The sequence below is a fragment of the Lagopus muta genome, chromosome 19, assembly GCF_023343835.1.
Source record: "Lagopus muta isolate bLagMut1 chromosome 19, bLagMut1 primary, whole genome shotgun sequence".
Lineage (NCBI taxonomy): Eukaryota > Metazoa > Chordata > Aves > Galliformes > Phasianidae > Lagopus > Lagopus muta.
The window spans coordinates 4,035,215-4,179,393 of NC_064451.1; the positions used below are offsets into that span (position 1 = coordinate 4,035,215).

At 44.7% G+C, this 144,179-nt stretch overlaps 1 protein-coding gene and 1 long non-coding RNA gene across 3 annotated transcripts; one reads left to right on the forward strand and one right to left on the reverse strand.

The window, feature by feature from the left end:
- Positions 1-16,891: 16,891 nt before the first annotated feature.
- On the forward strand, positions 16,892-34,075 carry LOC125702476 (uncharacterized). 2 transcript variants are annotated; one of them, XR_007380619.1, is made up of 8 exons: positions 16,892-19,225; positions 20,666-20,847; positions 21,377-21,454; positions 22,302-22,688; positions 23,303-23,410; positions 23,505-23,625; positions 23,737-23,885; positions 33,964-34,075. It is a non-coding gene; the product is annotated as an uncharacterized LOC125702476 (long non-coding RNA). The 2 variants fall into 2 exon arrangements; XR_007380618.1 differs by lacking the exon at positions 33,964-34,075 and having other exon boundaries at positions 23,737-24,892.
- Positions 32,632-113,085, reverse strand: BRINP1 (BMP/retinoic acid inducible neural specific 1). The gene is made up of 8 exons (XM_048965798.1): positions 112,663-113,085; positions 86,524-86,791; positions 56,865-57,055; positions 51,836-52,005; positions 50,545-50,650; positions 44,509-44,745; positions 39,707-39,929; positions 32,632-35,146 (listed from the first exon to the last, which is right to left on the reverse strand). The coding sequence occupies exons 2-8, from the start codon at positions 86,739-86,741 to the stop codon at positions 34,006-34,008; spliced, it is 2,286 nt and encodes a 761-aa protein (XP_048821755.1). The 5' UTR covers positions 86,742-86,791; positions 112,663-113,085; the 3' UTR covers positions 32,632-34,005.
- Positions 113,086-144,179: the final 31,094 nt, after the last annotated feature.

Here is a 144,179-nt window from a genome sequence, read left to right on the forward strand (position 1 = left end):
TGAGCAAGGTCAATAGAAACACCCTTCTGTTTAGCATCTTGTTGCACACAGGGGTTTAAAGATCCACTGGAAATAAGAATGGAAAGAAATCTGTATAGGTGGATTTTTAAGCTCTCAGAGTCTGCTGTCACTTGGGCTGCTGAGGTGTTGTTCCAGATCTGCTGCAGATCCACAGCCATTCCCACCCCCCTGATGAAAAAAATGGTGTTGATGGAAATGAGGGAGGAAGGAATAGAATCTATATTTTTATTTATCTGCATGAATTGATAATTATAGATATCCATAGCTAGCTGCCTACCCACCTATCAGTGTGCTTTGCTGTCTTCCCAGGGACTGCTGCCCTTACAGCCATTGGGTGAGTGCCAGTTGTGCCCTGACCTTGGCTGAGTTTTTCTTGCATTTCTCCTGCAAGTGAGTTTTTATAGCTTCCATCTCCTCTAATCTCATGCTTCAGGAGCTGAGCACTGGAAGAAAGCTTGTGTGATGGAAGAAACTCCCTTCTGTGTGTGCTAGGACTGCAGAACACAGCTTGGATGATGCTCAGGAGAGCAGAGCTGGTCACCCAGGGGATGCTTTAGTGAGCTCCAGAGGGAAAAGCCAGTGTGATGGTGCATGTAATGTCAGCACAGCAGTGGGCCCTGAGGCAGAAGTGTCTATGCTGGTATTTCTGTGGTGTATAGACAAGTCTGAGATTGAATGGCTGAAAGGGGAAAGCTATGGTTAGGGGTGTGGGCTAAAAGTGAGGGTGAGATGTCAATGGAGTCCAAGAGTTGGACTCACTGATATTTATGGGTCCCTTCCAACTTGAGTTATTCTATGATTCTGTGATAATGGAGAAAAAACTGTTGCAATGAAGAAAAGAGTGTCAGGGGATTAAATGAGCAATTGGAGCTTCTGAGGGGCATGGAAGTAAAGGCAAAAGTGCCAATTTTGATTGACAAAATGGACAGGTAGGGAATATCTGGGGACTGAGAGGAGTGGCACTGAGGATTGCAAAGTAAGGAATGCTGCACAGAGAGGCTGAAGAGAGGCAGCAGCATCAGCCTGAGCTGAAGGTGGGTGTAGGAGCAGAGCACTGGGATGTGGAATTGATTCATAGAGGAGGAGAGGCTGGGAGAGGTGGACAACCAGAGGCAAACACTGGCAAGGAGAATTCCCATGTGGAGGAGCAGCACCATGGGCACTGACTTGGTGATCTCTTCCTTTGAGCTTTTCAGTTTGCTCTGATTTTACCTCCATCTATTCCTTCCTCATCTACATTTCCGCGTCTCTTAAGAATGACTCATTATAAAGAACAAAACAAAACAAAACAAAAGCAACAGATGCCTATTTCTGATCTGAAATGAACGTGCAAGCTGGATTTTCTGTTTGGGCTGGAAAATGCCTTTCTGAGCTCAGATGGCATGTAATTTGTTTATTCTTTCTCAGGACTCTTGCTTGTTTCTCTCTCCTCCTGTTTTTCATGATTGCTCCTAAGTGGAAGGCAAAGCCAATAATGACCAGGTTGGAGATGAACTTTCAAACCCACAACATTGGAGCAGGTTCAGAAGGAAACAAATGGAGGCAGCTCAGGTATAATTTAGGAAATGGCTGGAGACAGATGGGCGTTTGGAGCTGAAACAAGAATAGGAGAATCACAAACTTTGGGGTAGCAGGAGGTTGCAAAGAAGCTGGCTGTGCTGTCTGGGTGCCTTCAGCAGCCCAGTTGGGATCTGGAGCACAGGTGGAACCCCTCCTGCTGCTCCCAGAGACATGACCTCAGCACTGTGGTGGCAGGAGGTGGCAATTAGTGGTGACAGCTTGATGAGCAGACCTCTGTGCCATGGTGATGAGGCTTAGCTCCTGAACAGCTCCAAATGAGCCTTTTAGAGACTATTAAACCAGCTGTGCAGTGTTTACTGTTTTACAGGACCAGGAATGGCAAGGTCTGTGCCAGTTTTCAGTGCGAGGATGCGCATGTGGGCATGTATGTGTGTGTGCCAGGACTGGAAGAACTGCATGAACTCAAGCATTAGGATATTAAATGGAGATTGCTAAGGAGCTGAGAGGGCAGTGGAGGGCTGGGGCTGTCTTCTAACATCTGTCACACCACTGGAGGTGCTCAGCTTGTTTCATCTCAGGGCAATTCAGAAGAAAGGCAAGCATACATACCGTTACAATTTCCAGATGGATGCTGAAGAACATAGACAATAAATAAGGTGCTGGTGACTTCTATCCCCTTGTATATACATATGTAGTGATTTGAGCCTGCCCTCATGTCCAGTGCTTTCACTCACATTGGAGAACTTACCTGATGAAGTATAGCTAAAGGACATCGACCTTCAACACTAAAGCAGATCACTCAGAGATGGAAAATAAAAATATCTTATTTCACCTGGATAAATTTTACTCAAGAAAGAATATATCTGGAGAAATCAAAGGCATGGCATCAGTGTTTGACTCCTGGGGGCACTTCACCAGCCTGTAGTCTCTGCTATCCCATCCATCTATCTGCACCCCGGGGTGAGTTTGGGGAGCCACCCATCACTCAGCCAAGCTAAGCAAATCCAGACTGTCCCTGCTGGAAAAGGCTCATTCCTCTGTCTTGTCCTTGCCTCGCCTCTCCTGCCTCCTGGCACCAATATCTGCAGAGCAGCCAGGCCTCCGGCATCTCTTTCTTTTCGGGTTTGCACAGCCTTTTCCCTGGAATCCAGGGGACTTGTTTGTATTAACGTAATTGGCAAACACTTTGTTCAAATATTAGCAGTGGCAGCAAAACCACTGTGTGGGAGTAGTCAGGGGAAAGTGGTCCCTTCCCTCACAACAGTTAAAACTCGATGCTGCTGCCAGGCCCGCTGGGTGCTGAACATGGTCCAGAAAAGCCGTCTAGCTCTGGAGCTGGCTGAGCCACTCCAATCTTAGGCATTATTAATTTGACTGGGGATGAAATGACACAGAAAGCCACTTGAAGCATAGGGGGGTTCTGTAGGGCTGGAGGAAGGTTTGGTTCGGCAGCTTCAAAACCACAGGAAAATGTCCTGTCGGCTTTGCCACTCTGCTGTTGTTCTGAAAGATAGGAAGAAGGAGGTTTTCCACATGCTTCTTGAACAAGACTTCATGGGAAATGTTTGTAAGGGCGAAATTCCACAACACCTCTGAAATCAATGACATTTTGTCCAGGTACAAAGTGGATCAGTATTTTTATAATGATGACCTTCGCTGATATACTCTTTGTCTTAAAACAAAAAAAAGGAAAGAAAATTGATCATAAAGCTGAGTTTACGCTTAAACTTATGGAGACATGAATAATTCAGTTCCTATATGACAATAAAAAGGATGGGAGGAAGGTCTTTTAAACTCTTTATTGATGAATTTAATGTAGTGGGACAATACTGAATCGCTGACGTGATGGAGGGGCTGGGGCTGCCAGCTCTGATTCGGGCCTGGCCTATGGCTGACAGAAGTGAGAATTTCAGTCATTAAATATTCATTCCCCTGCTGAGACTGAGGAAAAGTGCCAATAGGATCGTGGAGATCTCCAACTTATTCTCATGGTGTAAAATAGAGTGCCCAGGAGGATGCTGAGGAGAGCATCTGCGATACAAAGGATTAATAGGATGGAACTTGCATATCATTGCTCCCTATTCAAAATCCCGTGAATCCTTCACCCTCCTATCCAGTGTTATCAGCTTTGTTTGGTTTTTCAGGTAAATCTTCATTTCTTGGAAACATGAACTAACGGAGAGTCACATTTTTGTGTAAGAAAACATGCCGTGTTTTCCTTCTGCAGATGCAGCTGGAAAAAAAATAATACCTCAGCATAGCCTGAAGATGTAAAAGAGAGAAGACACATAAACAAGAATTCAAAATGTATTTATAAAAACCTCATGCATTTTTTCAGCTACTCTCACGCTGTTTGAACACGTAAAGCTGGGCACACTCAGGCTGCAGTCTGTATTTCCTACGATAGCTCTGCTGGAGCTGAGACGAGCTACATCAGCACACAATTTGGCCCATAATTTTCCCTCAAGATCGGCAATTTAAAAAATAATCTCTGAAGGCAATGGGTGTTTGAGCATCGTTAGCTCAGCTCACACTGCTGCTCTCCTGTGGTGCTCCATCCTGACCCAGGGCATGTGCTGCTTGCAGCCCTGACAGTATCACGGCCTGGAGCTGGGGGCCCCACTGGAGCACTCCGACTGTGTTTCCACTCAGCCCTGTCCTCTCCTCTTCCCAAATTGCCACGAAGCATAAAAACCATTTGATGTTAATTCTATTTCAACAGACGCCTCATCCTCCCTTCTGCTGGAGGGAAACTGAGGCACAGAAGGGAAATGTCTTTTGGCAAATGCACGGTAGTGGAAATGCTAACTCAGTGACTTAGCATGATTGAGCACCTGGTGGGAAGGCAGGGCCAGCCCAGGGGAGCTCAGGTGTATGCAATGCACCTGAGTGACTGGAAGGGCTGGAGCCAGGATCCACCCCTTCCCAGAGCACATTTAAGGGTTGGCAGTGGAGGTGAAGGCATTTTGCTGAAGGTACCTGTGTACCTGAGGTTTTTTGAAGGTGAATGGTTTCTTTTCTTTGTTTTTGCACCCACAACTGTTGTGTTTGAACAAATCCTTGTGTACTGGGGCCTTGCTGCTTTGCCGTTGTTGCTGTGCTTTCCATTTTCTTACAGAAAGTAAAAAGGGATGTCCAATAGCACTAGAGGTTTGAATCTTGAATGGTATATTGTAGTCAAGTAATTTTTTCCTTAACACCAATGTTGTGCTTCCACCAAAAGTCTGTCCTTAAGTGAGAAGAGAGCAAACTCTCAGTTTTCTCAGGAAGCTGATTCTTTTTAAGTAGAAGAACCCTGGAGCTTTTGGCATATTACTGCAAACGTTTTAAAACTGCTGATATTAATGGGGAGCTATGAGAAAACAAAAATCGTTAAAGGAAGCTTTTCTCTTTTAACATGCATAAACTCAGAGATTGATGTACTGGTATTTCTTCTATGGCACCATTTTGTTAATGAAATATTTGTTTGTTTACCTTTGCATATACCCAAGGACAGCTTCACAGCAGGGTTTCTGTTATTCCCCAGCAAGCAGAAAGTTTGTAGTTTTAGGGAAGTGCTTCTATTTAACATTTATAGCAGAATACAGATGTGATTCATAGGCAGAATTTTGCTCCAATATGATATTTCAATGTATCAATAGGATTGATAGGATAGAAAGTTAAATATAAACTCAATTTTGTTGCAAAGTAGTTGAAGGATAGTGTGAAAATGCTAGAAATTTTAAGTTAAAATCCTCCGGATATGTCAATTTGTTTCAAGATAATGCTATTTTGGGACATTACTCTCTCCCATGGGCTTCAGAGTCTTGTTCAAAAGAAAATTTGAAGTAATTTCTGCCACATTGATATTTTACAGCTGATTTTTTTTTTTTTTTTTTTTTTTTTTTTTTTTTTTTTTTTTGTAGAAAACAAATATTTCCTTGTGAATGCTTTGATGATAAATTTCTAACCATCTCCCACAGTTCAACGAGTTGGATGTAATTCCTTGAATGGGCAAAGTTCTGTGGAAAGCCATGTCCCCATTGACACTTGGGAGGGCTTCTGAAGAGCAGTGGATTAACTTTCCTGAATGGAAATTAATTAGCCAGCCAAATTTGGCACCCATCACAGCCACATCTGTCTTGTCTGAATGGCACAGAGGTGTCAGTCTGTCTTACTGCTGGGTGCACAGCCAAGGAGGCAAAGCTAGGGAGAGGCATTTGGCAGCCCTTACCATGGCTTGGTGGTTGCCACCAGCCCTTGTAATCCCATCTTTGCCCAAGGGCAATCTGTTCTCATTTTCTAATGCTTTTTTTTAAATGATTGGTACTTCCTTGCTTGTGTCCATATGTTGCATATGGTATCTGCAGTTCCCACAGGTGGCTGATAGTGGTATAAGTCTCACTTGGGCTGTTCCCCCCTTGTGTTCTGGCTGATTAAGTAGTTAGTAGAGGTAGTAGCAACTCTTGTAGGTGGTATCCTGAAGGGGTGCAGGGAGGTGGGAGGTGAGGAGCATCAGTTCCTGCCGTGTTTGGTCCATTCGGCCTGAAAATGGCATTGGCCTTCCCTTCCCCATCCTCAGACAACTAGTGAGAGCAGTGACACACATCACCAGCAGCTTGCCACTTACCTCTCGGTCTGTAAATACTGATCTGCTTGGGACAAACATAGGAACAGGAGATCTTCAGATGCAGCTGCAGAGATTGGACTGTTAGAGATGTTTCCAACAAATTCCTCTTATTATCCCTACAACCTCTCTTCTTTGCTTCCAGCCAACCGTGAAATAGCTGATTCAGCCACAAGGAACTGAACACATCTTACTTCCTCTTCTTTTTTTCCTTCCTGTAGTTGTATTTCATATGGAGTTTTGATGAGCTTTAGGTATATCTGTGCATTTATGATCCAAAGGTTATAAAGAACAATGGGATACCAATGGTACTACCAATAGGATAACACGTGGTGAGAAGGTATGAAGGAGAAAAGGAAGCAAGAGATAAAGAAAAGGGAATAATAAGAAAAGAAGGATGGAACTGAAAGGGAAATTAAAGGAAGGAAACGTAAAATCAAAAGGAAAGGAAAAGATCAAAGGAAAAAGGGCAGACGGAAGAGAGAAAAAAGAGAAGATGAATGGGCGGGATGGAGGAAGGCAAAAGAAGGGAAAAGCTGAGTAAGGAATGATGAAAGAACTCTAGTGATGGGTTTTGCAGGTGCATCTCAGCAGGTTGCCTCTGATCGGCTCTCTCAGGGACACAGCATGTTACCTGGACTAATTTATAAAGGAAATGAAAAGGAAATGGACTTGTTATAATGAACGCCATTAATTCACCTCTTCAGACTTCACTGTTTGAACAGAGAGTATCAAACTACTCAATTGTCATTTGTCTATTCCATGCTTCACTGTTGCCTGTTGGAAGTGACTGGTGAGCACATACGCCCCCGAATGGCTGCACAGCCACTAATTAGCATATATATTGTTTGTCCTGGTACAAATTTATAGCAAACAGCAATATTTTACACTCCAGTAAAGTTAATAAATGAGGCTTTAGGCTATAAAAATTTCATGTTCTTTTGTGCAAAGGTCAATTATAAATAGTTAAGCACATATTCATCCAAAACTCTGGGCTCCAGCACAGGAAGAATAAAATATATATTGGTCAATCCATGTGCCAGCTGGATCAATGCCTCTTGCGTAGCTGCTGAGACACCTCTCTCCAAATGGCCATTCAGCTGTAGAATGCTTTTGGCCATGAGATGAAGGAGGTCCTGCTGTAGCTTAGAGAAGGAAGCTGCTCTGCAGTGCTGGAGGTGTGCTAGGATCACACCGAGCCAGGCTAGGGGAGAATTTAGTGATCAAAGTTATCTTCTGTGAGAAGAAGTTCTGGTGTTAGGAAGTCAGATGCTTACACTTAGCAGCGCCTCTGATGATACAAAAAAACAGGATGAAGCTCAAACTAAGGGATGCAAAAGCCCATCAGACAGAAGGAAACCTGGGTTTAAAATTCTTTTATTTGCATTATGGAAACACAGAGCCACATTGAGCTCAACCTTATAAATATTCAGAAGAGAAGTGGCCTGTATCTTAAAGGGCATCATCTGCATATGAGTGATGAAAAGAGAGGTTCTGTGGTTATGTGAGTTGTTCCTAATATTATTCCTTTATATTACAGTTTCAACATTAAGACTGCATATGTGAACATAGATTAAGACAGACGTGCCTCCTCAGGACTGAGAACTTCTAAGGCAAGGAATCAGTGATGTGTGGATATGTCTTATTCCATTACAGGTGGAGAGGAAACACATGGCCATTTCCTGCAACAGTCTTCTTGAGCTTGGAGGTATTAAATCACAAATTTTCTTGAGGGATCATGCCAAAACTGGTCTGTGACAGTGTGACAAGGAAATTCAATCAGAGGACACTTGAGATTAGAAAAAAGTGAGGGTAGAATGCAAGAGTTTGGCTGCTGGAGAGAGACATTGAAAAGCAGCATCTGAAGACTTGACACTGCGGGAGGTTAGGAATGAAGAGGGCTGTAGCCCAGATCACAGAGGAAGCAGTGTTAAACAAACTGTCATCTAGCATTTGTCATCAGTGTTAACCTGGTAACCAGGCAACTGAGAGAGATGTAAGAAGCTCACTGCATCATCCAGAGTGAAGGGATGCATTTGGAGGGGATGAGAGAGCTTAAGAGCTCTGTGATTCATGGGATCAGCAACTCATCACCAGGGCTTGTTGGACTGGCAACTCAGGACACACACACACAGAGACTTCATAGGATATGAATGGTGAAGTAGGAAAAGATGGAAATGAAGAGGAGAAGTCAGCACAAATGGGAGCAGTAACAAAGATCTGAAACTTCAATTATTGCTATAACTCTCTCTGAGCAACTCCTGCAGTTGTACCAAATGCAGTATTCGCTTTGGTTTAATGCCTTCCCCTCAAGGGCTGTGCATCCCATGTATTTCCATGAAGATTTATTTTCATCTACAGGGCATGTTCCTGCCAAGATATCACTCCTCCTCCACCCAGAGACCACATCAGGCACCATCAGCTTCAATGGGGGAAGGAGAGCCACAGGACAGCAGTGAACTTCCAAACAGGGGCAGCTGGGGATGGAGGAATAAAGCTGCTGAGGACAGTTGACAGCAAGGGGCTTGCTTGTTTCTATAAAGAGGGCACCTCCTGGTTGAACTGGTTTCTTACAAGGAATGGTTTGAAAGCCTTGTACAAGAAAGGTGAAGTTTGCCAGGGAACAGAAAACCATGTAGAAGAGAGATGAAATCAGGAATACTTGATATGTGGAGAGACATAAAGGGGGAGATGCACACACCCTGTGAATTCATTCCCCTGCATTTTTTCTGGTAAATATTATGGGAGCTCTGCTGCAGCAGGCAATCCAGTGGAGAGTGGTAACAAGATTGGAAAGGTAAAGCAGCCACTCAAGGTCAGCAGAAGCCTTTGACTGCCAGCACCAGGATGGCTCAGCAAAGGTCACCACAAATGGACAGAGATGTCTTTTTTGCAAAAGGCTGTTTAGCATGTGAAACAGGTGGGCCTGAGTCGTCAGGAGAGATCCAAGGATGCACCTGGCACCCAGTGAGACAAGGGATGCTGATGTCTGCATTTGGTCAGAAGGAGACAAAGCTCAGCAAAGACAGTGCAGCTGTGACTGTCCTGTTGGCTTTGCTTCGTTTACAGCGCCTGTTCATTACACCAGGTTTGCTTTGGGAACAGCCCTGCTTCTGTCCTGCTTCTGCATATGCTGGTTTGGCTGTGTTTTCCTCCAGACCTCAGTCCCAGGATTGAGAGGAACCTATTAACTGACTTCTTGCCTCAGAGGGGACCTAAGTCAGGTCCTAGGAGCTGGTTGCTGGTCCTGATCTTTCCACTGTTTTCATCTTCATGTATCCAGTGGCCAGTTCTCATTCTCCTTGTTGTGTAACACCTCTACTTTAAATCGAGCTGTGAAGCAACTTCATTTTGTCTCAATTCATACAGAAAAAGAGGAAAAAGTCATTTCAGATATAGCTGCTAGAAACCTACATCCTCCATACTGCATATAGTTCAGGATTTGCCTTTCAAAGGTTTGGAATTACTAGTGCCAGAGGGAAAACAATTCAGAAGTTTAAGACACAGACCTTTGGTTACTCCCTCTAACTCAAGAGAGGTTCTATTTGTTAGACAGCAGTGTGCTAGTTACAGGCTCACTCCGAAAATGTCTACACAGCTGTTTTCAGACTCCTGGGATTTTAAAACATTTAAATAAAGTTTGCTGAAGGCTTTGAGTACAGCCTGGATTTTGCTGTATGAGAGCAAATGCTGCATTTCCCCACCTGAGAACAGAATGCAGTCTGGAGGTGCTGTGCTTGAGCAAAACTGGCAAACACTGTAACAGTACATCTTCACCTGGAAGTTAGCAGAAGTCCTGTCAGCCTGCAATCCAAGCAAAATGAGTGGAAATCTGATTGAAGAAACCCAGGGTAAATGGGTGTGGTTACATCTTGTTCTGGATGAGGGTGAACACTGATGGAGAAAAAAACCACAGGAGCATCCTTTAGTGAGACAAAGCCACGTGAGTGGTTTCTGATGTTAAACGATGTGTCTTTAGACATGCTGCTGGTGCTGGGGATGAAACCCCTCTCCTGCTCGCAATGCTGAGCACTAGGTACAGAGGGGCAGCAAGCCTGGCACCCTGCCCCTATGCCCCCACCAGTTCATACCCAGCTCTGCTGCTGCCTTTCCCCCTTAGAATTGGGACTGTAGGCTCACAGAGGGCCTGGAAGGAGCCTGAGGTGTAAGAGAGGGATGTCCTGTGGCCCGCAACAACTCCCATAGCTCTGACATGATGTCTGACCAGTTGGTAGGTGCAGGTTGGCTGTCCACTCTCTCACCTGGCTATATTAATCCCTCAGGAGTTCAAAATCTCATATAGATTCACAAATTTGGAAGCTCGGTCTGGTCTCATCAAAGCTTTCAATGTTATTATCTCTGCTACTCAGAGGCAGATTCCAAACACCCTTAGGAATTCACCTTTAATAAACAGTGGTGGGGTGAGGGGGTGGGGAGCCCCTGTTATTATGTTTTCCCCTTGTTCCGTGCAGCTCTCATTTAAATACCAGAACCATAGGGGGCTGCTGGTGGTGATGGGGATCTTACTACAGTTCATTTCTCCTCCAAATTAAAATCAGCGCATTGAGCTCACCTTGCTGCGCTCACTTAAGTCCTTTTGCTGGAGCAGAGGATGGGCAGAGGTCTTCAGCAGTGACAAATATGGGAGGTGGGCACTGGAGGCTCACTGCTTGAGGAGATGAAGGATGAAATGTGCTAGTCGTAAGGCAGCTGGCAATAGGTACAGCCAACACAGCTCAGATGGAACACTGGTCAAACCCCTTCTGTAGTGGCAGCAGGCTGATGCAAGCTGGGTGTGCTCCTCTGCTGGGCTCCTACCATACTGTATGAGCAGCAGCAATGGTGTCCAAGTGTCTGCCCAGCCACATGGATGACAGCAGCAGCTGAAGGCAGTTTGCTTGTTGCAGCAGGATCCGGCCTCTCCAGGCAATGAGAAGAGATCGTGGGAGGAAGCCAGGCAGCAAAGCCCTGATCTGAGTCATCTGAGTGACTTGCAAAATTCATTTGACTAAGATTTGACTAAGCAGCTGAAGGGGCTTGGATGGCTGTTTTGTGGCTATGGTTTCTTTCTTTCTTTTTTTTCTTCTCTTTTTTCTTTCCCTCCCAGCTCTGTAATGAACATTCGCCATGTTTCACTAGCCCAGCCTTTCAAACTGCACGTGCACCAACGCACACACACACAGATTGATGTTTTCCCCATCTTCACCCTTTCTCCTTCCACTCTCAATACATGAGTGCATTTATCTTGCCTGTGTCCTTGAGCACACTAATGATCTGTGCTTATTCCCAAGTTCTTGTCACTGGCAGTGGCTGAGGAGCACAGCCCCAGTCTCTTCAGTGGAACAAGTCAGTACTGGGGCTCTTTGCTTCTGTTCAGAAATCTGAATTACAGATGCTTCCCTTTGAAATCTCCTTTCACCTGTGAGTAGAGCCATGGGCTCCAGGGTTTGTTTTATATTTTACTATCTTATTCACATCCTATCTTTTTTGTCTTCAAAAGGTGCTTCTCACAATGCAGGGGGAGGATCTGTATCTTAGTGTAAGATGGAAGAAAGTGAATGTGGAACAATAGTTGACAAAATAAGCCTATAAGGGAAAATCTTCCTGCAGTTCTGTGTTTTATTGCAAGTTATTATGTACACCCCCTGCTCTGACATTATTTTATAATCTGATACACTGCCACTCAGTAGAAAACTGATGGACACCTCAGGGAGGTTCTCCACAAGGTCTAAGCAGTTGGTGACCCTGATGACTTGTATAGCTGCCCTTGTCCCCTGCCTGTATCTATACACTGCAGCACCTATTTACTTGGCCATGAGCAGGAGATCCCAGCTGAGAGGGAATTCAAGTGTGCGAAGCTATTTCTTGTCATCTCTACACAACCTCTTACATCAATTTAATTTCATGTTTTTATTGATCCATTTCGCGCTTCTGAAGTCAATTTTCAAAGCCAGTTAGGGGCAGGTGTGCTTCTGTGTTTTTGCTAAATGTCCATGCCCCATGGTGCTCCCAGAGAACACAACTGAGCAGCATCATCTTAGGTGCAGGGCTTCAGCTTCCAGCATCAGCTGCTGCACATCTCATCCCCAGAACCAAGAGAGGCAGGGAGGAACAGGAAGGACTGGGACAGATCCAAGATAAAGGAAGAAAATAAGAGAATAGCAAGAAAATGTGATCTGTCTTGATGAATCAGGATGAAAGAAAAAAAAAGTAAGGTTGAAGAACAGGAGAGTAAGGATGGAGATAACATAAAGAGGGAGTGATGGAGATGGAAGTGCAAACATTTGTGGAAAGAAGAGAGAGCTGAGAAGAGAGCTGAAAACCACCTGAAGCATGGCAAACAGCAAATCCTTCCTGCTTTGCTTGGAATTGCTGGCTCCCCCTACCTCCTCCAAGCTCCCTGCTATCAGAATCCTCCTTGGATTTCCAGTTTAACTCCTCCAGGGAGTATGTGCCTGGATGGCAGGACCATAAGCTTGCTAAATGAAACTCTTAATCACTGTCATTTTAGTCCGAAGAAAAAAGCAGGCAAAACAGTGGTATGCTTTTTGCAGACAAATGGAAGTCCAGAAGTGAACTCTTCCTTCATCTGATCACATCCCTCCTGAGAAATCTTGCTTGTCGAGATGTTAAGACTTTTTCATATTCAGCAAAGTGAAAATATTAGGAAAATGTTAGTCAAAAATATTTTAGTCTGTACGCAGAGTGAAAAATACTGGACGTTCCAGGATTTGAAACCTCCTTGGCTAAAAATGTGACCTGTGGTATGCCCAAAATGACCCATGCCCAGGACACAGCTTGACAGGCAGAGCTGTCACCCAGTGTCAATAAGGACTAGGACAAAGAAGGCTTCTGCCTGTCACCAGAGCTGGGTGTAGGTTAAGACCAGACTCCAGTTTCCATTTCAGTACTGATGCAGCCACACTCACGCTGGCATCAGTCAAGTGCCCCTATTTATGGTCATCCAATTTACACGGTCAAAATAATGTTTGATGTATAAAGAAAATTGTGTGTCATCAGCAGACCTCACCCAATGTGAAGTATCATAGTTAGATGAACTTTAATGGTTATCACCTGATTTATTCTGCATGTGATAATGCCATAACACACTCAGGGTCCAGAGGGCAGAAGTAACCCATCTTGCTGCTCACTGTGAAGTTCTCAGCATTTAATGATCTTCAAGCTTGGCCCAGTGATCCTATGCTCTCCCAAGTGAACTATCTGCAGTTTTATTGTTATTCATCTGAGGTTTTGGACACACCATTTATAAAGATGTTTTCTTCTTGCTGCTAATTGTCCTGGGGTATTGCACTATGCAGAAAAAAAACCTTTCCTGGGAGATAATGATCTTTGAAGAAACATCCAAAGTGAAATGGCGGAAAGCTCAGCAGCCACAGTGACGTTACTGGCATGCCGTGCCTAAAGAGAAGGTGAAAGAAAGCTGATGCCCACCTTTCATCCATGCAGGGGGCCTCCAAAGGTTTTCCCAGATTTGTGAAATAGAAGAAATGCAAAGAAGTGCCTTCATCCTGTGCTTCCCCCCCAAGCTGGTTTAAAATTGTGCATTCAGAAAGCAAGCTGAAATGTGTTCTGTTTAATAAATTCTCTTTGAAAGCTGGAAAGAGTTTGCAGCCAGCAGAGGAGGGAAGCTCCAGAACAGCCTTCCAGCAGGAGGAGTGGGTGGCAAGCAGCAGCCTGACTGGTTTTATGATGAAGCTAGATCAGTTTATGAGTGGGATTGTGTGGTGCCATTGCCTGAGATAGCAAGGGACTGGATGTAACGACCAAAATCTCTTCCCGTCATGTGTTCTTCAACTGCAGTGAAGTCACAGAATGGAATAGGCATAGTTCCTATTTTTCTATTTAAGATACTTCAGCTCACATCAGCTGAGAATCTGCCTGAAGCCGGGGCCAGCAACCTTTAATCCTTGCAATGTGTGATAGCCCTGCCCACACCTGGCTCCCTGGTAATACCAATGATGTCTTTATTCTGCAATGCCTTTTTCTATCGCAGAGATGTTAGCAACGGCCCATGTGGTGGTCACGTCCAAATATCTATTTTTCCCTTTGTCTGGGCAATAAAAGATGCCTTGAAAGAGCAAGGATGGTGGTGAGAGTGTCAGGTGGGGTCATGAGGCACAGGCTTTCCACAAAAGGGAGTCGAATAACAATGAGCAAATACCTCAAAATGCTTTCCAAAAATAACAGCCTAATTAATACAGCTGTTGTTTGCTCTGCTTTTGCACCTCCTTTTCCCACGCTCGGGAATGACTGCTGGGGAATACGACAGGGAACTCAACTTTGTTTCTAAGCTTCAGCCCTAACAACTGGCTTTGATAGGGAAATGTGTATGAGATCAGGGGGGTGGACACACGGCATGTGAACTCTGGGCTGTGTCAGAACCACTGCAACATGAGCACGGGATACAGAGTACTGACAATGCACTGCCTATTATGTATACATATCTGACAGAGGGACAGTGTGCCCCCAGTCAAAGTGCTAGATGGGCTGCAAACAGAACAGAAAAGACAACCTGCAGAAGCTTACAATTCAAGTAAGTTAAGACACAGAAAAATAATTCTAGGGGAAAAAGAAAAAAAAAAATTGGCAAATAAATCCAAAGGATTAATGATCTCAGTTGTAGGAGGATAATTCACAGAAAGGCAAAATGAGTCTAATAAATTAGAAAGAAGCAAAATTAGCCTAATAAACCTTTGGCTAGAAGTTAATCACTGCATTGCACAGGTACAATGTAACTTCCCTCTGGGTGATCCTGAGCATGGAGAGCGGCTCAGTGTGAGTGCACACGTGCAGACGTGTCAGAGTTGGGGGGAAAGTGGGAATTAAGGGTCTGTTTCACTCCTTCACTTTTGCAACCCATTGCTCATCAGCTAACAGATGTCTCACTGTGTGCCCAGCCCATTCCTGCTAGAAGACAGATATTGGGTTTGTACATCTCGCTATCAAGCCTGGTATGATTTCTGGCTTAGCAGGGCTTATGTCTCAGTTTCTGTGGTCAGACAAAGTGGCATTTGTTCTGCTGCTGTTCCTCTAGAGGTCTTTGGAGATCCCCTGTGCATGCACTGCTGGTGTACATGGGCAGTGCTGGACCCAACCCTATGCACCTGAGGATATCAGAAGTAGGATCTCATTTATATCACCCCATAAATTAGATCTGTCCAAGCTGAACAGAAAAGCGAGCCCAGGTGCACATTTTATAGCTCAATTGTTGTGATGCGCAGCAGCTCAAGGGTACAAAAGGTCATGGTTTCTCTTATTGCTGTACATCCCTAAGGAGCACCTTTACGTCTGACATGGGAATGGCACCAAAGTGTCCCTCCATCTGTCCCTGTGAAGGTACAGGTTAGGGTAGGGAACAAGCAGGTCAGCAACAGGGCTCTGCAGCAGCAAAGCAGAGCACTGGAGAAGGGAATGATGTCCCCAGAAGGCATTCTGCTCTTGCCAGCACTCATGGTAGCATGTTGTCTGTGCATCCCTGCTGCACAGAGGGAAGACTTGAAGCGCTGTCTAAACCTCCTCTTTTCCTAAACCTCAGCAGCTGCCCAAGGACACGAGTTCACTTAATTGCTGTATCAGTACATTCAGAGATACTCGCTATCTCACTATCAGCCCTAGTGAAACATGTATTATCCATTTGTCCTTGAGAGCAGCCATCCTCTTGCAAAGTGATTAAAGTAGTCTCGTGCTGGATGAACCATGCACTTTTTTTCTTCTCCGAAAGATATCATCCTCCTCCACCTTCATCCCAGTCACGACAGAGCTTCCTCTTTGCAGTTTGTTGTGTTTGCACTCGCTTGTTTTCCTTCAGACAGTCTTTGAGACGTCGCATCCAGTGACCTCTGGCAAAGGAGTGGGAACAGCACACACTTTTATCCTGGCACTGGGGAGCAGCAGTGACAGATTGGTTAACTATTCTGCCTGTTACCAGGGGCTGAGAGTAGGGACAAGAGGTTTTATTACCCCAAAGTTACTTATGCATCTGAAAAGCGCTTTGTAATCTCTTCTCTCTGGTGTTATTTAAAATATATATTTGGGTTTATTACTGTCTAGAAATGCAGAAAGTTTTGCCCAAATGGATGGAATGTTCTGGTGGGAAATAAACTTGCTATCATGACATGCTGGGATTTATATATTTTTTTAACAGCTAAATATACATGTTCCGTTGTGTATGGCTGTACTCAGCTATGCCAGAAACGGGAACAGCAGACACATGCACAACCACACTTCCCAGCACGAAAATATCGAGCCATCCACCAGTGAAAAGAGATTGGGAGGTGTGGTGTTCACAGCCACCAGCACTTCTCACAGCCTTTGGGAGCGTTTTGGAAAGAAAGTACTTTATCCACTTGGATAAAGTCTTGGAGTGCCAAGACTGGAGTCTTGCAAGAGTGGAAGTAGCCCAGTAGGTGGAGGACTCTGGGTGATACTGGAAAGCACAAAGAGCAAATAGTGACAACTTTGGCTTCTGGACTGATTGTTTTGTTAACACCCCTCCTGTCCCACCACGGCACATCCACTTTTGTGGGGATGCCTGGCAGAATGGCATAGGAACAACACCAGGAGTGTTTAATGTGCGCAGAACCCAACACTGACTTCCTTTGCAAAGCCTTTGAGGTCTCCTGAGGAAAAGTACTCTTAGCAGCCAGGTGTTGCTTCCCACTGATTGAAAAAATCTAAGGAATAGTTATAACACTTGAGGATTTTTCTGTAAGTCTGCATAACTATTCCTAAAGGAACACCTTTATACTCAACCATCCATCTTCCATTCTCACTGTGCTAGCTGCTGTTGTTGTGAGGACGATCCATGCACAATTATGTCCCTCTTAGTTTGGTGCACTGTCAGACAATGTTTTCCCTGTTTCCATGTTGCTGCCACATCTCGACCTCAAAGAAGCAATCTCAGTGTGTCCTCTTCATAAAACTACAGTTGTGTTCCCTCCTCTGCTTTCTTTTATTTTTTTTTATGGCTGATGTTATCTTCTATTATTTTAATTACATGCTTTAAGGATGCCTGCTGCACAGATCATTGATGGAGTTTGATGTTTGTTAATATCACGTTGCGTTATGGAAATCTGGTACATTAAGACCTTGGTGTCTTTCCAAATTATTCTGAAGATATAAAAAACTTAATAAGCAACCCACTTTAACTAATGCAGACTAATAGGTTGAGAAGAGAGGAGGTGAGCCTGAGAGCTTGATTGTTTGTGGGACTGTAAGTAAAATGATTCAAAGAGCCCTTGATTGAAATTTGTTCTTTAAGGTCACAATTTGGCATCAGAATTAGAGGTAGGACTGGTGGGGATAGTAGAAACCAGTTTGTGGTCAAATCAAGTCAACCTTCGTGCTTGCATTTAATTTTTCCCCAACCAGCAATTTGTCATTAAAAGCCAACACTTAGCTAAATCAGGTGCAGATGGTTGTTTTTATCAAATGAATGATGTTTTATCACTTTAAAAGCTTTTGTTTTTAGTCAAGTGAAGGAAGTGGGCAGCACTCCCTTGTTTTTGAAAGAAGAAGAGCATATGCTTTTTAATTTGAAATGTAGCACTAATAGCATTATCCACAGGGGATAGGCTGTGCTATTGTGGGTTGTGGATAATGCATTTATGCTCAAATATCCTTTATTCCCTTCTGAGTGAAAGAATTTAACAGCATATTGTATTACCGTGCCATAGAGAGTATAGTTTACTCTTAGAATGAATTTTTTGACAGTCTCAACTCTGTTTTTGTTTCTGTTTTGTTAATTATGAGGGAATTTCTTGATGAATTTGCAATGTTCTTTTAACACCGTGCAGAAAAATGCCTTCAACCTACCATGAACGATGAAAAAATACTGTAGAGGGGAGATCTGGAGATAATGCAGTCAAGAGCCAGAGACAGTTTCAAAAATAGCTTTTCTGACACATCCCTTTTTTGCATTTCTCGGTCTCTGCTCTCTTCTCAACACAAGTTGGTGCTCATGCTCACAATGGTGCCAAGCTGAGGATGCTGCGAAACACAGAGAAGAAAGCTTGAGATGAGGAAACTCGGTCCATTAGTGACTTTCTGTAGCAAACTCATTTTCCCCGGGGCTGTAAGACAAATGGTTTAATAACCCAGAATGCTGTGCTCTTTGCTTCTGCAAAGTCGTCTCTCTGCATTCAGCTATATACCCACAGGTATCTCCAACAACCTTCTGGGAAAATGCTGAACAAACGGAGATCGCGACTTGGAAGCCCGGGGCTGGCCTTGCATTGTTTGCTTTTTATTGTAAGGCTTATCTCACTGTGTCATATGGCTAAAAACTGGAGCCTTGCCTTCAAGATAGCAATGGGAAGGCAAGAAAGCTTGTGAGCATTTGTCTTCAGGTCAGTTTTATAAATGAATATACTGATGCAGACCTCAACAGAATGCAAGGGAGAAACTCTGAGCATGAAAAAGCAAGTACAAGTCCTGACTTCTTTTCTGTCACGTGGCTTTCTGGAAATGGAAAATGTGAACACTGCTCTCACGCGCTGTCATCAGAGAATTGGCTGTGCTCCAGGAATATTGTCAAGTGCTGAACTGGTGCTTCCACGCTGACACAGCAGGGATGGGCACAGCCAGCCCAGCTGCAGGCACATCTGGGAAATGCTGCTGAGTGCTGTTCTCAGTTCCCATCTGCTCACAAGATCTTGGGATGTAGTGTCAGAGACACCAAGCCAAACTTGCTGGAGATGCTGGAATAGAGTTAGCTTACTCAGGATGGAAAGAAGGCATCACTGCCCATGTGCATGGTGTCCAGGTGGAACGGTGGAGGAGGGAATGGGTTTTTGAAGACACTCTTGGCTCTGAGGGCTCTGAGGGCTCTATGCCCTACAGCACTGTAACAGAAATGCTAGGTCAGAGCCTGAAGCAGTGACTGAGCACCTGGTGGGAAGGCAGGGCCAACCAGGGGAGCTCAGCTGCATGCAGTGCACCTGAGTGACTGGAGGGGCTGGAGCCAGGATCCATCCCTTCCCAGACCTCATTTAAGGGTTGGCAGTGGAGGCAAGATTTTCTTGCTGGAGATCCTTGCCTACCTGTGGCCTTCCAAAGGTAAGAAATTTTCTTCCTTTGTTTTTGTGTCCATGGCTGCTGTGTTTGCACTTGTTCTCATTTGCTACAGCCTAGGAGTTTGCCACCCTGCTCTTATTGCTGTACTTTCCATTATGTTATAACATTACAAGCAGGAAACAGAAAGTAGGGCTGCTGTCTCTTAGGAGAGTTCAGCTGAAATGAAGCCTGAATGTGGGCTGACCTGCTGCTGGGTAGCAAGACTTTCACCTGCCTCAAGCATCCTACAAATGGAACAACAGTGGTGTGGTATCCATCCTAGTGCTGTTCTAGAAAGCATGCTAATATCTGTGTCTTCTTCAGGAAAGATTACTTGTACCTAGTTTTAGCCATTTAAAAGTTGAGGTGTTTAAGCTGGTGAGCCAGGTTTCATCTACAGGCTGTGGAGAGAAAGGGTGAGTCACCTCTACCAATGTGTCTAAAGTGGGTGGCATGATTCATCCTTCGAAAGCAACAGCCTCTCTTTCTATGGCTTAAATGAGTAGCTTCAGCTAAAAACCTAACTTTCTGGCAGAAAAAAAAAAACAGTTTCACTATTACCCAAATTTGCCCTGAGCACTTTCAAAACTCAGAGCTACATATGTAAGAAAGTTTACCTCTTGGCCCTTTCAAAGGACTGTTTTGTTCTTCCTCCTGGGATCGGCAGATCTTTGTCCTTCAAAATGGTGCTGAGATGGTTTTCTCAAGTTTCATAGAGTCAGAGAAACTAAAGCCTATTGGGAGGATAAGTAGAAGTCACTTAGCCCATCCCCAAACCCCAGGCAGAAAGCTGCAGCTAAGTTGTGTTATCCTTAGTGCTTCGTCCTTTCAACAATATCTTCCAGAAGTCAGTGAGAAAATTCCAGTTGTCTTCAATGGGCTTTCATCCGAGCCTGCAGAGAGAGCAATAGAGAAAATTCAGTTGCAGAGACAAATCAACAGAGGGGAAAGGTAATAGCACAAGAGAACTAAGGGATGTAAACATGAGAGGGGGAGAGGGAAACCAGGAGAGCTGCTTTAAAGGCCTAGCAATGGAGGAACACAGAGGCAAGGCTCACTGGAGAGGAGATGTGGGCAGGGCGAGAGGGACAAGCTTGTACCCTTGAAAGAAGCCTCTCTCCAGTGCTGCAGTGTCACATCCATTTGAAAATGCCTAACTGCTCTTCAGTTTAATCATAGCTGCACTTTTGGGTATAAGATGAATAATTAAGCCTGGGAGTAGAATACAGCAAGTGTTAATAGAGCTAAAGGTACTGCAAAGCCCTTATAAAAAGCTGTGCTTGCAGTGCCGAGTGGCTGCTGTTCTCTGCGTCCCCAATCACAAAGTGAGGAGCATGAAAGTACTAAATTAAATGAAGTGCATCTGTATCTATTCTGCTTGATGTTTTTCCCTTCTGTGTTTTGTACTATTGCATGCTAAATAATACCCTGTCTCCCACACAGGTTGAATGGTCTAATTCTACATCTTCCTCCCAAATCAAACAAGGTCAGACAACCTGCACATTGTAGAATTATAGATTTGGAAGGGACTTTTAAAGGCTGTCTTGTCCAACTCATGCAGTGAGCAGGGACACCCAGAGCTCCACCAGGCTGTCCAGAGCTGGATCCTTCATGCCTGCCCACAGGTACATTCTCTTACATTTTCATTTTAGACATTAACTTACATATGAGGGCTTAAAGAGATAAATGAGTATGAAGTGGTGGTGCTAGGGACTCATTTTTTTCAGTGCCTTCAAGGTTGCTTCTATTGCTGTCCCAGTTCAATCCATAAGCGGTGGTAATTAAGCAGTGTCTGAAAAGACACTGCCCCAGCTACGTTGGCAGCACCTGGCTCTTGCAGAGGACAATGTGCAAGGAACTGGGTTCACTCCTGTGAGGAGGGATGAGATGGAGTTCCATGTTAAATAGCAAACACAAAGATCCTCTCGTAGGTCCTCGTTTTCCATATGCACCCAGTTAAACTAATGTGTACTAATCAAATTAGGATGGGAAGGAAGAGAAGTGGTTATTTTTAAGTACTTGAGAGATGCTTGGGAATGGGAGGTCACTCAGGTGAAGAGGGAGGTCAATAAATAGAAAGAAGGAAATTATTTTTACCCATAGCAGATAAGGTATTTTTAGAGCAATCACCTGAAAGATCCCTGAACTACGCAGAATGATGAGCACTGCTCACACAGCAGCAGTAATGGGAGCTACAACTGGCACGGATCCATGGTCCCCAGCTTATTTCAAGTGAGATTTCAGTGTAATGATATTTTTTTTTTCCCTTTTCGCCCCCCTCCTGTGCTTTCTGCCATCGCTGGGGTTACCTCAATGATCTGACTCTCATATGGGCATTTGTGGAATTTTTCCATTCTTGCTATGTGGATATTTCCTCTCTTCTTTGGCCTGTGTTTCATCCATTTATCTTGACTGCTCTGCTCTCACTTGTGTGAAATGGAAGAGACAAAAAGCTGAACCTCCACAGGCAGGTGGAAAAAGGGCTCCTTCCTGCAGGACTTGTGTGTGTTGGTGGTGGGAGGGTGAGACACCACTGGGTTTTATTTTCACTTTTGGCCTTTTTGCACACTACCCCACGTGGTTTCACCAATTTTCAACATCACACTTTGTCAGCAAGAAGACAGGACCAGCGCCTTCATTTCTTGTAGTCAAATTTAGGGGAAGGCAAATGTCTTTAGATGAGGATAAACTTAGAACTTGCCTCCCACAAACATTCCTCAGGGATGTCATAGACAGGACCACGGGATGCACCAGCTTGAGTATGCAAAGAACAATATTTGATCTCCAGCCTTCTTAGAAGGGGCCAAATCCTCCAAGTGAGGAAGGTGTCTCAGTGTATCCCTCAACCTGAATTGGTATTTTTTTCCTCCCAGACGCCGGGCTTTTGAGTAATTCAGTACATTGATGTATTTCTGCTGTTTGGGGGAAGCTTGAGAGGCATTTTCCTATCTTGCATTATCTGCAACCTTGAGCTGGATGTCTTGCTGCATCCTCCCTGGCCACTCCATTGAAGACGGTGCTGCTTTGCCTTTGTGGTTTTCCCAAGTGAGGGCAGTGAAAGGGCACTTTTTCTTTCAAGGATCAGAGCAAAACACGGAAGATGCCAAATGATAAATATTTGACTTTCGAAGATGAAAAAAGGAAGAGCAGCATCAAGGAATCAATCTCTTGGGATGTCCTGTGGTCTGAATGTACATTTTGTATCGCTGAGATAGGAGCTGGGGATGTGGAGTGTAAAAATGTGAGTTTTACAAGGAAAAAGAATCATCCAGGAGACCTCTGGGAAATCACAGGATGTGTGTACACCTTATGGTTTGTATAAAATTAAATGTTTTTTTCCTCTCAGAGATATTGATCCTTGTTCTTTTATTATCATGATTATGTTTTTTTTTTTCCACTTGCTTCGTTTTCCATATCCCTGTCTTTCAGATCCCTTGTTTGAGTTGGTCCTATTTATCTGAACCAGGTTGGTAATCCTCATTTCTTTTCTCTTTTGCTCTCAATAATTATAGGTCTCCTAGGAAAGCTGGCCTTCAGTAGAAATTTTGTTGAGGTTTTGAAAGATTTTATTAGAAAAGATTTGGATCCTGCACAATTATCAGTTCTGAAAGGTGCTTTGCCCACCTCCTCCAGTGGAAGTGCTATTGATCATCTCACAAAAGGATGGCATGCACTTACAGAGAGAAAAGTTGAGGTCTGGTTGTCTTTTCAACATCAATGATAAAATTGCATCTAATGTTCACCTCATTCACCTTAGCTCCACTGGTCTGCACTAATTAAGGTGGAGCAAGCCGTGCCAGTTAATAAAGAACACTGTAATTCAGCTTGTGCTAGTCCATGATTGCAACAAGAGGAAAAACCCAATAAATGATTGCAAAGATGGGCTTTGATTAATAGAGATAGCTGGGGCTTTTGTTCCCTGATTGTATGGCATAGACTGCAAAACCCTGCCACTATCAATGGCTTAGATGTAACACTCGAAATATCGTCTCTCCCTTTAAAGCTGGGCTCTATCTTGTAAAATCCCGCTGTAAAATATTGCAGACGATTGTCATAATTCTTTTTTTTTTCTTCCAAAAGCACTGTTCTGCTTGGCCAGATGAGCTGCTGTTCTGCTCCAAGGCCTTGCACCCAGGGAGGTCGCATCCCATGAGAGAGATGACTTTTTGGAGCATCACCTCATTTCCTGTAAGCTAAACACCAGAGGAGTTTACAGAATATTTTGCTCATAGGTCTATTGTAGATGTCCATAGGTGTATTAACTTTGGTTCCTTCTATCCAGGATAGCTCTTAATCACTATCAGAACAGACTTTACATACATCACAACCACAAACCGTGCTACATGTTCCCATCTCCTCTGTGCTGTGCCACTATGGACCACAATCCTGGGAAATCATAGGAAGTATGTACACCTTATGGTTTGTATAAAACTAAACAATTTTTTTTCTCTTGCATACATTGATCCTTGATCTTTCACTTTTTTTTTTTGTTTGTTTGCTATCTCTGACACCAGGTGCTGTGTGATGCCTTCAGCCTCAGCTATGAGGAATGTGATGCACACCAGTGCTGGCAGACCGGCTGGAAGACTGAGGTGTGGGACAAACACTTGGTGCAAACCCATGAGCTTCACACAGACCAGCCTGATCTGAACCAGCATGTGTGGTGAGACACTGGAACAGGTTGCCCTGTGAGGTTGTGGATGCTCCCTACCTGGGAGCACTCAGGGCTAGGCTGGATGGGGCTGTGAGCAACCTGGTCTATGAAAGGTGTCCCTGCCTATAACAGGGGGATTGGAACTAGATGAGCGTAAATGTCCCTTCCAACCCGAACCATTCTATGATTATAGCTGTGTAGACAGGAGACAGAGCAATCATGGATCAATCCTTCCTCCCAGCAGCTCCCATGCTCTCTCAGGAGCACTAAGAGTGGTCTGCGTGTACTCAGCAAGGCCAACTTTTCACACCCCATTAGCCCAGATGTGATGAACCTCACTTTCCACAGCCAATTCTGCTGATGGAGCTGACCAAGATTTTTTTATTCCCAGCTGAACAGTCTTCTCTCAAAGAAAAGCAAATTCAGCAAAATATATTTTTTGTTGACATTTTTTTTTACGGGAAATTATTGAAACACTTCCATTTTAGCATTTGGCCAATTCTGTCTCATCTGGCATGAAGTAATCAAAATCCAGCAGAGAAGCCCTCACTGGAATTACCTCTTTCAATCATTTAATGCAGTTCCCCTTCAAGAAGGCTGTCCTGAGATTCCCAAGCTGAAATAGAATGGGATGGGATGTTGCCTCTTGCCCTACACTTTGACAGTGCTTTTCATTTAGCTTCGGGGCTTTCCTCCACAGCACACAAATATTGCTCCAGAAAGCTGCATTTCTAAGGAGGAAGGTTGTCTTGTACCAACTGAATCATAGACAGGATGGTTTGACTCAAGGCATGTAGGAATTAACAGTTGCCACAGCAGAGCTCCTCATGCAGCCAAGGCAATGCAGAGAGGAGTTGACGAAGGGAGACCTGTCTGGTTTTATAGTGACAGATTTCTTTGCATAATGCATTTTGGGTGAAGTTTCAGGTTTATTTTGTACTTATCTGATGTCAGAAGAGTACATATTAAGTCTTCAAGGAAAAAAAAAAAAAGGTTTTCTTGTAATCAGCTTATTGCAGCCTTCCATGTATAATAACACAGTTATATGGCAGTAAACCTGGAATCCTACTGGAGTTTGTTGTAAAGTGACAGATTCAGGTCAAAGCTGTTAATGAGCAGCCAGGCTGATGTGTTATGCATAATGAAGAAGAAAATGACATTATTGTTTTACAGGTGAGCTCGGAAAGTTAGGATATGCCAGGTCCATTAGAGCAACTGTGTATCTTGAAGTTTAATACCTTGCCTCTGGCCAGTACTTCATAGTTCAGAAAAACTTGGGCTATTTTATTGCTGATGACTAAAGGCACGCTGTAGATACGTGGTTTTTTGCTACTTAGCTTCCTCCTCCCTGGCAACAAGCCCTAGATGTCCCAGTTGACTCTTCTGTAGGTGCAGACTTTGAAGGGTGCTGATATGGGGTGGGTGTGACCACTCAGACCCATATTTTCTTCTTTGCTCTGCCACAATGAGACCCTATGCAGCTGTTTCAATGTCTGTTCTGTCTTTCTTATCTGAAATGAATGCTTTTTGGGGAATGTGTTTCTCATGCCCCTCTTGTCTAGTTGGCTTTTTGTTCCCTAGTGTTTCTTTGTACTTATTTTCATTAACTGAAGCCTATAATGAATGCACAAGTAATACTGGCCTGAAAAAAACAAACAAACAACAGAACATTGCTCATCCCATGAGGAATATCAAAGTAGTAAAAAAGCACTTTGGAAATGGGAAGAGATGCAAAAAGACAAAAGCAATCATTTCTGCTTCAGCATTTCCTGGGAAGAAAGGGCAGCAAGCAAATACCCTAACAAACGGATGACAGGCAGGTCCTCCTCCGTGAGAGTGACCCTTGAAAAATGATTGGGAACTTCAGCTGTTGTCACATGCGTTCTCTTCTTAATTGGTGCTCTCCTGAGATGCTTCTTGAAACAAGGTCTCCTTTCTGCTAAGTCTCTAAAATGCCATCCACTCTGGTGTCTTGGTGCATGACTGAGGTCCCCCAGTGCCACATCTGAGATATTAATTCTCATTAAGAAGTAATGCAATTTGTGGCCACTTGGATACTTGCTGTGCTTTTCATCGACTGTTCTGGGTGTGGTGTAAGAGTTCATATCTGTCTAATGCCCACTGCCTGGGATGACTGAACCCAACCCAGGCACTGAAATTAATTCAGTAATTCAGGCTAGAAAGTTGCTTTGGGATCTCAGCACTCCCAGGCCTTTTTGTCTCTGAGAAGTGGGACTCCCATAGAACTCAACACCCACTACCAGTTATTGACATCTAGGGATCTGAGCCAGAAAAAATATGTTGTCATGACCTTAACTCATGGTTTTGAATGGTCCTTTTGGCTTTCACATATACGCGTGCTCAGTATTGCAACCCTCAGTGCTCAGCACTATGCAGGACTGAGCCCCTCACTAATCCTTCTGAACCCAAGTCTATTGACTTTCAAAGCAAACCGCAAGGGCTTCTTATCTACATTTCCTGAGCAAGCTGCTTGCTTAGGCTGAGCCTTTTGCATTAGTCTTCACCAGAGTTGATTTTGAGCAGCGAACATGATTAGATTTTCATATCAAGAGAGACTGAAAGTATGGAGATGGTTGCCAAATATCCAGGAGTAAGTCAGGAGCGAACTCCCTTCTTTCTGTAGTTTGTGAAAGCACAGCAAGATCAGAATTAGTGCCTAATCCCAACCCAGACAATATCCAGGTTTTGTTTTCTCACTCTGGAATGAAACTTAACAGAACCCTGAGTCTGAGTGTCTTAAGAAGCATGAAAACCAGATCTCAGTTGTTAGCTGCATGACATTTGTATAATCTGATCCTGTCATCACATTGCAGAACAAGATTCAGCCCTAAATTACACCACAACCCAACTCAGACAAGCTGCATGTTGTCAAGAAGCCTGTCCCAGAAAACAGGCTGAAATAAGGATTGTTTTGCCTCTAGAATATTTCTGTTGCTGGCTTCTCTTTGAACCAAAATCGGGCAAAGGCAGTGCTTTCAGGCTTGACCTGAGCGTTTGGGGTGTTTTAAGATTAACACTAAATCCATGCCATGGTAGCACATTGTTGTGCATCTTTGTCGAGGTCACTACTAGTGCCTGTGAGAGTGGGGGCAGCAAAGCTGTCAGGGAAAATAAAAGCATATCTAGAATAGCACCTCCTGTCCTGATGTCTCTCCTGTTGATATAATGGTCTGATGGCTGAGGCTAAAAAATGATGAAATATTCCTATACACATGAATATACACATGCTTTTTTGTGTTTCCGTCTTCATGATATCAGGTCTCTTGACTTCCTTGAATTTAGCAGCAGCTGTCTGCTCTGCTCCTGACAGCATCTTTGAGCTCTCATGACTTCAGATCCCCTTGGCACACCCTGTCCTAAGAGACTGAGCACTCTGCAAAGCCATCAAAGCTGAACTCCTTTTTCCCGTTTAGACAAGTCTATGTTCTAGATGAGATGAATGACAGGTATTCAAAAGCAGGTGTGGCTCAGATAACTGAAAAGTAACGTTTACTTTCAGCTCCTATTTCCATCAGAAATACTGAATTTAAAATTATCTTTTTTTTTTTCTTTTTTTTTTTTTTAGGCTACTTTTAGAATTTCAGCCAAAATAATTCAGTTGGCCATTTTCTACTGCAGGCTGTGGTGCCGGCAACTCCCAACACAGCTCACAGCAATGTATCACTGGCAAAATCTTTCTAACATAAGGTGTCTTGGTGATTTTCCTTTTTCATTTTGTTTCTTTGTTCAGCTAAATTTGTTTGCGTTTTTCCATGGCATTAAAATACTATTTTGAGCTGTACTTACATGGTGTGTTTTACATACGGAGATAATGGACTGGCATTGTTCATTATTGAGCCAAAACTGTGAAGAGGGAAGGGTCAGTGACAGGATTGGTTTGGGGAGTACGACAGTCCTCCTTGCGCAGTGAGGTCAGTAATCCAATTTCTTTTGCCCTACTGTTTCTCCTCAGGGTCATCTAACCAGATCCTTCTCCTCCGCAGGCTCTGCTGCAGTGATAATTTTTTTCTAGCAATAATACCTTTCGGAGTTCTCTAGGGGAGGGACCCATGGCCTGTTTTTTCTAGGTCTCTTCACGAGGTCAGATTTCTTTTCCTGCCTGTGTTGTGAGGAAAGCAAGCACTGGAGGGCAATGGGAACCACCCAGTAGTTGCACTGCTCTGCTGCACGCCACTAACAGTGAGGGCACAGAGTGGTGTGGCTGGATCCGTGAGCCTCGTGGAGATGCATCTAATGGCACGGAGTTGTTCCTGGTGGTCAGGATTGCTATTGGCAGTTTTGAACGTGAGGTTTGTTTTGTGCATCCTGAGAGCGCAGATTGCACTGAGTTGTTTTTTTCTTGTTACAAAAAAGGAAAATCATCTTGGCTTGAAGAGTGGACTTGTATCAAGCACCCATCTCATGCCAGGAAAAGTCACAAGTTGGAAATTCAAGATGGGGAGCTGAAATTTCTAACAAGTTCTCTTACAGAGCTTTTAGTCCTCGCTGTTTTTCAGGTTTATTTGATTAATAGAAAATTAATAATTCTGCTGACAATTCTGATGACACTCAGAGAAGTTAGTTTATGCTTAGAAAAAAAGAAAGATTACTGGAAGAAGGTGCAGAGAAGATGGGAGGGACTTAGTTGATATGTGGTTTTGAGAAAGGATCCTGAACAAGGACCATGATTTGCCTGGGTCCAGCAGCTCCATTTCAAACCATTCAGGCTGGAAGGAATGTGGAAATGTCTTGTTTGTGACCTCCTTATGCCCTGTCTTATCTCCCTCATGCCTCTCCCCAGACACCTAACTGCTATCACCTCCCGTGTCTCTGCCTTCAGACAAGAACCTGCAGCACCTGAGCCTTGTGATGCTTTCCCTTCAGCAAGGTTCATCGAGGAAAATGCTTTAGCTGGAGACAGGAGAGCACAGTCTGGGTTGCCGCTCAGCACTGAGAGCTGAGCAGTCGGACTGGGGATCTTGCAGTGTGCTCTGGTGCAGGAGATGCCATCTGCCAAACGGCCTCCCGAGTGGTGTTTTAGCAAGTGGGCTAAAAAGAACATCCTGTGCACGGCAGCTGAAGTCCGCCACAGCTGTCACGGGAACTTGCATGCACAGCCTGGGCTGGAGGTGGATCTGGCTCTGCAGGGAGGCTGGGCATGTGGCCAAGAAACCTCCCTTCTTTGCCTATGTTTCCTTTAGGGGAAGGGAAATGCTGGCTTAGCACTGCCAGAAATTGCTCAGAGAAGCAGGATAGCACTGAAAAGCATTGGCATTCTTGGGTGCAGCTCACCCAGGCAGACACTGACACCTCTAACTGAGCTTGTCAGAGCCTCGTGGCCAGCCCTACCTTTTTTGAGGTCACAGTCATGAGTACCATTGTCCCCCAAAGCAGCACATGTTCTTGTCTGCAACAGCAAACAGGCTTTCTGAGAAGACAAAAATAAGAGTGGGAACAACATCCCTCCTTTGTTTATCCCTATCATCACCTCCACCTTAGTTCTCATGCACCTATCTCAGATGCTTGCAGGATATGCCTGCTCCAGGACATGGCTGTTGGAGCTACACAGGGGAGCCTGGGGGTCAGTAGGGCCATGCCCTTAGCTTCTGAGGAGGGCAAAGCTGCCGTGGTCCAGACTCTTCCTGATGATTTCATGTGAGAGCTAATTAATGGCCTCCCCACGTCTCCATAGCAACTCCATGCTGTGCTCTTCGCCCTGATCCAAATGGGCATTCTGTACACTTCTGAAGCCGTAGCATCAGCATATTAATAAGATTTGCTGACGTCCTTTGCTTTCTGACACATTGGCTGAGAACTCTAAATTTGAATAACTTTTAAAAAGCACTTTTCTTAATCAGCTCCTCGTCCATTCTCTCATGTGACTTGAAGCAACAGATCCCATAAGTCTTCTGGATCTTGGAGCTAAAAGTAGGTGGAGTCTGCTCTACCTGCTGGTCTTTGCCATTCTCAGCCTTTAGGATATCCGCTGTCTGGCTTTTCTTTCTGTCTTTCTCTGTGTTTTTGTTTGTTGGTTTTTTTGTTTTTTTTTTTGGAAGCTCCAGCTTCCACAGAGTCCCTAACTGCAGCAGGTGACAAGCATCTGCCACGAGTCAGTAGGACCACTCCAGTACTATCTGGGATGGACCAACTCAGGGATTGCTCCTTATCTTCCGCTTGTATGGGAGAAGGGAGTTAAGCTCCATTCTCATCACCAGTCAGATGATGATTACCCACATCTAAAAGTCTGAGGATCCCTTTCTAACGCTGTACCAACATTTACCAGCCGTGCTGCTTAGTGATCCTAATATAACAGGTGAAAATACTCTCTCAGTGCAATCCTCCTCTATTAATTACCCTCCAATCTTACATTGTCTTGTAAAATCTTTTTCTGGCTGGATGGAGGACTTGGACATGACTACCTCAAAAGACCATTAATACCACTGCAGCCCTGGTGTGCCCTCTCTGGTATCTCTTATCCCAGCCAGAAGTATAGGAGATGACTGCATTGCTTGCACATCAAATACCCAAAAACAAATTTGTGTAATCTAGTTCTGCACCTGGTAGTCACAGGTCCTTCTTACCAGGTAAGGTTTGATGGGACTGAGCAGTGAAAGCAGACTGTGTGCTCTGAGGTGCTACGAACATTTCACATTTGAAAGGTAGGGCATGAAAATTTTCTCACTATGTAACCTGGACCCAGACATCTGTTTCTGTCATCAAAAGGAGAGGACAGTGTGGTCCAAGGCACAGTTGATCGCATTATTTGGTTTTGCTTTTCCTTTTTATCTCTGACACACATTTTGAGCTCAAAACATTGTCTCATTGCACAATAGCTACATTTTCCTCTACCCTGAAGGACAAGAGAATTGATCCATGACATCTCATCTTCATTCCACCTCCAAATGTCATCCAGCCTTGCTGCAACAGCTTTACTGCACAGAAGCTCTACATCAGTGTTGTGATGTGCCATTATGCTTTGATGGCATGTCACCAGATCAGGAACTCATGAGGAACTTCCTATGCTGACGGTCTATCTGTGCTAAATTTCCTTCATATTCCTAGTCTGATTTTCAACACTCCAGCTTCATTATCCCAGCCACCGTGGAAATGCTTGTCTATGTCAGGTAACCCATCTCTAACCCCTCTGCTGCCTACTGTGGTTTTGGTCATGTCTGGACAGCAGTGATTTAGAGTTCTGTTGGTTCCCAATGTCTTGTTTAAAGTTCCTGGTATTGCCCTCCTTGTCAAAGCACAGTATGATCAGGGTTGATCATGCCCAGGCATCATTAGAAATACATGAGAGCCATCAATTTGATCTCTAACAGTCCCACAAACACCAGGCAAGATTTAGCTCATGTGTTGTTAGCTACCCACGAGATCTGAGATTTGATTGCAACTTCTCTCGCTGCTAGTCACTAGAGCTGGCTACTTATCTCATAGGAAAGCAATTTATCAAATTAATTTCACTTTATATAAGCACATTCACTATTCCCAGCCACGAACAGATCCCATCATTGAATGCAGACTGCATTTCTGGCTATAGGTTGCTCATAAGCAGTAGTCAGTATTTTTAGAGTAATAACTATAGTTCTTTTTCAGTGTCAGCTCCTCAGGTCATACATGTAAATTAAAGAGTATATTTGTATTCCCTGCTTCGATGGATGAAACTGCCAGGAACATTATTTTCACTCATAATTACTAATTTGACATTCATTTCCCATGAATACTCTTCACTATTTGCTTAAAACTAGCTTCCATGCATACCATTGCCAATGAATTTTCCCTCATTGGAAAACTGACATGGAAATGTCACAGCTATAAAGAAACGTTTGAGTGGTGGGGTTCTATAAACATGAAACTCTGCTATGCAAACAAGAACCATTAAAAAAAATAAATCAAAAAACAATTGAACAAATTAAGAAAAAGGCAACCTTGCAATCTCTTGCAGGGGCTGATCAGTAAAGACAGAAAGAGATCTCAATATGTGTTGGGGAAAACACAAAGCCACAGGTTACTACCAGCTGAAATGGATGCATGTCCCTAGAAATGTGTTTGTTGAATTCACTCAGATCTTCCTCAGGCTCATGCAGATCCCCCATTTGGTGGACACACAAGGACTGATGTGTTCGTTTATGACTAGGATTCTGTTTTTTGTTTTCTCACTAACTAGACAGTTTCTTGTATGCCCTCAATCATTAGTTCCGCAGGAGAGTTCAGTGAATGTTTATTTTCCTTAAGGTATCCAACTCCTTCTCAGCTTTGATTTGCATCAACCAAAATCTCTCAAATTGAACAAAACCTGAAGCCAGACTTAATTGCCTAAGTCCCTGGAGTCGTATGAGTAACACCACAATGCATTTAGCTCTTTCCAGAAGAACTGATGTTATTCTAAGATTCCACAAATAAGATCAAAACCTGCACAATTTGGAACGTGGCTGAACCACCATGTTAAGTCGTGAGCCAGATCTGAATCTTGGGTGTTGGGCCAAGGCCTCCTGCTCAGCCCTGCTTTTCCACAGGATGCTCCTCCAGCTCTACAAGTCTGAAGGATGAGAGTTTTGTTTATTCCTTCTGAAAGGGCAGAACTGTCACTAGCAGTTTTGACAAAGAATTTTAACTAAGAATAGTGAAATTAAGAGAAATAACCCACTACTCTCCTCCCATTGTGTTCAGGTTTTATCACCAGCTCAGCTGATCCTACATTCATTCACTCTACCCTGTATTTAAAAAAAATATATCCAAACACACATGAACACACACTGCAAAACTTTACACAGCTTTTGGTTATTTCAGGTATTTTGTCTGTCTGATAACTCAACCCTTTTAAATCTGTCTTTATCTTTGTAAACTGAGAGCAGATTTTTGTGAGTTCTGGAGATACTGTAATAAAATTTTTCTCATCTGCTTTCTGTTTGGTTTCATATGTTTGTTTGGTTGTTTGGTGGACAAAGAATGTGAATGAAGGATATTCTTCATAGGTACAGAATCATAAGAAAATATAAGGGATTTTTCCTTCCCCAAAGAACTAAAATCACCCATGTACCCCTCAGCATCTCCAGATTTCCTTGGAAATACGTTTTCTTTACCTATGCTTTGGTTTTTTTTTGCGGTGATGGCGGTTTCCCAGTGTTATCAGACATACCAGAACATAGGCTAAAAACCAAACTTAGATTTGCCATTAACTCCAGGTTTTCCAGTGTGAAATATAGTTTTGCCTTTCTCAATTTTATGGTATTCAGACACCTTAAAGAGCAGTGACTCAGGAAGTTTTACAGAGGTTGAGCTCTGGCCTCACTGAAGGCAACAGCAGCCTGCTGGCAGGCATGGAGTGAAATGAAAGGAGACCTGACCCATCCTTCTCTTCAGCAAGAGCTGACACTACCTCTCGTGAGAAGTCTTCCAAAGTGAAAATGCCAAAGTGATGCCACCTCAGATCTGCATCCACCCTTCCACCTGCTGTGTCTTCTCCCCGATGAGGCCCTTGCTTTAATCTCAAAGGACTGCCATCACCTTCCGTCCTTCAGCAAAGCTCAGCATGGGCTGGGTGAATAACTCAACATAAAGCTGGCATAAATCTCAACAGGAGAAATATCTTTTATCTTTAACCATTTACTCCCACTAGGAATAATGGCAGTTCTTTTACATTTACATATAACTCTTTTTTGTTTGTTTGCTTTGATTTTTTTTGTCTCTTTGTCTTGGCACCTGCATAGCAGAAATCTTTACAGTTCATTACAGAAATTTGCCCCTCTCTCTGCTCCTCCCTTTATTTATTTACCCTGCTGCCCCTGAGGACTAGCAAGCAACACCTCCAAGGTCAAGAGAGAGTAAGGTGTTACTCTTTTATGACGGATTATAGAAATAACAAACATGCCTGACAGTTTTATACAGCTGCTAGAACGGGTTTAGTTTTCAACAAATGAAGAATTTCCTCTTTTTTTTTCTCTTTTGTATATTAATTACATTTTACAAATTTTGTTTTTCCCCCTTCTTTGCCTTTTTCCCCCTTTTCTTTCTTTCTTTTTTTACTTGGTTTTTTTTTTTCCCTTTTTTTTTTTTTTTTTTTTCCTCTTTTATTTTTTTACAGCAAAAGGATCAGTCACCAACGTGTCCCACTGAAAAGTCCGGGTTAGCAGAGTTTGGCTGTCATCTGGTCCGACTGTTTGAGGATCTCGGTGTTGTACAGGTCTAGAGCGTGGTTCACACGGATGATTTCACTGTTGGTGAGCTTCAGGCGGTGCTTGAGCATACAAGAGAACAGATCCAGCTGGGGCTTCCCCGGGGCCACAGGAGGTGCCAGTCTATTGATTCGGTCCCGAATATCCAGCAGCAAGAGCATGACGGAGGAGGAAGAATAGAACTGCCCACCTTGCGTGTACGACTGGTTGACCTGCTGCACGGCGCTGCGCAGAAGGTCAGCGTTGAAGCGCAGGCTGTAGCCGTACACCTGCACGTCCGAGATCTTGATGTAGAACTGGCGCTTGCTGGGGTCAGAAAGGTCCACGGGCCCTTGGCCCGTCTCGTTTCGCAGCAGGGAGGGCAGCCGTGTCCGGCTGCGTAGGTAGATGTGGACAGTCTCGAAAAAGGTTTTCCACCGGTTGCCCAGTAGCAGGGTCCAGTTGTAGCACTGGCTGTTTTGGAGGCGGATTTTCTCCCAGCGTGGGTAGCCGTACTCCCCAAAGGGCATGTTCCAGCCCTCGGAGTGACTCCCGCTGAACGGATTGACATAGACAAAGAACATGGGGTCCAGGCTGCTGTTGCGCATCTGGCAGATGCGCATGGAGATCCCAATCACCATGTGGATGAAGTCCATCCTGTTCTTGTTGCTCTTCAAGGTGAGGGACATGCGTTTGCGCCACCTGGGGTCAAAGAAGGTGTCCAGGCGGATCTCGTTGCTGATGAAGGTGGTATGCACGTACAAGCGAGAGTCCATTTTCTGCAGCAGGTACTTCAGTTCTAGGTCCTGGAAGTCCAAGTCCGTCTCGAAGCTGATGAATTGCTCACTCCGCTCTGAGTCTACGTTCTGAGGCTCGCAACGGCCCCGATAAAGCTTATAGCCCTTGTTGCACGAGCCACAGAGAGAGATATTGGCAAGGCTGCACATGGCACAGCTGTTGTTGCCCCCAATGATGCAAGGGATGGGACGCTGACACAAGCTGGTGCCACCGTGGCAAACACAGCTCCGCTGGCTTTCCAAAAAAGTGCCCCAAAACCCATTCTCATTGCAGTAGAGTAGGGACTGGACCCGGGTAAGCCATTCCTGTATTGTCCTGCAGGTAGGAAGAAGAGAGAATTAGCATCATAGAGCCTCACAGAATCTTTGGTGTTGGCATCTTTCTATGGTCATAGTGCTTTTAGGGATATAACTGGAGCAGAGCTTTCAGGGCATTGATATCCTACTACAACATTTGGGAACTATTCCAGTTTATTTCTAGGCTAAAACTTACATCTGGTGTTTATTCCTCCCACAGAGAACAAAAGCCCTCTAAGAAATAGCCATAAGTTAGTGATCATCTAAGGGCTCTCTCTTCATGCTGCTCTAAGAGCTGAGACTGGCTCAGCCTTCTGACAATGCTCCCATCAGCGTAGTGCTGAGAAAGTTCAACCATGGGAACAGAGCTGATAAAGCAGTGCCAGAGGCTGAAGTGTTATCAGGTATTGCAGCATAACTCCTAGACTGGCGGGAGGCAGCTGCCCATCTCCATATCACAGGCAATTCCCTCCACTCCCCAAAAACAGATTCTGTAATGGGATGACACAAAGCCAATAGTAACCTCTGCTCGTGGTGCAGAGTGCAAAACCCAGCAGAAGAGTATGCAAGTCAGGGTGCACAGAGACCAAGCTGCTTGAATGGATTCTCCTTTAAAAAATCTGCTGCTAATTCATGTCCTCTTACAGCTTCTCATCCAGTCACGCTTACCCATTCCCAGGTCCCACCACTCCCATCACTGCTCCATGAGCACCCTCATCTCTGCATCCCACAGCCCTGCATTGGCTCCTAATGAATGACACCATAACCCACGTTTGCTTTTCATATGACCACCCTGCAAAGCTGCCTCGCTGCCCCTTCTCCCCCCTCTCTGGGAAATCTCAGCACAGCAGCTCCTTTCTCTGCAGCCTCCAGCAGAACGCCTCGTTCAGCCTCGTCCAGCTCCCTCCTCCCCCCCGCCTTCCCCTCAGCTAATGAATACTTCATTGTCTCTTCTGGGCAAAAAGTTCTTGGTAGCACTGCAGTGAGAGGACTGGCTAATGACAAATTAGGATTCAGTCCCTGTAGAACAGGAGGAGTGATTATGGACAGAGGCTCTCAGAGCTGGATTAGTGAAATTCATGGCACCTGCATCGCCTGACCTCCGAATAATCATTAAGCTGTAGGCTGTATCAAAGAAGGCATTAAATGATACAGCAGCAAAGAACAGCAAGATGATTAGGGGGAGGGAGTGAGAGGAGGGATGAGAGTGTAAAACAGAGGACAGCACTGGAAGGAAAGAAATAATCGAGGAGCAGAACTAGAAAGGGAAAAGGAGAGGAAAATGTGCAGGTAACAGGAAAAATAGGTAAGAAATGCAGAAGGCTTAGGGATGCTGAAAGGAGCAATAACTGAAAGACAGAGAAACGGCAGGAAAGAAAAGAAGCACAAAGAAAACTGAGAAAAACACAGTGAAGGGGAAAAAAATGAAGTGAATCATCACAAAAACTCAGAAACCTTGAGTGCAGGAAGGGGCAATTTTCACATTCCTCCTGTGGTACAGGGCTGTCAGGGTTGCCTACCTATGCTCAGAGCTAGCAGGAGCTCTCCTGCCAGTGGAAAAGCCTGGTCCCTAGAAAAAGGGCCCATGACATTGCCTGGCTTCTAGGATGGTTCTGCTTGGAGCACTGCAAGGTTGAAGCTTTATGGTACAGATTTCATATGTTGGTAATGACAGAGTTCTTGAGATGTGAGCTGTGCAGAAGGGATGCTATAAAAATTGGAGTAAGATGACCCCATCCTATCCAGCTGGTGTGTTCTGTCCTAGGGAAGAATAAAAAGGAAAAAAAGAGAGAAAAAAAAAGAGCTCTCCTTCCTTCCTTATCTTTTACCAACTGTTGGTAGAGCAAAACAACAAAGGAGTTTTGGCTGATATTTTGCAATTGAAACTAGCAATTTTCCTGTTCCTCAGATCAACTTAGTGGAAGAAAGATGGAAGGAGATCTGCACGAATTGTTCTGTGTGCACATCTTAGCGCTCAGCAAAGACACAAGTAGGACACAAGCGAAGAAAAGAACTACCCACCATCTGCTGATGGCAGCAATAAAGGATGTAATTAAATGAAAATGCAGAATCCAGGGCAGAGCTGGGCATGGACTACAAGCATGACAATGGGAAGCATGATAGAGAGAGAGAGAGGAAAAGCGGTAAAATTACCCCATTTTATCCTCCAGCTTGGTCAGGGTAAGCATATACACAGAATCAGGCAGAGCCCTTGGGCTGACAGGAGGCAACTCCTTGAAATACTGCCCTTGATGGCTCAGCTCATGTGAATGTAACCAAGACAAGACAGAAGGCAGCTGAAAAGAGCCACTGTTTGAGAGCTGAGAGTCAGCAGCAGAGTTGCCATTGACTTTTATTTTTATTATTTTCCCTTTCATTAAGCTGTCATCAATTTCTCTTTCTCTCCCTTAATAAGACTGCAAGAGTTATTTTGCTTAATGTTTGCTACCTCTGCTAATTTAAATATGAAGTACTAGAGTATTTGAAATCAATAAAAAACAAAACAGTCTACAAAGGTAACTGGAAGCAATTTTACATTCAACTTTAATATCTGATGCTCCAAACTTAAATGAAAATAATGACATCCAGGCAGAACTGCAAGCACTAAGTTGCAATGGTTCCTTGCAGTTGCGCACAGGAGTCATGCAGCCTGGCAATGCTGGGGACTAGGAGCCAGGTGGTTGTGTTTCACCATTTAAAACCTATTGCACAAGAACAACAAAACCAAACCACCATCCAGCAGAACAGATTCTTCTTTCTTTTTCCTTCTTCTTTTTTTTAATTTTCTCAATTGCAAAAACAAAGGTAAGAATTTAAGAAGTTCTCCTTTACAAGCTCAGCTTTCACTGTTCCCAGCAGCACTAGCTGCTGTGCAGATACCTTTGGGCTTTCTGTACACAGCAGTGAAACAGACATTGCTGTTTTCATTCTCAGCAGCTGGGAGGAGTATTTTAACTAATGACAATATGGCTGGAGCCCAGAACATGTATCAACCCCCTCCTTTGGTGTTATTTATGTTTTAGATCCAGAATTTTAAAATAAAATACGACTGTAGGTGCCCATTCAATATTGAAGCTTTAACAACTGGGGAGTGGTTTCTTTTTTAAACCAACAAACTTGGCATCAAAGAGGTGCTTTAAGTAAAATATAAGCAAATATAGATATTTATATTTCTTTTTTTAGCTGTTACAAAAGGTTATGGAAAAGTTATCCTAATTGCAAAAATCCCTAATCTTCCTTTCTGTTGGAAACCTCTTCCTTTCCCTGAGGGCAATGGACAGCAGTCCTATTTCTTTTTTTATGTTGCTTTTGAATATATAATGTGTATAAAAGAAGGAGAGAGGCTTGCTCTTAATAGAACCTTTCCATCCTTTCAAAGCCACAGGCATGCTCGATAAGCGTCTGTTGTTCTGTACGGTAACAATTAGGAAATTAGAGTATTTCCAAGCTGTGTGAAAAGAGCAATGACATGCATACCTCTTCCACCACAGAGCTGTCTACCGAGCCCCTCCCCTGCCTAGCTACAAATGCAGAATGACAAATAAGAAAAGAAATGATAATATGCCTGGTGGTGTTGACTTAAACAAATCAAGCACATCAGTCAGTTAAAAAAACCCAGCTGCCATCATCCATTTTGTCCTCCTTTCCCCAGATTCTATAATACAAGTTGGAGGCTCCCTTTCTGCCTGGCTGACTTTTTAAAATAGAAGAGAAATGCTAAAGACATATTTAGCTGAATGCTTGGAGCAGCGTGGATCTTTGCTCACTGCTGTTGTGGTACAACTCAAAATAAAGGCTGGACTTGCTTGTGACTCCTCCACCCATTGGCTGGTTTGTAGCAATGGGGCCAGTTGACAGGAATGGGCCAACTCCAGGAAGTTCTCCAAAGTCTTCTTTTCATAAACACTTAATAGATATTTCTCCTCATCCTGGGTAACACCATCTAGACTTTGTCCAGTGACATGAAAATTTTGGATAATTAAAGAGACCTGAAACCCTGGAAGAGTTTCCTGAGCTGCACCACAGTGGAACGAAAACTTAGCATGCATAGCAGCCAGTGGGCGGGATGATAATAAGACACAAAAATCAGCTCATTTTCTCTTGAGTTTGAATATATATGCAATAAAGGAGCTAAAACCCAGTTCTACAAATGTTAACCTGGCCTGACTACTTCCAGAGATGCATGGAAGAAAAGGGCACTTGGATTCTTTTTTTTTCCCCAAGATTTTCAGTGTTATTTCATTCCAGAAAATGTGGAAATAAACAGCAAGCAATATCTAATAAAAATGTACAAATGCAATTCTGCAGAAGTGTTGAGAAGCAAACAAGCTTAGCCATAGGGCAGTGCTGAGAAGAGCCAGCGGGAGGTGACTATTGGACATCAATAGTTATTGTTGGCGTAATGGAAAATCTGCCCTCTGCACGTGTAACAACATCACAGGGCTTTTGGTCAGCGCCCGTTTCAAAGTTTTCCACCAAACCTTTGTACCAGCACACCCGCAATCAATTCACTTTGGCTGCAGGTCCCCAAGCCCAGCCCTACCCCACCGCTCCCATCCCCACGAAGGCTGAAGGTTACCTTTCTCTAGGCAGCTGGTGGTTGGGGTTGTGCCGACATCGGACACTGAGGCCGAAGAGTTTGCGGGCAGTGCGCTGGATCTTCTGGCGCTGGGCTTCCAAGGAGCTCTGCAGCAGTTTGTAGCGGTTCTGCAGGTCCCAGTCGTTCCCCCAGTGCTGGTGGATGCTTGCAATGGTCAGGAAGTGGTTGCTAGGTAGCCTTTTCATGAAGGATTTGAACTCATCTGGAACGCACAGGGAAGTTGAGAAATAGAACTAGAGGACTATCATGAAGTTGCAAGGAGTTTCATGTGCAGGATGGAGAAGCAGCAATGATGTATGGGGTGCCAAGTGCTCTGCTAAGGGGAGCTGATGGCTGTTAACCCACTGGGATGCTATTGTGCCCCAGGAAACCCACCACTTCCATTGCTGCTATGGTATAGGAAGTGAAATCCACAAAATAATACAGTTAATGTGTACAAGGTGAAGAAAGACAAGACCACGCTCCCTGCAGCATGGGGGTAAAGTCTGGGGACTGTGAAAAAAAGCAGGGAGCTGTAATCACCCTCAGCTAGAGTGCTCATTTCAGTTGTTTTTCAGATGCTCCTAAAATGCCATTTGTTGCTGGAAGTCAGATCACTTTGGCTGTATCATTAGGAAAAAAAGGGGGAAGAAAGCTTCAGAAAATCCCCAATGGAATGGTTTGGATTGTTCTAAAATGTCCCGTTCTCTCTTTTATTTAAAAAGACACTTCTTTTTCTACATTTCAAGTTAAATGAGTCACTCTATGCAACACTGCAAACAAAACAAAATATTTTGCAGGGCTAAAGTAAGAAAAAATGCACCAGTTTTAGCCAAAGGAAAAAATCTAACCAATCTAAAAATATGCTCTTAAATGTTATTTTGTGATCGTTTTATTTCTGTTTGATTTTGCTTGATAATAATAATAATAAAAAAACTTTATGTTAGATCTGGGTGTTGTTTTGTTTTTTTTCTCCCATCACAGAACAGAAAATCTGATCCTTTTTGTTTTTATGACCATTCCTGTTTATGATCCTTTTTTTCCAAACCAAGTAGGATAGTTTGCTTAGACTCTGATTGCCAGGCTGGGACATCCTCATGTGGATGAGACAGATGGTTCCAACATCCTCAGTAGAAAATAGCCCATTTTTTGATACTAGAAAACTGTTTGGCACACTGGGACCTTGAGAAACTTGAGGAGTGGGCCAACACAAACCTCGTAAAGTGCAATAAAGAAAAGCAGAAAGCTCTGTGCCAGGGCAGAACAGCCCCAACATCAGCACAAGCTTGAAAACAGCCAACAGCAGCTGGAATGGTCCCAGCTTTGTGGTGAGCACCGTGCTGAAGGTGGGTCAACAACATGTTCCCTCTGCCCTTGTAGCAAACTGCATACGGGGCTAAATCCAGTAGATAAGGGGAAGTAAATATTCCCTATTTCTTGGAACTGCTGAGGCTGCACGTCCAGTTTTAGGGACATCCAATTAAAAATGGGTGTTGAGAAACTGGGGAGGACACAGCTGAGAGCTACAGAGGTGGTCAGGGGCCTCAGCACAGGTCCTGCCAGGTCAGGTGCAGGGATCTGCACTTCTTTAATCTGGTGAAGCAGAAGGCAAGGGGCAATCTAATGACACTTCTCAGAAGACAGTTACCAACATGAAGGAGAGAAAGTCTTCTTATTAAAGGTAGATGACATAACAAGGACACAATCTGCAGCTTGAGAAGTTCAAGCGACTTGTTGGAAAACTTCACTTAGAGGTAATGCAGTGCTGGAATGGGCTGCCCAGAAATGACGAAGAATCTCCTGTTTTAGACCAGTGGACAAAACCACAGCTGACCTGATTATTGCTGGTGATGGTCACTGCTTCTAGCCACAAATTGGATCAAACCCCCACCCCAACCCACAATGCATTCAGTGAAAAGACACAGCCCTCCTTTCCAGTAAAGTTATCAATGCTATCTTTCTTCCTTTCCTCATTATTTAAAAAATTTTATCTTCATCTCACTTTCAGAAGGAAAAGAGAAGAAAAAAAAAAGCAAAAAAAGAAAGCTTGAAAAGGCAGACATCTAAAAAGAAGAAATAATCCATAGTGTTACATAGAATTATCAAAGCAGATAATTTAGAGCCTATTGTACAAAGCTCATATATGTGAATTCATAAGACTATATATATTTGCATAACAGTTTTCCTATTATTTAACAATCTGCAATTCATTCTTAACTGCTTAACAAAGAATATCTCTGCATTAGTTGGTGGGATCATTATATAGATGGTAAATGGATGATCATGTCTTACTTGTCACACAGTGAAACTGAGCACCTAATAAAAATAATTATCACCATTGTGCTATCATGATCCACGGGATATCTGCTTGTCTTCTTCCCCAAAAGATAACTGGGAGATGCTTTTTTAATCATCCCTCAGCTTTTCACTCCATCAGTAATGCTGCTTTCAGTGCCCTTCTCCTCCCCAAAAATGATTCTCTCTCGTGCAGTGGTCCTCTGAAACTATCATCATGTATAATTGCTTCTGTTGACCATGCTGATTACTTCTCATACCTTTCAGCAGTAAAAGCCTTGCATTTGCTTCCTGCCCCTTATAAATCAATTTCCTCAAAAGCCTGTTTGTGCAGAAGACCAAGCTTTTTTCCCTCCGATGATGAATGTGCTACATTTTTCATAGAGACGGGTAAGGGAGAAATTTCAGTGCAGTGTGCACATTTTGATACTGCAGTGCAACGTTGGGGGAAAAACAAATGAGCACAGAAATCTGGCAAACTAACAGCTGAACGGTGTTGTAAAAAGGGGGAAAAAACAAAGAAAAAGAAAAGACTATCCAGAAAGTAATTCTTCATTATTTATTTATATTCTAGCCATCTCCAGAGGCCCCCCCAGCCAAGCTTGTGCTAAGCCTTGTACTTTTCTGGGAATAGTTCATTCTTAACCCAGAAGATCCCAATTCACCGATCAGGTTGTTTTCCTTTTCTCGCTGCTGTATTTCTTGTGGCAGAGGATATTGCTGACGATAGGGCTGGGACTACATCTCCCAGAATGCCCCACCTTCCTGCTGAGTCACCGCACCGCTGGCCATGACTCATCACTGCAGGCAGTGCAGGTCTGCAGTCCCACCTCTGGAGGAGCTGCTCTCCCAAATCACACCATCCATTTATTTCTCCCTGCATGATTTTTGCTTTTATTTTCTATTTTTTTTTAATTTTTTTTTTATTTGAATTGACGTAGGAATCCAACACAGATCAGAAACAGAATATAGATCTTTTAGGCTATCAGCATCTTCCTGCACAAATGTTATTTGCTTTCATGTGCCTTTCACCCCACTTTATTGAGAAAGCCTTCAGATGTCATTAGAGATTTTTCTTCTGCTGTTCATTATAAAGAAAATCCTCCAGTTATTGGGAATTTTTATTAAAACAAAGAAGCCAAACACTAATACTGTAGTCTTTTGTGACAGCAACTTTCATCTCAAAGAATGAGTTCATGCATGATGCAACAAAATGATGAACGAGATGCAGCAGCTTTAAACATAGAGATAATCACTCCATCTAGTCCTGAAAAGCCTCCAGTACTGGGTGGAATATGGCCACAGCGCAGCAGAGAATTGCAATGCAATGTGTCACTTTAACATGGCAAATGAAAAACATCCTTTCCTGTTGAAATCTCAAGGCATGGGAGACTGAATATAATTATCTACTGCAGTCTTTGCTTAGATCAATTGCAACAAGTGCCCAGTGCAATAGTAAAACAGTCACTGGGGGACTGTAATTCTTTGCTCTCCATAGGGCAAACCGTCAATGTGTCTGGGTTAGAACCCCTGGAAAAGGATTTGATGAGTGGTGGCCAATGTATGGCTCTTGAGCAGCTTGTGTGGAATTCCCATACCAGAGGTAGCAACAAGTAACATGGGTTTTGTACAGTACTGAGCAAGCAGAGCTCAGTCTCTGCTTTACCCTGATGTTCCCACTCCATCCATAAATCTGCAGAAATAACCTGAAAACCACTGAGCCCTTCAGCTAGTAGGCTGCTTCTGGAACTGCCCCGGACTGTGGATCCCCATAGTATGTGCCCTGCAGCAGTCATCTATCAGCCTTGGGCCACTGCTCTGACTGCTCTCCCAAGCACAAGGCTGTTTTGTCTCATGTTGCATGAGAAATGTAGCAGGCTTCATTATGGGTTTTGCCAGCATCACAGAATCGAAGAACCCCTTGGGTTGGAAGGGATCTTAAAGATGGTCCAGTTCCAACCTCCTCAGCATCAATGCACTGACACTGACAGCACTGGGAGAAAGCAGAGGAGGAAGAGAAATGCTCACACCAACAGACATCAGTGCTGTAGGAAAGAGAAGTCATTTTCCCTTCTCTTTGTCTCAAATGAGGTGTCATCTGGCCTGTGCTCTCCCCGTGAATTGCCTTTCACCAAAGCAGAATAAATCATTCATGCAAATCTGAAAAGCAATTTCTGCATCATTCATATTGTGGAAGTTTCTCTGTAGGGCTATTAAAGAGAGGTTCTGAGCTGGTTTGGATTGAAAAATCAGATTTTTAATTTTAAAAAAAAAAATCTTCCATGGAAAATATCTCTTACACATATTATTATGTGCAGTGTATGTGGTCTTACATGTACACACATAGAGAAAAAACAAGAATCCCTCACTATCAAGATCATACTTTGGGGCTCGAGATCATCTATTTTTTATCCAAACAGTAACACTATACTGGAGAAGAAAATGATTCTCAACTAGTATAGTTTGTTTGAAAGAAATCAATTGGAGAACGTGTTTTGCTTGGTTACCTGAATTCTCCAGATCTTTATAGGCTTCTGTCCAGGTCTTGGCCATGTTGGCTAGAGTGTACTCCATGATCTGGATGTCGGTGATGGGGCAGTTGCACTGTGGGAACTCCTCTGCGCATTGGCAGCCACACTGGCTGTTCCTACAGATGTACTCGCCCTCCCCATTGCACATGATGTAGCTCAAGGCAGACTGGACAAACTTCTCTTGTAGGTACTGGGGGAAGATGATCTGGAGACCTGGAAATGAAGCATGAATGCAGGGGGGTGGGGGGAGAAAGAAAAAAAAAAAGGTCATTTCAGGCATCTGCTCTGCTTTCAAAACCTGTTTCATTAACAGCATGGGGAAGTGATACTGAGGAATTAAAAACTGTTGGGAGATTTCTCTCAGCGCTGTCATGGGTAAGGAAGATGGTTAGAAAATATAGGCCTTGGGTGCAAGCAGTAGATGAGCTGAGATCAATTCCCCTCTTCCTCCCAGTCCTGGGTCCCACTATGTTGTGAAGCAGCAGAGAGCAAAGCATCCCTTACCCCATGTATTGGTTGTTGTGCTTTGCAGCCAAGCACTAGCTCAGAAGTGATGAGCATCATGCTGTCCTGGGAGAGACTAAATAGGTTTGGTACCACAGAAACAAAAACTATGCACCGAAAAAAAAAAGAAAAAAAAAAGAAAAAAAAAAAAAGAAGAGAAGAGAAGAGAAAGGAAAACAGAAGAATGGAAAATAATACGGGGAGGGATTTCTAAAAGAGCCTTGCAGAGTTAAGTGCCCAGCTCCCACAGCATAAATACAGGAGCCGGGTACCTGACTTTCCAGCTCACTCCCTGCTAGGAGGGCTACTTGCCAAATCCTATAAAAGTGCAAATGGATTTAGTGCCAGGGATTTCAGTGGTGCTCGGAAGGTTTACATTAGCTGAGAGATCAATCCCCAGCTCTCTTTCTCTGCAGCGAGTGTTTGTGCATCCATCCATCTGTGCAGGCACACGTGTGGGCGGATGCCTGCTCGGGTACCCGAGGACGTGATGGCAGTTTCCCTGCGTGCCCTGTGTACAACACATACGCCTTTGCAGCCTCTCCTCCTCCAGCCGCCATCTCTGGGCTCCCTGCAGACAGCCCTGGGGCTTTTGAGGACTCACAGCTGTTTCTCTGTGCCGGGGCTGTCAGCATCACTCAGGGTGCGTGAGGCAGGGCGGAGGCCTGCGGGCTCATCCCTTGTAAATGGCCCAGGGATGGCAGAGTGGCAGAGAGGAGTTTATGGCTCGAACAGCAGCGCTGAACTCCAGCGCAACGAAGGCGCGCGGGTCAATTACCCATCTGTTTGTGTTTCTGCAGCGCTGAATTACCGTATCTGTTGCTGACAGCTCATTGGAGTGGAATGAAAATAAGGCAATAATTCAGAGGGTGAGAGCGTGCAGGAAGGGCAGGAAGGGCCACGATGCCATCCAGGAGTTCAGGCTCACCTCTGTGCTGAGTCTTGTTCACCTCAGGCCCCTGAGCACCACACAGCCCACTGCCCTCTGGTTCCACACAGATGCCTCAGCCTTGGCAGGGTCCCCCAGGCCCAGCAGCATCAGGGGGCAAGGGGAACCACGGGGACATCCCTTCTCCCCCTGCTGCTCACCATGCCCGGTGGCAGCCCTGTCTGACCCGATTTGCAGCTGGGCTCAGAGCGGTGGCAGCTGCCAGGCAGGATGAGCATGGGGCACAGCTCAGCTTGTGACATGAGGCAGGGCTTCGGGCTGGGCCTTAGGAGGGGAGGGAGCATGCACGAGGCTGGGCAGATTACAGCATCTCTGTAAACATCATAGAGCTAGTCTGGGGAGGATCAGGGCAACAGCAGCATTTTGAGGTTTCTTTGCTCTTTCCTGAGATGTATCTGAATTAAAAATGTAGCTTTCCTTCTCTTGACTGCAAGAAGGGCTGACGTTCAGACTCTTTTAGGGATTTATCTGAAGCAGCCACCACAGAAGGATGATCTCTTTTCAAACCTTCACACTGACATTAGGGATGGTTCTTTCTGCCAGGCTCCAACACCGAGGAATGGAAAGAAAGCACTGAGCTGCTGGAGAACTGAGACCTACAGAAGAAGGTTGGAGAGCCCGAAGGCTGCTGCACTCCCTGAGCTCTCACGCTCACCGAAGATGGGGCCAGGCTCCTCGCTGTGCACTGACCCTGTTTATGCATGGTCCAAGTCCTGTGAATAAATCTTTCCACTTTCTGCTTCACGGAGGAGCAACCTGCCCTGGCCTCAACCTTTGAATATGAAGCCCAAAAGCCCACAGGCTCTTCAGCTCACTGTGTTTTCTGTTTGAATTTTAAGTCAGCTAACAGCACCAACATGCTGTCTGGTTCCAGCTACGAATGGCACAGGCTTTGCAGACTTTTTCTGGAGGGGAAAGGTGTGAAAACAAGCCAGTAAAGATGCAGGGAAACCACTTTCCATTGGAAAAGACATATGCAGTATGTCCCAGCACATGCAGAAACATGAATAACTTGTAATCTTCAAAATAAAACTCATGGTCACATCCCACACTGCAAGCATTTGATTTTTGTTTGTGAAATCTGTAGTCTCTGAAAAATGTTTCCAAGATAACCTTCTCTTATAAGAAATAATTTCATATTCCCACAGCAGTGTAAATGACCCTTTGCTTAAGTGAGAGTCAGACTCAGCAAAGCACCTGTATAAATACTTCAATAGGGCAAGGAGTTCTGCTGAAATCTGTGTAGATAATTGTAGCACTTAAGAAGAAGCACATAATTACGTGTTTAGGCCTGGAACACGTGTAACACACAAATCCAACCACCCACTGAATCATGCATGTACCTACTCCAAACTCAGCACTCAAGGAAATGCACGACAGAAATTACATGTTATTCAGAGATCTTCAAGACAAAAGTTTCCTTGCAGAAAAAACCTCTGCCAGCCCCAGCCCTAACAAAACAACTCACGGTGCTGTATCATTCCCTAGGTATTATCTTTGACTCCTACAAACATGCAAATAAGTTGCTATTTATTCCCTCATTGTCATCTACTGATTAATCCTGTCTCAGCAGCCAAGCAGGGAGTTGGCCTTAAAGACTGGGATCATGAACCAATATCATGAGGTGAACACCTCAGTGCAAGCCAGGTGCACAAGAAATTGGCTCTTTCCTTCATGGCAGCCTTGGGAGCTGACAGTGCAGGAAGAAGGCACGTCTGCTGGTGACTACTGATAGGGAAAATGTCTTGGTTTTGAAGATACCATTGGTCAGAAGGGGGAATTCTGAAGTGTAAAGTTCCTCTTTAAAAATAAAGAGGAGCACAGATTTGGTATAGGTTTGGCTTTGAAGACTGCAGGCAGAATATGAAGTGTCTGACAAGGGAACATGTCCTTAATTCACCTAGAAAATCTATTAGAGAGAGATGTTTGGCTTTGGACTGCATACAAAAGGCTTCCTGCATTAAAAGAGGTAAATTTCCCCTGCTCTAAATTAGAGCTATTTGAAACATTTTCCATAGAAGAGTTCTCTGTTGAAAATGCAGTTTCACTGAAGCATTTTGTGAGAACATGTTGACTCAAAAAGCACTTTTGACAGGGAAAGGTCTAAGTGTGTTTTTCATACTTCCTTCATTTTGTTTCACTGAAAAGCTGAAATGTTTTCGTTGTCATTACAGCTCTGCCCATCTTGGTGAAGACTTTAATATTAATTGTGACGTGAATTTTAATATTCCATTACCATATTTGATGTAACAAACTACCTAGTGTGCAATATCTCCTGATTTATGTTGCAATGTTTAAAACAGCACAGGGATTTTATCTTGTTGAAACAGTGCCATGTTGCAATATAGACAGAGATGGTCAGACCGCCCAAGAAGCCGCCTCTGGAATTTTAATTCTGCACAACTTTTCTGACTGTTGCTTTTTTGCACTCTGATTTTCCAGTTTCAGCCCATCAGTGTTTGGCAGGAAGCAGAAATTCCCGTTTTCCCACTCATTGCTGTAGAGGTCCTGTGTGTAGGTTACCACAGGTGTTGGGCCTCGCACTATGTGTGCTGTCCAGTCCTTCCCTACACCTCCAGGCTGGCTGACCTCCCCAAACCCTGCACAAACAGGTCTGGAGGTAGCAGTGGGCCCAGCCACCGAGCCCAAATTGCACATCTTTGAACACACGACTCTTACAAATGGCTGCAACGAGGGACAGAGATCTTCCCTGTCATGAAGATGCTGCTCTTTTATTGAGCCAACCTCAGAGCCAGAGCAAAGGTAGTGACATGGATTTCTGTCAGCAGCTCTTGCTTGGCTGCTAATCAGATCGGAGGAGACTCGGTCACGATCCATTACCAACAGTCCTGTGACTAATTCCTAATGAGGCCTCTCAGAGCAGAGGAAGGATCCTGGGTAATTACCCCAAGAGCTGCTCTCCAGATTAGACAGAAAACATTCAGGTGTAGCTTTAAGGATCGCTCTGTCCTATTAAGAATAGCTTTCGCCTTCCCTCCTTCCATCACTGTCTCCCTTGGATTGGGTCTGACCCCTGGTTTTGCTGTGTAACTCTATGAAACCCAATTCTTGTTGACCATGAGCTCCTGCTGCCACATCCCTCTGTCTGCTGCCTTGTCCTCCTTACCTGCCCTCTCTCTTCTAAAATTCCCCACTTCTTCCCTCTCATTCTCCCTTCCAGCTATCTTGCTTTTTCTCTTTCTTTTAGGATCAGACAGCAGCAGATATCTGCTGATTTACTTACTTACCCACTGTCTGCCCATGAACCAAGCTGTCAGTCTATTTAGCTCTTTACTTACTTAGCTGATGTGTCATTCTTCGGTTTTCATTACCAACAATCATCACCACAGTATACAAAAAGCCTCAAATTGCTTATTGTTAATTAGGTTAAGTATCAAAATTCAGTGATTTCAAGAATCGCAAGAAAAGTGAAAGCAACCTGCCTATTATTTTTAAGGGCAAATAATAACAACAATAATAATATGACTCAGTAAATTAAACCCAGTTTCTTTGAAACCAAGATTAAAATAGCACTTGCCAAATTACACTTAAAGCTGATGTAATGTAGCCCATTCATCTGAAAAATTAGAGTTTGTGCAAGTACAAAGATTCCAGAAATAAAAACATCTGGGCAAATGAGCAATTAAACCCCACATTTCCTTAGTTTATAAAAAAAAATGGAAATAAACTTGGGAAATTATGCACCCATTGAATTTTCTCCTTCTACCAAAGTTGACTTCTTGATAACCAGCATGTTTTATTTTATTTATTAATTTATTAATTCAGTTGTGACTTCTGAACTAGCTCCCCAGCTGGGACTGAAGCCACGGCTTCCAGCCTTCAAATAAAACATCTGTGATTTTCCCCCAAGATTATGTTCTTTAGAAAGTCCCAAAAATTGATCTGCGTTGCTTTTCTGCAAATAATCAGTTTGGGAGGGTGTGTGGGAACTGCTGAATCACAGCCTGAACCTCTGATTGATCGCCTGAGGCGAGCAATGCGTCAGCCATGGGAGCACAGGTGAAGGCAATTCTCCTGTGCTGCTGGAAGGGGTGAAGCCTGGCTGCACCTCTCCTGGACCTATTTAAGAGCTGCCAGTGGGGAAGGATCTCTTTCTGGATACCCCTCCTTTGGAGTTCTACAGCAAGCCCAGGACACGGGTAAGTCATTCTATCTATTCTCTTTTGGTGTAATAACCTGCTTAGCCAAACTCTCTGGTATATTTCATAACTGTAACATCTGTATATTTATTGATTATACAGAGGGACAAAGTGAGATGTGGGCAGTATGTCCCATCAATATTAATGGAAAAAAGTGCAATTTATTTGTATTGCTGTATGCATAATCCACAGAAATCTGTCAGAATATAGTATAGGAGGGGACACCCAGTTTCTTTGCTCAGGCCCAATCTGCAGCTTCTTCTATCTTTAGCTTAGCCCTAATCCTGTATGGAACTTGAACTGCAGAAGGTGATCACAGCAAAATAAAAGGTCAGCCCTCTCTCATTGCATTCCCACTCCGTGCCCTGATTGCCCCTCTCCCTTCTTCCTGTGTCCTACCTTGCAGGTGGAGTTTGCTTTCAGTGCTTTGCAGAAGGACAGAACTCACAGAGTCCAGATTGTCGTAGCTGTTACAGCCCAGGGGGCCAGTCCGAGTTTCTGTTACCTGCAGAGGATGTAGAAAAGAGAGAACAGAGTGTTGCCTTTGGTTCCAGCACCACGTCTTCTCCAGGCAGGTTCAGACTTTGTGATACATTGACCCATTGCCACCAGCTGATGCAATCCAAAATCCATCTTATGTGATTGAGAAAATATGTTCCTCACTGGACAGACATGGCTAATGCTTGAGGCACCCATGGGCTGGAAAGAACAGAGTGACTTGTGCCTGCTTTCTTTATGGAACAGCATGTTATCCTGGGCTTGGAAGGAGGAGGATCTCCAGTGGAGAACACCAGAAGCCAGTAGAGAAATTATTCCCTGGCATCTCTTAATGGAAAACAAGATGCAAGATGGATTGCCAGCCTGCAATGGCACCTAGTGCTCCCACAGCATATGCGCACACCATCCTCATTCTAAGGATAGAAGGAGGCACAGATGACCTGCAGTGCTGCTTCTGTGGCTGTTGCTGTTGGTTTCCAGCCATGGAGGAGAGCTGCCCTTCCTGAATTCACACAGGGTGATTATCTGCTGTCACTGTTTCAATATCTCAATCCGATTTCCCATCCAGGAGGGAACAGACTCAGCCATGAGACACCACAGAACAATAATAAGAGCTGAAACCTTTCAGAAATGGCTAACAATGACAACTCCATCCACATTCACCTTCCCTGGAGTGAACTCCGCAACAATAAAATCCCTCCCCACTATAGGATGATTGCTTTCAGAGAAGGCAGCCTTTGTCTGCAGAGCCATTTTCCCTATTTTGTATGCTCTGAGCAGCTCTCCCTCCTTCCTGCTCCAACCCCCAAGCTGTCTCTCAGTCCATTTCATTCCAGATGCCTCAGTAATGCCACACCTTTTCTTGCAGTGAGTTCATCAGAGAGATGTTTATCAGTCCTCTAGCCACAAGGGGAAAATATTCTTGGGTTGCACGGGTGTCCACTCCACAGACCTGCCTTTCCTTTCCCATCTTCATTGCTAATCTGGGTTATCTCTTCCCTCTCTTCCTTCCAGGAGTCACTGCCACGCACAGTGGAAATCTCATAGCCTATGTAACCATCACACTGAATTCCCACCTCTTTCCAGACATTACTTGTCTCAGGAGTTCACGTTCAGAATTTCTGCTTCCTGCCAAAGCCCTGACCCAAACCCCTGCATTGGTGGTTTGGGAATATGTAGCTGGACACAGTACCTTGATTGCTCCTGTAGAGATCTGGATCTCGTGGAGTCTCCTCATGGTGCCATCACGGTCTACAAAGTAGGAGGAAGCGAGCTGGTGCAAAGCTTCCACGCTCTGAGTAGCGTTTCCTGACTTCCTGTCGAGGCGACTTTTGTCCATGTACATGGTCAGGGCCTCTTCTCCTGCAGTGAGAAGAAAAACAGCTTCCAGTGGGGCCAGGAGGCTGCCAGGTAGGGCAGACAAGATATTCCAGGACCTGGTGTAGAATATCCTTATAGGTCCCTTCCAACTTGGGAAGGGAGACTTGGGAGCTAGAATCTCCTTCTCTTTTCAACCAGTGCATCCACTATACTCATAGATCAGCTCTGCTTAGTTCAGTAGATGATACTTTGGATGTTTATCAGTCAGCAGAGCTTCAGCACAACTGCTGGAAAGGATTCAGACCACTCGGCCAATGTGAGGAATGCTCTTCTCTGTAGGATTGCATCTAAAATGATGCACACCTGGCAGGAGCAGAGGCTATTTTATGCAATTCTCTACACTGGTTTCTAGTAGAAATAAACAATTTAAGTCGCGTATAGGTGGGTACAGAAGACAAACTAATACTGCATGTACCTGTTTAGCTTCCAGTGGCCATGAAAATGGGCAAGGATGGAGGGGGTGTGAAGGGGAGCAATCAGAGGAAAGATCAAATGAGAAAGTTAAGCTAAGCCAAGTCTCCTTTCTGCTTTGCCTCCTGTCCTATTGTCTCTTTTGGTGAATTTAAGTAGAGAGAGAGAGATAGATAACGTGGGGTAAGGGATAGCAGGTGACTTTGAGTCAGTAAGCACAGGCAGTTTGGTAGCGAGGCAGTTAGATCTGATAGCACCAGGCATCCTGAATGTTAGCAGAAACGTGAATCTAAAAGAAACATGAAAAGGACACAAAGCCGAGAAGTTATATTTACTTCAAAGTTCAATTTGTGCTTCATGAGCTAAATGAAAATCCATCAGAAGCATAGAATACCATCCTGTCTCCTCGATGTGTGAAGCTCTGATTTTAATAAATGAAAAGAGTAGATGCTGAAGGTAGGAATGTGCATTTCTACATAGCTCTCTTATGGAGGTTTGATAAATGAGCCACTGATGAATTCATTGCCCCTGGAAATGATGGCCTGGTCAAAAGAAAAAACCCACATTGCTACTTCTTAGGCCAAGAAATATTTTGCTCTTCAGAAGTTTTGCAGGTTTTTTTTAGTCTACAAGTGCTTACTTTCCTTAAAAGTGGTGATTAGCTGAAATAGTTTGATTTGCCCCAAAAAATTTGTTTTAATTACATAAAAAATAATAAAAAAAAAAAAACCACAAAACCTTGTAATCCCTCTCCTTTCCCTGGACATGTTCCAGACCTCATCTGGAAACCAAATGTCTGAATTAAAAAAGATTCTGGCTGAAAATCAAACTATTTTTTATTGGAATTTTTTTTTTTTTTTCCTAGCAACTGATACGCTAAGGATTGAGATTTTGGCTTTGAGGTGAAATGTGGCAATTTCTGATGGAACGAAGATACTTGCCATCAAAATAATGGATTGGTTGCAATTGGCTTCATGAGAACGAAGTGGAGAAGTTTGGCATGTAACGCTCACTCTTTCATACTCTTACATATTATCTTCTGACCACACTTGTGGCAGAAACAGCACCATCATTATTGACTCCCAAGAAAATATTTTCCCTGGAAAATGACTAGGCTCTGATTTCCCTTCTCACTTTAAACATCATCACGCACTGAGCAATGTGTGGAGTCCTTGGCAGGGATCAAGGCTCTGTTGCATCCATGCAAACAGCAGAAAGTTCCTGTCCTGGAGGACTTAAATCCAAGTATCCAATGAAACACAACAGGTGCATATAGCAAACACTCAGGAAAGCACACAGCAATGAGGTGACAGTGATTAGTGTGAGAAGCAGCAGTCACAGAGTGCCAGGTGCCTCCTTGCTGTCAGCGCATTTCCAGGTCTCATTGTCAAGGCGGATTTTCACAGGGGGATTGAAGGAAGGTCAGGCTTTGTGAATTTTCATCAGGCAGCTTGTTTGCCACTGGAAGGACAGCCTCGTGGGAGAGGTTTGGGGGAGCAAAGTGGTGTGCTTTGGGGCAGAAGTATTTCTCAGCTATTTAGCTGTGTGGAGATGCTGCAGACATTAATAGGGCTTCACCTCCACTGCACATGGCTGCAAATGGAAAGGGAAGACCTGGAGTGATGCTCCTCAGCTGCAGCTCTCTGAGGAACCTGCGGGATTCAGGCAGCACCAACACTGGGGTTTCACCAGGAAGTGGAAAAAGCAGCTGTTTGTGGAGAAAAAACCCTGATTCCTCCTTCTGATAGCTGAAGCACAACACTCAGGAGCTAAGATATATTAGCTAGAGAAACGCTGCGACTGGAGATGCATTGGACAGAGAGCAAACTGGCTTGAACTACTCAGGCATTGACACCAATTTCAGAGTCAGAATCAGCCTTGGACCCCCCAGACAGCATGGAGTAGGCAACGAGCCACTGCAACAGCTCCTAGACATCAGAAAGGAGAACCCAATGCTTTGAGATGCTGCAGATGAAAGGTTTTACTGCAGAAGTCATGTCTTTTGCTCCCTGAGTTGTCTGAGTTCCTCCATTGGGAGGAAGAAAGAAGGTGAGGAAAGTAAAGCCCTTGAGATTTGATGCTTTTCCTGAAGGACAAATTCAGTCCCTAGGAGGGAAAGGTGCTGAGCAGAGATAACACAGCTGGAAACCTATTCTTCGCACATGTGTGCAGACCAGGAAAAGCGCAGCATCCCCATGGAGAGTACGCGTGAACAAGCAACCCTTAGATCAAGAGAGGTTAATAGACTTTTGCTGCATTATTAAGTCTTAATTTCTCGTTTATTAAGTGGATGCTATGTTCAAAGTTGTCTTTCCTTCAGGGCTTTCCCTGCAAATTGGCTCTCAGCTCTGTGTGCTCCATCCTGGAGCATGGATGCCCTCGAAACGACCCTTCACCAGTTCCTTTGTCAGAACTAGAGTACAGCTGGATTTTAGACTCTACAAGGATCTGGATGCTCCATGAAAGTCATGGAGCCTGTTTCTTCTGTGGCCAGGTGTGAAACTCTGTGTTTGCCCTGGGCTGGCCTGATCCATCACCCAGCCTCCTGGGGTCAGTGCAACAGATAGCACTGAAAAGCAACAAAATTTCTTTGGCATTTGTCATTCATTTGCAACATAAGACATCAGGCCATGCTGCAAACCCTGTAATCCAAAGCAGGAGTCCTGGAACTTATTTATTTTAGGACATCTCCCGGAGGTCTTAGGAGGGTCAGTGCATGTCTGGTTTTATGCCCCAGAGGTCTTGTTTATCCCACAGACTGTGCTAAGAGTGTGCCCTCCCTGCATAATGTGTGCTCAGCCTCATCTGCATCTTCTGTAGGGCTGCCACTGCCAACATAAATTCTTTTTTTCCCCCAATGTTGCTCACTGTGCTCTGGGCTGATAGAGCAGTTTGCTCTCCTCTCCAATACCAGTTCTCCTTGCAAGTCTCTGCATATTTAAAATTGTTGTGTTGTAAAATCAGGAGAAGAAACAAGCCACTGTGAATAATTCACAACCTCACCCAGGCAAAATTAAAAATATATTTCAACATCAAAGGTCTTTCTTATTTCAGATTTCCAGGGATGTGAACAGGGAGACAAGAAAAAAAAGGCACGTCAATGGAAAGGAAAGTGAGCCCCAGTAGAAAACTCTCAACACCTTTCTAGTTTCCTACTTGGCTGCTTTGGGCTCAATAAAACACAGTCCTAAAAACTATTTCCTCAATGAAGAGGTTTTTATCCTTACAGCAAGTTCTTCAGGGCCTGATGCAGGCACCGCTCATGCACTTCAGTGCATGGAGACCTTCTCCCTCACATTTCTTGCTGATGGAGCAGCCAGTTTGAGCGGCTGGGCAGGAGGAGCAGCCTGAGGTTCTTTGAAGGATGCACGCTGCACAAGAGGTCATTTGCCTTCAGTGGAACTGTGCCAATTTACTTACCACCTCATTTGTGCATGAATCACATGCACACATCTAATCTCATCTACATCTCATCTGAGCATCTGCAGAATGCTTTGGGAATAGGCAGACGGCCAAAAATTCCTCAAAGTTCACTACAAACTTCACAGTGTGGCAAGGGTGGAGGTCAAGAGCAACAGCAACAAACTCTACTGAAATTAAAACCATTTACCAGTGCAGCAACCTTATGGATACATGTTCTCAGAGGAAAGGAATTTAAATGCATGCCCTAAAACAGTAAAGAACGATAAAAATGATATAATGAAAAAAGAAATCATCATGAATTTTTAAGAGGAGATGCTGATTTTCACCCCTCATATTCTCAGTACTCAAAATGTTAATGCAGCAGCAACAGCAGTGCACTCACATGGTTAGTGGCCATACAGTTCTCTGCCTTCTGTCACCACTAGACAAATTCTGCCTGCACATATAAACCTCTCTGCAGTCCTTGTCCACTTTACATTTTAGTCGTGATTTTCCAGCAGTCGGGTCCACGTTGCTGCTTTCCCTTCTGCATTCAGCCCAGACCTCCCTGGCCGCCTCTTCCCCTGCTGCATCCACTCCCCGCCCAACTCCTTCTCCTGGAGCTCATTACAATTCCTCCAGTTCCAGCTAGAAAGCATGTCTTCCCTCTGCATTTTGTTTCATACTGCAAAAATAGGAATCAGCCCACTCTATTGCCAAAGTAAGGACAGGGGCAGAGGAGCGGCAGACAGGCTCCTGCTAAATGAAGCATGTTTATCTTGCTGCACACCAGCACGCACTCTGTTGTCAGAGGAGCACAGGTGCACACGTATCACAGATGCTGAACGTGCACGCCTTGCTCTGTGAATTCATTTGCAAAGGTTTCGGGGGATTTTTAATCCTAATGATGAGACAGTCTTGGGCTGGGGGTCTCCACGTGGCATGGCCAATGGCCTGTGGGTGTTGCCCAGAGCCTTCCCAACCATACCGACACCGCTGGAAGAGAAGAGCCCGGGCTGTCCACCTACCTCCCAGGGTGGCAGAGATGAGGATGTGTGTGCCGTACTTTTTGATGATGGTATCGATGAACTGCTGCGTGGTGGGTCTCCGGCCCAGGAGGCGGATGCTCCTCTGGAACTCAGGCATCAGGGGCAGTGGGTTGTGGAGCAGGTCCCTTCGCTCAATGGCTGTGTTCCTCACCTTCCAACGGGCAAACTCCCTACGTGACAAGACAGGAACACAAGAGGAGTGAGGTGCTGAGTCCGGAGGGGCAAGGAGAACCCCTGAGGGCAGGGAAGGAGGATGGTGAAGGAGATGATGATCCCACTGGACAGCCCCGCATGGATACACACACGGGGCTACAGGGCTAGACAGAAAGGGAGGGGAGGAGAAGACAAATGAGACATTAATGCAGGGCAACAACGCACTTCGGGGATTGAGGTCTGGGCTGGTGAAGAGATGGCCTTGGAATCTCCAGAGGAGTCCTGCAGAGTGCTGCATTTCCCTACAAAGAAAGCAGGCTGGCCCTTACATCCCCACATACTTTGGGGTATTACATCTCTCCCTAAAGCAGCAAATTCTGGTCTCTGTCACCAAATCATAGAATCACAGAATGGCTTAGCTTAAAAATCATCCAGTTCCAACCTCTGTTGAGAGTTAATTGGCCCCCACCAGCTCAGACTGCGTAGGGCTCCATCCATGGACATGGGATGGGGCACCCACTGCTCTGGGCAGCAGTGCCAGCACCTCACTGCCTCTGAGTGAAAAAGAACAGGTCAGTTTGATATACTTGAGACCTAGATCGGTCCAACCATTTCTACATCCTCCTGTCCTCACATTCACAACCCATCCTGGTATTTAGAGCTACTGCTCTTGCAAAACAGACGGAAGGAAATGCATTGTCTCCAAACATCTTTCAGTAACAGGAAGTACAGCAAAAGAACAGCTCGAAAAACAGCATATTTACTAAACCATCTAAAAGGATCAATTCAAATGTAAGCAGGAGGACTGAATGAAAATGAAAGTTTTGTTCATTTTTCTTTCTTTTTTTTTTTTAAGTAGGAATTGATTTTCAAATCCCATCTTTTAAACCGATAGCAAATGGTAAAAAAAAATAAAGTTAAATGTTTGCAGGAGCATCTCTTCATTGCAAGTATCCACTTTGAAACAACACAAAGGCAAGTGTCTTGAGAAAACCTTACACACCTGTGAACTAAAAACCAGGCCTCTGAAATACATCACCAGCTGAGCACCTGCAAGATGAGAAACCTGATAATGCCCTTTGAAAAATATTGAGGAAGGCCTTCTTAAAAAGGAAAGAATATTATTTATAACCACTCTCCTACAATGCACCTGCGCTATCTTAACCCATCTCCCAGATAATCAAGTCACAGACTTCTCTGTCCCTTTTCATTCAATTATTCCTGTAAATGGGATTTAAGACAAAGATGCATTTAAATAATAGGAATGACAATACCTGGCACTGGCACGGCACTTTCTATCATTGTTTGTCAACCAGCACCTGCAGTCCCACTCTGCTGGAGGAGAACCTGACACGCAGGCAGATCTGGAGGTACCATCAGCGAGCTGCAAAGCCAGCACAGCTTTCTGCTCAGAGGTTGACTCTACACCCAGCCAATTTTATGTGTATTAGGTTCTTTCACTTAACGCAATTATGCATGTATTTATTTTGATTGCATACCATCACAACACCCCAGGCTGCCTAACAGCAGTTGCATTCATTAAAATAGCAAAGTGGTGGCTTTTTACTTCAAAATGTCTCCTTCCATCTGAGCTAATGCCCCCTCTGTAGCTCCTAGGCTTTCACAAGCCAAGTAAATAGCCCAAAGCAGAACACCCCTCTGATAACATTCTAGAACTCAGTAATGTCAAAACTTGAAATCTGCAGAAGTGCAGGTTTTTCCCAGAAAAATATCTGCCAAAAGGCCAAAAAAAGAGGGGGAAAAAAGGAAGGGAAAGGGGCAGGGACAGAGCAAACCTGTACCTAACATCATGAGTGGAGAAAACACAGAATATTGGCTCAAAAACTGTCTATAGAAACAAGTACGCTAGCCATGAAGTTATTGCATGGAGCATCGCATTCTTCTACTTTATAAAACGCTCCAGTACTTGGTTTCTGTGGAAGAGACACATCTGGGGGTCCCACAATTGCTTTCAGTGATAAGTAGAACCTTAAAAGTAAAGAGAGCTTCTGTCTGACACTGCAGGGTGAGGGTGCTCTCATCATTCATGATCCCAAACCTGGCTCTAGAAAGAAACCCCCTCTGCACGAAGTAGGAACGGTCCCTTCAGGACAGAGCAATTCTCACTGATGGAGCAGTTACATTGCATGGGAAGATGCAGATCTGGATGCTAAAAGACAGGCAAAGCTTTATAATAAATAGAAATTCCCATGTTCCTACCATAAAGACTGTAAGTGTAGGAAAAATGCCATCTGTGCTTCCTCTCCAAAGAGACCATTTTTAGACCCTGTAAAATCAAATGTACTTTTGCTCTCAGATTGCTGCTTCCTGGAAGTGCTATCAGTAAAGTCAGGAGATACTTAAACCCTCCATGGCCAGGATGCTTTCAGAAAGGGAAGTGAGAATACTTCATGCAGTCAGAAAAAATGACAGAAATTTTGCTTTTCACACTCTCAAAATATCTATTTCAAAGCAAAAAAAACAATGCAGCTGAAGCATACAGCTGTTCAAGTAGGGACTTACTGATATATCAACACCCAAACCCAAGGAAAGCCCCTAAGAAGCCCAAGAAAAGTGGATGGAGATGGACTGGGCAAACAGCTACAGTTAAGTTCGTGTAATAGAATGCAGTAGGCAGTACAGATGGAAGAAGACAGGAGAAGAAAAAGACAATTTGGTAAGCAATGTTTTCAGGGGAAAAGAAGAGTTCTTTTGTTGTTTTTTCTTTTTTTAATATCAGACCCCACGTAATCTCTTGACAGCAGTGGCAGGAGGCAGAAGGGGGAGAAATCGCTGCCATATCAGCAACCCTGCCTGCTACCAAGGGACAATTCCAGCCCCCGTTCACAGAGCAGAGAAGTCCTGAGCAGCACCCACATCCACACTGCAGCATCATACTGAAGGGGAGGTTTTCTACCTCGTTCTTTCACATGCAGACCCTCCCCAGCACTCCCTGCTCTCAGGGCATACCATGGAGGTGAAAGCCCAGTTCTGTTATCCTCTCCTGTTGCCTAGATGTGTGGCTTTCATAGCTGATGAGAAAAGCTGAGCAAATATGTTATGATGAATAATTTATGCAACTCAACTAACTTAGATGTTTATCTTCAGCACATGGAATATCTAACAGCCAGCTGCAATTCCCTCTAATTTATGCATTATTTGGATTTACTTAGTGACATTCTTTAAGCTGCATTTTTTAGGCTACACCATAGTATTTGTATTTTCTCCTTGTGTATTGTTGCTTGGTTGGGACTGGTCAGTCAAATGATGCAGTATTGTCTAGCTTCCCCATTAATAACCACAAATACCTTTCCACATTTTAAACTTGGCTTTCTCAGTACCAGAATATTTTATATACAAAGCAATGCTCTGAATACTAGCAATCTTACATATAAACCATAGAACTCCATGCTGTAGGATGCACTTGAGGACAAGATTATGGTACAATTTTGGAAAACAGACTTGACATTAATGAATATGGCCGGTGAGATGAGTGAGAATTATTGAAGTGACTGAAAAAAAAGGTTTACAGGGAGCGATTTACTTCCAGCCTTGGGGGATAATCCAACCAGTGACTCCTGAAATCTGTGAAGAAACACCTCCAAGAACAGGTTTTCTATTAACTTTCAATGTCAGACTTAATTGCATTTTCTACAGAAGCAGCTGCTGTTGGCCAAAGCAGAATCCATGCTACCCGGCCAGGCAAACAAGCTCTCGTCTGATTGTCATCACAGAATCCTTGAGTCTCTGAATCCTTGGAGGACTCATCAAGGCCTCAGCTTTATGGATGCTGTGTGCAGAGAGGCACTGAAATTCTTCCTTCCAGAAATCCTTCTCAGATGCCATTTCACTGATCATTGCTTCTCAGCAGCATCAGTGCCACTGCCCGGAAAGTGCAGGTGAGGTTCCATGGGTCTCGAGGCACTTTATGAAAGAGAAAAATCGTTCTGTTGTTTGCTAGCTTTCCAAGTGAAGAAGTTGCAAAGAGTTGGCCAGTATTGTGATGGTACCTCCTGATGATGGTTGGGATTAATACAGTCTTGTGACCCTCGGGGGAAATCCCTGGCCAGGACCTGAACTTCTGCCAGTGGGAAAGCTTTTATAGGCTTCAGAAAGGAGATAAACCTCTTAACAAGGAGGAGAAAGGATCTGTATCCCTGATGTAGAGACGGGATAAGGAGGAACTATGAGCTAACGTCTGAGTAGTGGAGGAGAGGCACTTGTTTATGTTCTAACGTCTCGCCAGTGTAGACAGCCCTTGCTAATGGGGAGAGTACGCAGGAAAATGCCTGCCAGGTCAGTGGAGAGCAGTCTGCTCCCTTAATATCTGGTGAAAGCACTGAAGAGTCTACTCTTAATGGCTGGAAGGGGTAGTGTCTCACTGCTAGTACCTAAAGGAGGGGAGAGGAAAGCAAGGGATGAAGTACATGCAGTAGCCTCAGGGAGGCAGATGTGCATATTTCAGCCCTTCCCCTTTGTCAAGTAAGGGGATGCATTTGATTTATATATGGCTGTATCTGGGAAAATACTTTCCTCCCCCCCTCCCCCCCCCCTTCCTACAGTCTGTGTTAATGAGCTAGCCATCAAGGCCATGCATGTCAGACAGACAGAGTCACTGGAGAGGCCCTGGCGCTCATTAGCACTATGACCCCTCCAGGGAAACACACACAAAAAAGGGGGGAAAATGCTGAAGAGACAAGCCAAAAGCCTAGAATGGGAACATCACCCAGACCCCCACTGCAGCAGCAGAGAGGATAGGAGAATCCAAGGGCAGGAACAGGGAGAGAAAGCTGAAAAGAGAGGCCGTCGGAGCAAATTAAATTCCCCATCTTCAAACAGCCAAGGCAACCAAAGGACGTAAGTGAAGAAATAAGTTCAGTACAGACCTCAGGGATCGTTGCTTGAAACCAAAAAGAAATTAAATGCATTAAACAATGAACGAGACAGAGTCTGTTCAAAAAAAAAAAAAAAAAGATAGAAAAAAAAACCAGAATAGAGAGAAACTGAACAAAGTCCGTAACTATCACAATACCATCCCAATGCCTTCTGTTCCTGTGATGCTGCATATGTCAGTGGGAATTGGGCAGAGAAAGGGCACCAGCTCCCTCCTGCTCAGTGGTTCTTTATCTGTGTTGTAGAACATAGCTCAAAAGCTCCAATGGTCATCACAGAATCATATAATCATGAAGGTTGGAAAGACTCATCAAGCTCAACCACCAGCCCATTCTCTCCATACCCACTAATAAAATAGTTATTTTGTGTGCCATCTACCCACTTCTTGAACACCACCACTTCCTGGGCACCCTGTTCCAATACCTCAAGCCCTTTCTTTGATGAAATTTTTTCTAATTTCCAATCTGAACCTTCGCTGGCGTAACTTAAAACCATTACCTCTCACCTCTCTGGTGAGCAGACAGAACCTTTCCGAATGAGGCAGCACTCTCTTCAGTAATAGCAAGTAGTAAACATTGCTTAATGCCCTCCACCTGCCCTGCTACACATACAGTGATGTCAGTAGGATGCCAGGTAAGAGATAGAGAGCTCCCAGAGCCTTCTTGTTCTCTTAGGTTTTGGTGTATGCACATCTCCCTGGGCTCATGTTTACCCCTTGCTATCACCCAAGTACCTCACAATCATTCAGGCTGACGTTTTGGGGCAACCCTATGTCGCAGAGAAGTGTTATTAGCTGTTTGCAGCCAGAACACAGGCAGTATTCAGACTTTGTCCAGGTAAAACAGAAGCTTTTTGATAGCATCAGGAACTGAGCCCAGTGTCCTCTAAAAATCCTCCTGGATGCTCCTACAACAGAGCTGGGATTTCTGTTTGTTTGCTCTGTTTGTTTTTCCTTTTCTCAATCTAATTGTCCCAGCCAGGGGCTGCACAAAGTACCAGTTATCTCCAGTCCCCAGGGCGATTGCTCGTCCAGGCTGCTGTGAGCCCGACTGCAAACAATGCCATGGAGGCAGGGCAGAGCAGGACTGCAGCACTGTAATGCTTATCTTTTACCACCAGATCTGGCTTAATGCAAGCCTGTGCTGGCTATCTGTGGTCATGGTGGGCATGGTGATGTTTTATTTCCAGTCTATGCCCTCAAAACGCCAGACAGCCCCAGGCTGAGCATTGCAATATTCCTTCAGCAGTTCCCTCTGCAGTCTGGCCCCTTCTCTATCTAGGCCAGCATGAAGAAGTCATCCTTCAAAGCTGAGCTTTTCAAAGGCCCTACAAGAATTAGTTTCCTGTGAGGGCTTGGCACTCATCCCCCCTAATCTGTTTAAGAAAACTCTAGTCCATAGATTCAAACCAGTTCCAAATTAGACAGAGGATGAAGACTTGCCATAAAAGAAAGAGGGGAAAAAAAAATCTAAGGAAGTATGAAAAAGGAATAATTTAAGCTGAAAATCTTGTGCATAACATTGTGCATAATAACCAGGCCAGCAGACAGGCTGCCATATGACAGCCAGCAGGTGAATAAGATAAAGAAATTTGATATTGATCTATTGATTAATGCCGTGCTGTCCATGCCAGTTTTATTTCTTTAGGAGTGTACAACTGCACAGGACTGAACCCAAGGCAAAGTCCATCAGTGCCTGGCTGACTCCAGATACCCATCTAGAAGAAATAGAGTGCTTTGAATGACTGACACCTTCATGTTCCTCAGGACGGTGGAAGAACCTTCTGCTGTTTTTCCTTGGTCTATACTTCGGCCATATGGTCTGGGCTGAGGTGTCTGAGACCTCAGTGTCTCCCTCTGTTCTAGGCAATCACTTCAGCCTGCTCCAAACAGAGTTTTTTTGTCTTTTGTCTCTCTGCTATTTTTCTAAAATTAAAAAATAAAATAAAATTCTTCAGGGGCTGAAAATATTGCTTTTCTTTTCTTTTTTTTTTTTTAAAAGGAGAGAGAGATGAATAATAAGTCCAGAATGACATGAAGTTTGCAAGAAACAATAAGAAAGAAAATTACTTCAAAGTTAGGTGGATTTCGTGTGACCTTGAAAGTATCTGGGTAAACAGATTGTTCCAGCAGTGAATTAAAATCCAATCAGACAAACATGACTCTGAGCCTTGTGTTCTCTGTCAGGATGTGACTATACCTGGATCTCTCAGGAGACAGCAAGTAATTGTTGGGTGCTGGAAAGATCGATTTATTTAAAAGAAGGTGAAACAGGAATAAATGTATTACTAGAGACTCAAAGCAGAGTGATTCAGCATAGGTGAGTATGAGTTTAAAGACGGGTCATTCATTTTGCTCATTAAGTTGGCTCAGTATTAAATTTCAGCATATCCAAGATGTGGCCGTGATTCCAGGTTTAATATCCAAACAGCTACCATGGCAGACAACCATAAGCAAGGACAGTAGTACTATCCCATCCACTGAATGAGGTCACTCCCAAGTTAGATATTTCTGCACTCTCAGCTAGCATATAGCAACTTCCAAACTGCTTCAGCACAGAGTAAACTCACCAGTCACTCTCGTCTGTTATCTATTGATCCATTCTCATATTCCACATGAGTCAGCTGGTCCAATTCCCTTCCATCACACCCATCAGGTTACAGTGCAACTGCCTGTGGGACATTTGTTCCACTCAACTTTCACCATAATGCACTTTGTGCAGAATTCATTGCAAGCAGCACAAACCTCAGGCATTAGAGATGCCCTTTCCAACACCAGCCTACTTAAGCTTCCTCCACCCTGGAGACTTGCTTGTAAGTAGTTCCCATTACTGTTAACACCATTTCAGCTGTTTTCAGCATTGTGCTGACGGCGCTTCTTTTGAGCCACTACAATTTACATAGCAGTTGATACTGGCTGCTAGAAGCTGGAGTGACATCTCTATGAGAGCTTCCAGCGTTGTTAGCACCGCTGCAGCTTAACAAACATTAGCAACAATAGGAAGAGGTCTGTTCTGTTGCTGTTCTCTTCCTAAAAGCCTGCCTGAACCAGACGTGGTTTGTTAAGCTACCGAAGAAGCTGTTCTAATGGGCTGCCAGGTCGTGTGCTCCAAGCACTGAAACAGACAATACAGAGACACCCATTCCTTCACTGTGAATTACGATAACAATCACAGGAGATGAAGCCAGAGCTACTCTCCATTAAAATATCTGTGGTCGCCTAGAGAAGCTTGTCTACCAACCAGGCACACTGAATTCTGCTGTTAAGACTACGATGACTCTGAGTTTGTTTTTTTCACAGTGTGTTCTCCTGGATTTATGTTTCTGTCCTAAGACCCAGAAATCAAGAGAAAGCAGATGCTGGGAAGTCAAGGAGCTGCCACAAACACACTGTTTTGACCAGCAGTGTGAAGAAACAGATGGAAACATCTGAGTCACCAGTGGAGTTCTGAATGGTCTTGAGGGAACTTGGGATAATTAATGCAAAATTAGCTTCTCTTTCTTCCAATTCTCTTCTTCTTCTTGTATGTTCCTTTTCTCAGCATATTATAAAGGGCTGAAAGAAAGGTAAAGCATAGGATGGTGAGAGACCTCACTAAGTTTGAACATGGGAGAAAAATGAAAATTAGTCAGCCTGGTAAGAAACAACAATAATAATGAGATAACTTCATGTTGAAGTGTTTGTTTGGGCTTCAGTAGGACAGAGGTTTAAAATCCACAGGAAACCCTCCTTCTATGGCTAAATAGTACTTGAAAACATTTAACTCCACTATTTCTTAAAGCAAGCTTCAAATGGAAGAAAGGCAGACATTCTCATTTATAGAGCAGAGAGAAAATCCCCCTGGGAAGGACTGCTCTGTGCCGTGCCCTGGTGAGCTCTCCCTGTCCCACGTATCCTCTCACCAGGCCAGGTCTGCCCCGCCACAAAACTCACCATTGCTCACCAGTATTCTGATGAGCACAGCGGTATGAATCAAAGACTGCAACAAGAACGCAGTTTGGAACAAGTTGTTTCATTAAATTGCACTTGCTTCATTTCCTGAAGATACCGATGTTTGAACTTCTGGTGATATTTTCCCCTAATTTTAGCTACAGAAAGCTGATAACCTCAGCTTGCAACACCACAGCCCCAAGCTTCGCTCTCTACTTATCGTGATTCACAGTAAACTCAGATGAAAAAAAAGCGTGATAAATGTGTTCTTGAACTTTAATTTCTCATGTTACAGGCACGGGTACCTGACTACTGCACTACTGGCAACCGAAGCACGGCATTTGTCAATACTGGGAAAGCAAGCACCAGAAATTTAGCCTTGATTGCCCTTTTTCTCAAAAAGCACAGAATTTTCTCCAACGCAGCATGAAACCATGTTTCAGAATTTGAACTGTTGTTAGAAAATGGAGCCATCACCCCCCTCCGGTCAGTGGTGCTACGCTTTTGGCAAAGCTTCAAATTCGCCGTGCCAGGAGGAGAAAAAAAAAATGTGTTGTTTAAACACAGAACCCCTCCTCCCTCCTACACCCAGCTGTGCCCCCCAGCATGTCCCAGCAGAGCCATCTGGGCACTGTGACCGTGCCTGAGGACTTAGCCAGAGCAGCGATGGCAAAGCTGTCCCCTCGCCCACCCCTCAACCCTGAGTCATTCTCAGCTGATGGAGGAGATGCTGCAGTGGGTGCTGCTGGGTGACTTGGATGGCTAACGCCAGCCTGTTGGCAACACCATCTGTTTGCATCAGGGACCTCGTACTGCAGGCTGGGTGAGGGGTTTAGTCCAGGTTAAATGAAGGGAAGGGATTCTACCCTGGGTAATGTCCTTCAGGTGGAAGACAGTGCTCCTAGGGTTTCCTCTGGGAGCTCTGCTTGGGCTGGGTGTAGGTGCACAGCAAATTGTGACCTGCAGAGATGCTGTAGGGTGGGGAGAATGGTCACATGTGCCCCTAAAAGCACACCCAGACCCAGCACCTGGTCACCAGCCTTAGCAGAACACAGAAGATGGGAGGGCTCAGCAGCTGGCTTCCTTCAGCAACCCCCTGTGCAGAAAGCACTCACAAAGATGTGGGGAATGAGAACAGAAGGGAGCAAAATCTGTTCTGCCATCATAGAACAAAACCACCTTCTGCTCCCACACCAATCTTTGCTACTTTATTCCTATGATGTTGTAAAAGTTGGTTGGGATTTCGGGGTAAATGGTAGCTCCTGCTCACAGTGTCACAGGACGCTCATGACTAATTCTCCATCCCAAGCTTCATGGCTCAACATCTGCTTGCTTTCCGAGCTGTGCTTTTACATCCAGACTCATTGCCAAGGCATCCAGTTTCAACAGTGACATCCAGAAAGCCGGGATATATACAGTGGCTATTTGCAGAGACTGCCTCCTCTCACAGAGTTCACAGAACTCACAGAATGCAGACGGTAACTGGGCCTGAAGTTACCAGTAAAGGCTGAGAAATTAGGCTGCAGAGAATGACTGCAGCAAAATTCAAGCCATCCATAATCAGAGACATTTGTGTTTTGTTCAAGACTTTAAAAAAAAAAGTCCCCAAAAGCCTGTGACATTTCAGAATTACAGAAAAATTAAAGAAAATTTCTCTAGGAAAAAGGTGACCCATTTCCTCAGACTACATCCCTCTTTAGCAAAAAAATAAAAAAACCACCCAGAAACCTGAACACAAGCAGTGAGAAAGCCTTGAACATTCCCCAGTCACTCCCAAATCTCATTTCAACCAAAATCAGTTTTGATGTATTTAATTTTCATTTCCAGTCATGCCATTTCAATCTCAGACATGTTTTGATGGAGGAAATAAAAAGGCTACAATAAAATAAAAATTCACAAACTCGTGAAGAAAGGCAATCTTTTTGCATGCTGCAAAGTGGCCTGCAATAAAAAGACAACCGTGCCTTTCGTGCAACGTTTCATAAAGGAGAAGCTTCATTTTTGTCATGTCCTATCCAGGGAACAGGGTTGAGTGAAATACCTTTGTTTTCTGGGATCTGTTTGTGATGCTCAGACACATTTGGTTATTCAGGCATGTGCTTAGCAATTTCCCAATCTCGTCATGTTTCCTTTAACTGTTACCTGTGACTGATGTATGGATCTCAAAGCCCTTTTAAACAAATGTGTCAATGCAGACAGCAGAACCAAGGCAGCGAGAGACGAGCAACTCTTCCAAGGAAGAGATGCACCATGAAGCGCAACCATGAACAAAATTAACCCAGGTCTGGGGCCAGACTAAAGCATTTCAACAGAAAGAACTGAAGTAGCAACCTGCAGACCCAGCCTCATAGTGGTGATGGAGAACAGAAGGGCAGGAGGCAAATGTCTTCAGAAAACACCACTGCAGGTGGGACAGAAACAGGTTGCCCAGAGGGGTGGTGGTGCCCCATCCCTGCAGACAGCCCAACTCAGGCTGTTGGGGCTCTGAGCACTGATGGAGCTGTGGGTGTCCCTGTGCATTGCAGGAAGTGAGACTCTATGGCCTTTAATGACTCCTTCCAAGTCAAACAAATTTGTGATTCCCAAATCCTGGAGAGGACACTGGGGCCATGTGCAAGCAGTGGAGAAGTATGTGCTACAGCCAACAGGGAGCTGGTGGATTTGTTTGTAGTAAAAGTGAGAGGGATCAAATGCACACCTATGACATTTATCTTCTAGATGGTAATAAGACTCCAGTGCTGTAAAATCAATCTAATGAAATGCAAACCACTTCCTTTGGGAAAGTGATGCTGATTGCCAACTCTGTTGTCTCCCAGTCAGTAAAGGAGAGCATGCAGGTTGGTCTGAGAGAGGAGGCTGCAGACCTGCATGGCCTCCAGCTCACCCACGTTGCTTCATGCTGTCTGAATTCCTGCCTCTTTATGACTATACCAGAACCATATGATCCAGGAGGCTGGTTTAGTGTAAAAAAGGAGCCCCAGACTGTTTCCTCAGCCAACTGAACCTTTGGTACATCCAAAATAGCTGGGAGGGTTTGTTCTACCAACTCTGTAGGTAGAAAAACTACAGGGATGGGAGAGAGTTCAGCGTAAGGGCAGTAATCCAAATTGCTAACTGCCCTGCAATGCGTGCAGAGCTGCTTGTGTGCCTGCCTGCAGGAATCACTTAATTCTGCTGCAGAGCAACATACACATGCATGCTAAAGTCCACATTTCACATTCAGGTCCTGGGGAACCTAAGAGAAAAACTCCTGGACCTCAGCGCAGGAAGCATCCAGCCCGAAATGCAAAAGCAATCTCAAGGTCCAGCAGGGCTCTGCTCTGCTGCATCAGAATCTGGGGCTTGGGAAAGGCCCTGAATACGGCTCTGCCTTTTTTAAGGCAGCCTCAGCATTCAGTGTACGTAAGGAGGAAAGAGAAGTCCGCTGTGTGGGGAGTTGTTTTAGTTTTTCAAGGTTACTAGGGAGTGAAATTGAGAGTGAAGGGGTTGTTCTTCAGTAAGGGCTCTTATGCCTCAGATTTTCATTTTGGCTTGGCAGGTCTTTGCTTTGTGCCTTTGTCATGGCTCAGGAATCCTTTGCTGAGGCTGGGTGGGAGCTTCTGCGAGGTCAGCTCTTCCCCTCTCACCCGTACCACTCTTTCATGGTAAGCTTTTTTTGGTTGAGTTGAAGTCAGGATGTCTCCAAGGCAAGGCACTGGAAACCCAGTCTGGGGGTGATCAGAAGCTGAAAAGACCTCCCCTCATGGCTAAAAAAAGTAAAAGCATCAGCTTGCAGCCTGCATGTCAGCTAAAGCCATAGCTATGGCTGAATAAGGGTTTATGTGCTATTGCACCTCTGAGCCTCTGCTCACAAATAATGAAGCGGACCCCAGGATTCTGAGGCATATGCATATGTATATATTTACCTACTGAACAAAACAGCAATCTCTGCAATGCTTTTTATTTGCCTGCTGTGTTTTGAGATTTAAAGACTCATCTTTTCTGGCTTTTCTTTGCAATCCTAAAAGACAGCCTATTCTTAATTTTTAAATGGAAGCTGTGAGTTATACAATTACGTGACTCAATCCTGGAAGTGCTCAAAGAAGAGGGAGGAAAAAACTAATATGAATCCCCTCCCAAGTCTTATAAAGATTGGAAAAAATAAAATCTGTGAGATCTAGAAGGGAACTGGGACCCTAGTCTCCTGCTCTCAGAAGGATATCAATCCCAGATATCTGTACAGACTGGGAAAAGAACTCTTTGAGAGCAGTCCTGAGGAGAAGGCCTTTGGGGTCCTAAAAAAGAGGAGACAAAAAGCTGCACATGAGCCAGCAATGTGTGCTTGAAGCACAGAAGGCAAACAGTATCCTGGTTTGCATCAACAGAGGGGTGGCAGTGGGCAGGGAGGGGATTGTCCCTTTCTGTGCTGCCCTTGTGAGGCCCCATCTGGAGTGCTGAGCCAGGTCTGGGTCCCCCAGCACAAGGTAGACGTAGAGCTGTTGCAGAGGGCACAGAGGAAGGCCACGAGGATGCTCAGGTGCTGCAGCACCTCTGCTGTGGAGAGAGCTGAGGGCTGGGGGTGTTCAGCCTGGAGAAGAGAAGGGAGGGAAACCTCATTGTGGCCTTCCAGTACTTAAAGGAGCTTTTAAACAGGATTGACTTTCTACATGGGCAAAGAGCGATAGTACAAGGGAGAATGGCTCTACACTTGGTCACTCTGAAAGTAATGCCTCCTATTTATTCCCATAAAAAACACAACAGCTACAAAGAGCTAACATGATCCGATAGAGCAAAGTCTCTGCTACAAAATGCTGTCTTTCTACATAGTCACCACCATTAGCTGTGCATTTTCGCCAGTGATAAACAAGAGCCTGCATGCCATGCTTATCAAAATCTGCACTAGTGGAGGTGACCACTGTGCACCTCTATGAACGCATCACCCACAACCTCTCTGTGCTGGTATCTACTGTTTGGTCTCCATCAGTGTTCAGCAAATATCAATGAATGTCAATGGGTGCCATTTTTTTGCACGGAGGAATTGAGTGGCACCCCTTTGCTCCATCCATACTTCCATGTCAGAGACCATTCTGTCACACAACCCCTCTGCTGCCATCCGTCACACAGCAACAAAATGGAACACTGGTGGGAAGATTCAGCCTCTACTGCCATCCCATCAACATTCATGGTTACCTACCAAGCCCCAGCTGCTTGCTACTCTGCTTGCTGCTTCCCAGCTAAAATCAGCAGTCTCCACAATGAGGTACCTCCATCCAGCCCCAGTTCTGGGATGGATGCACCCATTGGCTCCCAGTGGGAGCTGCTCTGGGCACCCAGTCCCCACACCTTCCCACCACCCTGCCCCACTGTCCCCATGCCAGGGAGGGCAGAGAAGGGCTGGATGTAGAGCCTCAATCTTCCTGAGCACTGAACCGTTGCAGGCCGCTCGCTCATCAGCAGCACCAAGTTTCTCTGACTGATTGTTTTCTGATTCTGTTTGGCATTTTATCCCGGCTGCATAGAAAACTTATTATGAAATCATGTTGGTGTTACTTGGATGGTACGTGTGAGTCACTGCAGCGGGAGGGCACTGAGGTGGCATGGCTGAGCTGACGGCCAGGCCCAGGGTTTGTGGAGATGCAAACAGGAGCCCCTCAGCCAGCCCCAGGTTGTCCTGGGGGCTGTTGTACTTCTGACTAGCTCCCCGCACCACAAATTACTGTTCTAAATGCAGATTAGTTTTACACCAGGTGACTGCAGGAGTCCCTGCTGCCATTAAAAATCTGTTATTCTTTCCTTTGCACAGCCCCAGGCTAGAGCTTGCCATCCAGTCACACCTGAATCAAGACCAACAGCCTGTGGTAGAGCTAGAGAGGATTATTATTCAGGTTTTTGGATATTGCTTAGGTTCAGGGAGCAGCCAGCAGCTTGGAGATGCACTGTGCAAAGAGATGGTGTGTACTGACCTGTAGGATTGGGGCTGGGATTCTGCCTGGCAGAGAACAAGGTGGGAGGCTGGGGCTCACAGGATCATTTTTGTTCTAGAAGACTCAAGTTAAACCTCTTCTTATCAAGCTTTTTTACTCTCTCTGCTGCTATTTATGATTTATTTTCCATAACCATTCTATTTAATGCTGCAGCATGGTTGGGGAGATGGTTTCTGTGGCAGCTGTAGAAAGCAATGGCATCATATCATTTACTGTGGAGCTGACAAGAAATGGAAAGCTCACACTAGTTACATGGATTCTTACTTTGTTGCCAAAAAGTCAGGAGCACAGTGTGAAATGGCCATGATTCTGTGGAGAAACTGGCAAGGAGATGCTATGGGGACTTCCAGCTAAAGCAAGCTCCCCGGGGAACTGGTCATACCAATGAGCTCGCCAGAATTTGAGAAGCATCTGGACAAAGCTGTCAGACTTATGGTTTGAAAATTGGGTAGTCCTATGTGGAGCCAGGAGTTGGACACAATCATAGAACCATAGATCACCAAGGTTGGAAAAGACCTATGAGATCATCCAGTCCAACTGTCCACCTATCACCAACAGTTCTCACTAAACCATGTCCCTCAACACAACATCTACATGTTCCTGGAACACCTCCAGGGTCAGTGACTCCACTACTTCCCCAGGCAGCCCTTCCTGTCTTCCTGGTCAGACATTCCAGTGTCTGAACACTCTTTCGCAGAAGTAGTATTTCCTAATGCCCAACCAGAATCTCCCCTGGAGCAACTTGAGGCCATTCCCTCTAGTCCTACAACTCATTAGGCCTCAGGGGTCCCTTCCAACAAGGGTATTCTACTATTCTAAGATACTCTTGCTCTCCTTGCACTGACTTTGAGCATCACTTTTCTACAAAAGGACCACATGTCCCCTCCTGGAGGAGCACCTGGGATGTTGCATTGCCATGGCACAGACCGGGATGATGGTCTCCATCCAGGGTGCAGCATGCCTTGAGAGCTCATGGCCCCACCACCTCACCTCTGCTGGGAACACCGAGCTCTGCAGGAGTCAGACAACTCCCAGCAAAGCACGATGAGTCTGCGAGGCTTCTTCCTACACTGGGATTTTTTATCATGCGCACGCCACGCTGCAGCTGGTTCTGGGAAGGTCTCTGCCCACACACTAAATAAATTCTGGTGCGGTGCGCTGCTTCTCTATGGAAACCGTACCCTGCATTTCTCTCTATAGGATTTTTCTCATTTCAGGCTCCATAATAAATTAACGAGAAGATGTTTTCTTTACACCAACCATAGGAGAGACTCTTTTCTGTACTCGATTAATCTTTAGTGATCTATATTAAATATTTATCTGAAGAAACGAGGCCTGTATTGCTGCAACATTTTCTATTATGAGACTTTATCATATCAAAAGATATTTTCCTGGCGCTGACTCCTTCACATGTACCCAGACAGAATTTCCAATGGAAGGGCACTCTTTCTTTTTGTTTCTTTCTCTCCCAGTGACCTTTTCCCTCCATAACAAGCTGCTGATATGTTAGAATTTACTGGGTTATAAACATTTTTTATCGAGTAGGAGGAAGCTGGGTGATTTGGCACCAGCTTTCCTAATAAAACCCAAGGGAGAGGCTGCGATGTTTGACACCAATAAAGGCATGGAAGAAGAAGCTGCCTTCTGGGATGCTGGTCACGAATGCCAGCGGGAGGCAGTGACTGTTGGTCACACAACTCTGCTCTGCTGAGGCTCTGCTGGAAGGAGGCCAGCTCGCTGGCACGGGCGAGGAGCTGGGAGGAACCTGGTAAAGGGCTCCTCTGTTCCTTCCCAGCAGTACAAAAATCACATGAGAAGGGGCAGTGGGGGTCAGGGATTCCTCAACACTCTTTTCCTGCAACTGGGAGGTGAAGAGACACTGAAGAGTTGAGATGTGGAAGAAGGAATGGGGACTTTCATGTTGGGGTCAGGCACTGGTCCTACAGGAGTGTAGAGAACTCAGATCAAGGTTCGATCTTGAATCAGTGGCTCAATTTTTCCTGCCCAAGATAGACTTGGCAAAGGTATAGATAAGCGGAACTATAATTATTCATATTGACGTAGAGTCAAAAGGAAACCCAGCCACAGGACTCTGCCTGTGGGGCCAGGAGCTGAACAGCAATGCAGCAAAAACCAGGTTCGCCAGGAGCTCACAGCCTAATACATCTCCACCTCCCAAGGGAGCCGTGATTTAAACTGGTCAATAACTAACCCATTCCTCCAAAGCTTGAATAAATCATCTGCTGACTAGATATAAACACATTATAAATGCTTCGCTCTGATAATATATGAGTGAGCTGTTATTTTGACAAATAGCTGGTGAATAATATATTTGATGAACTGCATAATATTTTACTAATGATTAATTTATTCATTTGAAACAAACAAACAAAACTCAGTCTTATCCTCAGCTATTAAAAACAACCCTAAGTAAGGGCTGCAAACAGCTTTGAGATCCCTGGATGGCCTGTGTTTTCTACTATTCCCTTTATAATTGTGTATTTCTAGTGATTTATTACCAGGCATAACAAATCCATGTCTTATGCTATGGACAGTCTCATTTAAGGTAGCGATCCTGCTCAAAAGTTCCTGATTTTATAATGCCCACTAAAACCTGAAGGAATGTGGCACTTAGATAGTTAAGCACCATTAAAAAAAGGTACATCAAATGCCTTTTTAAAGTGGGGACCAAGCTTCTCTGAGGCATCATCTGCTTCTTCTGTATGGAGACAGAAGCGCTGTGCCTGGGGCTCAGTAGGGGCTCAGTAGGGGCTCAGTATATACTCAGTAGGGCTGGTTACTCCAAGACGATGGTCTGCAAGGTTTACTGAGTATTGCCCTGGATGTAGTTCTCCCTCACTCTTAATCCCATTCAGAAATATAATTTCTGTGAGTTCACAGAGAAGATAAAGGACCAAAGAGCAAGAGCGCTTCCTCAGAGCCGCTCTGCAGAGGCGGGCTGATTGATTACAGATTGGATGCTGCTCCAACTTCTCTTCCTAAATGAAAAATTGAGAGCTTTTAAAAATTGAATAAAATATGCCATGCTAAGAAGGATTTCCACTGGCACGAGCACAATAGGAGGTAGTCGTGGGTTGCTCAATATTTCTGAGCGCATTGGCTAATCCGTTACTCCTCAGTCCCTTTGCACTGTCCCCATGGCACCTGATGGTAACTCATCTGTAATTGGGATGGACTTCAGCTTTGTGTCCCCAGACAAAGCCTAAATCGCTCATGTTCGGGAGAGATCTGACTGCAGTTGTGGCTGGAGCCATCCAGGAGATTACACTTTCTCGCTGCTACTTTCATGGCTGCAGGATCTGGCATCGCTCCATTCTGGAAGGATCTGGAACAGCTTGCGATGTTTTCACCAGACAGAATTTTGTCAAAATGGCTCATTTCTTAGATCTCTCTTTTGCTGTAGTCACTAGTGACCGGAGAGGTTGCGACTTCACAAATGCACTGAAGCCAATTCATCAGCCTCAAACACTTTGTGCCAACAAAACAAAACATGTTGACAAAACCTCACTTTGAGGAAAATATTTCCTTCCCCGAGGCAATATTACTACACCTAAAACACAAAGGCTTTGTCATCCTGCCATTTGCCTTCCCTCCTCCTTCTAGAAGCACAGTCTCTCTTTTACTTTCAGCATGCAATCCCTGCCACTGTGAGAAATAATCCCACCCCAGTGGTACAAACACTTGCAAGACTTTGACAGATTGCTGAGCAGCTTCCATAGCAGACAGCAGGCAGCAGCTGCGCTTACAGCATCTTTACCTTTGATGCTGACCCACAGTCGTGCAGGAGACAGCCACCAATGGAGCTGATATGCTTAAGTGGGGAGATGAAGCACTATGTTTTTTCTAAAGGCATGGTGAAAATATCTCAGTCCCCAGGAGTGAAAACAATACACTTGCTTTTATGCCTCTTCTGCAGAAGAAAAATCAGTCCAAATACAGTTGGCAATTATCTTGTAAGCTTATTATATATAGTAGCATTCAGCCTCTTCCACGCTCTTTATTCCTCCTTTGTTGTATGCTAGAAGGGCTAGTAGGACTTATTCTGTCCCCTACTACTGAGTCATTTCACAGAAGAATATCTTCAGATTTCCTTTAATCCACCACAGCCACACAAGATGCTCATCACCCCAATATCCGAGTGTACCTCAAACACTACAGCTTCCATCTGTGAGGCTCTGCGCACATCTACAAGCACGGTGTGTTTGCTCCCTCCCTACCTCTCCAGTGGGCATGACCCAGAAACTGAATGTGCTCAGTCTGGGTAAACACAGCTGGGAAATGTGAGCCCGCTGCTCAGTGGTGACAGTGGCAGTCCCCCTTCATCTCATCACAGGAGTAGCCCTGTCTTGATGCATGTGTGTGCAAATATTCCAGGAATAAAGTGCCCCAGGGTGATGCATGTGCTTGAAGGAAACATTAGAGCAGGTTGTTGCAACACCCTTTTAATTAAGCTCATCTGAGATTATCACACAATTAGCATTGCTAGCATCCACATGAGTCTGTTCAGCGTGCCATCCTGTAGTAGGACAGAAGGCTCCAGAATGTATTTCTCTTTGTGTTTGCAATGCTTTGCTCCATGACTTGTTTTCCCTGCTAACGCAGCCTGACGAGATTTACAATTATGAATCGCCCCACAAAACTACCTTCAAACTCAAATTTAATAACCTAAGTATTATGAAGATCAATATTATGGCTATTCTCATTCATACGATTAGCACTAATATCATTCTGGGAAATATTTATGCTGCCGTAGCGACTAGAGAGCTGGATTAAGAGCAGGTCCCCAGCATCCATACAGAAGACAAGGCACTGTTCTCTCCGTCTGTGTCCTCAAGTGCAATACTCAATCTTGGAGTCTCCACGGGTTCAGATATTTTATGTAAGTTAGCTAACAAGATAACAAACCAGCCTTACAATCCCTACAGCCATATTGCTAACTGTTTGAAAATCATGAGTCAGCCTCCAAAAAAGAATTAAGGGATTGGTTTTAAAATTCATGAGACTTTTAAAATCTGATAAACTTCAGGTTTGCTTTTTCTTTCTTTCTTTTTTTTTTTTGCCTTCTGCTTTCTGAGTATGTAGGAGTCATATTATCAAGTTTCCCTCTGCAATTATGAGGGCTGTAAACTTACTTTAAAAATTGAGTTGAGACTCTTACATAATCACAGGACTCTGAAAGTGTGGGATTTGAAGAGACACTAAATAGTCTTCAGATACAGCTTCACCATGTGATGCAGCAACACTTAGCTGCTGGAGTACGGCACAGATTTCAAATACACAATTCTTCCCTGAAACAGTCGGGAGTCTTTTTGGGCAGGAGAGGGAAAGTCGGAGATTTTTGCAGGGTGAGAAAAACAGGAAGGGATGTCAAGTGCAAGGAGAAAAACCTCGTCTCATATGGACTGATCTTTAACTAGAGATGAAGGTAGCAGCCTTCTTGCCTTATTATCTTCTTGTCTTCTTATTCTCTTAGTCATGCAGCACACAGTTTGCCCTGTGTACCAAGCTCTCTTATTAGTGTTAGCCAGGCTGCGCAGCTGCACTCCCTGGGGAGAGCCCCAGACGTTTGGAAGGGAGTAAAAAGTAATGTTCTTGCTGTTTTTTTGCTCAAGAGCTGGAAGCTAACACTGAAATATTTACTGCTGCATATGCCATAGGCGGGTTTTCCTTTGCTGAAAGGAATAGAATCAGTGTAGAAGAAAGGAGAGCAAGGTTGGGCAGGGGCACGTGCACAGTGGAAACAACTTCTGGGATACAGTGACATATAGTGCTGGGATTTGCCCTGTCTTTCTTCCACCTTGGCTAGCTGTGGGGAGGCAGGGTCTATCTGTGGATATGTGCCTGTGTTCTCACTTATGCTGAATCCTCTGAGTGCCCCACAGTGCTCTGCTATTGAAATCAGTGCTCAAACTCATCCTTTTGCTCCGAGCAACCTGCCAGAGGCTACTAGTCCATCCATCCCTTGCTGGCATTTTCTAAAGGAGCATTTTTATGGCAGAAATTACAAGATCTCTAGTTATATCAACACAGGGGTCAGTGTCAGGAAGCTAGCCAGATTTATCAGTAAGTCAGAGAGGCCCAAACTATGAGCTACAGTTGAGTAGCTCTTCTGCTGCTTTTTGTGTTACTTATCCATGGAAACAACAGACTGTTGCAGTACCAAGCACATCAGAGCTTCTGGATTTTGGGGACAGCAGGTGTGCTCTTCTCCTTCACCCAACAGAGCCGGCAGAAGCACAGGGCAGCCAGCAGCCTGGTGCAATTCTGCCATCACCCAGCTTTTGTAGGAACCCTCCTTTCTGGAAGCAAATGCTTTCATGGCCAGCAGAAGCACAAGCAGGCTGACCTGGATGGGAATCAGATGTAATAATTTTCCCTCCCAGCTGCTCTCCCTCTGCTGAGAGCCGGCTGCACATTGAAGCAGATGTTGCTCGCACTTGGGTCGTGTTTCCAAGCTTTCCTTTGCAGTCGTAAGGGCTAGAGACTCTTCCCTCCCTCCCCACGCTCATTTCTTAATTAAAGCTTAAATTCTGATGTCGTCACATGACTGCGGGAGCAGGGCCCCAGGCAGGCTGTTAGTGCTCTGTGCAGTCAGCAGGGCTGTGATTTAGATGCACAGCAGATACTTGGGAGAATCCCATCCCTTTGCTGCCCTCAGCTTGGATCCTTCTGGAGCCAGAGCTGAGGGCTGACCTCTCAGGGCAGGTGGGAGGCTTTCCTTGTGCAGAATACAGGATTGTCAGGGTGGAACTTGGAGAGCACCATGGGTGTGAAATGCAGCCTGGCTGTCCAAGATGTGGAGCTGCAAGGCTTAGCATTGGCTCACAGCATCTCTACGGCACACAGTGGGCATGGGGCAGGAAGGCATCACCTAAACCCCATTCCCTATGAATCTAAACCCTGCCTCCACCCCACTACCCAGGAGAGGAGCAGGGGTCACCTGCCCTGGGCTCTCTGGGCCAGATCAGGCTGCACTCAGAGCAGCCACATCATGGACTTGGTTGGATGCTGCTGGGAGAGGAGGGCCTTGCACAAATGGCTGGCCTGAGCCCTCCTTTGTCCCTGCACCAGGCAAAGCTGATTCTTGGATTTGTTTTTGGAGGTGTCCTTGGGTTCTGTAGCTGCATTTAGTTGTTTAACACAGGAAGCCAGCCTGCGTGGCTCTGCCTGCCCCAGTGGGACATGTCTTGTTCCATTTACAGAGGCTGGTGGGTGGCAATCAGCAAAAAAGAAAGGAAAAAGGGAAAAGAAACCATACTTTGTGGAACCCATGGGAAACATTAGAGGGATCCAGAAATAGAAAAACCCCTATAATAGGTACAGTCATGCCATCTCCCAGTGCTACCGGTGCCAGAACAAAATTATCCCATGCATCTAACAGGATATTTTTTTTTTTTGCTATTTTTTTAATGTAACATCTTCTCTGCTGAAATAAGCATCTGCCTGATGTAAAAGCAGAATTAATAATCTGATCAAAAAAAGAAAGAAAAAAAAAAAGAAGAAGAAAAAGAAGAAGAAGAAGAAGAAAAAAAGAGAAAAAGAAAAGGAGCAAAGGTTTCTCCTTGGCTTGTTAGCCTTCAAAATGTGTTCCCAAGCCACTGGACTGTCATCTGTGAGATGAGCATGTAGAGTGAGTGCTGAGGCAGCAAGCTGGAGCAGCCTTGGGGGCCATCTGGGGGGAGCCCTCCTGCCATCACCTCCAAGCAGAAGGGAGAACCCTGCACAAGGTCCCCAAGGGGCAGGATGCTCCCTGCCAGCCCAGCAGGGCACAGATCTATTTGGAAGCCTCAGTGACTCGAACTGTTTGTCCATGCTGACTCTGTGGTTGGTTGGGAGGATGGCTACAGTGTTTGACTCTGGGTTCCTAAGGGAAGTTTTGGTGCTTGTGTTTGCCACTCTATAGAACTATGATAAAACTCAGATGATTCAGTGAAGAGTTTCCTGCAGTCAGCAAGCAGGGCAGCTAGTTAGTGCTGTGCCCTGCTTGTTGTGCAGCTCCTGTGCATGCTTTCCTGCAGAACTCCTCCGTCCTCACTACCAGCACCCTATCAGGACACAGACTCATCAACTAACGGTGCTCCTACACCATTCCCCACAGCTGTGAGCTGTCAAGCTGAGATGAGGGTCTACCCTTCCACAAAGCTTGCTGGGATGTTCTCTGCCCAGATCTTAGCAGCTCTGATCATACCAAAGGTTGGTGCAATTTATCCTTCCATTTGCCCTGTGTTCTCAAGAATATCAAAGGTGCAAAAAAGATGCATCCTTCTGTTGACTCCTACAGCTGCCAAGGATGCTTGCGAGCCCTCGCCATCTGAATCTGCCCGCAGCCAGCACAGCTGCTCCTGCAGCCCTGCTTCCAGGGCTCAGCACCACACAGCTCAGCCCAAGCCATCCCCTGCCACCCTCCTCCTGCCTCTCTCCTTCTTATTCAAATCTATGAAAAGCTTTCAGTACTGCAGGGAGGCACATTATGCAGGGAACGCCAGCGACAACGCGTGTCCCTGAATGGCATGAAGGATGAAGGCTGTGGTTAAAAGGAGATGCTGTGAGATGGGATGGGCAGGTTTACCCCCAGCTCTGAAGGGCTCACATCTGCCAAGCTGCTGCGTTAGAGCCGGTGAGACAGGAATGTAAATCGTGGCTCTCTTGTGAAGTTGCATCAACTTGTAGTAATGTCATTTTCAGATTAACATTTACACTGAAGAGAACACTGGAAGGCTTCATTGTTTACATGCACTATGGAAATAGATTTAAATTTTTTGGTTTACACACATTTATTTACAAGGCATTCGCTGATTACAAACCAATGTACATCACTCGTTTACATGCATAATGTAAATTATGGAGATTTTGTATTTTTTGCCATGCAATGCCGTACAGATTCCCATTGCTCATTCCACACAGAGGCAAGAGCCTCCTTTCATCTCAGCTCCCTCTGTCCTTCAATTGCTGCACTGCTTCTCCTAAAAAAAAAACAACACCTTGCCTCTGACTGGAAAACATAAAAGTTGATGTCCCCTTTAAACAGATAGCATAAAAAACTAATAGGAAAACCTTGTCAGCAGAACTTCAGCATGACTAAAAAAGCCAAAGCAAAGATTAAAAAGCCTAACGGTGCCTATCAATTTGTACCAGCACAGAGCATCACCTTAATGCTGTTTGAGAAGAACCTTCACGGTGCTTTTTGTGATGCTGCAGGCATCCAGACAACTGGAACGGGACTGAAAGCTTGCCAGGTTATGTGTGGGAGAGAGGAACTGTGACTGCAACTGTGCTGGATGCTTCGTCTCAGTCCATAGCACTTGGGTCTCAGCATCCAGCTGAGTTTTGAGCAAATGTGAGCCTTCCCATAGCAAAGCTGTCATTCTACAGCTGTGTGTTGGCTGTGCCTCCCTTGGCGAGCAGTGCTGGGGGAAAAATGCATATATATATACACATATATATATATATGTATGTATGTATGTGTGTGTGTTTCTTTACTTTAGGATGCCAAAAGCTGAATGCAAGGGAAGGCAATGCTGGACCCTGGGAAATTGTTGGACTCAAGGTCTCACAAAGAACAATAAATATAGCCAGACTGTCTTGGTTTCTTTTCCCTCATTGTTAGTTTCAAGGACTGAAGGACCACTTGCATATTCAACACAATTTAAATAAGAACCCTGACAAGCAAAGAGCTCAACAAAACGCACTCTGAATCAAGGTGTTTCCCTTTTGACATTTCTTAAGTGGCAGTAGTTGGCTTTGTGCTGGGAGGTGAGCTGTTATGCTTTAAGAAATGGGAAAAAAAGAAATACTGTTTTTCACTGGATTAAAAGATAAATAAAGCAAACAGCAAAGCTTAAACATACCACTGAGCCTAAAATGAAATGTTTTGATTTTTCATTTTACTGGAAATCTGAACAAACATCGGTTTCAGATCAGCCCATTTTTAATGTTATTTTTCTTCTATACAACCAGTGAACCACAAAATCAATTATTTGTACATCTCTAGTGACCAGCAGATTAAATTCAATCCAATAGAGAAACAGCACACGGAGTCAATGAGGAGTGGAGAGATGGAAGAAAAAAAATGGACTGAAACAAAATGGACTGAAACAATGGTGCAGGCAGCTGTAATAGGGCTTCTCTGCCCACACTTAGGATGCCATTTCACAACTACTTCAGCACAACTCTAATCCATGCTGTTGCTGAAAACAGCAGTTTCATCAGTCCCTTTCTGCCTCTGTCCCTGTAGCCCCATCCCTTTAATAGCCCCTGGGAACACAATGAATGAGACTGGAAAAGTGATCTGGCTGAAAACGAACTTTGTTTGTTTGTTAGTTTTCCTGAAGGCTTAGTTTTCTGCCAGATCAGTCCCTCAGCTGTGGAAATCATAGCTTTGCATGCAACTTGCCCAGAAGGTCTGGCCAGGGAAGCCAAAATTCCTGTGCTAGGAACTACTGAAAGCAGTCATTAAAAACTCATATACACCTAGTCAGCCTGAACATAGGATTCTCCTGTCACCTAGGAATAAGGACAGGCCACACACATCCAGCCAAACAAGCAGGATGTGCAGCAGCCCAGCCCTGTGCTGCTGTGTGGGGCTGGGGGCAGTGGCAGTGCTGGCCGTGCTACAGCAGATTCCTCAGCAACAAAAATGAGTGTCTTTTCCTGGAAGTCAACAGATTCATTTATTCATTTCACAGAGAACCAGGCTCAACGGCAGAAAAGCATCTGCATTTCTAAGTCAATTGTAGCCTGTGCTATGTGCACAGTAAAGATCCTCACTTCATGGTAATTCTCTTCCTCTTTGTCAAGGGAATTAGAGAGCATGTAGCTGCTCAGATGTGTGGGTTTTCTAGGACTAAATAAAAATCTCTAGCATGGCCAGAGCTGCACTCAGTACTGCAAATCCCTTTATGAGCACCCAGTTTAGTGCCCACTCTGAATTGGAGAATCGGGGAAATCACAGAGACATCACTGAGATGGGACCCTTGGGGTCTCCAGTCCAATCTCTTGCTTACAGCAAAGCTCATCTTGCCCCTTTCCTGTGGTAACAGGAGTGCTTTCTGATCCAAGCAGTGCCCTAGCCACAAATTCAAGCCAAGCTGAGCTTCATCTACTTTCCAGCCCTTGTGTAGTATCTAGCACCCAAGGCTCTCATGACTAGGAACAACAACAAGGATGGTGATAATGAATATTCAGACATCCCACAAACCACTCTGAGCATCTGCCACCCTATCTGCATTAGCATCAGAGTGCACAGATAATGATCAAAGCAGCATTTTCCTGCCAGAGGCCCCCCTAAACCAGCCTTATTAGTGTGAATCGATGCTGATTAATGTGCCTCCTTAATGCAATTGTATCTACCCCTACTGTCCATAATTCAATATAAAACACCTCCCTCCTATACTTGTCTTCCTCTTGATAAATCATGCAAGGTGCAAACCTTGACTGAGTGCACCAGTAAAATCAGTGGTCCAACTTCTGCTAAAAGGAGTCCTAAAATCTGCCAAAATGCAAAACACAGGAGAGAATGAGTCATTGGAGACTTTAACAGGGAGCTGCTTTGGGGCTAGATGGTAGATCTGGATCCAGATCTATGAAAAAATAAACTGTTGCACAGCAATTCTGCTCATGCAGTGTTAGCCTTGCTAACCCAAATGGGCTCTTCCTCGCTGTTGACAGACATGTGGACATCACCCGCTATGGAAGGAGGAGTGCTGCAGGTTTTAGTCTGATGATTGCACCTGCAGAAGTCGGGAAATGCTGCCCATTGCCTTACACTGCTGTGCAACATCGACAGTGGCTTCCTCTCTCTGGGTTTTCAGTGTAAATGACACAGTTCTAATACACTGTGGCCATGCTCTTGCACAGCAAGACACTGGGGAAATCACCATTAAACAAGTGACAGTGTTTCAATTAGCGATAGGCAAGGTCCACTTGTCTGATTTCACATCTACTCCAAAACCTTGGCCACCACGACTGGTTTAAGATCTGCTGCTGATGACCGTTGGAGAAGATCGGGGGTCAGGTGAACCTTCACTGAACAACAATTGCCAGATGGAGCTGTTGGATTGAGGAAAAAAACAGCCAAAGAAACAAACAAAAAGTCTGGGAGAAAAGGAGCACTGAAAGAGAAGACGGTGTAGGAAAATTCCTGTGCTCCAAATCAGCTGCTATCCTGAAGAAAGGAGTGCTACGCTTAACACAGAGGATGTGCCTCCCTTGGGCTAGTCTAGTGCAAAGAGCAATTGAGAGACATCATTTGGGAGCAAAAAGGCCTCTATGTTGGAATTAAACAGTTGACAAAATCCCAACAGCTTCACAGATTCCTGAAGTCAATTTAAGGAGCCTGCAAAATGAGATTTTTCCCCTGTGGCTCTCAGTACGATGACATGTTCTGGAGTGTGTGTGCTCAGAGTCCAGCTGTGAATCACTGCAAGTAGCTCCACTCATTCACCAGAGCTAGCCTGATTCTGATACTGCTTTAAAAACGCACGGGCCACCTTTCCAAGTGATCAGTCCTGCAAGCAGAACTGGATATGAAAAACAAACAGCCCTCTAAAGCTCTACCTAATGCCTCCACTGCTTGGCTGGAGGCAGCAAAGACTCCCATTCCTGCAGTGGGTCCAAAAGCCACTCCCAGATCATGCTAGCAAAGCACACACCTCCCAGTCATTATATATGGCCAAGAAATGCATCCCCAGATTTTCTCCCTCTTTTGAAGAGGTACAACATCATGTCCTCCCTGTGCAAAAGTTTCTCTGATAAGTACTTTGGCAATATCCAAGCAGAAATGGAGAAATGCAGTCCCTATTCCACTTGCCACGTATGAAGTTCACCCTGAACTGAAATAGACCTTCAAGCCTTTTGCAGTCTCCTACAAACCAAAGGGGAATTTTCTCCTCACTAGCCAGAAATCACAGGTTTCACATTAAATTTGAGCAAAATTTTCTCTCCTTTATGAAGACGGAGACAACAAAGTGGCGGCACAGGCTGCCTGCTCGGGGTGTGAATTCTCCTTCACAGGAAACCTTTCATGAGAGATTGCCAAAAACCTTTGTCAGATGGAACACAGGTATGGCTGAGTCTGCCTTGGGGGAGAGGCATGGATTAAACGACCTCTCAAGGTCCTTCCAGCCCCGTTTCTCCGTGATTCTCAGAGACAGGATCCCAGGCTTGATGGATCTCTGCCCTGACCTACACTGACAGTTCCTGGATGCGTCTGAACACAGACATTGCAAGCATTTCCCTCCTGCTACAGCTCCTGCAGACTGCTGCATGGCACTGAGGGCTGAAAAGCTCTTTAGCAAAGGGCAAAGCCACTTCCAGAAGCACTGCATGGGGCAGGGGTGCACAGCCTCGATCAGGGTGCAAGCTGTCAGCCAGGGGAGGGGGGGAGCTGAGGTTACGCATAGCCAGCAAAGCCTCTGTGAAAAAAACAAGTATTCCCTGATTCCCTGCTCCTCTGTGCAAGCAAAACCTGTGAGGTGTCCTTAAAGGAAGCGTGGCAAGATAATTTCTGCTTTTTGGAGCTGACATCCCCCAGGCTGTTTTGAATGAAGACAACAAGCCAGGACAATATTTTCCAACCATGCTAACCTGCCCTTGCTCTGTGGGCTGCTGCAAGGGGAGGGGATGCTGCACTTGCTGGAGGCCATGGGACAGGCAGAACTCATTTTTCTTCTCCACACATAGATGATGTCTCGCATGTTGCTATTACTCTGCAGATGCTTTTGGCTTTCTGCCCACGGGAGGACGCTACCGCATGCACTCGGTTTTCTGCTCCTCTTGACCCCAGCAGTCTGTGTGTGCATCTGTGTGCATGCTGCCAGTAGGCTACTCACCAACACTTTCCCACCTACTAGTTTGCGTCGATATGTTTGCAAGTGTCTTTCTGAAACACAACAGGACTATATAATTATGTAAATGTGCACATGTCTATGAGAGTTTTGCAGTCTCTCTGGGTTTTAGCCCAAATCTCATGATACTTGCTGGCTTATTCCCCTTCCTTCCAAAGTGCCTGCTGCTGCAATAGGAGGCTCACATGAGCACTCCAGCTTTTCATATTCAAATAGCAAAAAAGATAAGTATATTTCTAAATATCACAGCTGCCAAGAAGCACTTGAAACAGGCAACAACAAAGGCTTCAAAACCTAGAAGGCGAAGGGAAATCCAAATTCTGCTTATTTGCTGTAGTTTTTTAATTGAATGACTTTCAAACCAAGCTCACGGTTCTGGGGACAAGTCCAGCCCATGCACAGGAACCATCTGCAGAGGGCTGCAGTAGGCAGCACACAGCTTAGGCACATGCACTGTGCATCTTTATGTGTGTTCTCGCCCACATGAACCTTATGCTGTTGGCAGTGCACATGCATGAATTTGGTACAGAAACTTGGTCTGCTGGTTGGGACACTGACTTGAGAAACAAGCTTCTGAGCCTGTGAATGGATCTGCTCCACAAATGAAGTGCAGGAGTTGAAGTTCTCAAACTACATGACAGCAATACAGACAAGTCTCTGAAGCAACCTGCACTGCCACCAGAGGACTGTGGGGAACCTAAGAAGCATTTCTGGGTGGAATGGGTACAGTGATGCATCCCTCCATTGACAACAAGCCTTGATCCCAAGAGAACTGGCTGTGTGCCCACCACCTAACAACTCCTCAAAGTCACAGGTGCTGTAGGAAACCAACATACCTGTATATTTTATATCTGGTTGTAAATCCTTGACGATGTCTTTCCACAAAGGATAAGTAGCTCCGCGAGTGGTGGAAAGGCCCCCTGTCTGAAATAAGCCAATCAAACTCCTTGGAGACATGTTGGTTGGTGGCAGCTGGGTCCTGGTGGGAGGGCTGTACTAGTATATGGTCCCATATAAACAGGAGGTAGAGGAACTCAACAAGCCTCCAGTTCATGCTTTTCTGTCTGCCTTTTTCCTCTCATTCTTGCTCCATTCTGTGGAGTCCTGTTGAAAAAGAGAGGGAAGAGGAGGAAGGAAAGAGAGAGAGAAATGGAGGGGAGGGAGAAGGGAGAGAAAGAGAGAGTTTAAAAATGGGAATTGCTTTGATCCTTTGACAATCATCTCTCGGGGTGAAAACAGACATGAAAAATCACTTTTTAAAAGCCTTCAGTCTGCCTGTGTGTTACTGCTTGAAGTATTTGGCAGCGTTTTATTCATGTATTTAAGTGGTGCCTTTAACCTCCTGAGCGCATACCACCTTTGAAATAACTAGGTCCTGACCTGAGACATCCTCACCCCAGCTTTTCCATCATCTCCCTCGTGCAATGCTCTGCAATGCCGTGGAGATGAGCGAGGGCTGGGCGCAGAAGGTGGCCGCACCCCGGGCTACAATTACCCGGTTATTGTCCCTTTAATGCTGTGCCAGAGAAACGTGTCTTCTGCTTTCATGTCTCTCTGACGATCTGTAATCCATACTCCGCGCAACCTGAGCAATCTATAAAGACCCAGCTCTTACTTTAAAGTGTTGCCAAAAAAGAAATAAAATAATTACCCAGGTTTCAGCGACAAGCACATGCAGACGCAGACGCGCACACACACACACACACATGCACACACAACTATAGAATCCAGCCAAATTTTGAAAGCCAAAAAAATCACCCCAACCTGCTTTGCTGCCTGGGTGCCAGGGAGGTGTGTGTTTGGAGGCGGGGGATAGGGGCTGCTGCTATTTGGGCTCCTGTAGGACCTTGAGGCTCTTCCCAAGATCAAGGCTCTGTGGGGAGATGTGCTGAACATGCATATTCAACATATTTTACTAGGGAGCTGAAGGGGATGCTCCCCAGCACCTGGTGCGGGGCACGCCATCCCCCTCCTGTATGAATCGTGGCTGCAGGCAGCCCAGCTCCTCTCCCCAGTGTGTTCAACGTCTTAATAGACAAGACATATGATGAGTGGGAAGGGAAACAGAGGGGTGAAACACCTCACCAAAGGTTACGCAGCAAGCTATGGATACAGCTGGAAGAAAGCCCTCGACTCCTCAATTCCATTTCCAGCATTTCAGCCGTTAGATCATCCACCTCCGCAGTAATGCTGCTGGCACTGTGCCCCTCTCAAAACAGAGCCATGTGCTCCATTGGTGCAAGGGAGCAGCTTGGTTTGTCAGCATCCATGCCTGGCAGCAGCCCCTCCCCTGCGGCTTGCTACATGCAAGGGAATGCAGTACAGCAGCAGCCCCACACGCAGGTTGTGCCCCCAGCTCGCTGGGGCAGAACATTCACGTGGCAGGGTGTTGGTGAGGCTGCTCTGCTCCTCTCTGCACATAGGTCATGTTCCTCCTGCTGCCCTCCCCTTGTCTATCTGCTCCATCCTTGCTGAGCTCCATCCTTGCAGAGATGTGGCAGCATGGTGGGGATGCCCAGGCAGGCAGAGTGGTCTCAAAGCTGTGTGCCCCTCTCTGGCCATACCAACCTAGCCAAAGGTTGTCCTCAGGACAGCTGATAGACACCCACTTTTGCAGAATATAGCGCAGAGAGCCAGGACAGATACACATTTGCAGCACTGCATGTAGACATGAGAGCTTCAGCACTGCAGGCACCATTGTATAGACCAGAGGGCACCAGCTCTGCAGCCAATGTGGTCATCATGTCCTTTGCTCCAGGAGCTTTCACTGAGACCAAAGCAATGCTGCCGCCCATGGCAGCGAGCACATGTCTCTGCACAGACATATTGAACCTGGGAGTGTAATGGGGAGCACGAGACCGGAGTATGCGTGCACCGAGCGTGTGGGAGTCTGCACGTGTGCACAGCATGTGCTCACAAAGCTGCAGAGAGCTCAACAGCATTTGACAAAAAGGAGTTGTGTAAGCCTGGTTAAAAACGACGATCAGCTGTTGCGCTGCATGAAGAAATGAAAAAAATTAACTATGGGAAAGTCGACGAATGTTTGCTTTTTTTCTGTCGGGCACACATAAACTTCTTTCTGCTTGCTGATAGAATATTACTGTTATTAATAATAATGGCACCTGTAGCTCGTAACCAAAGAGGCTCTTCCCCTTCTGGAGACGTTTTTAATATTAGTCCTCACCACTGCCTCTCATTTCTGCCATAAACCCGACACAACTCAGTGCTTTAGCCCATCACTTCTCAGAAAGGAGTGGTTCTACTTCGCCTTACAAAACTGGGCTTGGAGAGTTTCTAGCCCCACAATGAGGAGAACACAGTGTACTTTCAGTGAGATATGGTACATATCTGCTTCCACTCACATGTGGCATGAACCTGAAGTGGCTATTTGGACATGCCCTCACCTACATCCCATGCACTTCCAAATTCCTGTTCAGGGGAATGTTTCTCTCATTTCTCTGTCCCGCTGCTCTTTGCACACCCATAGCACCCTGCCATCCCAGTAAGCAGCTGCAAGCCCAGCGTATTTGCCATTATACGGGTGTGTAGATTTGCTGCTGATAACAATCTTTACACATCGTCCAAACTCCCTTGCTTGTCTGTTCATTAAACTCTTCTGTAACTACTTCCTCCATCAGCCAGCCTGGATCAGTTTTCCTTTAAACATTTCACTTCCTATTGAATTTCTATTGCAGAGAGGCAGGGAGCTCTTACACACCAAAGCAGAGTGACAGCCTACCTCCAGTTCCCAGCACAGTACAGGCACAAACTGAAACAGGAGAAGAATCAAGTGAAGTGGGTTTCAGAGAAATCCCACTGTGTCGTCGCATCCACAAGCAGCATACACTGGGGAAATTTCAGCTTACAAGAGAGAAGCAATATTCATTAATTCTCCCCACACACCTCTTCATCATCCTCCCTTCTTTTCTTTTTAGGTTGGATGAGCGGCGTTGTGATGCCTTAACCAAGACTTCTAGACATGATAAGCACTTGCCTTGAGATGCCAAGAAATGGTCTCCTTGCTGTCTGGAAGCTGGCTGGAGGTATCAGTGTTGAGAGCAGGCAATGGTGCCCGAGGCAGTGAGGATGGTAGAGCACAACTGGGTCTAGACAACTACCACAAAACCAACTTTAATTTTTTAGTAGTATCTTTTTCCCCCCTGTAGCTGCTGTAGAGATGTTGTTTCACGTTAAATATTAATACACACCATGGGGCTGGTCCCTGTGGAAGCTCTAAAGCTTACTGAAGTGGGATTATTCTGCATCTGAGGCAATAATGTGAGGTCTATTCAATCTAACTCCTAACAAGTTTGAATCAGAAATTAATTTGTTATGTGGTGTTATGAGGCTCCACAGATACAAGATATGTTCTGAGGGTTGTGCAAGGCAGCAAGGCATGTGGGGGAAGAAGAGGAAGGAGGAATGTCTCCAAGTACGTAGCCTTTGGTAGGAGACCTGAGAGTAACTGAAAGCTGAATCTGGCACAGACACAATCTCTGTATTAAAGGACGGTCTTGCTGGAAGTGGATTTTGATCCAGGAATCCGGAATCATTCTGTTCAACTCTGCCCAATACATCCTCCATTATTTTGGGCAATGCCCTTAAATGCTTTCTTTTGCCTCACTTTCCAACTATCAGTTTGGACACATGGTATTATTTGTTTGACAGATTTGCAGTCTTGTTGGAGAGGCCATCATCTGAGTATAGCACTTAGCAAAACGCTGTCCTGTTGCACACGTGGTGCATTAGGTGTTCATCTTCTAAAAGCAAGGAGAAGCAACCACCCCTTGGTGTCAGCAAGCTTTGCAAAGCAGCAGTTAGAAAAATCCAAGCCAATAAAGCTCATTCCCACTCTGGAGCATCATACAGTAATGCAGTGATCTGGGTTCTTTTGGTTTCATCTCAATGAACTAAACGATGAGATTATCACATCTGTTAATAAACATGATCAGTGGGTGAGCCAGGACACAGGCTAAAGTTCACAGTAAATAAGTGCTGGATACAAAATATGAGAGGTACTGATTCCAAGTCATTTTATGGTCAGTTTCCAGCACTGTCCATCATGAAGGCATATCTGTCAGTGCCAGTGTTACAAAGCCTCTTAATTAGGCAGATAAAGATGGCCTTATTATAACTCGAATTCAGCCTGGAACATTAAATGTTCCTTGTCTTATAAGTATTCAGGATTCTTGCAGGAAAAATAGGCAGGTGCTTTCTTTAAAGTGCAAGTTGTATTTGAATGTACACTTAATTTCATTGTGATTGATATCGGTGTGTTAATTATATTCTATTTTGGGCAATACCTTTGCTGTCACAAGGCAGTGCCTTTTATCCAAGGAGTTCAAATTGAATTAGAGACATTAATTAAAGCTCTCAGCACTCTAGTAAGGCAGGCAAGTGCTGTTACTCCCATTGTTTCTTGAAATGAGAAGAAAGGAATAAAGCTGAGTGTCTACTTAGCCACTTAAAAGGTAATTTTTCTTCAGTGAGATAGCTCAGAATGATAGATTTTGCACAAAATGATTCTGCAAGATCTTTTTCTTATCAGGAAGCCTGTGTAGAGTGCAGGAACTGACTGTTCATTGCTTGTTCTAAACACTCCTCTTCCTCTGCCTCCTGGGATTTTCTACCTTTCTTCTAACCTCTGTACCTTGCACTTATCCCTTCTATTAGAATCAACCTGATCTTGCACATATCTCTTCTGTTTTCTCATGCTCATCACTGTATAAACTATTTCCATCAGAAATGCAGACTCAGGAAATTACTGAACACAATATTTGCAGCAAAGAAATAAGTTCCCTATCTCTTTAAGCTTCATGCACCAATAATTCATTCTTGTGTTCCACATTTCGTTCTTGGCAGGTTGAGAGAGGTTTCTGCCTGCTGCCATTTACCAGAGGGAAGAGGCTAACAATTGCTATTTGTATCTGAAACACTTCTGTTCTGCAGCAACTTCACACGCTGCTTTAGGATGCTAATAAATTAGTAAAAGACTGAGGTGTCAAGGGAGAGATGAAACAGCTTATGTTAGTTTAGAGCTCGACCCTGCGAAGTGAGGAACATCTGACCTCATTTCAGCAAACAGCTTAAGCGTACACTTAATTTTAAGTATGGGAGATCTTCTAGGTTTTATTCAGCAATTCCTGCTTTAAGGCAACTTGCACACTCTCCTGCCAGACAGACACCTACTGCCCTTCATCTTTAGGGTTTAGCTCCTGGTAGGTCACTGGTTGCAAACGGAGCAATGTATGCCCTGCATGTAACTCAGAGATAAAAGTGCTGGATAGTGGTTATTGCCCACGAGGCAGCATTAGCTGTCCCTGGAAACACTGGCCAGCAATCCAACCAAGCTGAGGACATCTCTCATGTGTCCGTGCCATGGGAAAACAGGGAACATGGACAGAAAGGGATGAGAAGCCAATCTGTCAAGGTTTGTTAAGTCATACAAAGTTCTGAAGATAAGTCTGAGCCATGGGAACACAGAATTTGGCCATTTCTGTCTTTGAAGAATTATAGCTCAAACTGCAATGGCTGATACCCAGCTGCAGTCAGCAGTGGAGCTGCAAGTCAGTGGTTGCTCTGAGTTTCTGATCAGTGCCTAAATTTTCACTTATTCTTTACCCGTTTCAGTTGGAAATATGTTTGAGCAGTTAGACCTGGGGCACATTCATCAGCTGGGAAATTTAGGGGTGAGGGATGGCAAGAAGGAGTGATGAGAAATTCTTCTCCAATAATAACAGCAGGGTTGAAAAACACACTTCTGTTTTGCCAAATTGTTCATGCTGAAAAAACATAACGATTAGACAGTGTCAGTGTTGGTTTTCAGAGCACCAAGAGGACACACTTCCAAATTTCTGTTTGAAACTACTAGGAATAGTTTTTCCCCTTTTGTTTTGTCCTTCCAGACTCTTAAGAGAGAACAGTTAGAAAAAAATACTTATTTTGACCCCTAATGACTTAGAGGAAGAAAGGTCTTTTTCTTTTCATTTTGTCAACACTTTGCTTACAACTTGTCAGAATACTCAGTGAACCACAAGATCACCCTATGTATCCTTCTTTATTAACACAGTACAACCAGCAGTCTAAAGCAAGCAAAGCTTTTGTGCAAAGCCACTAATTGCTCCCTGCGTAGAATGAGCTGAGAATCACACTGGTAACAACTAGGTACCTTATTTCAGCTCATTTGTCCCTGCACTTCAGCTAATTATAAACTACCATTGTTATTATGATGAGGTTCGGAGGCAGCTTGAAACCGGAAGAGTGCTATGGGTGCAACCTCCCTCAAGTCACGCCATCAGGTGATGCTGGACACCATCTCCTGCACGAGCACACTGATACCGAAGGAAGAATCCCATTTTGAAGACAGTCGTGTCGAATCTGAGACTGGAACAACATCATGATAGGGTGCTGTACAACCAGCAAGGCGGTCCATGCCCCAAAAAGCTTACAATCTAATTAGAAGACCAAGGACACCAGATGGCCAGGGACAGATGGGGAAACGCAAGGGAACAGTGAGATAATACCGCTCAGCGTGCTGCGGAGCAGTGGTGTCAGCACACCAGCAGCCCTACTGTTGGCAAGGTTTTGATAGCTATTGTCATAAATGAGAGTTATAAATAGGGAGGCTGGATAATGAGCTAGCTTTGTAGATGTTTGTGAGGAACTCCTCTCATTTGTGAAGTGGCAGAGATAGAATGAATATAGATGATAATAATAATGATAAATCGCACTTTTCTGAGCTGCTTATTAGGAAAAAATATGGTGGGTGGTGAGCAGTGATTTCTATTAAACACTGCCCCGAACTTGAAATTATTTCTACTATTATTAAATTATTGTCCAAGCTAGTCCACTTCCCCATAATTTCATTCTAAGCTATACAAAAATGCAGCTCTGCTTTCTGTCTCCCTCAGTATTTATACACCTTATATCAAAGTCCAGCAATCTCATAAGTGTTAATAGGTTTTTATCCTTGCAGTAGCTTGAGATTGGGAAATGCTGTTTCTCCCATTCTGCAGAATGGGAATTGAGACACGGGGCAGATTAATGACTTGCCCCAGATCATTTCATAAGTGCTGCAAGAATTCAACCCAAATCTTTTAAGTCTCAGCTCTACATCTCCTTGCAGTACCCTTCCTACGCACCTTCATGCTACTGTTCCAGAATTAGCTAAGACTTTCCACAGAGCTGCTTATAATTTTTTTGGATTGCTCATTTTTATGTCAAAAAAATGCCAATTCATCAGAGGCAAAACACTTTGTAGAAATTTGTTGATTTAAGGGAAAAAAAAAGCATTTTGATAAAGTCAGCTTTTCTTTGGAACAGACTATGTTGAGTTTTCTATTTGGAAAGGATTGGTTCAAGATTTTTGTTTTTCATTTCATGTTGAATAATACGTATCCAAAATCAAAATGAAGTGTTTTCTTAAACAGCATGTTGTGACTGAACAAAAATAAATTCTGTAATTATGCACAAAGGAAATGTCCAAATTCAATTAATATTTCTGTTGTATTTTGGAATAAAAATTTGCAGAAACACCTGAAGACACTACAAAATAAACCGAACAAAAATGTCACCCTTCCCTATCATTAAAACTGAGAAAGACAGTGATCTGAAAACTGAGTTTCAAGAGGCCTGGATCAGAGTTCATAAACCCTGATTCTTGTCCTCATGCCTACTGCTGTCTGTGTGCCGGTCTTTCCTCTCTAATATATTCATTGCAACAATTTGGACCTGTAAGCAGAGAGCCTGAAGGAAAAAAAAATCAATGCCAAAACTGCCTTGAAGAGTAAAAAAAATAAAATGTTCAATCCAAAAGGTCAACTGTTATCCCACACCTGACATTCTTTGCGATATTTCTGTTGTTCTGAAGTTCATTCCTGGGCAGGCACCGTGCCACCACAGCCACATTGAGTGATCCCATGGAAATGCAAGCAAACAGTGCCTATTTCGGCATGCTAGGAAGCTGAGGTTTCTTAATGATCCTTGCAACTTATACATCTTCTTGGTGATTCTTTTTTTTTACCTCTCAGTCAGTTCCTGACTTGGGTCCTTTGCATCTCTCAGCCCAGGCTGGGGGAACACTAGGTGTTAAAATCCTTAAGCCATGGCTTCTCCTTGTACAGCTCCTGCTGCTGGGGTAATGACAGCCCTGCCTGCCAGGATGAAAAGCTCCATTTAGCTCAGTGCTTCCTATGGGCATCAGGTTCTGCCACTGCTCCCATTGGATGATGCCAATTGAACCAGGGGCAACTGAAAATGGGACGATAAAAGGAAAAGCTGTTGGCTGCAAATTCTGGCCAGAGGCAGATTCATTTCTGTTATCACATTGAGTCAATGAAGAATTTGGCGTGGCCATAAAATCTGCATAAATTTAACCACACCAGTTCTGCAGCCAACATTGGAGACCCTCATGCAGGAGTCTTGCCAGGGTGAGACCTGGCTGGACAGGGCTGGCATAGCTTGGACTTTGAGGGGGAACAGAGCTGTATCTGGAACCAGGGTTAAGATAAATGGCTGCTGACATGGGCTTGAAACCTCAGCAGTTACATGATGGGTACTATTCAGTGAGAGGTGTGCCACATGATTCACTACTGACAAAAGGCTCTAGGAAGGATACTTTAGTCCATAGGACACTGCTCTGAGGATGGTTCAGCTTCAAGTTCAGCTCCTGTTGCCCTGCTTCCCCTTATAGGGGAACAAGAGTTTAAATTCAGACTATAGCTGTGAGCTAAAATATGTAATAACCCCAAATTTTTAGCAGCTTCTGAAATAGAAAAAGAAGCCTTTGAATGCAGATCTCCTGCAGCAGGTGTGCATCCATGCAGTACTCAGCAGTTGCAGGTTCTACTGGAAGGTCTATTGAAGTCAATGAGCCTTAGGTTGACTCTCATTGCAAAAAGATAATCAAATATCATATTAACTCTTAATTTGGAACAGCATATTAAATTAGAAGCACAAATTAACCTGAAACTGCTTTTATATAATGAGAAGATTTAAAATCTGTGCATCACAAGGGTGGGAGAATTCCTAGCCAACGCTCTTTTTACCAGTTCTGAATCCCAGAGCCAATCTACCTGCAGTGCTGCATTTCAACCTACTCCATAAGCCCCCATTCTGGGATTTCACTGAGAAGGAAGGATGAATGGATAATAAAGCCATTTCATACTTCCTAGTATTAATCTAGGAAGCACAGAAGGGTTGTTAGTATCTAGACCTTAACCAATGCCAAGAACTGAAACATCCCAGAGGATACTGAGAATCTGCACTGGCATCTGACCATCACAAATAATAGCCTCTTCCATCAGTGCATCAATCCTGCTATACAGCCTCCCTAAAAACTGAAGAACCACAGCCATCACTAGGATTTGATTCCAGAACCACTCAGGTCTGAGCATCATTAAAGCAGTTTGGTACCCAACTGTAAGGCCACCTCTATCTGTGAGTTTTATTTATTTCCTTCTCTGAGACTGTTCTGCTCTGTGCTAAATCTATCTTGTGACCACCTGGAGCGTTTGAGAGTCTTGGCTGTGATGCTTGTCTGTTTAGATAGACTGCAAGTAGAGCTGGTCAAAAAATTTTGACAGAACAGTTTTTCGCAGGAAAACGGAGTCCTCTTGAAATCGAAACATTACATGGGAACATGTCAATTTTGACAAACTTTTTTATGTTTAAAGTGTCAAAACAAATCATTTTGATTTTCTCTCTTCACTTCAGTTGTACCGAAATGTTTCATTTTGAGGAGACAAACACATTATTTTTATGTTGTTTCAATTAATTTGCTTTGACATTTTTACTTATTCTGTACGGTGTTGATATATGTTTAATATGTTTAAAATACATTATATAGTGCATGAAGCATTTGATGGTGTTTTAGTTATAACATTTATTAACACTACACCGTGCCAAATATTTCCTGTAGCATTTTAATGCTGCAGAAGCAGAAGATATTGATGGTCTCAAATTAATTTTTTTTTTTTTTTGCCTGAAAAAAATTTGTGTTCATAAGAGCAAAGTTCTTATTCAAAATGGAGTTTTAAATAAATATGTAAATAAATAAGTAAAACCACACAAGCAACATAAACACAAACAGCAGAAATCTGAGGGTAAGGATTCTGTGAGGAAATAGCATGTCCATTTTCCGAGCAGCTCTGTCAGCTCAGTGATTGCACAGCACAACTCAGGTCTCGTCTGCACATACGAAAGCCAACCTCTCTGCTTGTTTTATAAATAAAGAAATACATAAGTAAGGAAAATGCAGATTTTCCCAGAGTAGAATCTGTGTGTAATGTTTTCATGAGCGTCAGGGACTTAAACATCTTAATACCATTCACCTCCTTGGGGCCTTTGGCTTCTAAACCACTTACGGGCTTTTGAAAGATATATTCCTCCTCCTCCTTGCATGTCTACCTGTTTGAGCCTTTTTTTTTTTTAAATCTCTCTCTCTTTTAGAGCCCATTTTTGCTCCTCCGCACGTAGCAGAGCAGAGTTGCTCCCCATGCATTTGTGCCGTCAAGCCGGTGCAGGAGGCGGTGGAAGCGAGTTGAAAAAAAAGGGCAAAAGAGAAGCGAGAATGGGCACAACACAGAGCAGAGCCTGCAATGATGCAGCTCCATCGATCCTTCATTTCATGGATGAAAATGTCCCTGATGGCCCCTGCGCATTTGCTGCTGTTCGATCGGAGACGGAGGGCAGCGGGGCTCGGTGCTCCACGCTATGCCCTGCGCTGCTGCCTGCAGGCTGGGAGGCAAGGCCGAAGAATTGAGCATCCCCTGTCTTTCGAGGTTTATTTAACATAGCAGGGGCTTTTCTGCCTGCTTTCCCTCTTTAAGGGAGGTGTCCTTACAGCCAGGCACCACAACTGAAATGCTGAATCCCCCCGTGCAGCTGCTCAGCGTGCATCTTCGCATGCAGATTCGCCTGGTTGTCTACAGTTGCTCCAGCTGGTCTGTCACTACAGATTACAGCTTTTTTGCTAATAGCAAGGCACTGCTCAAGTCTGAGACTTCCATTAAGGGCTGATGTTCCCACCTCCCCATCCCACAAATGGCTCCCTTCCAGCCAACGCTTCTGTATGCTTGGCCTTGTTGCTACAGTGCAAGAGGAGCAAAGTGCCTCCATTTGTTTCCATGTTAGACAACAGTGGAACAAGTTGAAGGCAGAAAAAGGTGATAGAGGATGAAGAAATTTGAAAATTGGGACTTAGTAGCTTGAAGGGTGAGCTCATCCCTTGTCACCTGCACATTCATAATATTGCAGCCCCATCCCTTTGACAGCAACAGTACCACCGATCACTGAATTATCCCCTGGTCCCTGAGTCCTTGAGAGAAATACTTCATGATGCCAAGCTGCACTGAGGAGTCTCTTTGGAGAGGAAGAATGCTCCTGCAGGGAGAGATTGCCCATCCAAGCCAGGTACTGGAAATCATTAGCCCTTCATTGCCAGAGGATTTGAAGGCTGCTGACAGATCGAAAAGAATTGGCATGGACACTTGACCTTTCTCCATTGCCAGGAGGAAATCATTGACCAGGAAGAATAGCACATGCTCTACTCATCTCTACAAGGGGAAGGAAGAAAGTCTGGAAGAATACAGAGCTATTTGTAAAACAAACACTACAGCTTCAGCACAACCTGTGCAGTTGGCCAATGCTGCACTTGTGGGCATGCTGGAGCAGTGACTTTCAGCTTGGCTCATGTCAGATGGCATCACAGCTCCTCCTGTTCCAAAGAGGACATTTAAAATGAGGGTCTACCCAGAAGATCCCTTGTGGATGCCAACAGATTCACACTTCTGCAGGCTGGGAACAGGACAGCACATGTTGAAGTGCAGTTTATCATTCATTAGCACAGTGTCCTACCAAAGAAAGAGCCAGGTTCCCTGCAACACCATGCACGCAACTGAGTTCCCCACTGCTTGATAGATCCCACACACCTCTGCATCCTTCCCAAGTGACTGTCTGACAGCGATCCAGAGAAGGTATCACATGTGTTTCTCTAACAGCCTGATTCCCAGGAAGACACTGTGCAATCATCTAGCCAAAACCAAATCTGAAAAACACCTCCATCACTGGTCATGACTAATTAATTCTGCTTCGACACTCCCCAGGGTACCTACCAGCTAGTAAGAGCTGCTGGAGGAAGAGACACTGCTGTGGAAAAGGAATAAATAGATTTTCCTCAACTGCAGCCATAGAATTAGATAATAAATAACTAGATAGATAAATAATTTTCTGTGAATGGCAAATCAAATGCAGAACGAGAACAAGAACGGCTAGCTGGCTTATCCCTGTGAGATCGAAGGTGTTTGGAAGGAGTTTCCAAAGAAGGATATTTAAAGTCTACTCTGCTTGTGAAGGCATAAGCCTGAAGTCATCTATCATGTCTAATGTGACTGTTTACAAAGACAGCCAACTATTCTTGGACATTTTATTCTTGATATAATATTCTTGGCTCAAAGTAGCTCAAGGAAGCGTCTTCCTAATTTACATCTCAGTTTTCTCCCTTCCCCTGCCTGGATTGCAGGCTTTGTTCCCAGAGTATCAGTACAGTCTCCCCCACCAGTTGCTGTGTTTTTGGCCTCTATTCTCCAGGGAGCTATAGGTACCAGCCCAGATATGGATTCTTCAGTCTCATCTCCTATCTGGCCCTTAAATGCTTCTCCTCCTTAAATCCATGCGCTCTGTTCACACCACTCCATTAACCATACAACAGAGACTCCGGAGACAAAAATGTTAATTCTGCACAACTTGAGGACATCGGCAGGAGTTCCAGCAGCATCCCGGATTCAGGTACTGACCCCATAGTGTGCATTGTACCAAGCAGATGGCAGTCTAATCCCTGCCAGCACGCAATGCCCAGCGCGCAGAGAGCACCCGTAACCCCTGTCTGATCAAATATGCATACTCACATCTGATTTTACTCGAGCACTAGAAGTCCCTGTGCACTAACTCATCCAGACAAATCAAATGCGAGACATCCAGACTTCAGGTCCTGTCACAGCAAAGAGAAGAAAGCTGTTGCTTCCTCTTCGCTCACATATCTCTGCCCTGTAAGTCTCTGCTCTACTTTTGGCCCTTTGACCCTTTCAGACAGGCCTATGCTTTCCTTCTTAAATGTTCAGTTTGGATCCTGTGCTCCTCCTGCAACCAAGGCTTCCACTCCCTGCCCACCTTCCTACACACCTTCAGCTGGAATCTGTTCACATCTGTGCCTTCCCTCCTTCTTGCTTCTCTTCTCCTTCATCCATCCTGCTCCTTGTTCAACCCCTGCAGCAGGCACAGGCAGGACACGTTATTAACACCTGCCACTTCATTAGTCATCTTCTGCAGGAGGAGCAGGAGAGGAGAAAAGAGGAAAGTGTGCAAAAAGGGAGAGGAAGGAAAGTCGAATTAGAGGAAGAATGATGAAGAACTGAAGGTGTGAATGAGAAAGTGCTGGAGAAGAAGAAGTATGAGAAAAACCTAATGGGTGAGAAAGGGATTTATAATTAATCTGCAGTCTAGTGAGAGAGCAGGGGAATGGAAGTCAAGACTCTATGCTTCTCCAAAGGCTTCTACTACTGATTTACTCCGTGACTCCAGACTAATCTTTTTATTTTCTCTTTTATCTCCCACTGCTCTGTACCCTTTGAGTATAAGTTATTTGAGGTACGGATTGTTTTAAACTCTGTGTTTAAAAAGGTTTCCTTAACAAAGGAAACCGCAATCATAGGCACTGAAGATGCAAGATGTTATTTTTAACACGCACTAAAATCAGGCACAAAAAAGTGCTATGGGATCGACTGACAATGCTTATTAATTCAGGCTGAATCCATTAGATAGTGGTTGTCAGGAAAAAAAAGCCAGGATAGGAGAAATCTAAACGAGTCCAAGTACAACTGTGTTATTTCTAAACTCTCACACAGCGCTGTTGACTTTTACAGTACCTTACTCTCTTCTAGTCTAAACCTACACTTAACAGAAAATTTAAAGTAAAACAGTTAGATGTACAGAAAAATGAGTGAGCTAATCCTTATTTCCAAAATGTGAGAACAGTTCTCAGGAAATAATCTCAAAGAGATCAGATTTACTTTTTCCATTAGAAATTGGTGCATACAGCTCTTTTATTTTGAGACTGTCACAACACCCTTTTCTACCTCTTCTTTCTCTGAATTCTTGCTTTCCTCTTCTTTTGGATCCTCTCTGTTTTTTTAAGCACACCTCCCTCTAACATGTAACCAGAGGCATCAGGTCTCTGCAGAAAAACAGAATGAGTGATATCCAAATGCATCTGACATTAAACAAAACAAAATGCAGGGCTCACTACTATCAGCAATCCCTAATCCAACCCACCAAAGAGTGCTTTGAATGAGATGAAGACAGCAGGAACAGAAGCAGCATGTATAGGGGATCCTGCTCTCCTATTCCTTGGGCATTCACAGAATCACAGAATCACAGAATCACAGAATGGGCAGGGTTGGAAGGGACCTCAAGGATCATGAATTTCCAATCCCCCCACCACATGCAGGCCACCAACCTTCCCATTTCATACTAGACCGAGCTGCCCAGGGTCCCATCCAATCTGGCCTTGAACACCTCTAGGGACAGGATTCTCTGCCTTCCATTCCCACTCCTGAGCTCTCAAGCATGCTGCTCTGCTCCCATCCATCCACTGCCAGTCTCAGTCACAGAGGTACTGAGGGAAGCATCACCCGCTTAGCTTCCTGCATCCACTGGATTTAACACTGAATTGTATTCACAGATAGCTGCAGACAAACAGTAATGCTGTGCAAGCACAGCAGAGCGTGTGTTTGTCCCCAGCCCTCCTGGCCACATCTATTACAGCACCTGAGGTGTCCCAGCACCAAAGAAGTATCCCTGATCTCTGTGACAGGATGGGCTTAGGGACTGCTCTTTGCTGCTCTCAAGGCTCTGTGCTTCCTCCCTTCATCTCAGAACCTGCTGTATTAACAGGGGAGAAGATCCATCTGCGCATTACCTTGACATAAGCTGCAAAGGCAGAGACAAACCCAGAGCTGCACCCTTCCTAACACAGTGATTTCTTCCACCATGAGCAGCCTGGAGGAGCAGAAGCGAGGAAAAAAAGCTATGGGAAAACATACTGACTGTTTTCAAAATTAAAAACAAACAAAGTAATGAGAAGCACTGCAGGAGAATCCACTGGTAGGAAGGACTTCTGCTCTTCTTTTTAATGTAAGCAGTTTTATCATTAATTGCTATTTACTGCAAATGTTGGACTTGGTAAAAAAGCTAATACACTGCACTGAAATAGCAATCTCTATTCAGGTGTCTCAGAGAACAGTATGTATGTGCATGCATGGATACGTGCACTTGCATACTGCCTTGTGCACAGTGTGTAAGCAAAACTCTGCATCTGTGTGCAGGAGAGGGAAAAAGGTACAATCAACACATTCTTCCTTTATATATTCCAGCAAAAGGCTAACTTCATTAGCGGTCTTAGGTAATGAGAAGATAAGTAAATGCAGGTCAGACTACTAAACACAGAGCCATTTTGCTGAGGTGGTAGGGAGTCAGATGCAAACCGGAGCTGCTTTTGCCCAGCTGGAAATTTAAAGACTCAGCACTGCTTAACACCGGTCTTTGGGGGACTATATTTCCTGAGGACACAGGTTGCTGAATTCTTCAAAAAAATCCAGATTTTTCCTCATGCCAAATGTGGAGCCGAGTTCCCTGAGTGGTTCATATTCACCGTGTGAGCCGGGGGGCTCGGAACCGCAGCTTCAACTGAAGAAATTCAGCTCCTATGTACGGAAACGCACGCATTTAAAAAGCTCTTCTGGAAGATACCAACCTAAGTGACCTGCCCAAGGTCATATATAACACGTTGGTGACAGCATCAGAATTGAACCATCTTGCCACGGCGCTGCTTTATTCACACAGCGCTGCTGCATCCCAAAAACAGCCGCTGCTCCCGGTCCGCTGCTGCCTTCCACTCCTTATCGCAGTCTCCTTAGAGACACATCTGTCCTGTGCTCCGTAAACCATAATATACCCATAGTCTTTTATTCACTATCCGTCACTTTGCAGTTTTATTGCAGATCCCTGAGTTATCCAGCCTAGCTTACAATCTGCTTATTCCTGCCAGCCATTCTCCTTTCTAACCCGCACCTCACATTTCATTCTTGTCAGTGTTTTAAGCCTTTCAGGTACTTGAAATGCAGGGACAATTCTCATTCCCTGGGGCAAATCCAGCAGAATTTCACCAAAGCCAACCTGCTGGTTCCTTTCTACCTTTTCTCTATTTTTAATGCAAATGGTTGGAAACCAGAACCTAGCAGCAGTCTCTGCGGTCACATTCGAACCAGTCCTTCAAGAATACTAACTCACAACTGCCATTTTAAAGCTCCGATTCCAATTCATGCTGTCTTTAAATTTTACTTCCCCCCTATTTTCTGCTCCCTTCATCAGAAATCAATCTTCCAATAATGCAGGTAAACTGCAACCCAACCCGCAGCTACTTTTCTGCTTGCATCTTTCTCATGCATTTTGCAGAATGAAAACTCTGTTGTCCATTCTTCTTTCCAGCCAAGCCTATAAGCACAGTAATCATCACACCTACGGAACACCTTGCCAGCAGATTTGCACCTGCCTGTCACATCTCTATATTGTTTGCAAGCCAGGAAGCAAAAGAACCATTTTTTTCTTGATGTGGCAATTTGTCTCAGCACTCACACCTGCTTTTCCAGTGACCTTTGTGTTCCTGCCTACCAGCTCTCCTCTCCCTCCCAGCTCCAGCCACATATCTCTCCTGGAGCTTTATTCCATCTACAGTATGTGCTCTCCTCACAGCCATCAGCTTTTCTTCCTTCCCACCTTTCTGAAGGAAGTGCACTTTAACTACCTATCCTAGAGCAGCTGGTTGAGGAAGAGCAGTTTCTTTGCACACCTGGTGATGCCTACGGCCACAAGACATGTGGTCTTCAGAAAGCATCCCCTGCCAAAGCAAAGCACCTCTGTCTGTATACGACAGCCTGCTTTCCCTTTGGCAACAGGAAAATAAGACTGACGTGAAGGAAGGGTATGGAGGAGGGCAGGTCTTCCCACCAACACAGCCCTGGTGGTGGTAGAAGATGCTGGGCACGAGACAGGATTCTGGTCAGCACACAGCACCATGAGGTGATCCACATCTGGGGAGCACCTTGGAATACTCTGATGCACAGGGCTGCAGCATGGGATGGAGGAGATGGGACACAAAAGAGCTCTGTCAATGCTATCTCCTCTACCAGGGCAGTTTGGTTGAAACTCCAGATGCACCAAATCATTTATCTGTGCCGCAGCCTTCCTCTGTGAGCCTGGGGAAATTCTTTAAGGTGATCATTCACACACACCTTAGAGACTGATTTTTCAAGTGTTCGACATCCCACTGCGATATTAAAGGCCCTGTTTTCTCAAACGTCCCGTTATTTTGCCACTGACTACTTTCAAAATTAGTAAAGGTTAAGAGTGAGCTCCCAATCCTGCAAACTGAAATGCTTCCACTGACTGTAATAGGATTTGAATCGATCCCTGAGCTCTGTGCTGCACTTCCCCTTCTACAGAGCAGTGGTGACAGCATTCCCTGCCTCTTTTCTTACTCCTCTGTCTGGACTGCAGGCCCTCAAGGGCAGAGAGCTCACATCCATACAGTACCTTGCACAGGAGACTGCAGGCTCCTCAGGGCTCCGTGCCGTCCTGCAGATAACAGCAGCGATAAACGAAGTTGAAATGTGCAGCTCAGGGTCATTGCAGCTGCTTACAACCTCCCATTTTATGTGCTGCTTCAATATCTGCTGTAATCTTTGAAATTACTTATGTGGGAGTTGACACAGAAGAGGAGATTGTTGGATTGATATTCTGTTTGGCAATGATGAAAACCTTTTTAAAAAATACCACCTTAACCCAGCACCCACAGAAGCAATTTGCTAATCTCTTTGCTGACTTAGCTTCTATCAGTCATATTACCAAGACCAGCCATATTACCACAACCAACTTTATTACCTGGCCAACCATATTATATTCTTCCTAGGCAGAGAGAAAATGTCCTTCCTGACCCCAGAAGATGGTCAGCCTTTGCTTTGAAGCACCAGATCTGATTACCATTGCCCTAGATTGCAGAGCTGCAAATGCTATTAATTGCTACAAAGTTGTGTAGCCCTTTACACTTCAAATCCACCCAGACTTTCATCTCAGCGACATCCTGCAGCAGGGAATTGTGTAGCTTCACTATAGGCTGAAGAAAGGACTATTTCCTTTTAATTTGCCTTAAAAGTTGTGCCCTTTAATTTTGATGTGTCCCTTGTTCTTGTATCATCAAAGCATTAAAATGTTTCTGATCACTTTTCTCTCTAACCTTCAGATACTTTTGTGCTGGAACCCAAAGGTACCTTCTTACTCCTAAGCTTTCCCAGACTAAATAAACTATTCTTTCCAGTCTTTCCTCATTTAACTTGTTAATATTTGTAAAGCAATTTAAAATATATTAATACAGTTCAATTATAATATCGTTTCTATTTTTCATCCTCCCTTTTAATGTCTCAAGTATCCATTTAATTTGCCATCAATCTCCATTGATTCTCCTTCTGATGATATGTTAGTCTTTATAATATCCTGGGGAATATTTCTTCTGCCTTCCTGACCAGCATTTTGGAACAAAGAAACTGAACTCCATCAGATCATAAACATGATTCACTCTGCACTCCACACGCGTATGGATTTGCAGTTGCTTAGACTTTGATCTTGGAATCAGATTTCATTATGCCCATGGTAATTGGAAATGTGTCTGTGTGATTCGGGTTGCAGGATCAGGCCCTCTGCAGACATGATGGCTCTGGGTTGGTGACAGTTCAGCATGTATTTGAAAGCCTATGTTCAGTATTCCTTGAGCAATATTTAAGCCCTCAGTAACGTATTCTGCAGAATTCTGCATGCCATGGAGACAAGGATGTGATCTGATGTCTGTCCAGCCACAAACAGGGCAGGGATGGCAAATGAAAAATGGTTACTCACTCTTTCTCATCCTACAGAAAAGTTGGAGGCACCTAAGGAAATTATGTGGTAGCAGATATATATATATATAAAAAAACCCAACCAAAACTGAAATTCTTTTGCACACAACCTGTAACTTTCCTTTACTGCAGGATGCTGTGAAAACCAAAAGCACAACAGCCGCACCGACAAGAGCTGGGCTCCCACTGACACCGCATGCAGCTGTCGTGGGACAACTGGTGACCCAATCCCTTCAGGGCCCACCACTGACCCATGGGACACAAAGCCATTGCTAAATCGACCCTTCACTTCAGCCAGAGTGGCAGCTCTCAGCTCTTTCACTGTTATCCCCTCTCAGCCTCTTAATTGAGGGACTTCCATTGGCCTCTGATGGTTTTTTTTTTACTTCTTGGAGCACCCTGTATTTATTTTTTCCATTCTGTAAAGATGCTCTGTTCCAGCAATTTCAACAAATGTTGCTTCCTCCCTGGTTTTGGTGAGACCACTTCCGAGCTGCTCTCATTTTTAATGCAGTCTGACCCATCTCCACTGCCAAAATGCACCTCTCCTTGCTCCATGTCACTGCCTTACATCCTGAGCAGCACTTTCACTTCTGATCATCACGTTTTACCATTAACTTTCCTCCTCAAAAAGTAAAGAAAACTACTGATACGTCTATCTATAAGTGTACTATATCTCTCTCTCTCTCTCTCTATATATATATATTTATAAGAACCCAAATTTCAGCTAATAGGCTTCTTTTAGCCAGCACGACATAAATATTGATGTAGAATCCTAACTGGTGGCTTTTCCCTGCCTTGTTACATTCAACTGCTCACTGGCCTAAAATACAGTGCAGTGCAACCCACCCTCATTTTCAAATACTTTATAGTTCTCTTCAGGAGAATGGAAATGGCAGATAAACACATTTATCAGCATTCTCAGACATAAAACAGTGGAGCCTGGAGTTGTTTTGCAGGAACAACTCTGAATTTGGACGGCATGACATAAGCAATTCTAGAAATAGCTGCTGGTCTTAAGGCTACATTACCTGTGTCCCCATTGCCGCTTTCTGTCCGTTCATGGTTTCAGTACAAACAATATGTTGCCTTTGTTAATTCTCTCCTTGGATTTCCTCAGCATTTCTCAAGTGTTCTTCAGTCTCACCTCGTGTCTCATCATCTCTCCCTGCTCCCTTACAACATGCAGCTGATTTTGACTGCAAGTCTCCCCCCGCACTGAGCAGTGCCAAGAAATGCCTGGATAATTCTTCCATCCTCATACTGTAGGCAAGGAGGTGACCCGAGCCAGGAGGGACCTAAAGCCATATATGTACCCCAGCATATGCCTGAGACTTTTGCTACCCGCTCACCATCTGTACCTGCCTGAAGAGCAGTCACATGCAGAAAGCAGTCAGGCTGCTCCAGCACTCAGAGCCTGCCTGGCTGCTGTGTATTCCACCCATCCCAGAAGTCCAGCTAGAGATTCACACCTGCTTGTCTTGGTTTTCCTGCTCATCCTGACGCATTGGTGTCCTCCCCAGGGTCATGGTTCAGATCCTTCTGTCCTTCCATGGTTAATTTTAGCTTCTTTGCACTTTTCTAACTATGGCTCTGAACAAGCATCTTTTATTTATTCTCCTGGTCCTGGCAGCACGTCTGGAATGTATTGCTTACACCAGGCAATGGTTCTAAAGCTTGCCCTTTTGGTCTTCCATGCTGCTTAGCAAGTCAGCATCCATAACTGCAAGGATAAATTATCACAAAGGTCTCCAATGTTTGCAGTGTATCTGACAACCTCATACATTGCTCCAGCAGGTAAAGAGACGGCTAAATGGGATCAGTTGTGCCGACTCAGTACTTCTGGCCAAAACTGCATCCAAAACCATGACGGACACGGCAGAATCCAAAAAGCAGGCCAGGTTCTAAATCACACTCTAAATCAAACCCCACGATAGAGATCCTCACTCACCACGAAGCCAGTTAACTCCCCCAGCTTCGGCAGGCTGTGCTGACTTACAGCAAGCAGTTCCTGGCTTTTCACAGGTACTCGCTGTGCATTTCAGCTGCAATATGCATAGATACAAAAGTCCCAGCTACAAGAACACCTGCCATAAGGCTCCAGGTTTTTTCTTCTATAAACATGGTCAAAGAGCATGCTTCCTCTCAGGAGAGCCACGAGACAGGTCACAAGCATGAAGGACTGCAAGAACCAGAGCTACTCTGTGGTCTTAGGTCCCCTTACTCTGCTAGAAATCATACAAAATGAGAGAGCAGAGGGGAGTGTGAGAGCTCTCTTTGCTCCTGTGCCGTGTTTTCATTTCCAACAAAACGCCCTGGAGCAAATTTTTATGTATGTATGTATTTATTTATTTATTTTTGGAGATGCCCTTGTGTGTGAGAACATCTCATAGGTTGGTTTGCAAGGTTTTGCTTCACTGTTTGGTATGTATCAGCACAGAGCTGGCTTTGCTGTGATCTGTTAACCTGGGAGAGGAAAGGTGTCACTGTGATGGTTTTATTCTATTCAAAAGTGCTCTCTGCTAATGCACACAGAAAAAAAATTGTAGGGATTGAAAGCTGCGCTGGTGATCCTGGCATTTGAGCTACTTCTTCCCAGCATTTCTATCACTAACACCAACACTGCACAATGACAGTGCGTCTGGCAAAGGCTGCTCACCCTGTCCTCCTCTGGAGGCCACCATTTGAAGAAGACTGTTTAGATTCTTTGCTCTGCTCAGCTGCTGCTGCTTCAACTTACTGATGTTCCCACTGCCACTGTAAGGGGTGAACCATCAACAGCACAACGACACAGGAGGGGGAAATGGTGTGAGTGAGAGCATGGCAGCTTCTTGTGTCAACATCCAGAGATGTACCATGGGCAGGGTGGGGGGGCTTGGTGGGATCCATGGGGATCCAGCACCAAGCAGGCCTGGCAGGGGGCACGGCAACAGTGCTGAGAGTAGGTAAGGTATGCCTTGTAGGCAACTGTAAGATGGATGTAGAGCACATGACTTCAGAAAAACAAATAGAAAAAATAAGTAAGCATCTTTCTCTGTCTCTCCTGTGATGCTGCTCGCAGGCCTTCCTGCCTCCAGGCTGTAAGCAAACAGCTCACCGTACACAGGTCTGCATCCCCAGCCCAGCATTGAGGGAACCCAAGGCCTGACACTCAGTTTCTTTCCAAAGGGACATGTTCATGTCACCTTCACTTAGGATCTGATCCAGCATCCCTGAAACAAACTTCAGTCTTTCAATTTTCTCCATCTCATTCTGCATCCGCTGTCTTATTTCTGCTCTTTCTTGCACCCCTCCCATCCACTAGTCCTAGCACTTTTTCTTCCCTGAAATGGAACAGTTCAGCTCATCATGCCAGCACAGCTGTCCCATGCCTACTCTCAAACCCAGGTGAACATCACCTCATTCATCGAGTCCATCCCTGCCCATGCTTGACTCCCTCTGGACAGACAAACCCAGCAGCCATACCCCATTTCCCATTCCCACACTGACCACAGGCTGCAGCCTCATCACATCAAGCTCTGCACCTCCGCATGGCAACACCGAGCTGCATGGCGAGCAGGGAAAAATCCAGAGCACTCTGTGCTGCCCCACAGAGCTGAGATGCTTTGCCCTATCCCAGCCCCATAGGGCAGCCACCAGAGCAGTACTGTGGGTCTACGAGAAGCCTGTTCCCTCCATGCATGGATGTCCTCCCTGGGAGGAAATGGGCCAAGGTCCTTACAGTTGTTAACAATCTCATGGTAGTTTTACAAGAGGAATGGCGTAAATCAAACCGTAGGACACCAGCTACCCAACTCTGGGTAATTTATATTCTGTCTCACTAAGTTCATCTCTGCACTTTCAATGCGTGAAGTGATTTTTCACTTCCCCTGTAGTATTTGCTGGCACGGAGAAGCTGCTGGGCTCCGTCCCAGAAGTAGCTGCATTTCATCACCGCGTAAAGGATTCCTGCATGCTTGGGGCCAGATCCTCAGCAGGAATCCTGCACCCGCCAGGATCCGGCCCAAACACATTCAGCTGCACCTGGGCTCCTCGGAGAAGAGAGCCCTGTTGGTGTTTATCGCTTCCCCCACCCTCACCCCCAAGTTACTAGCAGCCCTTGGCTCCCTCGCACTCCGGGCAGGGAGAGGCAGTACGCCCTGCTCGGCTCCGCTCGGCCCGGCTCGGCTCCGTTCGGTCCCACTCGGTCTCGCTCGGCTCCGCTCGGCTCCGAGCCCGACCGCTGCGTGGAACCACAGCGCCCCCTCCTGGGCCAAAGCAGCGCCGCCCGCCCCGCGGCCGCGGAACGGCTCCGCACGGGCGCAGCGGGTTGCGGATCTGCGCGGCGGCGGATGGAACTCTGCAGCCAAGGTAACACGAGAGAGGTCCCTGCGTGGTGCCCAGTCCACAGGCAGCATGCCGTGGGTTTTGCAGTGCCGTTTCCTGAGCTTTTTAAATGCTAATTTTGGGGTTTTTTTTTGGAGCAGATGGAGTAAACCTCCCTGCATCAGCTGCTCCACACCCTGGTGTAAACTCCAAAAATCCACATCCAGCTCGGAAGGCGGGTAGGGAGATGATACAGAGGGAGCTTGGCTGGTGCTGGTTTGTGCAGCCGTTTCCCGAGCAGTGCTCAGAGCAGGCACTGAGACTGTGCCCGAGCAGAAGAGGAGGCTCTGAGGTATTTCTGCTGCACAGACAGCAGCAGTCAGAGCTCCATGAGAGTGTGCAGCATCAGCCTCACGCATACTTCTAGTGTAGTAAACAGTGCAGGTGAGGAGGGAACAGGGCTACACACTCCACCAGGATTCTGTGTTCGTCTCCTTTGGGACACCCTTTTACCTACAGCACACCTTTTCACCCTGTGTTCCTCCTCTCCAAAGTTTCACCATAGACTTCAATTGGCCTCATCACAATCCTGCTTTGGGAGAACGGCACAGCTTCCTTCCTAGGCCCTACAGAAAGGGGAAGGGGAGGAAGGTCAGAGGGGAATGCTGCATAAATACCTCTAATGCACTGACATCACCTCCCCTGTGTGCACTGTGCCTGCTCTGACTGAGGAGGCTTGCAAAGGCAGATTTGTGTTTGCGCTCTACGGATGGGAATTGCTCTGAACCTGGGTGAGACTGAAGCAGAGTCTGCACTGTGCGCATTTAGCTACAGATTCATGTGTGGTTTTGCTCACAGATGGAAAAAGCAATGCAACTCCAGCAGAGCTCTTCACATTCTCAGAGTGGTCCTTCAACAGAGAGGGAATGACGGCTGTGGGATTACCACTGCTCTCCCAAGCCATTCCCTGCTCCCTGGCTGTTGCTCTGCTCTTCCAGCAGTGAAATCAGTGCTGAGTTTCTGGGAACATGCAAAGAGCACTAAAACAAACATAGACTCACAAAACGCTTTTTCAGCTGAGTGGCAAAGGGCTTTGGAGGCAGACAAACCCCAAATCAATGCCTGGAATCAGCTACAAAGGACAAGATGATACCGAAAGAATAAATCACCTACCAGGAGACCTGCAAGGAAGACAGCGTGTGCATGCTTGTGTGAACATCTGAATCCTTGGTTCACATAATGACAGTCTCAGCGCAGTCCTGCACGTTACGGTGTTGATGTGTAGATCAGCACTGTGTGTGTGTTGTGCAGGGGAACTGCGGGGCTGTGCAGCTTCCATGCCAGGGTGAGACTGAGATGCTGTGCTTAGCATGGGGTGAGTTCACAACGCGTGTTTTGTGTGCTTAGCGTGTGCAAGCGTGCAAGGAAAACCCGACTGCTTGTCTGTGTGCGGTGTGGGAGGGAGAGAGCCTGGGTTTGTCTGGCTGTCACTCACGAGAAGATCTGATCAATCTTCTTCTTTTTCAAGGCATAAAACAGACATATCCTTTTATATTTCTTGCAGCAAAGCATCGCCTCCTTTTGACTTGGTGTGTCTGCTTCTCAATAACCCTCAAATACTTCTTTACAACTCCCAGAAAAGCAGCTTAACTGCCATTAACAAATTATTGTTATGCATCCAGATGAGCAGCCAGAGTAAAGCATGAAGGATCCTTCTGTCCTACCTAGCGCAGATGTCAATCACAAGGCTAAAGCCACACATTAATGCTGCCAGCGCTTCATCTGCTGCTTGTTTCTCTCCACAAAAAAGAACTGTATACAAGAAGTGACCTCCCCCCCCCCCCCCCCCCCCCCCCCTTCTCATCTCTCAAGTAAAGCGCAGATGGATTCTCTGAAGCCAAAAGATACGCTCACACCTACAGCACCACTCTCTTTTGGATTTTAACCCCAGGCTGTGCCGGACCCTGAGGATGATGACATGGTGGGGAAATGCCCTCTGTCATCCTATTCCCCATGGGCAAAAAAGGCAAACTTGTGCTCCACGACAGCACTGAGGTGGGAGAATCCAATCTCCTGAGCTGTGGGATGCGGCCCCTCCGCCATCGCTGCCCTCCCCCGGCTCTGCCGCTGTCTCCCAGTCCCCACTCCAAGTAGAGGCAATCAGCCCAGTGTGAGATTCGAGGCGACAGACTTTCCTTTTCCTCCGCGATTTGGTTGTCACTTGCTAAAACGGAGCGGTGGATTAAGTGGAGATGACACCATCTCCTTGGGGACGGTCCCCCCCCCCCTCTCCGGGATGTATCGATACTCGGAATACAGATGGAGCCTGGCTGCCTCCCACCCCCGGCTCGGTGCCAACATAGCCGGAGCTGAGCCCCCCCCATTGCCGGGCATCCTCCAAAGGCTGCGTCCTTCCCAGCGCTCCCAATGCTCCCATGTGCCGACAAAGCTCGGCCCCACTCTTCCCCCTCCCTCCCAAGTACTACACAGGACCTCTGCCATCCATTCCTCCGGGAACTCCGTGCTGCCCAATGTGGGGTGCGGAGCAGAGGCAACACTTGTGCGGGGCTGGGGGCGGAGGTGCCGCGGGCGTTACACAACGCGGCCGAGGCAGGACGGGGATGTCGGGGCAGCGGCACCGCTGCAGCCGCAGCGCCGCGTTCGCCTTACCTGATGCTAATGTCCCTCTCTGGCGGAGATCTGCTCGCCCGTGGGTTTTATTCGGCTCGGTAGGAACTTGTGGGAGAGCTTCTCTGTCCAGCTTGCATACTGGGTGCTGGGTTGATAATGCAGGCGTGAAAATCCTGGGGCTCTAGCAGTCCTTTTCATGCTCAGACAGAAAATCCCCCTCCTTGATCCAGATCGCGGGCATTAAGGGCAGAGGAAAAAAAAATCCCTGTTTTATTCTTTCCTCTTTCTTTTTGCTTTTTCTTTTATTCTTGCTTCCCCCCCCCCCTTTCCTTATTCCTGTGCCCCCCCTCTCCTCTGCTGCTCAGTTCGTAGCCATCGGGGGAAGGAGCAGAGGCAGCAGGGAGAATGGAGAGGGGGTTAGAAATAAAAATGAAAAGGGCTCCAGGAGGGAAGCAAGAGGCTGGGCTTGCCACAGGGGGAGGGGCTTGAAGCGGCCTGGAGAGGATGAATGGGGAAGAGGAAAGCAGGGAGGAGCCCCAGCCTGGCCATTTTATTCTAAGAAGTGTTTTGTACATAATTAGGAAAGGGGGAGGGACGGAGGAGAGGGGAGCGGGGGGGGGGGGGCAAAAAGGAGGGACTTCAGCTCCGTCCAGACGGAGCCTGGGCCGTGGGAAGGGAGCATGAGATGGGGAAGGGCCGCTGGGGCTTGGGGGAATCTAAACTTGCCTGCCTCCCGTTTTTGGAGAGGAAGCTGCAGCGGAGCTGATTACGATTCCAGGCAGCCCCCATCCACTAAGTATTTTAAATATATATTTTTTCCTCTTCCCCTACGTTCCTTTTCTTCCCTCGTTTTCTCCTTGACGGATCCAGGCAGCGCAGGGCTCGATTCTCCGAGCAGGCTGGATGGAAGGAAGGAAAGAGGGTGGGAGGACGCGGGGGGCTCCGCGCTGGGGCTGCCCCGCCTCTCGGGGCGGACGGAAGGATCCGGCCGGGTGCGGTTCAGCACCACGGACAGTTCCGTCCCGGCGGGAGCCCCTCGAGCTTACAACCGGCAGCAGCGAGCCGAGCCGAGCCGAGCCGATCCGAGCCGAGCCGATCCGAGCCGAGCCGAGCCGAGCCGCCCCGGGGGGCAGCGAGCGGCCATCTGCTCTCCCCCAGGCTTCCTCCCTCCGCTTCTAGGCTGGGTTCGCCTGGCAAAGTGGGTGAAAATCCCAATGTGCAGCTGGAGAAGGTTTGGGAATGGGATCTCCCGCTCTTCCACAGCTTGCCTTTGGTTCACATTAACAGGATGGGCCTCGGCAACTGCCTGAGTGCTTCAAAAAATACATGAAAGACAAGGAAGGAACGAGTTGGAGACGGAGGTGCCTCAAGGGCATCGCTCACCCAGACAAATCGCTGCAGCCCGGCAAAGCCCAGCGCAGAAAGAGCATTTAACATTCCCTACCATTGTGTGAGGTTTCTAGCAAGAGACCTCTCAGACAAATCATTAGCTGTGCTGTGTTGCCAGAAGGGAAACCACTCAGCCGCTTTATGCAGGGTATATGGGACAGGAAGGGCAATGGAAGATACCTTCCTCCCACCTCCTTTCTCTGGCCTGCAAGGACAGTCAGTTCTGCCCTTCTCTCACCCATCCCCTGTGGCTGCAGAACATTGTCTTAAGCTAAATCTTCAGCAAATCTTTCCTAAGCAGAATTAGAAGCTGTTTGCTTAAAATCCAGGCTGTTCTGATAGGGTTGAGGCTTAGCTTATCTCAGCATACCCAAAGCTTTTGAGTTTTACTTTTTTTCCAGGCAAAGTTCAGCTGCAAAGCGTGCTTCTTGGCAAACCACCTCTGATTCCATCATATTGGCTTGTGTAAAAAAATAATGAAATAATTCTCATGGATCTTCCTGGTACAAGGCCTCAGGGGAATGGCAATACACCATGACAGAGGGGTTTGAGAGATTAGCTCTTATATAGACCATAAATCTGCAAGGCATTTGTTTAAACAAATAAATAGTGCCTGGGGTTATCACTAGTGTGTGTTTTCGTTGTTGATCATGGCATTTACCAGAAATGGGAGGGAGAGCCTAGATCTTAAAGAGAGATCTGAGATGAGGATGTTTAAAATCAAAGCAAAATCTCCAGGAAGGAACAACTGCTGTTGTCATATGGGATTTACTGATTCATCTAACAGAACAATACTGGGTATCTTTCCTCGTTGCCCCAGGGAAGGTTACTGTGTGATTAGGTCTAGCAAGACCTGGGACTACTCAGATGAATATTTCATATTCCTGCGAGGAATCAGTGAGAGAAAACAGGTGAGCCCAAAGGTCTCAAGGATCTAAAGAACAACTCAAAAATTCCCTACACTGTAACACCTTCTTCCACAAGGTCAGAGTCAATAAAACCTCTGATCAGTGTCCTGCCTGAAAACAAGAATTACCATCAGTATCATGAACTTATAAGAAAAGAACAAAGCAAAATGGAAAGAGAAGTTTTGCTCATAATTTTCCTGCCCCAGACTCTTGTCTCTCTTCCACCCCAATTCATAAACACGATTCCCTCCTCTTTTCCAAAAGCTTTTACTGTCTCTGTATCAAAAGAGGATTATTTGGTGCATTGAGTATTCAACATGTTTTCTTACAGTATTGTTGTGTTCAATGAGCTTTGCTCATCTGAATGGACACTCACTGCATAGTCCACTGGTTTAATTTGCTGCTTTGGAAACCTAAGCAGGTTACAGCATATTTAGCTATGTGTCTGTTCTTATGTGTCAAAGATAAGGTTTCTGGATGCCATTTGTAAAAACAAAATTATTTCACTCCAGTAGCTTTCTCTTTTCAGTCATCTCTTCTATGATTCTTCTTTTTAGTTTTGGATATTTCAACTCGCCTTCTGCTTGCAATGAATGAAGCCTGGATCTTCACCTCAGATCAGCAAAGCTCCATTGAACAAGAATCTTTATTTCTTTTTTCCAGTGAGGAGTTTTTCTGAGTTGTTAACAATTTTAGCGTGTCCAATTCTCACTTCTTCTCTTCCAACAGTTTTCTTGAAAGCAATGATTAGGGTTTTTTAAATTACAATCTTCTTCCCATGAAGAAAATAGAAACTAGTCAATCAAGAGAGGATATGAAGGCGAATAGAAATTTGTAACATGTGGTGTAAAAAAAAAGTCTCCCGTTTGCAAATAGTAGGCAAAAAGAAATGGTGGTGAGGATAGAGAAACAGTAATTTAGACTGTCAAAAGCTTAGCAAGACATTACATGAAACTGAGAGATCTGAAAAGCAGAAATAAGTGTCCATGTTCAGGTGAGTTTCCACTGCATGCTCCAAGTGTTATTTCCTGGTGCAAAAGTTATCTGTATGTGCCAAGTGCAGATGGTGAGTACTTTGCTTCTATTTGTGATTTTAGGGCAAAAACTCACTTCAGAGTCCCCTAGCTTGGTGAAAATAATCAGACTCTACTCTTGAGTTTTTCTTGTGCTACCAGCAAACTTCTTTTGACGTATCCTCTTGTGTTACCCTCCTTGAAGATGCAGAGCGTATTCTGGTCAATGTTTTGCAGACTTCCTTGTTTATTACAGGCTTAAAATGGATTAAACTTGCTTTATGAGCATGATATTGGTATTCTGGTGCTCTCCAAGTGTCTTACGAAATGTACTTCCTATCTCCCCTGCAAACAATACCACAATAAGTACTGATCTTATTTAGACCATGTTCTGTGTTTACTGCGTAGATATCCAGTTCCTATGCACTAACCATATTAATTTGCTGTTGGTATCCCTTAACAGGTTGGTAGGTGTCTCACTTTCACCAAGTTGGATGGGTGATACACAGGGCTGTGTGGCCAGGTAAATACCAGGCTGTTTTGATGGATGATGGAAAAAGACTGGGATTGGACTCAAAGGTCAGGGTTAAGAGGCAAGGAGCTGGCAGAGACTTGTTTGCACCATGCACAGTGCAAAGTTAAAGGTTTATAGTCAAAGCTAAGCAAAAATGTTGTCAGGTCCCAGGAGAGTGGGAAGAAACTGTTGGGAACTTAGTTTTTCTGAAAGGAGTTCTGAATAGCTGGTTCCTCTGCATTAAATTGAATCATCCTCAGTGCAGTTCTAGAAGCCTGAAAGGCACTGAACTCACTGAATTTTCCAAGTGGGTGCTGTTCCATCTTTGCACTTCACCTAAATTAACATATCCCCAAATTATCTATTGAGATAAATCACTTTCCAGTTTCAAATCAGCAAATGAAAAGATACCACAGCTTTAAAATTGAACTAGCTGTCCTAGGCACTCATCTTTCAGGATACTTGTTCTGAGCACTGAGAGCCTCTGGGGCTGCAGAATGAGGTTTTCAATCTCTTGAGATTTAGCTTTCTGATGAGCTTTTTTTTTTTTGGTATTTTTACTACTGGTCTTGGGTAGAAAGCAGATGGCTTGTGAAAAAAAAAAAAAAAGAAAAAGAAAAAAGAAGTGATAGTAGTTTGTCATTGAAGCTTAAAATAAGACAGAGACCACTATAAGGTCAAGTCTAGGAAGACACAGTGGGCAGAAAAGAGTAAGAACAGATCATTTCCCAGCTGAGAAGACATGCCGATAGGAAAGCTCTTAGCCAGGGTTAAATGAAACAAAATTAATGATATGATTCACTGGATTAACATGGAATTATAACAGAACAGGTGTTTGGTTTCAGATATTTGTCTAAATATTTTCTTCAGTCAATGGAAAGAGTTTTAACGTGAGGTATTATCTTGTTATCTTAGACAGTGTCTTATATATAAGATGAATTTCCCTCTGAAACTAGCTCTCTTTGTTGACTCCAAGGGGAAAAAAAAAAATAGCAGCTTAGACTGAATTGTGAAATTTTAGTTGGATGAAGTCAGACGAGTTGAGTCTCATCCTCTGGAGCTTGCTGATGTTCATTGGAATGCAAGCAAATGAAACCGTATCTGCTGAGTTTCCCAACTTGGTCACAAATCTATCCTTTTTATTAGCACTCTTTCATATTCACCATTGTTACTATTGTGTAGTAACAAGTGCAAGCCATCAGTATTCATCACCTGCAGCTTAGCTTCCTTCTGAACTTGGACTAAGGCTTTTGAAATCGAACTACTTGTAACTCCCAAACCATCACGAGCTGCACACTGCACAGAAGGCTTCAAGCCTCGCGCTCCTTCTATCTGCAATCACTTAGCACTTCAGACCACTCAAAAGAAGTGTTGGTAGATGAAACCTACATGCAGTCAAATGCAAGGACTGGAATGTTCAATTGAGGTTTTTTGTCTTATTCTTCACTCCAACGGCTGTTTCATTCCTCTGGGAGCCCCAGAAATGTTCATTGCCAAGGGGATGGCAAAGAAAGAGGCACTGTTATCTCCTGATGTTTGTGAAACAGGCATGAGAAAAAAATCTTTTAGCCCAACTAACAGGGATTGCTGGAGGAATTGGACCACCACTGGCATATGCATTTATTACACACTAATTCTGAAGCAGGTCTATTCTCATTAACCCAAGAGAAGAAACCAATGCACGTCTAGCAGGGCTGTTCTGTACCATCAGATGTTAGTACAGAATAAGAGTACTACTCATAGCAGAAAACCAAGTCATAACATACCTACACATCTAAATGTGTGACTTAATTTGATACTGGCATAGTGTAACTGTGTAGACAATTTTTTGGGGAGAGGGGGACGGAGCGTTTATTTGGTTTTCTTGAAGAGAAGGCACGAGGCTGCTTCATCTTTCTCATTTTAGCTCTGGTCTGTAAATACTGATCAAGACACAAATCAAAGAGGATAAATTTCATTTTCTGGAGCCTGAGGATCTGTAACATTAGGGCAGGCAAGGCAGTCCAGCACATTGCAACAGCTTCATGCAACCAAATTGCACTTTTTTTGTCAGCACTAGTCTAGGTCAGAATGAACTATCTCCAGCATCTTCTCACAAACAAATATACCTGGCAAGCTGCTCTGTTGGAGTCACACTTTGCCTCAGGTATGCAGTGAGTCACAAGGTTGAGAGCTGGTGCACACTGGCACCCTGAGGAATGGGATTATTGCTATCGTACAGTATCCACAAGCCCTGAGCAGTATTATTCCTCGCTTACAAAAGTGAATTTTCATCTTGTTAAGAAAAAGTTGAGGTGGACAGTTTTCAGGAGCTGTGTTGAAAGATGTCTGCAAATGTGCTTTACAAAAAATCTCTGCATAAACACAGCCTCATAGACTGTTCTGGTTAGTGATCAGAGTAGAAGATAAACCAAAACATTTGAGAGTGAGTTTTGGGAAACACAGTCAAGTTATCCAAGAATGAGCCCTTGTGTACCATAGACAGGTATCTAGAATGAAGTTCTTGGTGAGCAGTGAGGAGCACAGCTGCCAGATTGTTTAGATATAGTTTTTATGCCACAGCTTCCCAAGCAGCATGTTAGAGTGTGTATAAAAACTGCACCTTGTTTATTTTATTTGGAATCTTCCCAAAGCAAAGACTTCTACTTACTCTGTGCAGGCACACCTCTCCCAGAGCACTCCTCAGCTCAGCTGCTGCCTTTCTCTGCTAGCAGTAGAACTGCTGACAGTGAACTTTGCCTACGTGATTCTTCACCTCCTGCAATCCCAGACATGTCTGGGAGGCATCATGGCACAGCTTAGAGTAGTATGGTTAGCTTACCCACAGTTAGGGTAGTATGGCAGGTTGAGGTTGGACTTGATGATCTTGAAGGTCTTTTCCTACCTGAGCAATTCTGTAAGCACTAAAACAATTACAGATTTCTATGAGCTTTCCATGCTAAGCACTCCATTGACTGCATTTCTTTTGTACCAGGTTATTTCCCACCTTTCACCATCTTGGGATCCTGTTTGTCCATAGCAGCTCCTGAACCAGCCCTAGGGCACTGTCCTCCCCAGTGTCCAGTGCTTTTACAGTAGACTGACACCTTAGGTTCAATCTTTAGAACCAAAACTGCTTTTTGGTTGCCAGCAATTGATTTTGTGCACAGATATTCAAGACAAATGACTGTGTCTGTCAAATGTTTCTGTACATAGTGTTCAATTCCCTTTTTCCAGCTTTTCTTTTGCTCGCAACATCTCCAGAAACAATCAGTTCTTTCCCTGCCAGTTTTAGACCTCTTCCCTCCGAGCCACTCAGCATTTAATTTTTCCCACATCTCTTGAGGAAAATCAACCTGTTCACCTCTGGGGGGAGTGACCTATTGCACAGGAAGCACAGGACCAACTTGGACACCTGAAATCTATTTCTGGCTCTACTGCTGTATGGTCATATAACCTCAGGAGAATCATTTCACTCTCACTTCCATCTATGCAATACAAGTGGTAACATATCAATCTAATTCTCTCATCTTGTCAGAGTTATGGTTGTTTCTACAACTGTCACACAGAAGCCAGAACTGAGCTAACTGCAGTTATACACCCAGCGTTTTGTCTACAAGCAGAGCAGAGCAGAATGGCAGCAGACATTTACGTATTTGTACTGGCTTTACCCAGCTAGTGTGGGAAATGGCAGTGCTGAAAGCATCACGGTTTGCACTCACGTCTCCATTCCTGCAGTTACCCACACCAGTAAGACTAAGACAATACAGGAATGCTAACATGCACCACCAAAGCATCATTTGGCTTTGTAGACTTTCCCTACGGGGAGATGCAGGGCTTGCCTCACAGACCTCAGTATCACAACAGGTGAAATCAAAGGGAGATGATAGTCACCCTGTGGTCTCCCCTGCAGTTTATGAGAAAGGACGTGTTTTGCACAAACCTAGAAGCAGAAGTAGGGACAAACTCAGATATCCCCAGCCTCTGTTAAGCGTCGTTAATCTCCAAATCATCCATCTTTACACATCTGCTGACAAAAGCCACCGTAGAGGGGCAAAGTAATTATTTTTATTCCCTTTCTTTCCTTTCTGCTTCACCAATAGCTGATCAATATTGTCATTAAAGCTCCAAGAATAGGTTCTGTTGGTTAATCTACACCTTGAGTACCACACAGGAAAACAAAGGAAAACAAAAACCCCTCGATCACATAGTTCTTCCATCATCACCAGCCCCTTTGTTCAGAAAAAGGGGCACATCCGTGGATGTCTCTTTCACAAATGACACAGCACACAGATCTGAGTTTTCAATAGGCATTTAGAGTCTAGGAGATATATCTCACCAGTGACAATCTGTAGGTAGGTCAGATTTAGAGGATGAACTGGCGGAGGTATCCTTTAAATAGCTGGCTTATTGTATACTTAGTGTATTCCTTTAACTGGCTTATACTATCATTAAGTCTTCTATGGAGGAATGGAGCCATTGTGGCAGTGCAACGCTGACCTAATTAGCTTTGCTGAGGATTTATTTAACGGGTTTATTCTAACAAGTTTTTTCTCTAAATGCCTGATAACTGATTTGTTATAACTCTTTTTAACGAGTCTCTGTCTTCATCTGTTGAGTTTAATTCTTTTTGCTGCCTCCTGGTAAGCTTTTGCAACTATATAGAAGGCTGGCTGTATGGTGTTTAGGTTTTGATAAGCAGACATTCAATTCAGTGTGCTGAAGCAGGGAATATACCAATATTCATGTGAACAGTAATGTGTGGAAGAAGGAATTTCCTTTGATTTTTGAGTTTTAGTACAGAGTCTTTCACCCCAGTATTACAACCATCACATTCAAGTCCTGCCTGCTAAAAAGTAAGATTCCTACTGATTGCAAGAAGGTTTCTCATCAGACCCAAAGACAAAGCTCCCAGCTGCTGTACTCACCAACAGAATGGTAAGAGATAGCTGGAGAAGTGTGGACAAGCTAACTCCAAGCATGGTGTGCCCTGATCATGTATCCACTGCACACTGATGTTGTCTGCAACGACAAGGTGAGATGCTCACCTTGCATTTACAGGACCAACACAAGGTTATACTGACCCTAATGCTGGAGTGAGATGAGTTCAATTTCTCCAGCAGGCCAAAATATTCTACTGCTCTTCCTGTGGTAGGGTAATGAACATTAAAATGTGAATTCAGTGATCACTTACCTGCTTTGTATAGCTCTAGATAAATTTATTTGGAAGGTATTTTACTAGCAATAATTTAGATTCACCCTAATGAGACAATGTTTCTAATTTTTGTTGTTGTTGTTTGTTTGCATGTAAGGAAATTCAAGCAAGAGCGTCAGAGCATTAATCAGAATTGCCCCACAGATCAGCAGAATAGATTTTAGCTCTCCCAGACCAGTTCTGTAATCATAGGCTGTGTTCTACACACAAAAGAGGAATATTTTGTTGTTAAAACAAACAAACAAAAAAAGAATTTAAAATCCAAAATGTATGACAGTTTGTCAGATGAACAAGAATGATAACTAATAATACATAATGAGATATTTAAATGTTATTTATACATGATTACATAATTATAGCTAGTTAAGGTGTTAATGGGTTTTATCCACATTGCTATAGTGAGTACCACTTGATTCAGTTCTCAGTAGACAAATTCCTCTTTATATGAGCTTACTCACAATAACATTCAACCAGGACGTGCTTCAGCTACAGAGAGCATCCTGAAATTGATGTCTGGTGGCAGAATGTTGTGTCATCTTTAGAATGCAATTCTGAACAGCAAAGAGAGAAGGCTCAGGGACAAGCCAACGCTTTTGCCTTCTAGAAGCTGTGAATCTGCTGTAAGAATGAAGCAACGCCTCTGCAGAAAGGGAGGAAGGAGTGCAGGGATGTCTGTGTGCACACAGGTAGACAGCAAACTTCAGTCTCCTGTATTTATTTCTTAATACAATTAGATGAGGTGGAAATAGTCTTATTATTTCTATAGACAAGAATCTGACAGGCTGAGGGGTCTCCAGAGAAATAGAAGAAGTGTTCCCAGGAAAAAAAATTAACAGTTTCTTCTAACATAGCAGGCCTTTACCTCTGGACCAACCGCCTTCTAATGGAAGCATTCACTCTATAGTGCCTTAAAATGCATGACTTTGAATCATCAGAAATACATGAAGAATTAACCGATGTAGGCTTAGTGTGTAAAGGAAGACTTGACTCCCCAGGGATAACTGGCAGTCCTCATTTTTGCCACCTCAGCTCTGCCAGTGTTTCTTACAGAGGGCCTGCTAGAAAGGTTTTACAACATAAATCAAAAGGAAAAGGAAAAATTCAAAATAATTCTCCATGAAAATGCTACTAAAGAGTTCTCAGCATGAAGGGATGTATTTCCACCACACTGTGATATATCTGCTTCCTGCTACTAAAGATAACCTTTTCTTTTCTACCCCTTAGAGTCCAAATGGGGAAACATGTCTAATAACAGAAGGCTCTGAGAGCAATCCATCAAACACATGGTTCCCCCAAACAAGCCATATTCACCGGAGACAAAATGTTCCATCTCAGCATTTGTTACAAACATACAAATTGATTGATACCTACAGAATAGACCTGGATGTACATTTTCTGATAAAATGTGCTTGTTTGTTTGGTTTTTTTTTTTCATTCAAGAATGCTAAGGTTTTTTTAAAACACCAAACTTTACAGGGAAAAGATTTTCCTTCAGTAAACCTTCTCAGTCACTGGGTGGTACTTGCAGTAAAAACAAAGGGAAACTTTCAGCTTGGCAACATGGAATGTGCAGGTACGTCCAGAAGGCCAGATTCTGGGATTCTAATTTAGTCATTAGTTAATTCTTACACGATCTGTCTGTACCCAAATACCAGACAGAGTTCTCCCTCACATAGAACCTGTAGGAGAGGGCATGGTGGATCCACCTTATGGTTTGCCTGTCCCTTCCATCTTCTGTGCTCACTCCTCTGTCCTACTGACTAATACTAAAGTAAGTTATAGGGACAGAGGCAGAAATGGCAGTTCCCTGTACTCTCTGGCACAGAGTGCAGATAGTGGGATTTCTTGCCAGCTCCTCTGCATAAAAACCACATTAGCGTTGCGGAAAGACCAAATTTTGCTCCTGGAATACATCTTAATCTACAGCTTCTCCTGCTGATAGCATACTGCAGAAGTAATTTGAGACCCGACAACTCCATTGATGGTAAAATTCATTCAGCTGGAGCCCAAGCCTGACCTTAGCCACAATACTGGGTGGGCAGAGGCTGCTGACTGAAAATTTGTTTTGACATCTCTTACGGAGTAAGAAGGAAACGTCATCTCCCCAGTTCTCCAGCCTGACTTGCTCTCTGTAAATATAAGCCTCCTCCGTAGAAGAAAGCCCCTTCTGCTACCACACCTCCTCAAGTTTCACCGCTCATTTGCACCTCTCCAATGCAGTTTTGTGCTCACTGCCCATCACCTTTGAGTTAGTGACGACTGTGCCAGCTGCTCTCCACAGGCTTAGATCTCTATCTGCAGCAGCAAGGCGACCTTCTACCAATGGGCTTCTGTTGTGTCTGCAGAGATAATAAAAGAAGATATACCTTGGCTTCCCACCAGTTTAACATAGTTGTTTAATACAGTAATTCCGTGAGAATGTACATGTTGTGAATGACTTACTGTTATTACATGCATTTAGGGCAGCCTGAAGATTCAAAAACAGAGATAAAAGTGCTATTATCCAAGGGACCCCTTTGCCCAGAACAGTGTTTATGAAAATCATTTTGTTCTCTCGCAATTTGATTTTCCATTTTATTAAACTGTAAAGCATGTTAAAAGGAGAGTGGAAATACATTTGCTTGCTGGAGCCACCTCAATCAGATCAGGAGAGGGCATGGGATCACCCCTCCAATTTCTCTTCTACCTTGTGAGAAGAAATGCAGTCCTGGAAACTGGAAATAAAGGTGTGGGATTTAAGTGATACAGATATTTTCTGCCTGCTGCTGGTAGAGTACTAGAGAGGTTGAAAAGCCAGGCTGTGAAGGTGGAAAACAGCACTGGCAGATCACAGCTACCAATTTCAATTATCACCATTGTACCACTTGAACAGTCCCCAGTGTGACTCTGAACAGCCACCCTCTCTTCTGCAAAATGGGACTTTTTTTCTTTTTTTTTCTTCTGTTGTTTTAGGGAAAAGATTCTGTTATAGTCCGAGTTGTCATTATAACCAACGCTTTTACAGGAGCTCCAGAATGTCAAGGTTTTATCCATTTACTTTGAATAGATGCTTCCTTCGTTTGGAAAGAAGTAAGCAGTACATTCATACCTCCTTAAGCCAGCAGAAAAAATGATAACGAATATGAATCTTCCTGAGTCAGCAAAAGAGGGCACACTCCACCTCTCCAAATTCTTCCTTATTTTTTTACTTAAAGCCATACGTTCTTCAGTCAACATTGTTAACCTTGGAGAAAAGAGTTTTCGTTTTGGAATATTTTAGATTCTAAAGATTCTTGTTTATATTTAGATAAGAAAACACTTAGTCTACATATGTCTCTTCTTACGTGTCTGAGCAACCCATGGTCCAACAGCGCCTTGATCTCTGCAAGAGCCCTGAACTGCTCCCAGATTGCAGTTTGCTAATTTTTTTTTTCCCCCAATTTTTCGTTTGAGTAATGTCATCAGTTCCCATCTGAAACAAGAATATTGCTAAGGCTTCTTAATGGCTGCTACTTCTGCCTTCTGAAGGTTTGTCAGAGCAGGCAAAACTCATCAATATCGCCCCACCTGCAGTGCTCATCTTGTCATCCTCACCAGCAATGGAAGGCTAATCCATGCAGGAATGCTTACAGAAGAGTAGCAGCAACATTTTTTGCTGCTATTCTTGTAATTAATGATCGGTTTATGCTGGACTCCAACTTTCAGATAATTTCTCTGACCACGATGCTTCCGGTGACAGCACAAAGAAGTTGAAAGGGCAATGCTGTGTATTTGTGGTAGAATTAGAACAGAAAAATAAAATAGCACAGATATCCAGATAATAGTAATTCCTGCTAGAAACTGAATGGTGATATAGCAGGTCTGTTCTGTTTCAGATTGGAGCGCTCCAGGAAAAAATCCATGTATTGACACAATGTCCATGATAAGTTCAAGCTTTCAAAAAAAAAAACAAAAAAAAAAAACCCACAACATTTTTCTCTACAATCCGTAAGATACTTTCTATAAAATAGAAAACATGAAAAGGGAAAGGATATTTTATGTTCCTTCTATTTTCTGATCCTCCAAAATGGTCACGTAAGATTTTCTAGCTTTTATTTTCTATTATGAAGATTGGAAGCTTGATGTTTATATCAATTAGCTAACAGATGAACTATCCAATAATTATATGTCACCAGAATACGTCTTTCAGAGTAGAATTGATATTATGAGGTTCACAATAATCTGATTAAAATGGTACCAGTGCACATTACTGATGAAGTCCTTTTTTTTTCCCATTACTTTCTCAGGATGCCTTGCATCCTATTGCAAATAAACCAAATTATTAGATTTTCCCCTGTGTATGTGCTCCCTTCTCCTTTCTAACACCACCCCTCAGACTCCAGCAAACACTGCTGAGCTCTGCCCCAGGAGCTGCCTCTTTTCCAAGCTGATGATTTCCTTTTCTGTGGGGTTTGTTAAAGTACCTTTAAGAATTACTATCTTGATCTAGCTGCTCATGGCAGGGGTGTTGGAACTAGATGACCTCTGAGCTCCCTCCCAACCCAAGTCATTCTATGATACTATAAACATTATTTCGTTTTCTTGGTGATATGGATCAGTCAGCACCCAGAGACCTATCATAGCTTTAAAATGTTGCCAAATGCTATTTGCTATTCACCCAAATGCCAAATCCAAATGAGCGTCTTCATCATATTAATCTCATTGCCACAACTCTATCATTTTAGTAGTGGGTGAGTAAATCTGTGTTCCTTGCCTCAGTATGAAAACATCACACAGGGACAGGATGACCTGAGATCCAGAAAATAAGCAGGATGACAGCAAAAGCTGTCCTCCCACCAAGCTGTGAAGGGGGAAGTGACAATGTCTGCTCCAGGAAGCTCCAGCATTCCTGGAGAGTCCCCTCCTGCACAGCCAGATATAGGATGATCTAACCTGACTGGCTTTTCCACCCACTGTATTTCTTAAACATTGATTAGATTTTGCAATCACAGATCAATTGATAATTTCATAAAACTAAGTGAATGGTTGTCAAGACTAATCAGCCTGGTATGGTGTGTATGCATCGACCTTCAATCCCAGGAGCACGTGTCAAAGATAAAATGCCTCTTTGCAAAGCCTCTCCCTCCCACTCTCCCTAGGCTATTGCTGTTTATGAACCGAGCTTTTGTTTAATTGGTTACAGCAAACAGGGAAATAAATAACACCAATACTCAGTCTGTCTCTAGTGACTCCCAGATGGCCATGGTGAGCAAGCTTTGCTCTACAAGCAGCCCTCAGGAAAAGTTTGTAAGCCTGCTATGAAGGGAAAAGCACACAGACTTCCAGCTCCACTGCAGAGGACTGCATTTCTCCTGTACTTTAGTAAGGGGAATGAAGTAAGAATTGTGTGAAAATTTCATTTGTGCCTTTTCAGTTCACATTGCAGCGCTACCTGTCTTTTCCTCTCCTGTTCCTCAGCATGAACTGCAAGGACATGACACAGGCAATGCTCTGTCCTCCCTCCTTTCCCTTCCCCCTTGACCTACAGCTGTCCTTGAGGGAGTATCAATATTATCCGACATTTACGGACATGAGAAGGGAGAAAGAGAAGTAAATCACTAACAGGGAAACTGACTGAAATCTTGTCAGAACATCACTATATTTCTTATCTGTTTCCATTTGCTCAGCATTTCACACCAAGTAAATGTAGCAATTCCTTTTCACTTGCATCTCCACGTATGCTTTTCCTACAATTTGTTATTCCTGGAGTTTAAAAAACATACAAGCCATGCAAACCCCTTCCTACTGCCAAAGATTTCCGCGTACAGACTTCAAATTTATGAAACATCTTAGTTGTGCATAGCATCAGTACTCAGATCCCAGACAGATCCTCCTCTTCCAGCAGATACTCAAAGCATTCACAAGGTGGTAGTTATTATGCAGCCATTGGTCAGTTAAAGCACAAAGTCCTATTGGACCTATTTCCATGTTAGCTCACAGCTCCCAGACTGTTGTAACTAGAGGCTTGCACAGTTTCTGTGAGTCCTCACACAACATCTCAACAGCAAAGCAGTTCAATTTCACATAGACTGGAAGAGAAGAATGCTGGCTGACTTAGAATTCCCAGCCGAGGTTCCCACACAATGGTTTCACATTCACCTCTACATGGCTCTCTAATCATGGAAAAAATAAAAGCCCTTTTGACTTTGGTATAAACACGGCATGAAGCGTGAAATTAACCCATGTTGTACATCATTTGGAATAACCACACGTGTGCAGATTCCAGTTTAAGTAATTAGCCAAATAATTAATAATCTGCTAAATAATTAGCACACAATTAGGCGTGGACAAAAATCAAGTGCCTAATTAAGTATGTGCTCCTTGAGTTTGAGTTGCACTGAAAAAGATCAGAATGCAAACTGTATTTTAAGCCCATAATTGCACATTCTGGCTGGTGTGGCTTTGGAGTAACTTTTCTAACGAAGGAATATGTCCCTCAACCTTATTCTGAAGATATTTCTCTTGACTAATAGCAGGCCAGCTCTAACTTTTTAGTGCATCTGTCCCCAGGAACTTCCCAAGACATAAGATTTACTGTTCTTAAAATCCGCTTCCAGAAACCTATAGTGGACAACCAGAACCACATGTCCAAAAATGCTGCATTGCATTCATTGTGGTTCTAGAGGGAAACACTATGCATGATGGCCTCAATTCCCTTACCCGAGTTGTCTTTCTCTAGGTGTATCATCATTCAATCTACTTCAAGCAAGACTTTTCACCTTAAGTTTGCTATGGGCAGTGGAATGGGTCAATGACTCAATGTCCAGATGGAGATAGGGATGAATGGTGTCCCTCATCTGGGGCTGGGACCAATGCACTTTAATATCTTTATCAGTGACCTTAACAGTGGCATGAAGTGCATCTTAGCCAGTTTTTTTTTTTATAAGGAGGGAAGCATCAGCACAGGTTGCCCAGAGGTGGGTGGGTGCCCCATCCCTGGAGACATTCAGGTCAGGCTGGACCAGAATCTGAGCAACCTGTTCTACCTGTAGGTATCCCTTTACACTGTAAGAGAATTGGACCAGGTGACTTTTAAAGGTCCCTTCCAACTCGAATGATTCTGTGATTCACTGGATGATCTGGGATTTTCTAAAGTAGGAACATATTCCCTGAAGATTTTTCTTTTCTTGAACTCACTTCTTTCCATTTCTCAGAGTTGCACAAGAAAATGCTCATTAATCAAAATGGGAGGAAGCTGTTTGTGCCCCTGATGAAGACGAGCAGTGCTAGCTCTGTGAGGTAAAGCCACGAGAATCCAAAAACCTTCTTCAAGACGTCAGCAGATGGCCACCTGGTAGGACATTTAGTGTTATGCCTCACCTCCAAACCTCACTGATGAATTGATGTCTTACACACCTTCTTCTAGCCTTCCAAAGAACCATCCATCACGGGACGCAGGACAGCAGGCAACCTGGCTAAGTGGCACAATAAGCAAATCCTGTCTCTTGAGAGGTGTGTTCTGTGCAGCTTCCAGCACACATGCAGGTCTCCATCTGCAGCCGTGCTGAGCCAGCCCTCCCCTGGATGGGTGTGGGGAAGGAAGCTTTGGCTGCATTTTTCCCCCTGAGGCTGATGTGATATATTAGGTGGAGGTGACACACAGGTCAAGTGAGCACCTGTTCTCCCGAGGCCTCAGGGAACCTTACTAACATGGGAAGAATTTATTTTAACAGCTAGAATCTGGGGGAGATTATCACTATACATTCTCTCCCTGGGAGTTGTAAACTGCTGGAATTCACGTCTGCCCTTTGGGATGCTGAACAGAAGAGAGGAAAGGTCTCTTTACAAGGGCAGGAGGAAGGGCTTTGGTTCTATAAAGCCAGGCTCTGTGTTAGCTTTCAGTGTGGATTACAGAAGTTGATGGATATCCTTGGTATCTTAAGGGTGACAACAAAAACTCTCCACCAAGAAAGCTGGAGTACAGGGCTGAGCCCATTTTGTGTAATCCAGAGGATTTGTCATTTTGTTAAGACAAGAGATAACTGCCATTTAACAGTCACTTGGAAAGAAGCAGCTAATGCCTCACGTCAATATCCAAGGAGCATTTGGATAATGCTCTCAATATTACACTTCAACTCCTGTTTAGTCCTGAGGTGGCCAGAGAACTGGACTAGATGATTTTTGAAGGTCCCTTCCAACTCAACTATTCTATACAAGAATTGAAGATCCCTTCTAATTTTGCAGCGCTTGTATAAAGTTAATTGTTATCCTCGCCTTCCAATGTCGTGCAGCACAGAGCTGGTGTTTGCACCTTCTCAAGGGCCACCTCTAGGCTCAAGTGGTGCTGGAGACTAGAGAGGAAGTATTGGTTTTGGACATCATTTTGGGGCAGGAAGATAAACCAGTATTTGGTCACACAGAAACACTTTGAACAATTGGAATGTCTGAACTGCTTTCTAGGAAAAGGGAATGGAGAAAAGACAAGCACAGGCAGGATAGGGGGGAAATCAGCATTTTCCCCCACTTGTCTTTAAAATGTTGCTTTTAGCTGTGGCTTGAGATGACTCTTCTGATATTTCCTTTAATATCTTTGTCTTAGTCAGGCTAGTTTTAGTAGTCAAAAAAGCTACTGTTTCTCTGGCCCTAAATGAAAGTCATTCTGTTGTTCTGACTAAACATTTAACTAAAAAAAAAAAAAAAAAAAGTGGGTTATTAGCCTGCCACTGCTGGAATTGCTGCTCTCCTTTCATTCTTACTTCTGGTACTACTGGCATCAATTCAGAAGATGAACAGAGGATTTCAATCTTCTAAAGCTGCCAATCCTGCAACTTTCAAAAACACCAACTGCAGTTTCTATGATAGCGATGAATCCCTGAGCTGGTGATGGCAGAGCCCAGAGACAGTGCCAGAAGCAGAATTCAGGGTGAGAAGCCTGAGCAGCTCTGTGGAAATCAGTCATGTCCACCTTGTTTTCCACTGAGATCAGCTGAACTCATCCCAGCCTCTCCTGATCCCTAGATGCAAGCATAGGCCACATCATTTGGCCCAAAGACTTTGCTCATCAGGAGCCTGGCTCATCCAGCTGTTGGAAAGAGCTTGGAGCATCATTCCCTCCTCTGCATCCTGAGACAAAGGCAGGGAGAGTGGGAGCGATGTTTCTCAACACAACTTCTGCCAAACAAACTTCTGCCTTTCCTGCCAAACGTGCCCACCTCGAAGGCATAACACCCTTACACCACCTGCAGCTGCTGTTTCTGCAGCAGAGTCACTTGCATGGAAATGGCTGGTTTCCACTATGGGAAATAAATAGAAGTCACTCCCAGTGGTAGGGATTCCTCTGGGAAGAGGCACTGCACAGAGACAAGATGACTGGATCACTCAGACTCCTTTACCAGCAGCAATCTGTCCTCCCATCCCCTGCAGTCAGTGGGTCTGGATAAATCCCTGCACACCCTAAAGCTTTTACTTGAGGCCATATAAACATCACCTCACCCCAACTTCTGTGCAGCTGTCCCACTGATGCCAAGAAGGGATAGCCATGGTAATTAAAAGGTAGCAAAGCTCCTCGTCTGCATGAACAGGGGACGAGTCAATACAGTTCAATCTGCTGCTGAATTGACTGCAATCAATTTCTCTTTCTGCCCATCCAAGGCTGCAGCTGTAAAGCACTCACAATCTGATCAATGGTGACCTTGAGAGCAATGAAGAGAGACAAAGCCACACTGCAAACTGAAGGAGGACAGAGTGAGCCTTGGGAGCAAGCAGACATTAATGGGAAGGTAGAGCATAGCCTTCTTCTAGAGCAAAGCAGAGGTTCGTTGCAGTTGCGTGGTATCAGACAGGGAAGCATGCTGCACATAGGGATGCATTCTTCCACCAGCCCTCCAGAAAGAGCAACATGATCACCCCACTAACAGGCTGCGTTATGAGAAAGAGGGCTTCACTACAGGGTGGGACAGTTCTTATCCAAAATACATTAGAAATTGATACTGATATATCACCACTCCTTGTTTCTCATCTCCATACTGCAGGAATGGAATAAAAGACAGCGCCAGGCATCCAAGGCAGCCCAGCATCTACACTTGGCTTTAGGATGAGTCTGCCCATCTCAGACAGCTCCTGCTGAGATGTCCAAAGAAATAAAACGAGATTGTGTCTTAGCACTTTCTCTCACACTCCCGACCAGCTCCATCCCAACCCAATCACTGGTAATGAATTAATAATTAATCAATCACTACCTGATTTCATTTTCAGCTTGCAAGATGAGAAAAAGAAATGAGATCTTAAAATAATACTCTGCAATGGGTTGTGTCTGTCTCTAGCAAATGCAATTTAACTGCCTTAATGAAATGCTAATTGGTAGAATATATATATAAAAAACATCCTGAATACTACTCTAATTAAATTTCCTTTTTCCAGATCTGCAAAGCAAAATGCTCAGCGAAGAAAGAACAGTAAACAGGCGCAAAAGCTGTCCTTTTCAAGAGGGGGTAAAATTACAAAGAACAGAACGAGGGTTCGTCGGGAATAACACCATTGTTGTTCCTAATTGTGTGCGAGTGTTGCGTGCGCATGTGGCATAGCAAAATAAAAACGATGTTTATGGAGAGCTGCCTGCTTCTTTGCTGATGGACTGGAGGCGCTGATCCGACAATTAAAGCATCGTCTCAGTAATAGCCATAAATAAACAGGCAGCATTAGAACAGACTTGCAATAAAGATGATATTAAAAGCAGAACAAAATGAGAAGCGGCGCTGAATGGGAAAGGGTGAAGTGTAAGTCACGTTGATTTGTTCTTTCTTGCAGATAAGGAAACAATGAGATGTCCTTACCGTGGACCCCCAGCACTCAGCAAAGCTGTTATATAAAAGCAAAGGACAAGGGGCGATGAGATTGTAAATAGCTTTTAATCAGGAAGAGGGGAAAAGAAAGGGAGTAAAGTGGACACAGCGAGAGCTGGTTAGAAGCCTTCTTTGGAGACTTCTGTAGGAAAATATTGATTTGTCAAAATCTCAGGTTCTTGCAGGCCAGGGTCAGTTCCAACCCATCTTCTGTAATTCTTAGAAGTTCTGAATTGCCAGAAATGTGACACTGTCAGGATGTCAAGTTCCCAATTTCAAGCTGGAATAGCTTTTCATATAGAAATTATATATTGCTACAATAAGAGGAAAAAAAGATTTAAGAAAAAAAAACAAACAAACACAAAAACAATACCTCAATTACCAACACAAAGTGCCAGCTGACCTAACGCAGCTGACCGTCCACCCCCCACAAATTACTGACCTAGGAGCACTTCTAAAGTTCAAAGCCTTCATTCTCTTTTGGAGAGAAGTTCTGACACTCCAAAAGCTCCCGAATGGGAGAGCAGAGCAGCATCCTCTGCTTTGGTGGACATGCTGCAATATGAACTTGTCCTTAGCAATTACATCAGCAGGACATCGTCTGTCACTCACATGTAGCATCACGATTCTCCAGCAAACACCATCACTACCAGCAGCTTGAGCCTGGTAGTCCCCATGGACAGCACAGTGCACTTACTCCAGGCCCTATCTATAGTGCTATCTTGAAACCCAACTTGCCAGCATAGAGACTTTAAATGCCTTTGTAAATAGCCTTTCCAGCTGAGTGTAATTACCTTAATTAAAACCCCACCTCATCCTTCTGACTGGAATGGTACATGTAATCACTACATTTATCTTAACGATCTCATTAGCAGCAGGATCAGAAAGTCCTTCAGCACCTCTGCTGATGGGCTGAGACCTGGATGAGAAGTCACACATCTGCCTCTGGGGAGGAGTATGTGGGCTGAGGTTTTGGGCTGGATGGGTGGACGAGGTGTCTTCAAGTTCTGTTTTATTCAAGCCTTGCTAATTTCTGGTTCCTCCTTTCTTCCATGGCATTGGAATCTCCTGAAACTCCAAAGAGTGCTGCCTTCAAAAGTTAAAGGATACCTAGGCTTGTTATGCATGTGACTGCTATATAGCAGAAAATACTTTTGTTACTTGGATAGAGCAGGTGGAGGGACAGGGGGAAGGGACATTGGCCACTAGTCTAAACAGAGCAAACCGATTTTCTTTCTGTGTCCCAAGGAGTTGCTTATGGGGCTTAGAAAACAGAGAATAGCCACTTTGGATATGCATCCTGCTTACCTTGTGTCTGCTTTTTATAGATACGTCATGCAAAGCTATCCACTCCTTTCCTTTAACTGTTGCTATCAGGCTCACAAAGTCCAGAGGTAGATTTGACCATTTACACTTGGTGTTAGATAATGGGACTGCTGGGGCAGCAGATTATTCTAAGAAGACCTTTTCTATTTCCAGCTCCCATATCCTTGTTCCAGTCAAACAGAAGGGGCACGTCAGTTTTTGGGCTGGTGAGAGTTGAAGTGAGGCAGCTGAAATCAGGATGAAGGGATCTGGGAGACTGGCTGCTTCTTCCTCCTCGCTGGGTGTTCAGGCACCGGCACTGCTTCTTCCTTGCTGCCATGAAAATTGCCTTATTGAATTTTTAAATAAACTGTGCTGGTTGGAATATCTAAAGAGCCTTTGCACAGACCCTGACAGGGTCTTTTTTTTTTTTTTTTTTTTTTTAAATTAAAAATCTTGGCCTCAGGCGAAATGGAAATGTCTTCAGCTTTGCAACCAGTGCTCGTGTAACATATCTGAAACGCAGTTTATAAACTGGTGATTTGATGGGATTTGTTCCTGGGGGCTGTAATGAATGGATTTGCAGTTTCTTAGAGCCCAGGATGACATGACACAAATTGCTACCAATGACCATCACAACGGACGAGGGGAGAATGGGCAAGGGAAAGAAAAGAGCAGTCCAGTTCCAGTTGCAGAGTTACACACCAGAATCACATTGTCTTATGTATCCTCCTGTGTCTTTGACCCACCAAGATGTCAAGTCTGCGCTGGGGGCAACGCATTTAGGAAAAGAAACTAAAAAAAACAACATTACCAAGTGGAAAACTTCTGTAAGTTGCAAAAGCAGTAACATGCATGCACCATTCACCTGATGGAGAAGGGAAATTAAAAACTAAGAACCTGCTGCTAAAGGCTGAGTGTGATCAGCCACAAAGAAGCTGCTGAGGAGAAAGAGGACTGAACTGTGCTTTTAGGCAGCTGTCCCCACTCTCTGAGCTGGATCTTCTGATTAGCTAAGGCCAAAGGGAAACCTGGCTGGGAGATGGCCTGGGAAAAGAGGGAAAATAGAGCAAAATATCTTGCTTGCCTTTCCTTCTCAAGGATACAATGCCATTGGCTTTTGCTGAGGATGAATGGATGATGAAATCACTAATGTCCTTGGGTTAAATTGGTAGAGAACACGAAGGGAGGGAGCCACTGAGGTAAGGCTGGGGACTGAATGTTGAGCAGAGCAGGAATAGAGGTAACAACAGAGATCCAATGAGGCCAGAGCTGTGTAGAAGAGAAGCCGAGCACTGAGCCTCTTTTCTGAGGCCATCCAGAGCATGCAAAGACAAGTGCTGCAGAGATTCATCAGTCATTACTAATGCAAGGCTAATGCAAACTGTGAAAGCCATACATCATTGTGCAGGGCTGGATCAGAGGCTTCAGGGATGTTGTCTTGGAGATAGAGCCCCTCGACTGCAGATCTTTCTCATCTGCACTTACAAACCAGGCTCAGCTTTCACCTGGTGGGATCATCTCACCTGGAATAAGAATGGAGGGAATGTTCACCCTCCCCAGAGGGATATCCCACATCCTAAGTATTTGGATATCGCACCTTGCAGCAAACAACGTGTTATCCTCACAGCCCTGTAATTCACACTTGTCTATCCCACAAGTACCACCTTATTTTTTCACCACGCAGCTAATCCAAAGGTACCCCTGATCTCTGCCAGCCCATACCTGATTAGTGCCAACCTGCCCTCCTCACCCCACCACCTGACACACGGACCTCCTGACACACAGCAGCGTTCAGCAGAGTGCGTGCAGAAGGAAAACACAGAGTTGCAGCGGGAGGAGGAACGGGCTCGTAGGCAGATTGCACAATGCTGGTGAGGTCAAAAGGATGTGAGCTGAGGGGTATGGGAGCTAAGGGCAGGGAGAGGAATGCGCTGAGATGCTGAGCACTGCTCTGGGAAAAGAAGCAGGTCGGAGCAGAGCTGGGCTCCACGGTTTGGGGCAGGCCTGGGAAATGTTTTTGCACTGCCTCTCCCCCCGAACTGTAAATGATTCTTATCCATCATTATTATGTCACTGTGCATGGGGATGGCCTAAGGGCTCTGCAGAGGTCAGCAAGCTGACCTATAAAAAGGCACCCAAGAATCAGCTGACTTTGTTGTGCACAGAAAAGGAATGGGTGAGATCTTTAGACCTCTGGAATCAAAAACTACTTGGACTCTTCGTAGTCTGAAACTGCAGTTTTCAGTATCCATCACTTTTCTAACAGCTTCTCAGGATCTATTTGATTGACTTCTCTCAGGGCTCTCTCAACCAAAACTGAAAATTCATTGAGAAATCTTTTTTGTAAAAGGAGATGCAGCCAGAGTCAGTATCTTCTTCGCTCCGAATTTTTGGGGGAAGGGAGGTTTGGACACTGTCCAGAAACTATCACTGGTGTGAGATGGAAAATGACAGTTCTCTAGTTTGCGATGTCTTTTCTCATGCTGTAGCTTAGCAAATTATGGGATTCAAAGGTTTTTTGTTTGCTTTGTCAATATATGACAAAAAGAAAGGGAAAGGTTTAAAGAGCAAGTTTCACTTGATTGAAAGAGATTGGTTTTCTGTATGTATTTTACTTATTCTGACTTTGCAGAGGACTTGAAATTTCAGCCTCACAACTTGCTTCGGGATATGACCATTTTTCAAACTTACAAAAATGTTTGGAGACAGATAACCCAGCACAGCTGTGCTACCCTGGAAAATGAGAGGCCCTCTCTGTTGCCTTACATGTCCCCAAAGCACTGTGACAAACTGGTGAAAGGTGAATGTGTTCTTTCCATTACCTCTCAAAATGTCTTTTGCTCTGGGTAAGGTGTTTATGCAGCGGTCCTTTGTGATGCCTGCAAAGAGCTTCATTTCACACTGCCAAGCTGTATTTAAGGGTAGTCAATGCCTCCTTATGCCACGTCTTCAGGAAATGTTTCATCTGGTTGAATCCAAAAAAGCGTTGTTTGATGGGCAGCCCAGTGACCATACACCTTGTGAGTCATTTTAGGATTCCAGAAACAGAAGAGTCCCTTTCTTTCACAGCAAAAGTGCCTTAAAGCCCCATCAGGAGCAGATCCCACGTGGATAGAAGACCATCATGAAACCTATTTTTCTTGGGATGCTGTATGACTTTGCCCTCCACAAACGAGGGCACCGACCAGCAGGCTGGATAGGGCATTTTTCAAGAGGGATGGAGAGAGGAGAGGTAAATACAGAGAGTGTGCAACCAAAGGGCAGAAAGACTGCGCAAGGGTTTCGTCATTCCCCTGTCTAGAAGATATTTCTCCATTGACTCTATTTAAAGTCAGCCTCAGGCTTGTGAGCTTGGAGAGCTTTTAGCAGATGAAAGAACTCACTCATCAGGCGGAGTTTTTTGAAATATCTTTTTTTTTTTCTTTCAGTCCCCAGCTCTCCCTGGTCTGTTTTAAAGCTATTTCAGCAATTGTTGAAAACTGTCAGATGCCTTTGACAGATCAATACCTTACCGTGGAATTTGCATGGCCTGTTAGCCAATCAAAATGCAAATGGGGGATACATTTAAAACACGAGCCCCCAATTTGTCTTCCAAATGCTGCTGGAAAGTCATGAAAGCAATTTAGCTGTTCCTGGGACTGCACCTTGTCTCGAGCCTCACTTCTGGCAAAGCTGCTGTATTTATTATTATTATTTTTTTTTTTGCCATGAGGGAATGTGAGTGTGTGTATGTGCACACGCTACGGGCATCATTTTCAAGCTGTGAGCATAAATCTTCCTTTCTGACAGAGTGAGATTTATGGCCCTGCCATGAGGCTCACAGCACCTCCCAGCCCAGCAACACGGCTTCGGATGGAGCAAGGGGCAGCTCAGTCTCCCTTTGCCTTTCCCAGATGGTGTTAAGGTTTAGAAACAGAGCATCACCAACACCTCACACTGCGGCAATCAAGAGAGCCATTTAGTGAAGGCTGAGTCAATAAAAACATTCCCTTCTCAACAGATGAATGCTTTTATTCTCCTCCTTGCTTTTCCTGCTAGGAGCTTCGTGCGAGGGGAAACTGCTGGATGGACATCACAAGAGATGAGCATCTTTGCCTTGGCTCTGGGTAGGAGCAGTTGGTCTCCTGGTAGCACAGGTTGTTGTGCTGGTCCCTGTTCCTGCTCCTCAACCTGACCGAGCAAGTCTGCCTCCAAGCACTCACCCCCAGCCTGCAGCATCCATCCATCCATCCATCCATCCATCCATCGCAGCCTGGGAACCCACTCTGAGCCTGCTTAACTGGTTTTATTTCTTTTTCTAATAGAAAACATTTTTTTTCCTCTACTTTTAAACTTTCTGAAAGAAAATACTTGCATTGTCTGAAAATAGTTCATTTCCCCCTGAAAATATCCCTCCTCCCATAATAAACCTACAGTTTTGATTTAAAGCTACCTGCAAAGGTGATTCTGTCTTTAATGAGAATTTGAAATGCTCTACGCAAGACAGAAAGCCTGACCAGCCCATTCTTCAGCTGGAAATGACTACTTCATGCAGACTCATGCATGATAATTTACCAATACTCTTTTTAAAACTGGTTTGGAAACAAAAGGCCCTGTCAGCTGTTATCTACCCATGGAGCTGTCTATTTCTAACAGCTGGGCTGAACCCACTGGCAACGTGGATTGCTTCTTCCCCCAGGGACCTGGGAACGTGCAGATTCTGCTGCATGGGACCTTTCCTGGCATCCAACGCAGGATGGTTACGCTGGAAATGATTTTGCAGTGGACTGGGTTCCCTCCAAAAGAAATTCTTTCACACCTATCAGATTTGGTTAATAAAATGAAATGGGTAAATCTTCACTGTAAGGTTATTTGGAGTGATTTTTAGTTGTTCCTGCTCAGCAAATGATTAGTTTTCCACTCCCTGCTTTCCTTGAAGGTCTGGGTTCTCCCTCTCCCTGCAGTCTGTTCTCGTCTGGCTCACCGAGGCAGCCAGATGGTGTAATTTGCAGGTACCTCCACAGCACTTACTTGTCTGACATGCCCGAACTGATTGAAACATGCACAGAAACATTTGAAACCTCATTGAAAGGGTCTGGATAAAGTCCTGGAATGTGATAGATCTGTGAGGCAGACCAGGCACATCCACACACCCCTAGAGACTACACAAAAATCCAGGGGAAAGAGTTTCTGCGCACACATCTGTGCTTGGAGAGGAGGTTGCTGTAGATCTTTAGATGGCTATTTCCCAGTAAATAAATACACCGTGGTTGCTCATACTGCATTTGTAGGTGGATGTGTACACTAGTGGGTGTACAGAACTCCCCCATTTTCGTGGATCTCTGAGCTACGTGCAGGTATGCTTGTGTTGGGGTTGAGTCTGGTGATTCTAAAAGGTCTTTTCCAACATTAATGATTCTATGACTCCCTTGAGGTCAACACTATCCACACACTGCGGTTCCATAGTTTTACCTTTTCTCTTATGCCTTTGTGCCCTCAGTGATACCTGAGGACCTTAGAAGTGTGTGGAGATAGTTGTACATGGAAAATGCACCAAAGCAGTATTTTTTTTCCTAGGCATCTCTTGCTTCTTCCTTTCACAGTACGCCATCAGATGTGAAACAATTGGTAAAGGGTCAGTGTGCATGACAGTGGGCCAGCTCCTGTGGAGATTCCTTCCAGTGCTCGAAGGAAGCTTATAAACAGGAAGCAAAGTGACTTTCTACACGGTCTGATTGTGATAGGACAAAAGGGAATGGCTTTGAACTAAAAGAACGGAGATTTAGGTTAGCTATTAGGAAGAAATTATTTCCTCAGAGAGTGGTGAGACCCCAGCACTGCTGCCCTGAGTTGCAGGTGCTCCATTCCTGGAGGTGCCCAAGGCCATGGATGGGCCCTGGGCAGCACAGTCTGGCAGGGGGCAACCAGCCCATGGCAGGGGGCAGAATTAGGTAATCTTTAAGGTCCCTATGATTCTATGAGATCTGCAGCAACTACAGGGAACAGAGCTTGCTGAGAGCCTTCTGAGCAGTGGGCTGCAGAGAACTGACTTAAAATGCTTCCAAAAGCAGGAGGAGAGTCAGTGCTCAGTGTCTGGATCAGTGCATTCCAGGGAGGATGCCTGCTGCCGTATGAATAAAATCTCCCCTGGAAGTGTGTCTGTGAACTGCAGTGGCTTTGTAAACAAACACCTAGCAAGAACAGAATGGAATCTAGCACTGACTTAAATGCAGTAAGAAAACATGGCAGGAAAAAAAATATATATACTAATTGTATTTTATTGCTGGAATGAACAATAAAGCAGCAGAAAAGCCTTTCTCATGCTTCAGCTAGGGCAGGAGGAGATGAGCAAGGGGCGAGACATGCTCACACAGTGCCCTGCCATGCCGGGGCTGGCAGCACCCTGTCAGCACATTGTGAGAAGGAGCTCCATCTTTCTTTCTTACATGGCCTGACAGCTTTTCAGAAGAGATTTATATAGGGACAGATCGGAATATCTGTCATAGCAAACCACCGTGATCAAGAGAAATGAGGCGCTGCGCCTCCAAGCTGGGACCTCACGTTATTTTAGGGAAAGGAGATCTTGTTCCATTGGAGGGCACAACTGCAGGAGCTGCCATGGGAGCAGAGGGTCCCTGGGCTACATGGGTACGAGTTGTCAATGCCAGCATTTATCTGACTATGTACAAACATCTGGAGAGTACAGGCCTGCACCCCTGTGGCTTGGAGAGCTTCCCTTTATGATCAAGGCAGAGAAGCTGTCACTTCAAGAGCCCAATTCATCTCTTTCTAAGGCAGACATCTAAAGCAAGTCATATGAATTGTGCTGCCGAATTGCTTGTTTCTCTTTTCCTACTGCAAGGGGAGTCTAGACAGCTCGCTTGGCTGAAGGTAGTTGGAAGGGAGAAGAGACAAGGCTCAGCCCTGATGTGTAGGTGGGCCATCCCATGTTATCTGCCTACAACACTGCAAGACCAACACTGCATCTGTAAGCATGAGGGGCAGTGATGCATGGGGTGTGCATCTCACAGGGTGGTCCGCCATGCTATGAGGTGCTGGGGTGCAGCCAACATATCAGGAATTTCAAACAAGTCCAGAGTGATGAAATTTCAAATTTGCCCAGATGGATTTAAAGGGGGGGAAAAAAAAAGTGATGGAAGTTCTCTGATGGAAAAATCTCACCATTAGCATTAGGCAGCAAGTCTGCTTGGCTCGCCCCCTGAGCCACTCTGCTGTGACAAAGCCACGGGAGCATTTTACAAGGACAAAGGTTGCTGGCTGGTGAGCAGCAGCGTATTAACATGGAAATGACAGCAACCCATGTCAGAGCACGGTGCCCATGCAAATCTTTCTTAGGCTATTAGCAGTATGTGGAACGCATCCTCTGATATGGGACGCTATCGCACAGGTACCGGGTGACTGGTTTGCAGCCTCACGGTGCTGTGTGGCTGCTCTGAAGCAAACCTGCTATGCCAAATCACTGGGGGGGAAGAAGGAAAAAAAAAAAGAGAGGAAAAAAAAGCAGATTGCAATTCAGCCCCCTGCTTTTGCAGTGAAGCTCCTCCAGACCCCAGCTGCGGTGTAAATTGAGATTCCGCATGAATGCTGTTGCCTGCTTTCACTGCTCGTTGGGTGCAATTTACTTGTCTTATCCGATTTACGCTATGCACTCAGGTTTGGAGCATAAATATACAAGCTCATATAACTATGCAAGGTTTTTTTTTTTCTCTCTCTTCTGTCTCCCATCTCTCACAGCAGCTCAGATCCATCAAATTCAGAGGAAGAGACTTCAATTTCAGTGATCTTCCTTTTCTCACCCAAAGCCCCACTGATTTCTGTGCTGAGGCTTCCTAACCACACCAGTAGATTTTTCTATTGGTTTTCATTTTATCCTGTGATTTGAAGGGTTTAAGTGGGAATTAAGAGATACCTCGGCTTTGAGCACAGCCCCGCTCCTAGGGGTGAATTTCAGCCTAAATGAAAAGTGCATGCATTAGGAACGCACTCCCCAAGCATGAATTAATGTTCTCAGGGTGCTCCTTAACAACATGCAATCTTCCACGCAACAGGTTGCTTTGCTTGGATTAACAACCTGGAGGAGAAGGATTAATATAATTGCTACTCCTAACCACAACCGCAGAAAATAATCACAATGAAGTTAAATAAAACCTTTGAAACCTGTCAGAGGTTGTTCTGCACTATTTTAATCTGTGCATATCTTTCAGGAACTTCTCTGATGTCAAACAGGATGTGCAAGCATTCCCTTTCTCTTCCCTACTTATGCTCAGGTCAAAAAGAACAGGAATTTTTCAGAGAACAACACCTAAACTGACCTTTCCCAGCCCAGTTCCACATATCAGAGAACTGTAAGGGTCAGAAGGGACAACTGGAGATCAACTAGCCCAACCCCCCAAGTATCTTGGATCATTCCATGAGAACAAAATGAAGAAGTCTGTCTCATCTAACCCAGGATCATCTGTTCAATAGTGGCCAAAAACTGTCACTGGGACTATACCAGTGTGAGTGTAGCTGTATTTCCCTTGTACTCAGGCTCTAGCAAACAGCAGCTCAGGGACTCCCTGAGCCAGAGGTGTTATCTTTCTTTGGTTTCTGTGCTCTTGATGGATTTTTTTCTTCTGTGAAGGCTCTAATAGCCTCACAAAACACAGTCAGGTTGTAGAGCTGTGTTTCTTGCAAGTGCCAGAAGTTTACATAGGTTCCAAAAGCAAAGCATGAAATCACACCACATTTCCATCTCTGGGTACACTACCAAGCAAACACATCTTGACAAGGAAATAAGAAAAGTCTCTTTTCAGGAGACATTATGACTTCAGTACAGTTACAATCAGAAAGATTAACACAGTGAAAGGGCAATAGAGAAATGTAACAGCAAAGGAACCAGTGAGGACAGGATGATATCTAAAAGGAAAAGTAAAGGTACTCACCCATCTCCCAAGATCTCAGCTCACAGGAAAAACTCCACAAAGGAGGGATCTCCAACCAGAGACCCTTCCAAGAGGGGCAGTCAGCCCTTCAATGGGATCTAAGAGAGGTGCAGCCACGCTCCATCTCTTTGGGTCACACAGAGGAATTGCCTTCACCTGTGTTCCCAGGGCTGACTGTGTCTTTTTTCCCAGGTGTTCAATCAGTGGTTCAGGCTGTGACTCAACAGATACATAGGTTTTTTGTTGTTGTTGTTGTTGCTTTTTAGAAAACAAAAACATTTATATGTATTTCTGGAATAAAAATGTTCTGTACCAAATATTGCAAGAAAAGCATTTCCCTGCAATCAACACCCCATTTGAAAATGGCTCACAGTGCTCCTCCACTCCATTGCCACAAGGGCTGTTGTTAGTGCTGATACCTGATTAGAGACATATCAGATGTACTACAACGTATTTGTCCTGCTGCCCAGAAGTGGAACATCAGGAGCTGCTGGACTGTGACCAGTTGAGTAATTCTCAACAAATACATGGAAATAAACATAATCATCTTCATCACATTAATCACAGTCTCACAGGAAACCTTCATGGATTTCAGTGAATTCAGAGCCAGTCTGTTCATTATCCCTCATTCTCTGGTGGCCCTGGGCAGCCAGAGCAAAATTCACCCTTGTATAAAATCCAGTGCAAGGCCAATGCATCACCTGCATGCCGTTCGCATGCTTCTATGCTTTTGACCTCCACAAGGTGATGTGGTGGTGAGGCCTTGTAGGATCTGAGGAGCTACGCACAGTGAAGGACAAGCAGAAGAGCACCAAGTCTCTGCTTCTGAAGCCTTTTCCACCCTACAGGTCTTTTCCTTCCCTCTTTGTCTGTTGAGACCCTTCACTTGTTACATAAGCACTAAGAAATAACCCCTTCACTTACATACGAGGGTTTTCAACTCCCACAAAACATTCCCACTCCAGGAAACTTGTTTTAACACTTGCTTTCACCAGTACAGAAACAGCAGTAGAAAGCCAAGCCTGCTGGCTTCAAGAGGAAGAATAAACCTCCATTCTGCAGCAAGCACCATGGGCTCTTTAAAGTCTTCCCAGAGCAGGAGTTAGTCTCTCTCTCTTTCTTTCCTTGATCGCTTTGTGCATGTTTTCGTAGACTTGAACTTCTATTCTGAATTACTTTTGAAGCCGAACCTGTTACAAGTCTGCAGATCAGATTCTGGTTCATCTCATTGAATCACAGAACCATGGAATAGTTCTATAGGAATAGTTGGAGGGGATCTTAAAGATCATGTAGTTCCAACCCCACTGCCATGGGCTGGTTGCCAACCATCAGATCAGGCTGCTCAAGGCCTGAATGCCTCCAGAGATGGGGCACCCACAGATTCTCTGGGCAGCCTGTGGCAGTGCCTCACCCTTAAGTAAAAAATTTCTTAACATCTAGCCTGAATCTTCTCTCTTTTAGGTTAAAGCCATCCCCCCCTTGTCCTATCACTAATAGACTGTATAAA

Bases quoted from the DNA above. Each gene is read 5' to 3' on its own strand.
- BRINP1 (XM_048965798.1), bottom strand. From the start codon at position 86,741: ATGAACTGGAGGCTTGTTGAGTTCCTCTACCTCCTGTTTATATGGGAC. The intron at 57,056-86,523 runs GTATGTTGGTTT...CTTGTCACGTAG, and splicing joins ACCAGATATAAAATATACAG to GGAGTTTGCCCGTTGGAAGG. The intron at 44,746-50,544 runs GTAGGACACAGG...CTTCATTTCCAG, and splicing joins AAGCAAACTCCACCTGCAAG to GTCTCCAGATCATCTTCCCC.